We start from the raw sequence: 144,179 nt of genomic DNA, 5'->3' as shown, positions 1-144,179 counted from the left end.
GTCATAACAGATACATTTTGGTTTGCAGTCTATATTTGAGTAGTGTTTATTTAGTGGACTTTGGTAAAGCCCTTTATACATATCATTAATTTCTTCACAGTACACATTTAATGATGGTCCGGTAATCTCAAAAAAACAAAAAACCTGCTTTAAAGACTAATTAATAAATTAAACAAAACAAAACCCACACAACGCCCCCCACCTACAGCCCCCCAAAGCTAGCAGTTGTGAGTTGTATTTATACTGAAACCTAATGTTTTAAAAATAGTACTGGTTTCTTCAACCACCCCATCCCACCCTACCCTGGGTATGCAGCAATAGTAACCAATTATTTATTTTACTCTCCCCCCCCCACCCAAATTAGTCCAGTGTTCTTTAGCTTTTTAAAATATAAACTGGGAAAGTGTTACAGGCTTTTTAAAAAGGCATATTCTTCTATAATAAGAATGACATTTAAACCAATCAGTAAAAGCATTTGACAAGACATTTAAATTACCATAGGCACCAGTTGTTGTTTCAAGTTGGGATCTCTATCCCAATATCTTACATTCATAGTATTATTGAGGTAGTTAAAATACTGAAAATTGGACTCCAGTTTGCTAGGTTCTGAATGTGAATGATATATTCTCTTTTGAACCCACTTTCCCCCAGATAATTCAAGTTCTCTTGAGGTAAGGACTACTAAAATCCAATAAGCAGCCTTCTGTAAAGAGAAAAGTGATGATACTTTCAGAAAACAATTTTCATGCTTGAAAAATCTGCCACGAGTGAGTGTTCTTACCTGAGTAGTTTTTCATTTTATCTACCAGACTAATAAATCCATGTCATGCCCTATGTACTCTAATGATAAAAGTTACCTTTCATTTAAGGAAAGGATGTTCTGTAAGAACTCACACTGACAGAACCCACCCACCCACATCCATCTCCTGGAGCCACTGGATCAATCCATTGCTGTGATGAGTCCCTTCCCTTCCTAACAAAAGCCATTGGCTTGATTATTGAGACTCCTGCTGCATACCCATAACATCTTTATAAGAAGAAGCTTGTCTTCAATGCATATTACGGCAGTCACATACCTGCCACGCAGTTTCCCTTCTATTCAAGTGCTATCTTTAAAAAAAACCACACAAACAAAATGACACACTTTACTAATTTTTCTATCAGAAAGCTTCCCTCCACCAAATCTCTTCTCCCACAGATAAGAGCACAATGTATATAGTTTCAGTTATTACAATGGTTTTTTTTTTTTCTTTTTACTTCTTTCAGTTTATTTGCTCCAAACTCTTTACCCCCAAATTGCCCTTGCTGTAATGACCTATTGCTGTTTTCACTCATTACCAATATAGTGAAATGTCCCAGGGCAGTTCTGGGGCCAATCCAATGAAAATCACCTTTGCCTACTTACACTTAACTGCTGCTGCTGCTAAGTTGCTTCATTCATGTCCGACTCTGTGCGACCCAATAGATGGCAGCCCACCAGGCTCCCCCGTCCCTGGGATTCTCCAGGCAAGAACACTGGAGTGGGTTGCCATTTCTTTCTCCAATGCATGAAAGTGAAAAGTGAAAGTGAAGTCGCTCTGTCGTGTGCCCGACTCTTAGCGACCCCATGGACTGTAGCCTACCAGGCTCCTCTGTCCATGGGATTTTCCAGGCAAGAATACTGGAGTGGGGTGCCATTGCCTTCTCCGTTACACTTGACTAGCTGGATTCAAAGGCTGCTTATAAAACCTGTCTTCCATGTAACAAAGTGCTGCTCTAGCACAACCTGAGAACTACCCTGGCCACATTCCACCTCAAAACAAACTTACGGGACTTTATTCTAGTACTGACATTTTACAGTTACACCTTCCCTTGAAACTTTTTTAGAATAATATCAAATCTGAGTATAAATCATTGATTGCACTGAGAAATGCAAAACTTGTATGTGTATTATGAATGACAGGAACCACCACTTCATTCATTCTAAGCTACAATTATGTTCTCATTTGAAAACACACTCTAGCAGGAGTCTACTAACCTATGTTATTAAGGTAGTCATACTATAACATTCCCAAAGCATGTTGCATTACAGTTAAGTGTTTCCAAGTAGTACAAATTCCCTGAGTTAAATGTGTTTAATTCTAAAGACTTGAGGTTGACCACAGGAGAAAAACAAGAAAAATGTATGACCATGATTTTAAGAAATCTACTCCAATCTTAATTTTAGTACATAAATCCAGATACCTATACTATCTGTGATAAGGAGTTATTTAGAATATCTAAAAAAAAATTTTTTTTAACCACATTGACTGATATAGCAAAGAAATTCATGAGTTGAAACTTAGTCAGAAATTCGTTTGCAGATGCAGATCAAAAATATAAATCAAAACTGGAGACTAAAAAAAAGGATCTCTTCAAAAATTAATACTGTAGCTTTCCTTCATAAAAAGAATGTTTGGCAAGTCCACAGATAAACATTAATCTCTGACATATAAGCCAACATTAGGCCCAGAGCCCACCACAGGTCAAATCTTGAAACAGCAAATTTGGAGTCTGTCCAAATTTTCTGTTGGGTTGAATATTTTTGAAATATTTGGACCATCACTTGGGGCTTTAAAATGTGTCATATAGAAACTTGTTTTAACAGGATTTGACATATACACTGTTAAAGTGTTTGCAGTGTTACCTTAGTCCTCCCAGATATTCACGGTGTGTTGGAAGGGATAATCAGTTTTCCTGGTGCTGGTATCTCAAGAGTTCTGATGAAATTTGGATCCCTTTCCTTTTGAAGAGAAGTTTTACAAAAAGCTTGCCCCAGAGCTTCAAGTCACAAACAGTCTGGGTCAGGTCTTACCTTCACATAAAATCACCTTTCAAAGCATTGAGTAATGCAAGGGTAATGTTCATTTATCTGATAACTCCGGTTGTAAGAAACATTCAGACAGGGTTTAACTTCTACCGGTATTGCCAGTGACATCCCAACACCAGCTGGCACATGCCCAAGGCCCTGAACGCTAGTTTGGAAGCCAGCAGGACATGTTGGTAGTGTGTAAGATGAGGTGTGTGTAGTAGATACAATCTGCTGACAGCTTGGTTGTTCCGATACAGGATGGCGATACTGCAGTGAGGTCTGGTGAGTCTGATGGAGATACTGAGGCTGCTGAAAGTGAACTGCCCGAGAGGGCTGGGAGGCTGCCTGGAACACACTTAGCTGTGCTGGCTGAGGTCCTGCCTGTCCTCTCTGTTTGTTTGCTTCTTTCACATCATTATCATGAGCGCTGCAACACAGACAGAAAGGAATCTTGTTAATAATGTTACTTGAGAAAAATCTGCTAGAAAGTCACACACACCCCCAACTCCTTAACAGCTGGCTCCTTGGACTGCCCCACTGCCCAGGTAGCAGTCAGTGCAATCATAATTTCAACAACAGAACTCACTCTTAGCCTCTGAAAGCTCCTTCCCTTGGTATAACCCTTGAGGACTGGCTGCTAGTGGCTTTGAGGGCTCTTTTCAGCTTGGCAGCTATGTTCACAATGAGCACTTAAATATGACTGCCACTTTGAATTGTGAGGCCACCAGGATATCCCCAAAGACGTGGAAATGGGGACTGGAGCAAGATTTACCTGGATGATCTCACAGTTGTGGATGCACACAAGAGCAGCTCCTTTCCTTATTATGTACCCAGAATCACACTAGCAATGACAGCCTCTACCTGGGTAACAGCCAAAGAAACTCCCCTTTCACTCAGTACTCCACTGAGTACTGCTCTCCAGAGGCTTGCTTATGGCAGCAGGAAGGTGTCAGAGCAAGTATCCTAAAAGCTCTCGGCCTCTGAGAACTTGTTTCCAAGGCCCCTTTTACATGAAGAATGTTAATAAGAAATTACAAACAAAAGAACAGAGAGGCTTACATCAATAGCCGTTCAATGCACTGCACTAAGAAATCCCAGGAGTAAGCAGTAAGACGATGCAGTCTTGTAGGCCACGTTGGAGAGAGACGAAGTATAATCCTTGAAGAAGCCACACATGCTGCAGCTACTAAAGAAGGTGCATAATTTAGAAAGGCATAATCTGTGGAGACATCAAAAATGAACTTAAGCAACAGAATACACAAGTCACAAGCTCACACGTCACTCACTGGCATCTGCAACAACTCACCTTGCAAAGATACTTCCAGGAAGTAATCTGCATACTTGGCCATGTAGAGTTTAGTTTTTTCCAAGCAAATCATTGGCCAGCCATCATGAAGATCTGTTTCATGTACTGCTTCGGAGAGATAATACTCAATGAAATGGGCAGCTGTTGGAAGGCAAAGGTTCCACTGAAAGGTTTCTAATAATAATAGTTCCATATGTAGCAAATTTTGTTTTGTTAATACTAGATTCATATTAGTCATACAACCCAGGCTGTTGAGCTGCTCCAGCTTAGGCACACTATCTTCTTTTTCTTCAAATTTACCTTATATGCAAAGGGAAATAAAAGCAAGAGAAAGAAAATATTAGGCCAAATGATTAAAGTTAAGTCTAGTCACTTAAATGGGATCTGCTATGTTAGTGCAAAGATTTACATCCAAAGACATTATCTCCCTACTCTGGGTAGATACAACTGTGCCAGAACTCTACGGTTCTCAAATCTTCATGTTTTCTCTCCCAGTGCCTCTGTTCCACACCCTTTACCCTTTCCTTTAAAAAAAAAAAAAAAAAAAAAAAGGAATGTATAAACATTTTGATCTATGTCCTATTGTGTAAGGAAAACAGTCCTATGTGCCACTGAAAAAATAACTTTCATCTCAACAGCTGAATCTTTTCAGGAAATTTCTTTATGAGGGCAGGTGATAGTTGGTAAAAAAAAAAAAAAACTATTTTAGGACAAAGTTTCAAGTATTTAATGTCATAAAATTATCTGAAATAAAAAACAGCTAAGCTTCAAGAGTTTCATCTCAGCATATTTTCAGCAAAATCTGAGAGATATAAATAAAGTAAAAAAACAGGTGAACATCTAACACAAACATTACCACTATACAAAAAACCCCTAATCCTCCTCTTCTGAATTAAACCAAAAATCTAGCCAAGTCTGTTATTTAAAAAAGTGGAAGATACTTTATACCACTTTTATATCCCCTTACTCAAGGGAGAATAGGCATAAATATTGAACCTGGTTATCTGAAGGCATTAACTTCTTTTCATGAAACTCACCCATATGTACAGCTGAGGAATAGAATGCCCCCTCTAGCCCTGAATGATTTTTCTGATTACATATCATCTTGCACTTTAATTTCCCTCAAGTATTTTACTATATATAAATTATTCATTTTAGGTATTTCTAAAAGTCATGGCTGGAGAAAAGTTCAAGTATCAAGTACTATTATGATTCTTCAAATGCAGCAATAGAACCAAAAGAATTATCTTCAAGTTTCTTTGGGTCTTTGTTCCATGACTGTCCAAAGAAGAAGGAAAATTAAAACTAAAGGCTTCCACCTCCTAGCCTTATGTTCTTTTTCATAGTAAGGTATAAAATCATATTATACTGCAATTATTATAATTTCTCACAATAGTTTTTACACTTGGTCATAATTATAGCAGTTAGAATGTTATATATTACTATATAAAATTTTTGTTTTACTATTTTGATATTTATTTCAATATATTTGTTTACTTTGGAAATCTTACAATTTTATTTTATCCATTTAAAAACATTTTTTGGAGAAGACCAGAAAGACTGCCAAACCAGAAGAAATCAAACCAGTTTCCCTGTTAAAACTGGGAATGGTTCTCTTTCAGAACCATACAATGAAGTTCTGACAACAAATGGTAGTGGCCAGAAGCACTCAGCCTAGATGCTCAGTATACTGGAGTCAGAGAGGTCTGTTCAAGTCCGCCAGCCTTAGGGGCTGGGAAAAAACACTGCTAACTACCCTGGTCTTTGCTTAGGGAGGGGGAACTAGGGTAGAAGGTTTGTCTCCTATGCCAGGAACTCTAAGCTCATGACTTTAAGAGTCTAGGTCCAAAGAGTTTAAAATTTCACTCCCACTCCAGAAATTTTGAACTTTGTTAGATTTAAACCACTCTTAATATTGCTGCTGCTGCTGCTGCTGCTAAGTCGCTTCAGTCGTGTCCGACTCTGTGCGACCCCATAGACGCAGCCCATCAGGCTCCCCCATCCCTGGGATTCTCCAGGCAAGAATACTGGAGTAGGTTGCCATTTCCTTCTCCTAATATTGCTGCAAGTATGAGTTAATCCAAAAAACTTACATAATTCAGACTTTTCAATAATCTAGATAATGCTTCCCAGTTCAAATTACATAAAGATGAATTTCACAAGTTTTGCCAATGGCATTTATTAGCAGAGCTGAAAGCACTACAGTGGTCTTAATGACAGTCATCCAGTATGATCACTGCATAAGTATAGGAGTGGAACCCACTGTTTTCTGTATAACAGAGTGGAATTCTTCAGAAGGAGAATGACTTAGGAATTTAGTTCAATCCCTCTGGATGAATCATTAAGGCTTTCAAAGTACTCTATTTGTGTAGCAGCATCAATACTGGCATTGAACTTCAAAAGAATGCTGTAAAAGTTAATGAGTTTAAAGCTCCTTTGAGAAATTAATATACCACATTCACTGTTTAATTCAAGGATCAAGAAAATGTTTCATATTATCTCCTTGAACCTTTCAACACAGAAAACAAAATTTTATATGACCAATTTCACAGCTCAAGAAACCAAGTTAGCAAGGCTGGCCAATTCATTTAAGGTCAATTAAGTTGAGTCAAACCAGAAACGGAAGATTTATGCTTGAATTCCCAAATCTGCTTCCAGACCAAAGCTAAATGAGGACTCCTAGAATAGACAGGCTTCTATATTATTAAGGATCCATGGGGTTTCCATATTTATAAAGTACTTGGCTATTAAAAGTATGAAGGTCTTTGCATCTTGATTTGCAAAGTTAAAAATAACCTGCATACCACATAAATAACCATACTTAATATTTAAATTGAGGTTTAGTTTTTTGGGGAAACTTTTCATTATATATAGTAATATACTCAGATACATGGATGTTAAAGGAATTCAAAATGTGAGCCAATGTCACGAGTACCTGCATTCATATACAGTTTTTATCGTGCTGAATGCTATGTGCATGACTATTTTAAATCTACTTATCCATAATACCACATACAGATCACAAAGATCAGTTTTCTTCAATTGAAAGGAAATACCAGAAGCCATGTGATTATATTGATAAAGGTCCCAAACAGGAAATAAGGGCACAGGAAATTCACATCTGCTTCCCAGAAAATAAAGAATCAGGAGCCCCAGAAACAAAACATCAGGTTGTCTTTCCTTCATAGGAAATGCTCAGATCTGCCATGGAAACCAGCACATATTCAAAGTCAGGAGGGAATGGCAGGTATGTGGCAGTAGGGCATGGATCAGATAGATGTCACTGTGATCTCTGCCAACCCACATTTTGTCTTTTATTACTAAGGAGAAAAAAGTCATCCTTAATATTTACTAGGAATTCTCACAAATTTATAAGACTACCAGTCTAATAAGAAAAAAATGGATAAGGAACCAGAAGACAGAATTCATAGAGGGGGAAAAAAAAAAGGTTCTATTCTCACTAAAAATCGATATATAAATAGAATCATCTGTGACATACAGTTTTTCACCTATCATATAGTAAAAAGCTTTGTCAACCCAGTTCTGGTGAGCAAGAAGAAACAAGCATTTGTCACAAATCTTTGCTATTAAAAGCCTATAATCTCTCTTTTGACTTCGTCTTGACTTTAAGATCTTTTCTTAGTTACACAAAACCTTGTACAGGTTTCCTGGTGGCTCAGATGGTAAAGAATCTGCCTGCAATGCAGGAGACCTGGGTTTGATCCCTGGGTTGGGAAGATCCCCTAGAGGAGGGCATGGAAACCCACTCCAGTATTCTTTCCTGGAGAACCCCCATGGACAGAGAAGCCTGACATGCTGCAGTCCATGGGCTCACAAAGAGTTGGACATGACTGAGCAACTAAGCACACACAATTCCTTGAGCAGATTATCAAAAGTCTCATGTTTAAGACCACTTCCATGCTCTCTACAAGTTCAATACTGATCACAGAAGCCAAGGGAGCCAGGGTATTACGTGTCAAGGAGTTAAGAGCTTGAGAACTTCCCAGGACAAATCAGTCTTTTCTGGAAGTTGGCTTAAAGCTCAACATTCAGAAAACTAAGATCATGGCATCCGGTCCCATCACTTCATGGGAAATAGATGGGGAAACAGTGGAAACAGTGGCTGACTTTATTTTTCTGGGCTCCAAAATCACTGCAGATGGTGACTGCAGCCATGAAATTAAAAGACGCTTACTCCTTGGAAGGAAAGTTATGACCAACCTAGATAGCATATTCAAAAGCAGAGACATTACTTTGCCAAGTTCGTCTAGTCAAGGCTATGGTTTTTCCTGTGGTCATGTATGGATGTGAGAGTTGGACTGTGAAGAAGGCTGAATGCCGAAGAATTGATGCTTTTGAACTGTGGTGTTGGAGAAGACTCTTGAGAGTCCCTTGGACTGCAAGGAGATCCAACCAGTCCATTCTGAAGGAGATCAGCCCTGGGATTTCTCTGGAAGAATGATGCTAAAGCTGAAACTCCAGTACTTTGGCCACCTCATGCGAAGGGTTGACTCATTGGAAAAGACTCTGATGCTGGGAGGGATTGGGGGCATGAGGAGAAGGGGACGACAGAGGATGAGATGGCTGGATGGCATCACTGACTTGACGGACGTGAGTCTCAGTGAACTCCGGGAGTTGGTGATGGACAGGGAGGCCTGGTGTGCTGCAATTCATGGGGTCGCAAGAGTCGGACATGACTGAGTGACTGATCTGATCTGATAGATTTCCCATAATCCCTGCTGTAAAAATACTACATGCCACTCTCCAGTTTGTAGGCCCTTTCTTCCTACCTCTAATAGTTTACATCCAAGCAGCTGGATATGCATTAGTACCTGAAACGTACAAGCTGTGCTCCATTTTTAACCAAACTACCAAAGCCTTCCAACCTATTTAATAACTAAAATACAGCTGTCGCTGAGTCCTGTCAGCTGTAAGTTGTTCTTCACTCTTATACAACAGGCTGCCCATCCCAAAGCAGGGAGCAGCTGGGGGAGGGGGACATTCAGAGTTTAATCATTCTGAGACAAGAGAAGCAACGTTTGAGTCAAGTTTATGATAACTAACTGGAGACTTGACACTGGAATTCAAATATAAGAAGATATAGTATAAGAATGTAAGAAACAGTAGAAAGAACTCCACAAATTTAAAACATACGTCATATATAAGCATCCTAAGCATTTCTGTTGGGGTAAAGTTAGACTTCACTAACTGGAAGAAGAGATTTCAGTGGGCTACTAAGGGCCAGCCTCTTTGATTCCTTACCCCATTGAAGAGCTGATAGCTTGAATTCCATTTGACCAGTGACTACTTGGGAGGAGCTGACACCCTGAGGGGCACCTATCTCACATTTTCCCACTCTCCAGTGGAAGAACAACAATGTAAAAGCAATTCTCTCTCAGAGACAATAGGGTGGGGTCAGTCAAACAAAGGGAGGAGGTATCTGACTCTTTTAGTAATAGGTAGTAAACAATTCTCATCTGAACTCAGTAAACACAAATCCTAGAGCCTAGTTCCTAGAAAATGAGTCAAAAGTAACTATATGGTACCACAGATTAAGTCAAATAATCTTCAATAAAATAAACTGATCACGACCTTAAACTGACAGTTACAGAAAATTTAGAAAGAACTGAAAATACCATTCCAATCAACCTAAGGTGGTGCATAAATAGAAGATCCTTTCCCCAAATTGTAGAAACTGCAGAAACCTGGCACCAATGCCAAGCTCTGCATGGCGGCCAGAGTTCTTATTAGATTATTCAACTAGAGACCCTGGTGAACTCTGATAGTAATATGTAGTTTATAAATACCTAGTTTATAATCCCCAAGTCATTTTGTAAGGTACTAGTAAATTTTAGACACAAATATAAGTCAGTCCATGAACTGACTATCCATCATTCATAATTTCACAATCCATAGGCACAGACCAGGTAGGGCTTGGTAGTGATTGAAGGACAGTGATGGCCACAGCAGGCAAAAAATTTTCCATTACTGATCCCAAGATTTTAAAATAACCTAACTTGCATGTTTGATTTCCTGTGTCTCTCAACTATAACTGATCCTATAATAAACTAATATTGTACAGGATATCAGGAAGCCATTCCATGTAGATTCTCACACATTTTTGGTATGCCAAGTATGGGTTTTTCCAACCCTATGCAAACTACTAAATCACAGATCATCATAGTGATGAAACACAGAACTGTACACATGACTGCTTATGAGGATAAAACCTTAATTAAAGGTTAAATTAAAGGTTAATTATAAATGTACAAACATTACCTCTGGCTTTCTGGATGGTGGCGAGAGGAGCAGGTGATATGAATAGATCTTAGAGGACAACAGATTAAAGGAGAAAGATACTCAGGAAATATACCATTCTGGTAAGAATTTGACTCAAGTTACATGGAGACAGAGTTGAAAGAAAAGTCTAGTAAGATGGCTGGGTCCAGATGAACGGTTCTGAATGTTACATTAAGGAGTTTCTACCTTAACCTACAGGTAGTGGCAAGTCATCACTGGGCTGTGTTTATATATATTCAACCCAGTCCACAAAAGATTTGAAATAGTTTACAAAAAGACCTGCCAGGAGATAAAATAGGGAGCTGAAGTCATCAGAGAAAAAATAAGGACAGGAAAAGAAAAGCAGAAAAGACTAGTATCATAAATGATACCACACAGGCCTGCATTTGGTTTTAGGTTTATTTGCAGTCAAATGCAAAGGTGTTTTAGAAAGAATTCTGGTGGTAGGGTAGAGAAGGAATGTTTCTTAGATAGCAGTCACACTGGATCCTAAATCCTCAAGTGGGAGTTAGAGGTGAAGGCAGTCGGTATTTCTACATGTCACTTTAAGTGGGACTTAAGTTTCCACTGTAATGACATGAATAATTAAAAACAAAAAACACTACATAATGGATTCAACTTCAATAACAAATACCATCTTTTCAGAATACTAAGAAAAGAAAAACTTCAGTTTCAATGCTTTTACTCACCCTCTTTCTCTTCAGTCAAGATACTAACAAACAATGAAATATGTCACAGGAAGATGTTAAGAGAAAGAGGTACCAGAAGGCCCATTAACAGATTCTGCCCTGCCGCTTACTATGCAGTTCTGCCTACTGCAAGAGCAAGTGTTTTCACATGTGTAGCTACTGCATGTGAACCTTCCGTTCATTAATCTAAATCACCACTTAGTCAGCAGAAGGTATTCTAACAACACAAGAGTATGATACCTATCAGAGTTTTTCAACCGAAGCTCCACTGTCATTTTGGCTAGATAATTCTTTGTTGTGTGGGCTGCCCTGTGCATTGCAGATGTTTAGCTTCCTCCCCGGTTGTAACGACAACCCAAACTGTCTCCACATATTGCCAAATATCCCCCAGTGGGACACAACTGCTCTTGGTTGAGAACCACTGCTTTAAGGCAATGGTTCCCAACTGGAAAGATACATGAGAATCACCTTTAAAATTTTTAAGAAGTTAAAAAATATCCAGGTCCCATGATGCAGATTCTGAGTCAGTAGATTCAGAATGACCTAGACATCTGTATCAGAATCTTCAGGATGTAGGGCTCAGGTACACATATTTTTGAAAGATTTCAGAGCCACTTTTTAATATGTCTGGTTAAGAACTGCTATGCCAAAAAGCACTTTCAACATAAACTTTCCAATACTAGTAAACTAGAATGAAAGGAATTTGGTGGTATTTTACTGAGTTCTACGTAAATTTATTTAATTATAAACTAGAATTTTCCAGTCATATAGATTGTACTCGTACTTACTTGCTAGAAGCAGACAGGAAAGTGCAACTAAATGCAACTGCTGGATAGAGATGTCATAACGATCCATAAACAGGTCCAGCAAATAGACAGCAAGATGCCGGGCAGAAGGGCAGAGTGTGAAACGATTGCTCACAATGGCAATCAAGTCAGCAAAATATCTTCTGAGACTTAGTTGAGGGGACTGGCCTTTGTAGGAAGGCAACTTCAGCTCCTAAATCAAGAAGAACATTTAGTCTAATATAGGCTGTTAGAAGAATTATCCCCCCAATACAAAGATGACACTTTCCCCCCAATATACTAGTGTTACCATTGCCTAAAACACTTTTCTTGAGTAAAACACAAAAATGAAAAAGCTGAGTGGAAGGATAATGAATGGCATTTAAAATTAAGAACTAAACGTTTCTCCTATTCTTAACCACATCTGACATTACCAGTTATAGGTATTTCTAACATTATGGAATAGATGTATATTAGCAAGATTTTTAATAATGGAATCCTGTTTTCCCTACCACGTGTTTTCAGAAAAACATCATTACCAAAATACTAACCAAACCATACATACATATCCCCTAAAGATGCTCAAAGCTTTTAGTTAGAAGGTAATGAATAAATGGACATGCTTCTAGTATAATACATACTGTGTTATACTTGTAGGGATGTTGAAGATCTACTAGTATCTTCTAATCTGGTTTCTCATTTTTTAAAAATAAGAAAATTTCTATACTATTAAAGAATTCCCAGAAAGATGGAAGGATTCTAAATTCATTTTATGAGCTCAGCACAATGCCACAGTAAACCCAACAGGTATTACAATAGAAGGAAGTAACATGGATATGGTCCTAAAAGCACAGGCCAAAAAAAAAGGTAAGACTTCATCCAAAAAACAACTTTTTTGCATCAAAGGACACTTTCATCAGAGTGAAAAAGCAACCCACAGAATGGGAGAAAATATTTGCAAATCATATATCTGGCAAAGTGTTAATCTCCAGATCATAAAGAACTCTTATAAATACAACTCAACAAAATCCAAAACACCTCGAGTGAAAAACGAGCGAAGGACTTGACTAAACATTTCTCCAAAGAAGATGTACAAATGGCCAATAAGCACCTATAATGATGACCAAAATCACTAATGATCAGGAAAATGCAAATCAAAACCATTATGAGATACCATTTCATACCAATTAGGATTGCTACTGTAAAAAAAAAATCCCCCCAAAAGAAAATGGAGAAAACAGAAACTAACAAGTATTGACAAAGATGTAGAGTAACTGGAACCCTTGTGTAGTGGTAGGAATATAAAGTTGTGTAGCCACTGTGAACAACAGTATTGCAATTCCCCCCAAAAATTAATGTAGAATTACCATGATCCAGCAATTTCACCTTTAGATATATATCCAAAAGAAGTTAAAGTGGGGACTCAAACAGATATTTGTACAACCATGTTCAGAGCAGCATTATCCACAAGAGCCAAAAAGTGGAAACAAACAACTCCAGTGTTCATCAACAGATGAACTGATAAACAAAATGTAGCACATACATACAACAGAATACTATTCAGCCCTAAAAAGAAATGAAATTCTGATATATGCTGCAACATGGATGATTAAATCATCTGGAGATGATTTAAAATATACAAGAGGATGTGTGTAGGATATATGTGATATATGTAAACACTACTACACTTTAAGGGACTTGAACATCCTCAAATTTCAGTATTTACAGGGATCCTGGAACCAATTCCCGTGGATACTGAGGGATGACTATATAGTTTTTTCAATTATTTTTTTATATTTCATTAATTTTCGCTTACGTTATCAAGAGTGGACACAGAAACTCATGTATTACTGAGTTGTCAGGTTGACAACTCATATAACCTGAAGGGCAATTAGATAATATTCAGTTTTGAAAATGCAGACTGCAGATACCCTTTAACTTAACAACACCAGGTCTAGGAATTTATCCTACATATAAGGAGGGCCTTTACAGCACTGTTTTTAGTAGCAAAAGGGTGGAATAAAAAAGCTTAATGTCAAAAACCTGAATGGATCTCCAGGGAATTATTCTGAGTGGGTAAAATGAATCCCCCCAAATCATGTAGTACATAATTCCACTTACGTAACATTCCTGCAATGACAAAATTATAAAAATAAAGAACAGATGAGTGGTTGCCAGAGGTTAAGGGAGAATGACGATGGGAGGAAAGAGGCTGTGCCTATAAAAGGATAAGATGAAAGATCTTTGTGGTGATAAATGTACAGAAAATGTTTTAGATCTTGACTGTATCAATGTCAATACTATCCTAGTTGTGGTAATGGCACCATAGTTTTGCCAGACGCACAGGGGAACATAGCTGGAAGACACTGGTGGACTTTAACTACGTTAACCTGGCTAAAAGAAGACAAAACAAAAGCAAGAACTTTAAGGGCCACCACTAGGAGATTTTTACAGTGTATCCAATACACTCTCTTTATATTATTGCAAATGGTAAAGGACATGGGCTTATCATACGGCTGTCAGATTTAGTTCTTTGTTCATGTAGTGCAGTTACACACATGAGAAAATGACCTATGGTTCTTTCAGCTTATGAGTTTTTTCTAAAGTCTATTCCTGATTCCCTACAATTGAACACTTTTATTCCTGTCTGCTTCTCAGGATCCCATAGGACCAAAGCACAGAAAGATCTAAATATGTCGTCTCCATCTCCAATCACAGGTCCTTGTTAGCTCACCACCCTAAATGCCATCCCGTTCCCAGAATGGGCTAACTATCCAGCCAGGATGAAAATTAAGGCATAGAAGGAATACTCACAACTCTGTGGGATATTGTCTTGATGTTTCTCACAAAGTTAGCATCGTTTCTATCTGTCATAAAGGCTCCTAAAAATACTTCCCCAAGCATCCTAAGACACTAGTATACATAGCAAAACAATGAGAAGAAAGAGAAGACACAGGGTATTAGAGGACAGCTGCTTTGTTGAGGAAAAAGTGATTGTATTTAATGGAAACAGTATAGCTGGCACTTGGGGTTGAAGAGGATTTTCATTTGCTGTAATTTTTACTCTTCCCTAGTAGATTCAATGCTGGTCACACCAATTATTCCTCCACAAACTTTGGGTCTAAACAGAACACCTTCCACTGTGCCTAAATGGCAACTGTCCAACGGAAGACCTAAATGCAGATGAAATTAGACTACTTAAAGGCAAGGATCATGTCTATCTCATTTTACCATTTTAATGCCTGACAGCACCTTGTAGACTGTAGGCATACAAATATGTTGAATAAATAAGCATATGACTACCCAACTAAATAACCTAATTAGTAGCCTGGAATTGACATGTATTCTCTGTGAGAAAAGTCCATTTTAACTTTCCTTGACTTTAGTGTACTACAAAGAGTGGTCTCTCCAGTTCCACAGGTTCAAGTTTTACTGATTAACAAATTCTTTATAAAGTGTGGCCATTGTGTCAAATCACAAGAATGTGGCTTACACAATGCTTAAAGATAAAATAAAAACAACCCACAGTCACAGGCGGCAGGTGGCCCAACACAACTTTCAGTGGCATTCTTTCAGGCCCTGTTCTAGCTCGTCCTCTGATAGTTTGTACATAAGTTTAGTACAGGTTGTGTCTTATTCCTTGCATCCAGAGACCAATAAACAAAAACATCAATAAATCTGCTGGAAAAAAAATGCACTTCCAACTTCAGCTAATAAAATTAATTCAGATAATCACCCAGGATTAAAATTACACATAAAATATAAGAATGAAAAACCATGGAAATCACCATGAAAAATCTTAAGTTTCATGTCATTAAAAAACATATGTATCATTAAACATCAGATATTAATTTCACCACATACCAGAGGAATAAAGAACTGACACTTAGAAAACAGGACCATTTAAAACTGAAAGATACTATCTAAATAAAAAACAACAACAGCAACAAAAAAATCAAAAGTATTTGAACAATTTTCAAGGTGGAAAACCTGCAACTCTCTTAACATTCCAGAGAACCATTCCATACTTGAGACTTTTCTATGGTACAATTAGGGAGCTGAGGTGTATTTAGTGTGTCTAAGAGACTGAATGTCAGAATTAACAACCAGCATTTAGAAATCTCAAACTTTAGAAAAGGGTACAATTGTAATAGTTTAAGTCAGAATTAGGTTTTCTATTTAACCTGTTTTTCTTTAAAAAAAAAAAAATCAAGATACAAGTTCTTTATCATCCCAGGACCTCTCAACTCCAACAGTCAGCAGCCTTTTTATTAAAGAGTCAGCTGTTTCGCTTCTTTCCAATTTTCCATACATAATAATGGTCCTTTCTATCCACAGTGAAATTAAGTCAAGTTAAGAGTTAATTTTGGATCTGGGCTCTCTTCTACTAAAGTTATAAAAGACTCGGAGGTGACATGTTAAACAGATATGACAGCAACAATAAACAAACTTTGCATTGTGCCAGAAAGGTGTATTTTCCCCCCAATATCTTTTAAATACACTAGGTCTACTCCTCCTGTTTGATATGAGCTGAAAGAGCAGCTAACTCCTATCTTAAGGTTTTGTGAACACCCCCCAAGTCTTGGGGTTTCAAGGGAAGAAAATAAAATTATCACTTTCTTAGTGCGTACTATCTGCCAATCACTGTTCTGAGCACATCTGAAGTATTACCTCATTTTAATCTTCACAGTCGTTTCATAGAGCACGTTCTATTATTAATCATTTTACAGATAAGGAAATTGGGAATCAGAAAATGAAGGAACTTGTCCAAAGTTTCACAGCAAGTTAGTGGAAAGGCTGGGGGATTTACTTTTGTACAAATGTGACATAACAGACAGCTGCATTCAACAGCAGCCATAGAAGAAAGCAGGGTTGCTCTGCCCAATAAAAAGCCAACACACATATCTTTCAAGATACAATATCAAATCCATGTTCCACCTGGGAACAAGAACATCAGACTGTCCCTTCACATCTTCCCTCTCTCAACTACCACGCCCCACCCACCTCCTCATTCAAGTTTCAGGTTCTTCTGATACACCCCAGGGAAGAAGCCAAGAAGTTAATTAACCTCGAGCAAATAAGCAAACTTGCCTTTTCTGATTTGGAAACTACTGGTTGAAGACCCTGACGGGGCTCTCCAGGGAGCCGATATTCACACTAACTGGCATTGAGACACCGAACCGAAAGGTCGGGGCGTAGCGGTTACCTTGTACCGAAGAGCTTGATGGATGTCGGCAGCCAGCTGTCCCCGCCACCACTGCGCCTCCAGCTCCATGGGACCCGGCGGCGTGCCTGGCCAGACGAGGCAACTTCAGTCTGTAAGACACACCCCAGACGCGGTCACTGCCAGCTCCCTCCACGCGCCCCTCCGCGCCCCCCGCCCGAGGGGTGTGACCTCAGGCCACCCAGGGTGACTGTTCATCTTCACCTGACTCGTCCGAAAACCAGCACAGACCAAACCAACTCCCTGACGCCTCACGGAAGGCCCAAGATACCCGGTCAGGAGGAGCCAGCTTGTTTGATGAACTGCCGGACCGGGTGCCAGGCAAAAGGGGACCAACTGGGGCCCGAGTTCCCTAGGCGCGAACCCGGGCGCGTACTCGGAAAAGCTAGACCGGAGGCCCGGACTCCCCGCGCCCCGGGTTCGATTTCTCCAGCCCCGAGAAGCGCAGATTTGACAGCACTCACAGACCCCTTGAGGTAAAAACCTCCCGCCGAGAAGCCCGAAGACGAACGCCAGCCCGGCTCCGGGTGCCCGCTGCAGATGATCGGGCGCGCGCTCCTCCTCCGTAGCCTCCCCGCGGCCAGGCCGGGCCCAGCGCGCACCCAAGCCTCCGCCTCCTCATCCGGAGGAGCGCACGGGATCGCGCGGCCCCAGAAAGGCGAACAAAAGGCCGGGCCGGGCGGCTCCAGTGCCCCACCACCAACCCAGGCCTGCCGGTTCCCACGGCGGCCTCCCTTACCCGGAACCGCGGCCCTCACAGGCCCAGCCCCGCCGACATGCGGGGAACGCCGGCCCCGCTCATGCTGCGGACAGTCGGCAGCAAAGCGCCGGCCTCAGCTCCGACCCAGCGCCAGGGCGCTCGCGCCGCCCATTGTTAAAGGACCGGCAGGCGGCTCCGCGTACAAAGCCAGCGCGGGGGCACATGCGGACCCGCCGCTGCCAATCTCGTCTCGCGATACAGCCGGGTCACCCGGAGTCGTCCAATCGGCGGCCGGGCCGGGCCCAGGTGCAGTGCCCGGCAGTGGCTTGGGGGCCCCAGCCGGACCGGGCAGCATCTGCGGCTGGCCCTGCGGTTCGCTTTACTGGAGAGCCCTAACACCACCTACCGCAAAGCCGGCCTGCGCTGCGGGAAAAGGTCGGAAGAGCGCGCCGGAAAAATTATAATGCGGATCATCCATCCGTTGGCCAATCCGGTCACGCCTCTCACCTGCTGAGAACCTCCGCTTGCTCCCCAGGCGGAGGAGGAAAGTTCCGATGCCTCAGTTTGGCGTTAAAACCCTCTCGGCAAGGATTGATTCGGCCTCACCTCACGTTACAACAGACCCATATCTCTGAGGGGGCTGCTCAGTAGGCTTGATCCCTCCATATGTGCATTACCCGTTTCCGAAACCCCTAAAATGCTTTCTCTGTGAAATTCTGCCTCTTAAGTTCCACATCAAAACTTATTCCTTCTCTAGAAACCCAAGTAATCTCTTCCCCCGCCTTATTTCCTTTGCTTTAGACATTCCCAAAGCTTTAAATGAAAGGAGTTAAGATTGGTGTCTCAGTCCGTAAAGAATCTACCTGCAATGCGGGAGACCTGAGTTGGGAAGATCCCATGGAGGAAGGCATGGCCACCCACTCCAGTATCGTTGCCTAGAGAATCCCCATGGACAGAGGAGCCTGGAAGGCTGCAGTCCATGGGGTCTCAAAGAGTCGGACACGACTGAGCGACTCAGCCCAAGATTACCTTTAATAACCTGGCTTGTCGAGTCTGTAGTGGATGTAATTAACCATCTGTGGTGGTAAATCAGGAAAACAACAAAACTATGAAAACACTCCAACATCAGATAAAACGATATAAGCCCCGAAATGTGATTAGAAAAAAATCTAGTCAATTTAATCTGTTTAGTGGAATATCAGACCAGAAGTAGATGGTCAGCCCAGGACAGTGATCCTCACTTCTGAACATGTTCATCAACCTTTTTAAATATTAAAAAATAGATCATGAAGCCTTAATTCTCTTTCTTAGAATCCTTTGCCCCAGAAGATACATGATGAAGATCTACAATTAAGTGAGGAATGTATGTTGCATGAATCTGAGTTTTAGCTATCACAATAACATCTTCAGATACTTAAAGAACAGCTGCAAATAGGTGCAATATGTAAGCCATGTGACACAGGCTACAGGAACCAATGACAAGACAAGGAAAACTCAAGCAGAAGTTGACAGAGCCCAGTCCAGCCCAGCATCATCCGAGGAGAGGCTGTTCTTGGCCCATCTTAGTTCCCTAGAGAGGAGATGGCCACATCAGGCTGAAAGATCCATGCCATTTATGATGGCACTTAAATAGTACCTGCCTCCTCAGGCTCCAATTCATGTGCACTAAGCAACTTTATGACAATAATTTGGCTTCCCAATGACTTAAATGTCTAGAGCCTATTTAAGAACTCTTTCAGAAAAATGGGTCACAGACTGTAATCATCAGTTTAATAAGTAGGCTGTCTCTCATGGTTTCTCCTTTGAAGATGTTATTCATTGGGAGCTATTTGTTCAGAAATCATTCTGTTGGATTTCTGGATATGATGAAAGGACTGGTTTGTGTATTGATTTTAGTGTGTGTGGCGGTGGGGGGGAGGGGGGGAATATATAACCTGCCCAATGTGTCCCTAAAATCCTAAATCCAGGTTTATTATATTTCTTCATTAATTCATTTAGAGCAAGCTGGACACAATTTAGGTATTTGCTTAATTCCTAAATAAAAGTCTGCTCTCTGTATAGAATATATAGAGTTTATATTCCAATGGGGAGAGAATAAATGAACAGCAACAACAAAGTCACATAGTGATACGTGCTGAAGATAAATGAACATAAAAAGAGACTAGGAAATGACAGTGGGTGAGCATTGTTTTATGACAAGTAGGGTATGCAAAGTCCTGAGGGAGGTTGGGAGCATGCAGATTTCTGGAGGCTGTGTTCTGGGCAGGGGAAACAGTAAATGCAAAGGCTGTAATAAGAAGGTGTGTTTGGAGGGCAGGGGATACCTGGAATGAAGAGGAGATAAATCTCAAAAGCAGTGATCAGTAAGGGTGTAAGAGGATGGAAGTTAAAATGGCAAAACTTATGAAAATCTAAAAACGAGGGGATATATGGATACATATAGCTGATTCACTTCACTGTTAGCAGAAACTAACAACATTGTAAAGCGACTATATTTATATATATTTATTTAAACAATTCACTCATCATTCAAATGAATGTATGCAAAAGGTAATATATTCAAACAGTATAAGACTGTATTCAGTGACTATCAGATCTCCCTCTCTCTCTTGATCCCAGTTCTTCATCAAGGCAACATTATTACTATTTGCTTTCGTTTCTTTCCAGGGATATCCAGATATTTATAACCATGCATGTACATAATCCCAATTACATAATCCCAATCGGTTCCAAATTAGGAAAGGAGTACATCAAGGCTGTATATTGTCACCTTGCTTATTTAACTTATATGCAGAGTACATTATGTGAAATGTGGGACTGAATGAAGCATAACCTGAAATCAAGATTGTTGGGAGAAATATCAATAACTTCAGATATGCAGATGACACCACCCTTATGGCAGAAAGCGAAAAGGAACTAATGAGCCTCTTGGTGAAAGGACAGTGAAAAAGCTGACTAAAAGCTCAACATTCAGAAAATAAAGATCATGGCATCCAGTCCCATCACTTCATGGCAAATAGATGGGAAAACAATGGAAAGTTACAGACTTTATTTTTGTGGGCTCCAAAATCACTGCAGATGGTGACTGCAGCCATGATATTAAAAGACACTCCTTGGAAGAAAAGCTATGACCAACCTAGACTGCTGCTGCTGCTAAGTCGCTTCAGTCATGTCTGACTCTGTGCGACCCCATAGACGGCAGCCCACCAGGCTCCCCCAACCCTGGGATTCTCCAGGCAAGAACACTGGAGTGGGTTGCCATTTCCTTCTCCAATGCATGCAAGTGAAAAGTGAAAGTGAAGTTGCTTAGTCGGGTCCGACTCTTAACGACCCCATGGACTGCAGCCTACCAGGCTCCTCCGTCCATGGGAGTTTCCAGGCAAGAGTACTGGAGTGGGGTGCCATTGCCTTCTCCTATGACCAACCTAGACAGCATATTATAAAGCAGAGACATTACTTTGCCAACAAAGGTCCATCCAGGCAAAGCTATGCTTTTTCCAGTAGTCATGTACAGATGTGAGAGTTGGACTATAAAGAAAGTTGAGTGCCAAAGAACTGATGCTTTTGAACTGTGGTGTTGGAGAAGACTTTTGAGAGTCCTTTGGACTACAAGGAGATCCCACCAGTCACTTCTAAAGGAAATCAGTCCTGAATATTCATTGGAAGGACTGACTTGAAGCTGAAACTCCAATACTTTCACCACCTGATGTGAAGAACTGACTCATTGGAAAAGACCCTGATGCTGGGAAAGATTGAAGATGGGAGGAGAAGGGGCCAACAGAAGATGAGATGGTTGTTTGGTACCACCGACTCTATGGACATGAGCAAGCTCTGGGAATTGGTGATGGACAGGGAAGCCTGGTGTGCTGCAGTCCATGGGGTTGCAAAGAGTCAGACACAACTGAACAACTTTACTGAACTGATGCACTTAATCTCCTTGCTCCATTTTGTCACAAATTGGAACACACTACACTCTGTTGTGTACCTAGTTTTTGTCATTCAACATATACTGGTGAACCTTCCATAACGGAACATTCAGAATTCCTTTCAAGACTACATCCTATTCCACAAGATGCAAAGTCAGAAGCCCTGGGCTTTGGTTCTTGGCTGTTGATTTGTTACTTCTTACTGGAGCGGCCTTAAGGCAGGGCAGTTCCTTCCTCCTCTAGAAAGTGAACTGAGTGATGACAGAGATTGCTTCTGACTTTACCATTTTAGGTTCTTTGCTCTTGCCATACACATTTTACAGTTCAGTTCAGTTCAGTCCAGTTGGTCAGTCATGTCCGACTCTTTTCGACCCCATGGACTGCAGCACACCAGACTTCCCTGTCCATCACCAACTCCCCGAGCTTGCTCAAACTCATGTCCATCGAGTTGGTGATGGCATCCAACCATCTCATCCTCTGTTGTCCCCTTCTCCTCCCACCCTCAAACTTTCCCAGCATCAGGGTCTTTTCCAATGAGTCAGTTCTTCCCATCAGGTGGTGAAAGTATTGGAGCTTCAGCTTCAACATCAGTCCTTCCAATTAATATTCAGGACTGATTTCCTTTAGGATGGACTGGTTGGATCTCCTTGCAGTCCAAGGGACTCTCAAGAGTCTTCTCCAACACCACAGTTCAAAAGCGTCAATTTTTCAGTGCTCAGCTTTGTTTATGGTCCAACTCTCACATCCATACATGACTACTGGAAAAACTATAGCTTTGCCTGGACGGACCTTTGTTGGCAAAGTAATGTCTCTGCTTTATAATATGCTGTCTAGGTTGGTTATAGCTTTTCTTCCAAGGAGTAAGCGTCTTTTAATTTCATGGCTGCAATCACCATCTGCAGTGATTTTGGAGCCCCCCAAAATAAAGTCTGTCACTGTTTCCATTGTTTCCCCATCTGTTTGCCATGAAGTTATGGGGCTGGATGCCATGATCTTAGTTTTCTAAATGTTGAGTTTTAAGGCAACTTTTTCACTCTCTTTCACTTTCATCAAGAGGCTCCTTATTTCTTTGCTTTCTGCTGTAAGGGTGGTGTCATCTGCATATCTGAGATTATTGATATTTTTCCCGGCAATCTTGATTCCAGCTTGTGCTCCATCCAGCCAAGCACTTCACGTGATGTACTCTGCATTTAGGTTAAATAATCAGGGTGACAATATATAGCCTTGATGTACTCCTTTCCCTGTTTGGAACCAGTCTGTTGTTCCATGTCGAGTTCTAACTGCTGCTTCTTGACCTGGATACAGATTTCTCAGGAGGCAGGTCAGGTGGTCTGGTATTCCCATCTCTTTCAGAATTTTCCAGTTTGTTGTAATCCACACAGTCAAAGGCTTTGGCATAGTCAGTAAAGCAAAAGTAGATGTTATTCTGGAACTCTCTTGCTTTTTCGATGATCCAACAGATGTTGGCAATTTGATCTCTGGTTCGTCTGGCTTTTCTAAATCCTGCTTGAACATCTGGGAGTTCACAGTTCATGTACTGTTGAAGCCTGGCTTGGAGAATTTTGAGCATTACTTTACTAGCGTGTGAGATGAGTGCAATTGTGCGGTAGTTTGAGCATTCTTTGGCATTGCCTTTCTTTGGGATTGGAATGAAAACTGACCTTTTCCAGTTCTGTGGCCACTGCTGAGTTTTCCAAATTTGCTGGCATATTGTGTGCAGCACTTTAACAGCATCATCTTTAGGATTTGAAATAGCTCAACTGGAATTCTATCATCTCCACTAGCTTTGTTCGTAGTGTTACTTCCTAAGGTCCACTTGACTTTGCATTCCAAGATGTCTGGCTCTAGGTGAGTGATCACATCATTGTAGTTATCTGGGTCGCTAAGATCTTTTTTGTATAGTTGTATACAAAATATACTTCTGTGTATTGTTGCCACCTCTTAATATTTTCTGCTTCATTAGGCCCATACTGTTTCTGTCCTTTATTGTGCCCATCTTTGCATGAAATGTTCCCTTGGTATCTCTAATTTTCTTGAAGAGAGCTCTAGATCTCTTTGTTTTCCTCTATTTCTTTGCATTGCATTGATCACTGAGGAAGGCTTGCTTATCTCTCCTTGCTATTCTTTGGAACCTTGCATTCAAATGGGAATTTCTTTCCTTTTCTCCTTTGCCTTTAGCTTCTCTTCTTTTCTCAGCTATTTGTAAGGACTCCTCAGACAACCATTTTGCCTTTTTCCATTTCTTTTTCTTGGGGATGGTCTTGATCACTGCCTCTTGTACAATGTCACGAACCTCCATCCATAGTTCTTCAGTTACTCTATCAGATCTAATCCCTTGAATCTGTTTGTCCCTCTCACTGTATAATCATGAGAGATTTGATTTAGGTCATACCTGAATGGTCTAGTGGTTTTCCCTAATTTCTTCAATTTAATTCTGAATTTTGCAATACAGAGTTCATGGTCTGAGACACAGTCAGCTCCTGGTCTTGTTTTTGCTGACTGTACAGAGCTTCTCCATCTTTGGCTGCAAAGAATAGAATCAGTCTGATTTTGGTATTCACCATCTGGTGATATCCATGGGTAGAGTCTTCTCTTGTGTTGTTGAAAGAGGGTGTTTACTATGACCAGTGTGTTCTCTTGGTAAAACTGTTAGCCTTTGCACTGCTTCATTTTGTACTCCAAGGCCAAATTTTCCTGTTACTCCAGGTATCTCTTGAGTTCCTACTTTTGCATTCCAGTCCCCTATAATGAAAAGGCATCTTTTTTGGGTGTTAGTTCTAGAAGGTCTTATAGGTCTTCATAGAACCATTCAACTTCAGCTTCTTCAGCGTTACTGATTGGGGCATAGACTTGGATTACTGTGATATTGAATGGTTTGCCTTGGAAACAAACAGAGATCATTCTGTCATTTTTGAAACTGCATCCAAGGACTGCATTTCAGACTCTTTTGTTGACTATGAGGGCTACTTCATTTCTCCTAAGGGATTCTTGCCCACAGTAGTAGATATAATGGTCATCTGAGTTCAATTCACCCATTCCAGTCCATTTTAGTTCACTGATTCCTACAATGTCCATGTTCACTCTAACCATCTCCTGTTTGACCACTTCCAATTTACCTTGATTCATGGACCTAACATTCTAGGTTCCTATGCAATATTGTTCTTTACAGCATCAAACTTTACTACCATCACCAGTCACATCCACAACTGGGTGTTGTTTTTGCTTTGGCTCCATCTCGTCATTCTTTCTAGAGTTATTTCTCCACTGTTCTCCAGTAGCAAATTGGGCAACTACTGACCTGGGAAGTTCATCTTTCAGTGTCCTTTTTGCCTTTTCATACTGTTCATGGGGTTCTCAAGGAAAGAATACTGAAGTGGTTTGCCATTCCCTTCTCCAGTGGACCACGTTTTGTCATAGTTCTCCACCATGACCCATGACCCATGACAGGCATGGCTAATAGTTTCATTGAGTTATACAAGGGTGTGGTCCATATGATCAGTTTGATTAGTTTTCTGTGATTGTGGTTTTCATTCTGTCTGCCCTCCTATGGATGAGGATAAGAGGCTTATGGAAGCTTCCTGATGGGAGAGACTGACTGTGGGGAAAACTGGGTCTTGTTCTGATGGCTGGGGCCATGCTCAGTAAATCTTTAATCCAATTTTATGTTGATGGGCAGGGATGTGTTCTCTACTTGTTGTTTGACCTCAGGCCAAACTATAGTTGAGGTAATGAAGATAATGGCGACCTCCTTCAAAATGTCCCATGCACACACCGCCACACTCAGTGCCTCCCACCATGCAGCAGTCCACCGCTGACCCATGCCTCTGCTGGAGACTCCTGGACATTCAGGGGCGGGTCTGGGTCAGTCTCTTGTGTGGTCACTGCTCCTTTCTCCTAGGTCCTGGTGTGCACAAGGTTTTGTTTGTGCCCTCCAAGAGTCTGTTTCCCTAGTCCTGTGTAAATTCTGGCAGCTCTGTGGTGGGGTTAATGGCAGCCTCCCTCCTGAGGGCTTATGCCATATCCAGGTCTGCTGCACCAGAGCCCCTGCTCCTATGGCAGGCCACTGTTACTTGACATTCTGTAGAGTCCTCTACAATGAAAGAGGCCCAACACCTCATAAAGCTCTGATCTCTCAGTTCAGTTCAATTCAGTCACTCAGTTGTGGCCGACTCTTTGTGACCCTATGAACCGCAGCACACCAGGCCTCCCTGTCCATCACCAACTCCAAGAGTTTCCCCAAACTTATGCCCGTTGAGTCAGCAATGCCATCCAACCATCTCATCCTCTGTCGTCCCCTTCTCCTTCTGCCCTCAATCTTTCCCAGCATCAGAGTCTTTTCAAATGAGTCAACTCTGCATCAGGTGGCCAAAGTATTGGAGTTTCAGCTCCAACATCAGTCCTTCCAATGAACACCCAGGACTGATCTCCTTTAGGATGGACTGGTTGGATCTCCTTGCAGTCCAAGGGACTCTCAAGAGTCTTCTTCAACACCACAGTTCAAAAGCATCAATTCTTCGGTGCTCAGCTTTCTTTATAGTCCAACCCTTACATCCATACATGACTACTGGAAAAACCATAGCCTTGACTAGACGGACCTTTGTGAACAAAGTACTGTCTCTGCTTTCTAATATGCTAATAGGTTGGTCATAACTTTCCTTCTAAGGAGTAAGCGTATTTTAATTTAATGGCTGCAGTCACCATCTGCAGTGATTTTGGAGCCCCCAAAAATAAAGTAAGCCACTGTTTCCGCATCTATTTGCCATGAAGTGATGGGACCAGATGCTATGATCTTAGTTTTCTGAATGTTGAGCTTTAAGCCAACTTTTCACTCTCCTCTTTCACTTTCATCAAGAGGCTCTTTAGTTCTTCTTCACTTTCTGCCATAAGGGTTGTGTCATCTGCATATCTGAGGTTATTGATATTTCTCTTGGCAATCTTGATTCCAGCTTGTGCTTCTTCCAGCCCAGTGTTTCTCATAATGTACTCTGATCATTATCCAGGTGTAAAGGTTTTAAATTGAAAGCATATCAAGGTGGCCTGAGGTTAAGATGGTGGAATAGAAGGACAACGAGTTCACCTCTCCTTATGTACACATTGAAAATACATTGACCTGTGGAGCAGTCTCATTGAAAACACCTGAAGAGTGTCAGAAAGTCTCTTATACAATGAAGGCTGTAAAGAAGGGTCCCTACTAAGTTAGGTCAGCGCAAAGAGAATCAGGACCTGTCCCTCTAGGAGGGGACACAGAAGAGGAGGGGATTACATGGGTTCAGAGAGAGAGAGCTTCCCTGTGGAGGGAACAGATTGAACCACATATTGAGCATCCCAGTCCTTGGGTCTGACACCAGGAAGAGTCCCCTTAGCTGGTTTGAAAACCAGTGGACTAACAGGAGGGCTTTAAGAAACCTAGACTCTGCTTGAGAAAAGTGCGCCTGTGCTGTTCACTACTGGAAATGGTGAAGGAGGCAGATTGCAACTATCCAGGACCCCAGTCAGTTTCTCATGACCACTCTAGCATGCCAAGCACCCACTCTGGCACCTCTACCCCTAGTGCAGCTGCCCACTAGGGTGAAGGCTGCTGTACTAAGGCGAGTGGGCAGTTGTGGAAAACAGAGCTGGGATCTGCATCTGAATGGGGCTTATATTCTCAAATATAAAAAAGAAAAACTACTACTTTATTCTGTTACTTGATTGATTTGTTATTGCACTTTGAATAAAATATGAACTCTTTACCATGGCCTATGTGATCTGGTCCTTATCTGCCTCTCCAACCTTATAGGCTACTACTCCTTCTCCATGTGAGTCTTTTTCTGGACTAGAGGGCTTTGTAATCATAGGTCTCCTCTGCCTGAAATGCTTTCGCTAAAAGTCTTTGCATGATTGGCTTCCTCTTAACTATGGAAGCCACAGATGCCTAATCCAATAGCCACCCTCCCCTCTTCCTCACTAAGAGAATACTGATTTTATTGGGAGAGCAATGGGTCTATTTAAAATACTTGATCTCCAGCCTCTTTTGTGGCTAGGAGTGATGCAGTTCTGGCCATTAAGATGTAAGTAGAAGTTAATAGGCACAGTCTCCTAGAAAACTTTTTAAAAGAGCTAAACCAGCTGCCTCTTCTACCTCCTCCCTCCCTGTCTGCGTTTTCTTAATGAAAATGACTGTAAGGTTAGAGCCTCTGTGGTTCCCAGGTCAGCAGACTCAATATCACCTGGGAACTTGTTACAAATGCAAATTCTCAGTCCCCACCCCAGATCTCAGGGAATCAGTAACTCTGAAGGTCAGGCCCGGAGAAGTGTGTTTCAACAAACTCTTCAGGTGATTCTTCTGCATGCTGAAGTTTGAGAGCCACTGAGGAAGAAGACAGAAGTTTCCTTAGAGATGGTGACAAAGATGGATGAAGGCTAATGTACTTCTGGCTTCACAGAGCTATTGCACTAGAATTGGGCTGCCTCCTTTGCACCTGACATTTCTGTAATCCCTATTTGATTACGTTACTGTGATTAGGTTTCTGTTCCTTGCAACTGAATGCAATTCTAATTGATAAATCATCATTTAAATCTCAGCTCAAAACATTATCTCTGTGGAGAGGCCTTCTTCCACTACTCTGCTTATACTCTCCACCCCATCAAAGTCCTTCTCCATTACACCAACATTTTTGTTTACTTTATAGCACTCATTATACCCGGAATTATCTCACCTTCTTACTGTTTATTTGCTTATGATCTGTTTTTCTTGTAAGAATGTCTTCACACTGTCCTCCAGCACATACTGAAGTGTCTGGTACATAATGGATGCTTTGTAATTATTTGTGGATGAGGTTGCAAAGAGTCAGACACAACTGAGTGACTGAAGAACAAAAAATTAAAAAATTATACATTACATCTAGTCAATGAAAAAACATGGTTCATTACAATCATACAATTTTTAGGAAAAATTTTGAGAAATACATACACATATTTAAAAATGAACACAATACAGAATATAATGCACATTTGCCTATGAACATTTTCCACCTTACTCTTAAGTGGTCTATCAATTCTAAAACTACAAACAAAATTAACAAAATAGCTATGTAAACATTCAGCATGGGACAGAAATGAATTGCATGAATTCAGCCTTTATTTGGCAAACTTGTCTTTCCACAGATATCGTTTTTGTGCTACCCCAATTGATGTGGGAAACTTGTTAATAACAAAACCTCCTACAGCATTTAAACACAAACATTCAAATAAAAACAATTCTGATCATTTTTCTGATGCATGGCAGAAGACATACATAATAAAGTGTTAACCTTGAAGGAAAAACATTCTCTTTACCTACATACCCTTTCTTTCTAGTAATCTTGAGTTTGGTCTGAGACTAACATCCTGCAAATAAATGAGGTCTTCTCTGGCCTCTGCAGATATATTGGGAGAGGGGACTTAGGCTGAGGGCTCCCTGAGGATGAATTTGGGGTTTTTGCTCTCTGCTTCTCTGGGAGTGATTCAAGGAGCCCCAGTGCTACTACAGTGGGAGAAGTGAAGCTTCTTTTTCTTACTTTAACCTCATATAAAATTGCTCTCATGAACCTTTGGAAATCTATCCTTTGATTAAAAAATAAGTTGTTATGTAACATTTAAATAAACTATTTGAATACTTTTCTCAATTAAGTGCAGAACAATCAAATACAATAAAGTACAGTGTTTTCTACTTAGATCCCTATCCACTCTTTCTTGAGGCCCTGGAGGGCTCTCCTTGGGGCACCACTGTAAAAGAAAAGCAGCAGAAAGTGCCAGAGGCAGAATGGGGAGCTGCTCATTAAGTTAAAGAGGACTCTGAGATTCGGGTAAGACCTTTATCTCCCTTTCTCACAAAATTAGGAAAGAATTTAGGTAGTGTTTCCTGAGAGTCCCTTCTAAATACTTGGAGGTGAAATGACTTTAGGTCAGTAGTATATAAAGAGAAAACTTTTAAGAAGCCCTCTGAAGCTGTCCTTAACCCAACATGGCATATTTCCTTCTTATTCTTAACCAGTGAAATAATCTTTTATCTCATGGGTTTCTATTTGAATAACTCCTGCCTGGAATTCCATCAGAACCATCATCAAAGTTATCAGCCTCACTTTAGTAATGACAGCATTCTGTAAGGCAGGGTTCTCATTCTTAACTGGTTAAGAGAATTGCCTGGGAAGCTTGTTTTAAATAATGTAGGTTCTGGAGCTGTACTCTCAGAGATCCTGATTTAGTAGGTCCTGGATGGGATATGGGAACTTGCATTTTCAATAAGCTTTCCAAGTGATTTTGATGGAGGCGGTAGAGCAACACTGGCTTTAGAAAGAGGCCAGAATTGTTTCTTTCCCAGAATAAACCTACTGTAGACAGTGACCCCAGGAGCCAGACTTTCCAAAGGGTCCTCCTCGATGAGGTCTCTGATGAGGAGGTCATTTATACTTGTCTCCAGAAACTCAGGCAGTGAGTCTTGTCCCCTACTCTATAAGTGAGCCAAAAATTGGACTCATGCTTGTCTGGGATTGAGGATAAACAGAAAAATCCCAAGCATCAGAAACATCTGTTTTCTGGTTGGGGGCCCATGTACCATCTTCTCCTTCTATCTTTTTCCTTTTCACTGATGTCGAGCTAACGAAGCCAAATAGACCCACACAGATAATATGTTGTTTGGGTAGGGGTGAATGTACACAGCTAGAGCAAATTCTGTCTGTGGAAATTCAGAAGAATGAATTCCAGTTTGATACACAGCATCAATGACTGACTGTACATCAGTGTATGGCATCTGGATAGGAAATCCCGTGACCTGGACCAAAGACAATAATACATAAACCCACATTACAATCATGTAGGTGGTTGGGAATTACTGTATGAAAAGAGATTACAGAAGCCTCAAAGAAATGGAAGTCATAAAATAATAATAATAATAGTTATCATTTTGTGGGTGTTTACCAAGTTCTAGGGGACTTCCTGGTTGGCTCAGCAGTAAAGAATTTGCCTGTGATGCAGAAAACACAGGAGACACCACAGGTTCACTCCCTGGGCCGGGAAGATCCCTTGGAGGAGGGCATGGCAACCCACTCCAGCGTTCTTGCCTCGGAGAATCCCATGCAGAGGAGCCTAGCAGGCTCCAGTTCATAGGGTCACACAGACTTGGACACAACTGAAGTGACTGAGAATGTATTATGTTCTAGGCACAGTGCTAAATACTTCACATATATGATTGATCCTCAGACAACCCTTTGAGGCAGGTTTTGCTATAACCCCACTTTATAGAGAGAGCAGCAGAGCCAGGTCTGTCTAATGCCAGAGCCTACACATTTAACATTCCACATACCTGCACTTTTTCTGCAATGGCAAAGTGCCAACAAGGAAAATTCTTGGTCATATAAATGATTTAAAAGAGCATTTTGGAAGAATTTATTTCACATTGATTTACTTTATATTTATTGATATCTATGACAGGATTGGAGAAGGCAATGGCACCCCACTCCAGTACTCTTGCCTGGAGAATCCCATGGATGGCAGAGTCTGGTAGGCTGCAGTTCATGGGGTCGCTAGGAGTCGGACACGACTGAGTGACTTCACTTTCACTTTTCACTTTCATGCATTGGAGAAGGATATGGAAACCCACTCCAGTGTTCTTGCCTGGAGAATCCCAGGGATGGGGGAGCCTGGTGGGCTGCCGTCTATGGGGTCGCACAGAGTCAGACATGACTGAAGCGACTTAGCAGCAGCAGCAGCAGCATGACAGGATTGGGCTTCCCAGCTGGTAAAGAATCATCCCCCAATGCGGGAGACCTGGGTTCAGTGCCTGGGTTGGGAAGATCCCCTGGAGAAGGGAACAGCTACCCAGTCCAGTATTCTGGCCTGGAGAATTCCATGGACAGTACAGTCCATGGGGTGACAAAGTGTTGGACATGACTGCGGGACTTTCACTTTCATTTCCTCTGATGACAGGATTAAAGGATATGGGACATGGGTCTCATGTAAAATTACCTATTAAAGAATTTACAAAGGACAATCATAAGCTGCTTTCAAGCCTCAGATTGATTACTTTTCTGATCTTTAAATCTTTTCATGTGCTCTTCCCTTGTGACTGCATAGTACACTATCCTTCCCTAGTTTACTTAATAAATTACACTGCAGTTACATGTTTTCTTATCTAACAAGAACACTGTCTCTGTGAATGCTCAAAATGTTATCTGTCTCATTTACTGTCATAACCCCAAGTGAATGGCACAATGATTGCCATATGGAATACAAATAATAGTTAACATTTAGTAAGTGTTGGGTGCTATGGTTAAGCAACTCAATCCTCACCACAACCACAAAATACCTAACTATTTTTATCTTTGTTTATCTTGTGCAATAGGATAAGAACGTATAAAGAAGTTGGGTAATTTGGTCAAAGTTAGTGAGTGGTTGAGCCAGGATTTGAACCCAAGCTGCAGGATTCAGTCTAGATTTATGAATCTGTGTTATTAAACAGCAGATAATTTTACAAAGGGACTCTAAGTTTAAAACCTTGGCTTATACTTAATAATACTTTGCTTATCTATTTACCCCCTAATTCAATTAAAAAGAAAGCAAAACAAAACAACTACCTCCCTATTCATGAATAGTGCCTGCAGACCCCTCCCTGGCAGCCTAAGTATCAACTTTCAACAAATAGCTTCCTTTCCTCTTCCCAAGGCTTTCTCTCGGGGACATTTTCTGATCTCCAAGATGGAAGGGGGAAGGAATATCACTCTTGGGAGGCTGGGGCTTCCAAAAACTACTGCAACAATTCATAGGCAAGAGGAGGTGAGAGGATTCTCAGAACTCAGGATTCTCAGAACTCAGGGGAAGAAAAGGACTTTAAAATACACCAAATGCCTACCATGTTTGATTATGGACTTGAGTTTGATAGGCCTTTTTACATGAAGGATGATGTCAAATGTGCTGGTGAATATACGAGAGGAGGTTAAAACAGAAGTCCAGGCTATGATGTATAAATTTGAGAATACTTTGCATATGGAAGGTATTAAAGCTTGCCTGAAGTCCTCTTGCCCAGAACCAAGGACAGGGAATCCATCCTATTACTACCATCTAGAGATCATTTCTTAGTTTCTTAGTTGCAAGTCATTTCCTTTTGGGCATCTCTTTCCAAAGTTTGTGGTTTGTGTATCATAAAACTGATTCCAATAAAATGTCATGCAATCTGGTCACAGTACTAGTTATTCACTACATTTGAAAAGTCTCAGTCTAAACATAAGTGGATTTTAATGACATACCATGTATAACATGAAAGTGAAGTGAAAGTCGCTCAGCTGTGTCCGACTCTTTGCGACCCCATGGGCTATACAGTCCATGGAAGTCTCCAGGTCAGAATACTGGAGTGGGTAGCCTTTCCCATCTCCAGGGGATCTTCCCAACCCAGGGAGCGAACCCAGGCCTCCCTCATTGCAGGCGGACTCTTTACTAGCTGAGCTACAAGGGAAGCCCAATGAGATCAAGATAAAAGATATCTCAGGGGTTTTTAAGATTACGATCATCTGGCAATTAACATCATAGGTAAAACAAATGTCATTAATGTATTAAATCATATACAAACCCAATAAAATTGTAGTAATCTTTCAAATTCACTCTCTTCTTCAGATGAAACAAAGCTTCCAGTACCAAGTTCTAACTTAGGAAGAATCTGTCGTAAAATGAGAGTACACTGTCTATTCCAACGTGTGGGCTGTTTAGGCCGCCATTCCATTATTTTACACTTCAGAGTTCTTTCAATCCTAAGGTAAGAATGCACAGATCATTTTATGATAAATTACAACTCATGTAATAAATGTGAAAAAAAGTTTTGTCACATTTACTCAAGTATGAAAATAATACTTTGGGGTAATGCCCTGGGGGTTTCTTGCATTAGTAAGAATGCAAAGGTCATTTTACGATAAAATACAACTCATTTAATAAATGTGAAACAAAAGAGTTTTGTTGCATTTACTCAAGTATGAGAACGATATTTTGTGGGGATTTCCCTGGTGGTCCAGTGATTAAGAATCTACCTTGCAATGCAAGGGATGCAGGTTCAATCCCTGGTCAAGGAACTAAGTAAAATGAGTAAAATGCCCGAGCGTTCTGGAGCCCGTGTGCTACAACTAGAGAGGCATGCACTGCAACCAAAGACCCTGTATGACCCAACTCATGCTGCGACTAGGACCCCACACAGCCAAATAAATAAAATAAAATTTTAAAATATATAGTCATTCACAATTTAAAACAATGATACATTTTTGATGTAGGAGAAAACCACACCTCCATGGTGAGGGATATCTGCCATCAACCACATTAATCTGGTTTGGGAGAGATCAGGCTCTTGCTTGGCTTGAGGAAGCAAGATGCTTCCTGGGGTAGCCAGCAATTAGTTCTCAAAGGCACTTGTTTCTTCCAGTTCCCTGTGTATAGATAGCTGCCTACTAGGTGTGATTTGCTACCATCTGATTACTGGGTTGGCATTCTTGTTCTCTAAGACCCTCCTCTGACAAAAGATGTCTTGTTTCCAAGAAATGCTTTATAAAAATCCAGGTATCTTGTCTGGGGTAGTGTTCGCAGGAATGGGGTTATTAGATCAGTTAATCCAGCAAGTGGAATTGGGAGGAAATGAGACACTGGACTGATAGTATGATGATCAGTTTCCCCTGATCTGATCATTCCCCCCAAATGTATGCTCTATGCAGGCAGGGAGTTTCACCTACCTACCCTGCCTCTGAAACAGTGCCTGCTGAGGAACTGTTCCAGGGAGGAAGTGGAGCCCAGTTGAGCTGGTTGGTGGAAAGCCTTTCCTCTGCAGAGGACTATCGTGTGCTGGGCCTCTCCTTTTGGCTGAGTCTAATAAAGTAAGTAAGTGGTTTTGAGTTTGCAAAGAGTGTCAGTCATGGCTACACACCAGGACTGTAGGACTCTATCAAAATACTTCACTATCCTCCAGATAGTGGCTCAACAGGTCTGATCTTGGACTCTGGCACCTATATTTAGTTCCAGAAGCAATTCTGATGAAAACTAAAAGTTGGAGACAATTTTCCTAGTGCCTTTCTTCCTTTTATTTATTTATTTTTTTTGGTTAAGAGCTGGGGAAGAAGAAGGGGAGTAAGAGGTGGGGGTCATGTGCTCGTGAGAAAAGGGAGTGGCAAAATGCTTTTTGTCCTTTTATAAACATAATTATGATAAGTTGGTAGCAGCTTACATGCCAGCCTGCTGTGTCAGCATGAGTCACTGGAAGTAGTCAGATCTAGAAGCTTCTGACATATCTGGAGTAGGAGCAGGGTCTGCTGCAAAGGCTATGACACTTTGGGCTTGGCTGAGCAAGTCCTCAGGGTGTGTGTGTGTGTGTGTGTGTGCGTGTGTTTCTGTGTGGAGTATGTGTATGAGGGTGGCTACCAGGGACAGTACTGATATTTCTACTACCAGCTCGGATGTTTTGACCACACTCCTGTTGTTCTTTCAAGAAGTGTTAGCTATAAGGCTCAACAGGTGTCTGTGTTGAGAACTTCCCAATAGCACCCTGCAATGTTGTCCAGATGCAACTGTATTTAACTTGGCATGTTTTTTCAAGGAGTATTGTGGATAGCAGAGGGGCTGATTTTTTCATGCAAGGGCCAAGAGGCAGATGACTCAATGGAACTATTAAATCTCCATTTCATGCTTCTGTTGCTGAGTCTAATGGGTATTTTGAGAGACTGGGTAACAGGACTGAAGGGTGGCTGAATGGGAGATTAGGGAGAAAACATGATAATCATAGCATATGAATAGAGATCATACCTGTTCTTTAGATCTTCTACCATGCTCTTATTAGTATCAGAATAAATTATTTCTTCAGGCTGAAATACAGAAAACTGAAAGTGAGGAAAGATTCTAGGGAGGCCATCTTGATATCAGTCACCCCTTGGAATGCTGATCATAATGGGGCCGGGCAACCTAAACCTGTCTCATGCAGCAGAAACACTCAATAACAGGGGCACAAAGCTAACACAGATCACAGCGTTTCCTTTGACTTTAATACTACTTCACCAGGGCAGGAAAGGGGAAATGGATTTACGAAAGATATTTCTCATGAGACAGATCTGCTGTTTGTTTATTCAAATAAGAACTTGGCAAACTTATTCATTCCATCAGACAATCTTTGGAAGCTGTACTGGTCTCATACGCTTATTAACTGTGACCTTGGAGAAATTACTTAACCGCTTGGAGTCTCGGTTACCACATCTTCTAAAGAGGGACAGTAAGAGCATCTACTTCCCTGGGGTCATGTGAAGATTTTAAAATAAAGGCACATATTGCTCAACTAAGGTCAGATATTACTCTTCTAACATGGTTTATTATCCTCCTCCTTTCTTTCAGCAGGCAGGAGCCAGGTCTTCATGTTCACAGGTGTGCATGCGCACATATGCAAGCATACACACAGAGTCCATTTCAGTTTCTGCTGTCTTCAAGTCTTTGCTTCAGGCACCCCAGCAACAGCAGAGAGCAAGGCTCTACTGTGTTTCTCCATGTTGCTCCGCTGAGCCGGATTTTCTGGGACAAAGAGAGGACTTCTCCAACCCCCTCCCTCCTACCCAAATGCCCTGCAGGGCTCACACAGACAAGAATGGAGGAGTGGGACTGGGTTTAGAGAGTCTTTACTTTGAATATTTATGAGCTGAGAAATAGAGGCTCTGTAGAGACAGGGACAGATGCTTCCCCCTCATGAGTGTAAGGGAGGGAACATTTGGGGGACTCTAGGTCTCAGAAAATTTCAGGGGTGATTTGAGGAGGCTCAGTCTATCATGTCCTGATCTAAGTCAGTGGCTCCCAATATGTGATGCCCCCCTCAGCAAAATGTTGCTGAGTCATCAGCCTCAGACCTACTGACTCAGAAAATGTGAGGGTACAGCCGAGCACATTGCTTTTTAACAAGCCCTCCAGAGGATTATGATGCCTGCCAATGTTGGAGAACCACTAGATTAGAAAATATGTTCAGACACAGTGAATTTGCCCAGAGTAGAACATGGCAGAAGATGAAATACTGGAGAAAGTAAAGTCTAAAACCCAGCATCATCTTGCAGAGGTCACCAACTATTGCAGACAGGGCAGGTAACCAAATCCCGACTGCTGTCCTCAATTACTGTCTGCCCCAAAACACTGCCCTGCGCCCCTAACCTGGCAACTCCTGTGGATCAGTTAGACCACCTTCAGGCCTGAAAAGGAGGCCTGGGTTATGTCGACCCAATACGTTTATGGAGTGTTAGTCTATTTCCCATGTGGGCAAAGGCCCCTTTCAGGGAATTCATAACCTTTAAAACTTGAAGAGGACTTCCCTGTTAACTCCATTTCTCTCACACACACTCAAATTTATGTTCTCAATTGTGATTAACAGAAAAAAAAAAAACAAAAAACAGAACACCCCAGCATCCACTACAGATGGTGGTTTATTCTGGTATGTGTGTGACAAGGCAGAGGATCAAGGGCCACTGGCCCACAGGGAAGAAATCAGTAAAGATGAAAGTCAAATGCAACTATGAGTTTTCTGTTTAATTACTCAACTTGACAAAAGGTTTAGTTTCCACTCTCAGTCAGAGTGGCTTTTAAAAATACAATTTTGAATACGGCAGCTCTTGCCTTGGTGATGCTGAATAAAGAATAAGTGCTAAAATCCTGACCAGGACCTCAGCTCATCTCTGCTCACCCCCTAGTAGCAACCAAGCTGACCTTTCAGCTCTGTGACAGACACTTGGCCCTGCAGGTCTTCAACTGCCTGCAACGCAGGAGATTTGAGTTCAATCCCTGGGTCAGAGAGATCCCTTGGAGAAGGTCATGGCAACCCACTCCAGTGTCCTTGCCTGGAGAATCCCATGGACAGAGGAGCCTGGCAGACTACAGTCCATAGCGTTGCAAAGAGTCGGACGTGACTAAGTGACTAACACAAAAACAGCAGGTCTTCAAGCCTGCTGTTTCTACTTTGTGCTGGGACTACTCTCTTCACTAATCTTCATCTAGACCAGCTCCTGCTGCTCACCCCTCTCCACTGTGCTGCTGGTCATCACTTTTTTCCCCAGGAAGCCCCTGAAGCTCCCCTTCCCCTCAGGTTTCCTGCTGTGTGCTCCCCAAAGCACATTCATTTCTTCTTAGTGGTATTTATCTCTCTCTACTCCAAGTGCTTATTTCCTTCTGTTTCCTCTTCTAGAACACAAGCTCCAAGAACACGGTTGCTGTTCAGTTGCTCAGTTGTGTCCAACTCTTTGCACCCCCATGGCCTGCAGCATACCAGGCTTTCCTGTCCTTCACCGTCTCCTGGAGTTTGCTCAAACTCATGTCCACTGAGTCGATGATGCCATCCAACCATCTCATCCGCTGTCGCCCCCTTCTCCTCTAGCCCTCAATCTTTCCCAACATCAAACTCTTTTTCCTTGTGGTACCTATACCTAACACAGTGCTGACCCACTGCAGCACTCAATAAACGTTACCTGAATTAATAAGAGAATGATTAAAAGAAACAAAAATTCTCATCTCTGAATATACTGTTCTCCCCCTAGGAGGCTGCAACCAAATGCTTTGGTCACAACTTTGGGATGGACAAGCAAGGCATTGTGTGGGTGCTGTAAATGCGGCTTGCTCAAGAGAGATAAGCACATTTCCCCTTACTTACAATGACTTTACAGACGTACAAATGCTTGCATCTGCAAGGAAAATGTTTAGAAGAATACACAAGAAACTACTAACTGTGGTTATTTCTTAGAGTGTGGGGGAAAAGTGCTAAAGAGGGAAGAAACTCTTCATTTTATATACTTGGGTACTGTTTGATTTCTTTTCCCCTACAACCACCATTCCTTCTTTTCGATATTGTGAACTATGCCAAACATACAGATAAAGCACTGAGAATAATGTAATGAACATCCACCCAACATCCATACCACCTAGCCATATGTAATCTTTGTATTCCTCCGTATTTGTTTTAGATTGTTCAAAAAGATGTAGGAACTTGCTGGTGATCCAGTGGCTAAGACTCTGCCCTCCCAATACAAGGAGCCTGGGATCAATCCCTGGCCAGGGAACTAGACCCCATATGCACAACCAAATAAATAAATACATTTTTAAAAAAGATGTAAAACATTACAGATAGACTTAAAGTACTCTGTATACTCCTCCCTGATCTCATTCCCCTTTTTTCTCTCTCCAAAGGTAACCTTTACCCTAAATTTGATGTTTATCATTCTCATGCAAGCCTTTACACTATCACTATGTATCTATGGGCTTCCCTGATGGTTCAGATGGTATTCTTTCTGCCTGCCAAGCAGAAAACACTAGTTCGATACCTGGGTTGGAAAGACCACCTGGAATAGGAAATGGTAACCCACTCCAGCATTCTTGCCAGGAGAAATCCATGGACAGAAGAGCCTGCAGGGCTACAGTCCATTGGGTCACAAAGAGTTGGACATGACTGAGCAACTAGCAATTTCACTTATATATCTGTATATATAAACACATATTTTTCAAACTTCATATATATGTGTCATTTCACATCTTATTTACTTTGCTCAACATTACATTTTTTATATTCACTCATGTTGATACAACAGCTCTAGGTCAGTGGTCCTCAACTGTGGCTACATGTGGGAATCACTTGAGGAACTTTAAGTAACACCAATGTGTGCGCTCTTCACTCAGAGATTCTGATGTCATGGATGTACAGTCAAGTTGAGAGCTACAGTAAATTAGTTTCATATATTTTTTTTTACTACTGTACAGAAGATTTTGGGTTTCTCTGGTGACTTAGTAAAGAATCTGCTTGCAATGCAGGAGACCTGGGTTTGATTCCTGGGTCAGGAAGAGCCCCTGGAGAAGGGAATGGCAACCCACTCTAGTATTCTTGTCTGGAGAATTCCATGGACAGAGGAGCCTGGTGGGCTATAATGTATGGGGTCGCAAAGAGTCGGACATGACAGAGTGACATACACATACATACACATAAGATTTCATAGTGTGGGTTCTTGACAACTTATGTGCCCATCTTCTGGTTTATAAATTGTCTCCTTTTTTTTTTTTTCTATTTCAAGCAATTCAGTAATGACCATTGTTGTGCTCGTCTCTCTGTGCTAGGGTACATACTTAGAAGTTGAATTGGTGGATCAAAGGTTGAGCTTTTTCAACTTTACCAGCCTTACCGTATTGATTTTCAAAGAGTTTATAGCAATTTACATTCCCATTGTTCCTCAGCCGGTTTGCCAATATTTGATATGATCACACTTAAAAAAATGTTTCCCAATCTTATACATGTGAAATCATGTTTTGTTTTAAATTATATTTCCCTCAGTACAAGTGAGGTTGAGCTCTGGAGTTTCTGCTTCTATGAATTGTCTTCTTCCTATTTTTCCATTGTTCTTTTCCTTATCCCCCCTCTCTTTCTTCCTCTGAGTCATAGCTCCCAGTTTTTGAATTTTGCAATTGCCTGCATATTGACATACCATGCCTGTCAATCCAGAAACGGCTGTTGAAATGGAATTTGGGTGTCTTCCCAAAGTGATACGGAGCACAACACAGATTCCCTGGCCAAGTCGTCCGGTGGTTGGATTGGTTCCTGATGCTCTGATCTGTACTTTGGTCTCTTACCTCCTGAGCTCCAGGTAATGGGTCTGCAGCTTACCTTTCTCATCTTCTCTCAAGAGGAGCAAAGTAGGGAAGCTCCATCACAGTCCTGGCTTCAAAAAGTGAGACTGGCTCTGGTTCCCTGGATTTCATGACTCACTTTTAGACTTTGCTCCCATCCACTTTGGGCCCTGCTCACCGATGGTGTTTCTGTCCTATTTCTATTCCACGAGATACCCACCATGGTTCAGAGTCCAGATAAGCCTTTTGTTTTTCAATTTTTATACTTTATTATTGCCATGGATGTGTAGTAGAAGTGCAAGGTCAAAGTAAGAACTTATTGCACCATCTGGACATTATATTTCTGTTTCATGATGAACACTTAAAAATTTTACTCTAAAACCTAAATTCACAATTAAGATGATGCCTTCTTCTCAATTCTTCTTTTGCAAGTAGAGGAAAAGGACCAGAGTAGCCCAAAGTCAGGCTGGATGGCAGAGAAAACTGGATTTTATTGATATTGCTAAACCATTCAATAAACAATCAGCTATATAAATGTAACAAGAGCTGGCACAACTCTAAGGTCAGAACCAATGGTAACTTTCATAGAGACACACCTGGAAAAGTGTGATTTACCTGAATGCTTTGTGTGTTTGTTCCTTGATAATTTTTTGGAAGCAATTGTTTCCAGAAACTTTCCTTTGAATAGTCAAAATACACAGCCATTGGTGAATTATTCTGCTGAAGATTAAACCAGACCTATTAAAACATTAACACAGAATCAACACAGGCCCATGGGAGTACAAAGCCCATAGTGGGTTACGGTCTTACTACCCAGTGAAGTGGCAGAAGCCAAGGACAGCTCTAAGGCAGGAGGTACGGAGAATTCCAGGGGCATGTGAACACGAGACTGCTCACTGGTTCTCAGCCTTGGAAGCGCTACAGAATCACCTCAAGGAGCTTTGGGGATAGAAGACTTCCCTGGCCCCACACCCCAGGGATTCTAACTGAACATCAAAGGTTTCTTCAGCGTTTCCACATGATTCTAATGTATAGTCAGGGTAGAGAGCCACAAGTTGGACTCCTGAGGAGAGAACTCAAGATCTTCCCTCCTCACCCAATACACTTACGTTTTCACCATCAAACAAACAATCTACACCTTGTAATGGACAAAATGGGTCAAATTGCTTATAACACCGTCCAGTTAATGGATTCCAAAGCAAATATTCATCAGTTTCCTGAGTTAATACATAAGCCACGTACCCCTGTCCGAAGAAAGAGTTAAAATTATTTTTGGTGGATGATTGATTTAACTCATTTTTGTATTGGAAACTGTTGTGTAAGCATATGCTATCTCTGAGTTTTTACAGATAATATTATTAATCACCTTATAGATTCTTTATTCTGTATGATTTATCTATGTATTGGCCATGCCGCACGGCTTGTGGGCTCTCTATTCCCTGACCAGGGATTGAACTCGGGCCACAGCAGCGAAAGCCCAGAATCATAACCACTATGTCATCAGGAAACTCCCTGGTATCTCTGATCTTTTAAAAGCCTTTTTTAGAATATTTACAATTTTTTTGAAAAGGGAAAAACCAAAGCAATAGAAATCCGCAGGCCCAAGCTATCATGAGGGTTCAAATGAGAGAACTTATGAGCCAGTATTGCCACCCTCATAGCAATAAAATATGTTGTTCTGATGAAATAAGTATCTGAAGAACATTTCCCAATAGCTAGTGCTAATGCGTAAGGGTACTTTTGTATAACTCACACAAAGGTGCTATATGGATTAGCCCTGCTTTAAGCAGAATATACTTAGAGATCAAGGGTGAACACCATGGAGAGTTATGGTGTTAGTCCATGGCTCTGAAAAGCTAGGTGAAGTTAAAAAGCCATCAAATTAATTTTGAGAACAAGATCGAGAATTAGAGGCCAGAGAGAAATTAAACAGAAAACCATTTGAGGAGTAAAAGTAGTCACTATGTTACTATTTTGCTCTACACATACTTTTGAAGTGTAAACCTTTCTTATTTAGCAAAAAATAAAAATTTCAGGTAATGATAATAATAACTGTTTAACATTTATCATTTACGTACCCCAGGTTCTGTACTCAGTGCTCATGCTAATTTTACTTAATTTCTCACTTTAATTAATTCCAAATTCTGTGAGGTAGGTATGATTATCATGCCCACCTTTCACATGAAGAATAAGACGTTAACAACATGTCTAGGGTAACAGTAAATAGCATTATTCCTTTGAGCGGGGTCTTCCCTTGTGGCTCAGCTGGTAAAGAATCCGCCTGCAATGTGGGAGGCCTGGATTCAATCTCTGGGTTGGGAAGGTCCCCTGGAGGAGGGAAAGGCTACCCACTCCAGTATTCTGGCCTGGAGAATTCCATGGAATGTATAGTCCATGGGGTCGCAAAGAGTCGGACACAACTGAGCGACTTTCACTTTCACTTTGAGGGGATAGATAAATGAGGCTCAGAGAAATAAATAAGGCTGAGATCATACAGTTAGTAAACATTATTAGTGAAGTGAAAGTTGCTCAGTCGTGTCTGACTCTTTGTGACCCCACGGACTGTAGCCCACTAGGCTCCTCTGTCCATGGGATTTCCCAAGTAAAGAGGCTTCACCTCAACCACACAGCCAAGGTGAAACGTATAGGTAAGTGCTGCCACCCAGTGTGGACTCACAGGTACAAATACAAGTGTTTGTTCACTGTTCAAATATTGTTCACTGTTTACTGCCATCTAGTGGTGCTCAAAGCTACAGCAGAGCGATCACATGGGGAATTAGCCATAGGTTTTGGACAGGGTAAAGCGTCTGTCTACAATGCGGAACACCCGGGTTTGATCCCTGGGTCGGGAAGATCCCCTGGAGAAGGAAATGGCAATCCACTCCAGTACTATTGCCTGGAAAATCCCATGGACAGAGGAACCTGGTAGGCTACAGTCCATGGGATCGCAAAGAGTCAGACACGACTGAGCGACTTCACTTCACTTTGGACAGGGAGGCCTGGCGTGCAATTCATGGGGTCGCAAAGAGTCGAACACGACTGAGCGACTGAACTGAACTGAACTTTCAGCTAACAAACAGGACACAGAAATAATAAGTTTTAGAAAGGAAATACAGAGAAATAAATGATCGTGACAAAAAAAATCTGGACGTTTTAAACGCTTATCAATATGTTCATATTATTGAATAGAAATAAAGAGTCCTAATAAGGCAGCTTTCTGGAGGTTTGAATACAGGAGTATATAATTAAGTTGTACAAATTAGTGAATTTCTGGCCCATTTCTTGCACAATTAAAATTTGAGCAGTGAAAAATAGGGAGAGGTACATCTAATTAAGATGTATCTTAAAATATAATTCTAGGAACATATAAAGATGATGATGGTGATGATGGTTAAGAGCCACTACATAACTATTACTACGATAACTATTACTACATCACCTTACCATCATCACTTATTGAGCATTTTCCATAAACCAGGTGCTGCTCTCGGTGTCATATATTTACTACATAATTTAGTATTTCTAGTAACCCCATGTTGTTCAGTCACTAAGTCATGTCCAACTCTTTGCGACTGCACGAACTACATAGAGCATGCCAGGTTCCTCTGTCCTCCACTATCTTCCAGGGTTTGCTCAAACTCATGTCCATTGTATCAGTGACGCCACCCAACCATCTCATTCTCTGCCACCCTCTTCTCCTTTTGCTCTCAATCTTTCCCAGCATCAGGGTCTTCTCCATGAGTCAGCTCTTCACATCAGGTTGCCAAAGTATGGGAGCTTCAGCTTCCACATCATTCCTTCCAGTTAATATTCAGGGTTGATTTCTTTTAGGATTAACTAGTTTGATCTCCTTGTAGTCCAAGGGACTCTCAAGAGTCTTCTCCAGCACCACAATTCAAAAGCAAGAGTTCTTCAGTGCTCAGTATTCTTTATGGTCCAACTCTCACATCTGTACATGACTACTGGAAAAACCATAGCTTTGACTAGACAGACCTTTGTCGGCAAAGCAATATCTCTGCTTTTTAATACGCTGTCTAGATCTGTCATAGCTTTCCTTCCAAGGAGGAGCAAGCGTCTTTTAATTTCATGATTGCAGTCACTGTCCACAATGATTTTGGAGCCCAGGGAAGAAAATCTGTCACTGCTTCCACTTTTTCCCCGTCTATTCTCCATGAAGTAATGGGTCTGGATGCCATGATCTTAGTTTTTTAACATGGAGTTTCAGGTCGGTTTTTTCACTGTTCTCTTTCACCATCATCAAGAGGCTCTTTAGTTCCTCTTCACTTTCTTGCCATTAGAGTGGCATCATCTGGATATCTGAGGTTGTTGATATTTCTCCCAGTAATCCTGAATCCAGCCTGTGATTCATCCAGTCTGGCATTTTGCATGATGTACTCAGGCACAGAAGCTAAATAAGCAGGGGGACAATATACAGCCATGTCATATTTCTTTCCCAGTTTTGTACCAGTCAATTGTTCCATGTCCAGTTCTAATGCTGCTTCTTGACCCACATACAGGCTTCTCAGGAAACAAGTAAAATGGTCTGGTATTCCCATCTCCAAGAGTTTTCCGCATTTTGTTGTGATCCACACAGGAAAAGGCTTTAGCATTGTCAATGAAGCAAAGTAGATGTTTTCCTGGAACTCCCTTGTTTTCTCCATGATCCAACAAATGTTGGCAATTTGATCTCTGGTTCCTCTGCCTCTTTGAAACCCAGCTTATACATTTGGAAGTTCTCAGTTCACATAATGCTGAAGCATAGCTTGAAGGATTTTGAGCATAACCTTGCTAGCATGTGAAATGAGCACAATTTTACAGTAGTTTGAACATTCTTTGGCATTGTCCCTCCTTGGGATTGGAATGAAAACAGACCTTTTCCAGTCCTGTGGTCATTGCTGAGTTTTCCAAATTTGCTGCCATGAAGTAGCACTATTATTTGTACTACTTTACAAAGAAGAAAAACAAAAGGAAGTCATTCTTTACATTGTGGAAGTTTTGATGATGCAACATTATTCTAAGTAAATATTTGTTTGCCTATGAAATTTCCTAATTAATTTGTTAAAAAATGGAAACTTGGAGTTGAAGTCTTTAAAACTTGCAACTGAAAGCTAATTAGTTTTGTTTACACTATTTAAATATTAAGTCCAGCACTTACTTCCAACACTGAGGTTCCTAGAAGGACCAAAGCTTTCTTCCCAAAATACAGGAAGAAATTACAGAGAAGTATGGCATGCTCCTCCTTGTTTCCAATAGCTAAACTGATGCAGCGCTAAGGTGAGACAAAAGCAACAAGGACGGAAAAAAAAAAAAAAGGAAGGGAGGGGAGGAGAGAGAGTTGAGTAGTGCAAACATCCAACAGATTCAGGGCCCCTCCACGCCCTTACACATACATTTTTGTCAGGTCACTAAGATGACTGCAAAGCCTAAAACTCTGACACACTTTTCCTGTTAAAACTTTAGGGCATTAGAAAGAGAGAACATTGACCTGGAACATAAGGGTCACCTTTATTATGGGACAATTAATGTGGATACTGTGTGATCCAATAATTTTATCATCCAAAATGAGGCAGGCTTTTTTTTTTTTTTTTGGGACAAATACCCTGGGAAAACAGGGATGAGCACCAAAGAATAAATGCTTTTCAACTGTGATGTGGGAGAAGACTCTTGAGAGTCCCTTGGACAGCAAGGAGATCAAACCAGTCAATCCTAAAGGAAATCAGTCCTGGGTATTCATTGGAAGAACTGATTCTGAAGCTGAAGCTCCAATATTTTGGCCACCTGATGTGAAGAGCTGACTCACTGGAAGAGACCCTGCTGCTGGGAAAGGTTGAAGTCAGGAGGAGAAGGGGACAAAAGAGGATGAGATGGTTGGATGGCATCACTGACTCAATGGACATTTGTTTAAGCAAACTCTAGGAGATGGTGATAGACAGGGAAGCCTGGCATGCTGCATTCTGTGGGGTCACAAAGAGTTGAACATGACTCAGTGACTGAATAACAAAAATTGGCTAATATTTTAAGGAACTTCATCTGATAGGAAATCACACCTGTTTTTGGAGGAAAGGATCCTTTGGTCAATGGAGTCACTCTCTGCCCTGTACAAATACAGTGCTCTCAACTTAGAAGAAGAGATCTGAGTTGGAGCCCAATCAAGAAAAGTGATGGAAACTTCCTTAACTGAAAGACCTGAACAGCACGGGTAGGTGTAATCAAATGCAAAGTGCCTAGTAAGGCAGTTGTAGCAGAAGAGAAAAAGTGCAGAAGAGGTGGCAGACCAGTGGCCTATGATTTAGCTCCAGTCTAGAGGTGTGTTTTGCTTGGCCCCAAAATGCATTTAAAAATTGGAAGATCACACATACAACTCTGAATTTCTGGATTCTCTTGAAGAATCAAAGGATCTAACAAAATATATGGGCCCAAATGTTCATACGGCAATAATGTGTTGCTGCTGAGTAGCAGCTGTAGCAGGCAGACTCGGCTGCACCATTTAGACTGGACACGTGCTTCCAATTCATTAGTCCCAGAGAAAGGGCTGTGGTGGCCAGGGAGCTTGGGGAGGGGGAGCTCAGGAGCTCTCAGAGTGACTATTTACCAGTCAGTTGGGGAAGCGTTTCAATGGTTTAACAACAGATGTGGCCACATCAGTACACACTGGCTGGATGTGATGGTGAGGGATAGAGGTTAGGAAGAATGGTAACACGGCTCTTCTGAACGATATGTGTGATGAACAGGAGAATGAAGAGCAGAACATGAGTAGTCTTCAATGTCAGGGTAAGGAGGTTCCCCTGACTGCACCTCATAAGAGAAGGAGGAAATGAATGAGAGTAGGTAACTAACATTGGAAAAGACTCTGAAGCTGGGAAAGATGGAAGGCAAAAAGAGAAGACAGTGGCAGAGGATGAGGTAGTTAGATAGCACAATAGCATCACCTGCTTAAAAGACATGAATCTGAGCAAACTCAGGAGATCGTGAAGGATAGAAAAGCCTGGTTGCTGCAGTCCACGGGGTTGCAAAGAGTCGGATATGATTTAGCGACTGAACAACAACAAGGTAAATAATATACTGTGTTCTAGCTGCCTGTCCTTTCAAAATCCCTGTATGACACAGATGAGGAAAGTGAGGTCTAATGAAGCTGAATAACTTAAGTCACACAGGTATCAGGTGGTTGAAGTAGGATTTGAACCAAGGTTTGTTCAAAGACTGTATGTTGGGTAGAAGAAATAACTCCTGTGACGATTTAATTAGTCATTCACTCAGGGACATCCCAAGTCCAGAGTTCATGGCAATGGGAAGACAGCAGCGAAGAGGAAGCCTGCGCCGGTGGTGACCTGTTGATTATGAGTACTGTGTGGCTTGGAGGGCACTTGGAAGCACTGGTATTTGCCAGAATGGTTATTTTTATAGTTATTTTTAGCTACTTTAGAGGCTATCTTTCAATGTTCTGCAGGATTGTAACACATTCTGATTAGTTTGAAGAGTCTCAGAAGAGTCTAGAGTAAAACTCAAAAACTCTTTGAGTTTTACCAGATTTGAATCACTGGGTCCTGAAACAAACCACATGCTGTATCTCTCTTATTCTTATTTAGCAGAAGGCAGGGTAACTGACCTATTAAATTAGTCCTGTGCTCTCTAAATCCATTTCAGCCTCAAATCCAGGCTCTAAACATTCTAGATAAGTGCAAATTTGCCTTTTCATTCAAGGAGATTAAACTTGGGATGTATATGTATAGTGTGTGGGTATAGGGCCAGTGTATAATCAACTAAATATAATTTAAGGTGAAATGGAAAAAGTGTTCTAATTAGGATTGCCAGATTTTGGGGGGAGGGATGGGATGCCTAAAGCAATTTAAATTTCAAATAAATAGTTTTTAGTTTAAATATGTCCCAAATATTGCATGGCAACCAGTCTAAATACAATTTTAATCCAAGTGCCAAGGAAGCTCTTCATTCAGATAAGGGAGAACTGGGGAAAGCTTCTGGGAAACAATGGAATGTCCCCTAGATTTCAGGGTCTAACCACCTCTATAGTGAACAAGGCATATTTCATATTTCTCTCTGGAGAATGTCATAATATTGTACTTCTGGAATTCCTACTTAATCTGAATATTATGAGCTACTTAAAGAGTTGAACAAGATTTTTGGTCTTTGAGAATTATTTCTATGGGTTGTTATAGAGCTGAATGAAAACAGTGTATTAAATTATCAAATGTATTCAAATTGCATAAGGAAAACTACTACATAAGTGCATAATATTTTTGAATGTTTCTTTAAAAGAAAAGCAAACATTATACATTTAAATTGTAAATTGTAATTGGTTACCTCTGATGTCATCCATATATCAAAACCATCATTTTCATCCAGTGCCTCAGGCATAATAGGAATCAAAGATACAAAGTGAGCAACAAGGTCCTAAAATAATATTAACTAAGATTTATTAAGAGCATACTATATGTCCACCACTAAGCACAGTGCATTACATGCATTATCATCAAATTTAGTACATCCTACAAGCCTTTGAAATACACACTATTATTAATTTTATTTTAAAAAAGAAGAAACAAGCTTAGAGTGCTAAGATAACCTGCCCATACTAACACTCACACTGACACTAACACAACATATGGGTCTCTGGGAATAAGCCCAAGTTAGCATGACTCCTGGAGAAGGCAATGGCACCCCACTCCAGTCCTCTTGCCTGGAAAATCCCATGGACAGAGGAGCCTGGTAGGCTGCAGTCCATGGGGTCGCTAAGAGTTGGACACGACTGAGCGACTTCCCTTTCACTTTTCACTTTCATGCATTGGAGAAGGAAATGGCAACCTACTCCAGTGTTCTTGCCTGGAGAATCCCAGGGACGGGGGAGCCTGGTGGGCTGCCGTCTGTGGGGTCGAACAGAGTCGGACACAACTGAAGCAACTTAGCAGCAGCATGACTCCAGACCATGTATATTAATCATTACATTTCACTATAATAAATTAAAATTTTAAATGTTATACATTACATGTATACTTTAAAATACAACTGTTTAAGAAAATTGAAAAAAGTTGTAGAAGAGTAGCAAAAGTTTGATTTTCTTTTAGGTTCAAAATCCATCAGAATTATTTTTATTAATAAAATCCAGTTATAAGTTGCTGCAGCAAGAAGATATTGGTGCAGCCTATTTTTACAAACAACAGAACTTCTGTTGTGGACTGCTACCCCTATAGGGCTGGAGATAAGGACTCAGGTTAGAGTTAACACAGAAAGTTCACCAACATTTTCACTGATTTACAGTAGCTACCATATATGCACTACTATGACCTCCTACACTAATCATGTTTCTGACTTCATGCAATTAATTAAACATGGCTCACAATTCCTGATAAGCAAAAGAGCTATGATTTACACTACTTTTTTTTTAAAAGACGAAGACTGTCTTTAAAAGAAATCGGAGAGCATTATTATCTCCTTGGACTTTTGGTATAAGGAAACAGGAAAGAAGAAACCCAAAAGCAGAGTGTAGTAAAATGTGATCTAAATTAGGACTTTGTTTTAGCTTAAAGAATTCAGGTGAGAGTTTCATACTGGAAGAATAATATAAATATTCTAAAAAGAGCCAATTGAGTCAATCAGGCCTGAATAAATAAAAGGTATAAATGATTTCTCGTAGGTGTCCTTTAATCAAAGCTTGTTTTTTCCTTAAAGGGGAGACTAGATTTCTGATTTCACATTTTCCTTTCTCAAAGTGAAAGAAGCTATCTCCTCTTCTGAGTTCATAATGATCACCTGTACATGTCTCTTTTGTCAGCTGGTAAATAACAGATATGCATAAAGCCACACAAGGTGAGAAGTGTTATGCTGGCAGTTTACAGAGCAAAAGATAACATAGCCTCTTGACAACAAGAAGCAATCCTTAGAAGGACACAATCTCTTTAGAAATACAACTTTCAATTCTGCCTGAAAATCAAAGGAATTTTTCTGCATCATTTTTCAAAGTCTGACAGAAAGATTATGAAGTTGGTACGGTCGCATGAAGTGATGTGGCAACAGTGACCTTCAGTACAAGTGGGCAGAGTGAAGGGCAACAGGAGGAAATGTTTTCTTCCACCACGCACTCAGGAGCACACATTGCAACACAGATGCTATCTCTCTCAGGAGATGGTATCTCTCTCAGGAAACTGTCTCCGAAGATAAAGCAATTTTAATAAGAAAGTTTTACTCAAAGTTAACATTAAAAAATAAACCAATTAAAATAAATATAAATTTAGAGTGATCAAAATGTTCTAAAATTTACTGTGGTGATGGCTGCACAATTTGGTGTATATATTAAAAACCACTGAATTATATACCTTAGAAGGGCAAATTATATGGTATGTGAATATCTCAATAAAGTTACTAACATAAATATCACTTACAAGTCTTGCATTAGAATCATGAAGAAACATATCCAGGAGTTGTTGAGGTGGATTCAATGCTTTGATGTATCTTATTACTAAGATCTGTATCCCTTCATCATTAAAAACAGTAGTGGTGATTCTTCGTTTAGGAAACAATGCCTTACAATTTTTTGTAAAAATCCGTGCTCTCTCCAAAATGTCTATTTGATCTGAAAACTAGAATCAAGTTTAAAATATTTCAACTTGCTACCATATTGTTCCCACAGGAAAATATCAAGAACCAACATTCATTTTTGTCATCTTTGAAATTAACACTTCTTTGATAGTATATCTGAAAATAATTCAGTGGAAAGCCTACCTTGTCTAGTTCTGGACTACAGATGGCATATGATATTTGAGGTTCAATAGTAGCAAAAATATTTAAGAAGGTACATTCTTTTAAATTCTGTCCATTATAATCTTCTTTAGGAGACACATAAGTCTTACTCCAAGTATACCCAAGCAAAACAGGTGGAATATTTACTTGAAATGTTCCACTAATCTGAAAGAGTATATGAACAGAATGGATTCTGCATGATGAAAATAAACATCAGTCAAAGATAGTTCAGTCTACTCTATTGCAGGAAATAGGCTTGTATGGGTTCATGCTGATTCGACTAATAGGGACTTGCAAAGAATGATAAAGTTTTCCATGATGATCTGCTCACAAGCAACCTTGACACCCTGGGTCCCTCTGTAATATGTAGTATGTGGAAAAGGCAGAAGTAAGAAAGGGATGAAATGAGGAAGCAAGTTAACATACCAGAGTGATAGAAACTCTTAGAGAATCAAATTTAAGCTCAAAGAAAAATGCTAAAAGACCATGTTACATTTTGCACTGGGTCTGGAAAGAGAAAAAAAATGGAACAGAAGGAGAGATGACCCAAAGTCCACTGGAGGAGGGACCGTGTGTGTATGTGTGTGTGTGTGTGTGTGTGAGGAGATAATTTAAAATAATAACTACTACTACTAATAACATAACAAATATTAATAGTTATTGAGCACCTACTATGTATAAGGCATTCTTCCAAGTGCTTGATATAGATCACATTATTCAATGAGGTAGACGCCACTAATCTCCATTTTCTAGATAAGGAAATGAGTTCAGAGCATGTGAGGAAGTTGTGACGGGTCACACAACCAGAGTAGTAGAGCCAGGATTACAATGCAGACGAGTCTACCTTTGAAGCTCACCTTCTTAACTACTTCTCTCTCCTAGCATCTGGCCTGAGACTGAGAAGTAACTGCAGGGATTTATAACAGGAAGCCCTATACCTCCAACAACTTAAAATCTCCATTGCTCCTTATTTGCAGCACTTGTATTTGTAACGTGCTCCCTCATGACATGCTGTGATTGCATAGAATCATGGAACCCATGGTTACGAAGCAATGTCATTATTCAGAAAATGTATGAATCTGGAATTACGTAACTATTATAAACAAATATGAATGTTGCTTTAAGACCTACAGTTAGCTGCCCTTTTCTTCATCAGTGAACACTAAAAATATATGAAATAAATTTGTGGGTATCTCCTAGAGACGGCTAAAATCTTCAAATACTCCAACACCTAGGAGGCACTTGCATACAGGATCATTTCAACGGACTTATCAACATGCCAATCAAAATCTGACTCAAAGAAAACAGTAAGTGTTTCTATTAGCCAGAGACAAAAATTTAGAATTAGCAAAAAATCAGTTTCTGTTACCTCAGATTGTTGTAGGAGAGCAGAGAAAGGGAAGACAATGGATCCAAGCCAATTCTTTCTTATATATGAATGACCACTACAGCTCTTGAAACAGCGATCCTATTAAAATAAATAAGTTTTCTATTACTATTCTATATCATGCGATGAATAACTTCACACAAACTTGCAGGTAAGTATAATAAATTCTCTTTCATTTTAAAAAGAAACCAAAGAGTAAATAGAGAAGTTTTTTTCTCACTTTCAAAAATTTCTTTAAAAGATAATTGACTATTTAAAGCAATAATAATGACCTGTTGCAGTTTATGACATATGTAAAAGCAAAATATATGATAAAATAACATTAACACAAAGCATAGGAGTAGAAATGGAAGTGTAATAATATCCTGTTCTTACACTATATGTGGAGTGGCATAATATTATAGACTGTCATAAGTGAAATAATATTTAATAAAACCTAGAGCAACAATTAAGAAATAAAAAAAGTACAGCTAATAAGCCAATAGTGAAAATAAAGTAGAATAATAAAAGTATTAATCCAAAAAAGGGAAGAAAAAAAGAACAAAAAACAGACGGGACAAGCAGAAAACAAACAGGAAGATGGAACCCAGCCAAGTCAGTAATTACACAAAACGTAAATACCCATTCATTAAAAGATAGAGGTTGTTAACTGAATAAAAAAGGAAGACCCAATTATGGACGTGAGTCTGAGTGAACTCCAGGAGATGGTAATGGACAGGGAGGCCTGGCATGCTGCGATTCATGGGGTTGCAAAGAGTCGGACACAACTGTGCAACTGAACTGAACTGAAAGTAAACTCATTTTACATATAAAGACACAGGTTAAAAGAAAAAATAAGAAAAGAAAGAAAAAGATACACCATACATACAAACACCAATGAAAAGAAAGCTGAAATGATTATATTTATAACATACAAAGTAGATTTAAGAATTAATAAATGTAACCAGGGATAAAGAGGAATATTTCATAACAATAGAGCAATCAATTCATGAAGAAGGAATATAATCTTAACTGTGTGTGTGTGTGTGTGTGTGTGTGTGCTAAGTTGCTTCAGTCGTGTCTGACTCTGTGTGACCCAATGGACTGTAGCCCTCCAGGCTCCTGTGTCCATGAGGATTCTCCAGGCAAGAATAGTGCAGTGGGTTGCTATGCCCTCCTCCAGGGGATCTTCCCTACAAAGGGATGGAACTTGAGTCTCTTATGTCTCCTGCATTAGCAGGCAGGTTCTTTACCCCTAGCGCCACCTGGGAAGCCCTGTAACTCTAATAGAGAGTCATAAAATCAGAGCTAAAAAACATGACACCAAGAGCAATTCATGAAAAAATGCTCAACATCATTGTGTGTTGTTAGTTGCTCAGTTGTGTCTGACTGTTTGCGACTCGCCAGGCTCCTTTGTCTATGGAATTTTCCAGGCAAGAATACTAGAATGGGTTCCCATTCCCTTCTTCAGGGGATCTCCCCAACCCAGGGATCAAAGCCAGGTATCCTGCATTGCAGGCAGATTCTTTACCATCTGAACCACCAGGGAAGCCATCCAACATCATTAGTCATTAGGAAATGCAAATTAAAACTATACTGAGATACAATCACAGGCTTGTTAGAATGGCTAAAATTTTGAAGTCTGACTACATGCTTGTAAGAATGTGAAAGAACTAGAAGTCTCATACAGTGCTGGTGGAAATAAAAAATGGTATAATTACTTTGAAAAAACAGTTTGTTTCTTAAAGGTCCACTTACCATATGATCCAGTCATTTCACTCCTATGTATTTACCGCCCCCCAAATTAAAGCATTTGTATGTAATGCTTTCATTTACCAAATGCTTTAATTTAATTACCAAATCCTCATGGTAGTTTTATTTATAATAGCCCTCCCACCCCACCATAGAAAACCCACTTGTCCATCAACAGGTGAATATTTAAACATACAATACAATGTGTGTTTTCAACAGACTACCACTATACAATAAAAAGTAATGAACTATTTGATAAATAACACAACATAGACAAATCTAAAAATAATTTTTTTCCCTGAATGAAAGCTGCCAGGCCAAGGAAAAAAGAGTGAAAACTGTATGATACCATTTCTATAAAATTCCAGAAAATATAAACTATAGTTACTGAAAGCAGATGAATCATTTCCTGGGGTGGGAAGAAGGAAGGGAAGGATGGAGGTATTCTAACAGGACAGAGGAAAACCTTTGAGAGTGATGCATATATTTATTGCCTTGACTTTGATAATGGTTTCATGTATATATATACATATATGTCAAAATTTGTCAAAATACACACTTTATGTGCAGCTTACTGTATGCCAACTACTCCTCAATAATGCTATTTTTAAAAATTAGAGACAGTGTATTGGAGAAGGAAATGACAACCCACTCCAGTATTCTTGTCTGGAGAATTCCAGGGATGGGGGAGCCTGGTGGGCTGCCGTCTATGGGGTCGCACAGAGTCGGACACGACTGAAGCGACTTAGCAGCAGCAGCAGCAGCAGAGACAGTGTAGTGGGTTATTGGGCAAAAAAGGGTTTGGCATTTACCACCAACACCACTAACCCCACTGGCATTTACTCTGTAACTTACTTCACTTTTAGCCATTTACATTTTTCATTTCATCAGCCAAAGTGCTGAAATAGGGGGAATATGGGAAAGGTGTTAGAGAATACTTCTTGGGATAGGCATGTTGCTTGTTTAAGACTGGCATAGGCAACAAACCGCTCCATAGTACTGCTGCTGCTGCTGCTAAGTCACTTCAGTCATATCCGACTCTGTGTGACCCCACAGACGGCAGCCCACCAGGCTCCCCCGTCCCTGGGATTCTCCAGGCAAGAACACTGGAGTGGGTTGCCATTTCCTTCTCCAATGCATGAAAGTGAAAAGTGAAAGGGAAGTCGCTCAGTCGTGTCCGACTGTTTGCGACCCCATGGGCTGCAGCCTACCAGGCTCCTCTGTCCATGGGATTTTCCAGGCAAGAGTACTGGAGTGGGGTGCCATCACCTTCTCCAGCTCCATGGTACTAGTATATACTTATATCCACTGATTTTTACTTGTAACTGGGGAAGATGAGAGCAGTTGGGTTGAGTTTAGGAATCAAGAAGAAGAGAAAGGACAATGAAGACATGGAAAGGGTTGGCGCACACTGAACCCCACTAGGTCCCTTGTCCTTGGTTTGGCCCCTGATGATTAGGGTCAGTGGCTGGAGAAGCTCTTCTACTGTGAGATTTTGTGTACAAACACTATTGCTATAAAGTCTAGATACACAATATGTGGTATGGATTCAGAGAAAATAGGCCCGTTCTGCCCATGTTTGTACAGAATCCAGTGCCTCTTGAGTATTCTGAAGTTTGATAGCTCTGGGCTAAAGGATAACTGGAGGGATAACACCCTTGGCACAGATGGTGGTATCGTAATCAGGGGCAATGTCAACAGCGGTGGTGGTGGTGAGATTCCTTTAGGTGGCTTTGAGAGCTTTGGGGGCTGAGTCAAAAGAACCCACATACTGATGATTGTGGCTAACAGTCATGTCTAAGCACATATATGAGGACTCCTTGGAGGCTTCCAGAAAATTTTGCGAGGGACTGGTGGAGGTTTTGTGAGTAGAAGGTAGAAAAAGACCTTAAATTATTTATGTTAATGTGATTTCTTTTAAATCCATAAACTCAAAATTTCTGTTAATATTAAAGTTATACAGATTAACCTGGGCTGAAGTAAGGAGCTAGGAAAAAAGAAGGGTGATAAAAGGGACAACTCATTGTAGTTTTTCCCATATACTGTCTTGCTTTCTGCTTCATTTTGTGCTTTTCCGTCAACCACCTTTCCCTTGCTGTCATAATTATGGATCCTTGTTGGCTTACTGCCAAGAAATACTGGCATCAGTTAGATAGCATCACCAGCTCAGTGGACATGAAATCTGAACAAACTCTGGGAGATAGCAAAGGACAGGGGAGCCTGGTGTGCTGGAGTCCATGGGGTCACAAAGAGTCGGACACAACATATTGACTGAACAGCCACCACAACAAAGGTTAACATGGGCCATTTCTTGACTAAGAAAATTCACTGAATGGTCCTCTTGCAGACAGTCCAGTTTAGAAATGTAAAAACCTTGCAAAAGAAAATGCAATATATGCTGGCTCCCATTTTAATCTGATCTCTCTTTTCTTCTAAGAAGAACAAATGCCAGGGACGTCAGGGTCATAATAGACAATATTGAGATTCTAGTGATCACATGCCAGCTAGGAAGCCATTGTATTCAGTTTCTAAGCCCTGGGTGTGTTGCTGCTGTTTACTTGAATCTGGGGAAGCACTGAAGTTTGAAAAAAGCTACCAGTACCCCTGATTCCTCTCTTCAGTTTATAGCCACTGCTTTTGAGATCTACCTACATCTCAGTAAACAATGTAAAGCACCTTAATGTACATACTTTTACCATAGTATATACATTAAGTATATATCATAGTATGTGAAAGTGAAGGTTGCTCAGTCGTGTCCAACTCTTTGCTACCCCAAGGACTGTCTAGTCCATGGTATTCTCTAGGCCAGAATACTGGAGTGGGTAGCCTTTCCCTTCTCCAGGGGATCTTCCCAACCCAGGGATCGAACCCAGGTCTCCCATATTGCAGGTGGATTCTTTACCAGCTGAGCCATAAGGGAAGCCCATATCATAGTATACATCAAAGCAAATATGCTTAGTGCAGCAAACCTTGAAAATATGTTAAAGCTTGGCTACCAGGAAGTTCACACAAAGATATAATGTTCAATTGCAGAAACCTAGTTTCCCCAAATTCTTGGTATATTTATCCCTCCTCTTCCTATGTGTGGTTTATGAGCTCTATTATTTTTGAACTGACTTGTCACATGTCTGATTTTACCTCACGTTGCTCCATATCCTTTTTAGAAAACATTGTAAATAGACACTGCATCTAAAAGCAAATTAACAAATATGTTCACAGACTTCATTCAGTCTGAACCTAGAATTATTTCAACATTGATTATTATAATTTTTCTACTTTACCTCATGCTTTTCAATAATCATTTCATCAAAAATGTTGATATATATATTATCTTTTATTTTAGATAAACTTGAGAAGTTACAATCATGTCCTGGTAAGCTGTAAATAAGAAAACATATTCAGAAGTTTAATTGATTTTATAAAATCATTATTCATAAAGGACTATAAAATTACCTGTGTTGTTTTCTTTTATTAAGTGTAAGCTAAGAAAAGGTATGTGTTTTCAAGATGTCTGTTCTCTTTCATTAGACTCAATATCAAAAAATCTACAGACAATAAATCATGGAAAGGATGTAGAGAAAAAGGAACCCTCCTACACTGTTAGTGGGAGTGCAAATTGGTACAGCCACTATGGAGAACGGTATGGAGGTTCCTTAAAAATCTAAAAATAGATTTGCCATATGACCCAGCAATCCCACTTATGGGCACATACCCAGGTGTGCGCACACACTAAGTTTCTTCAGTCATGTCCAACTCTTTGTGACCCTATGGAATGTAACCCACCAGGCTCCTCTGTTCATGAGATTCTCCAGGCAAGAATACTGGAGTGAGTATCAGTTCAGTTCTTCACTCGTGTCCGACTCCTTGCAACCCCATGGACTCCAGCACACCAGGCCTCCCTGTCCATCACCAACTCCTGGAGTTTACTCAAACTCGTGTCTATTGCGTTGGTGATACCATCCAACCATCTCATCCTCTGTCATACCCTTCTCCTCCTGCCTTCAATCTTTCTGAGCATCAGGGTCTTTTCCAATGAGTCAGTTCTTCGCATCAGGTGGCCAAAGTATTGGAGCTTCAGCTTCATCATCAGTCTTTCCAATGAATATTCAGGATTGATTTCCTTTAGGATGGATTGGTTGGATCTCCTTGCAGTCCAAGGGATTCTCAAGAGTCTTCTCCAACACCACAGTTCAAAAGCATCAATTCTTTGGCGCTCAAGTTTCTTTATAGTCCAACTCTCACATCCATATATGACTACTGGAAAAACCATAGCTTTGACTAGACAGACCTTTGTTGGCAAAGTAATGTCTCTGCTTTTTAATATGCTGTCTAGGTTGGTCATAACTTTCCTTCCAAGGAGCAATTGTCTTTTAATTTCATGGCTATAGTCAGCATCTGCAGTGATTGTGGAGCCCCCCAAAATAAAGTCTCTCACCATTTCCATTGTTTCCCCATCTATTTGCCATGAAGTGATGGGACCAGATGCCATGATCTTAGTTTTGTGAATGTTGAGTTTTAAGCCAACTTGTTCACTCTCCTCTTTCATTTTCATCAAAAGGGTCTTTAGTTCTTCTTTGTTTTCTGCCATAAGGGTGGTGTCTGCATATCTGAGGTTATTGGTATTTCTCCCAGAAATCTTGATTTCAACTTTGCTTCGTCCAGCCCAGCATTTTGCATGATGTACTCTGCATATAAGTTAAATAAGTAGGGTGACAATATACAGCCTTGATGGACTCCTTTCCCTATTTGGAACCAGCCTGTTGTTCCATGTCCAGTTCTAATTGCTGCTTCTTGACCTGCATACAGATTTCTCAGGAGGCAGGTAAGGTGGCCTGGTATTCCCATCTCTTGAAGACTTTTCCAGTTTGTTGTAATCCACACAGTCAAAGGCTTTGGCATAGTCAATAAAGCAAAAGTAGATGTTTTTCTGGAACTCTCTTGCTTTTTTGATGATCCAACGGATGTTGGCAATTTGATCTTTGGCTCCTCTGCCTTTTCTAAATCCAGCTTGAACATCTAGAAGTTCATGATTCATGTACAGTTGAAGCCTAGCTTGGAGAATTTTGAGCATTACTTTACTAGCGTGTGAGATGAGTGCAATTGTGTGGTAGTTTGAGCATTCTTTGGCATTGCCTTACTTTGGGATTGGAATGAAAACTGACCTTTTCCAGTCCTATGGCCACTTCTGAGTTTTCCAGATTTGCTGGCATATTGTGTGCAGCACTTTCACAGCATCATCTTTTAGGATCTGAAATAGTTCAACTGGAATTTCATCACCTCCGCTAGTTTTGTTCATAGTGATGCCTCCTAAGGCCCACTTGACTTTGCATTCCAGGATGTCTGGCTCTAGGTGAGTGATCACACCATCGTGGTTATCTGAGTCATGAAGATCTTTTTTGCATAGTTCTTTGTGTATTGTTGCTACCTCTTCTTAATATCTTCTGCTTCTGTTAGGTCCATACCATATCTGTCCTTTATTGCACTCATCTTTGCATGAAATGTTCCCTTGGTATCTCTAATTTTCTTGAAGAGATCTCTAGTCTTCCCCATTCTATTGTTTTCCTCTATTTCTTTGCATTGATCACTGAAGGAGGTTTTCCTGTCTCTCCTTGCTATTCTTGACAAAACCCCTAGAACATACAAGCCTTCCCAGGTGGCACTATTGGTAAAAAATCTACCTGTACTGCAGGAGATGTGGCAGACACAAGTTCGACACCTGGGTCAGGAAGATCCCCTGAAGGAGGGCATGGCAACTCACTCCAGTATTCTTGCCTGGAGAAATCCCATGGACAGAGGAGCCTGGTGGGCTATGGTCCATAGGGTCACAAACAGCTGGACATGACTGAAGCAACTGAGTACACACGCATAGAATGTACAACACAAAGAATGAATTCTAATATAAATTGTGGACTTTGTCTCATAATATGGTCCGTTTCATAAGAAATGTACCGCACTGACACTTAGGGAAGCTGTGTGTGTGTTGAAGGGAGAGGATATGTAAGAATTCTGCTTTCTGCTCAATTTTACTAGGAATCTAAACTCTTTAAAAATGATAAAGTCTATCAATTTGTTTAAAATGGAAGAAAAAGAAACTCAATCTCATTAGAAATCCAGGAATGCAAATTAAATCACAGTAAGAATATCACTTTAGATCCACCATATTAGAAAAATTAATTTTAAAAATATTAAATATTATTGAAGATGTGGCACAATAGGAACTTATATATTGAGAGTGTATATTGGCACAATCACTTTGGGAAAAAAAATTGACATTACATAGTAAAGCTGAAGCAATTCCACTCCTGGATATAGATCCTGGAGCAGAGGGTTTCAAAGTGTCTCCTGACTAGTAGCATCAGTAACACCTGGAACTTGTTAGAAATGGAATTATGTATCAGCCCTACTCTGCTGTTGCTGCTGCTGCTAAGTCTCTTCAGTCGTGTCCGACTCTGTGTGACCCCATAGACGGCAGCCCATCAGGCTCCCCCGTCCCTGGGATTCTCCAGGCAAGAACACTGGAGTGGGTTGCCACTTCCTTCTCCAGTGCATAAAAGTGAAAAGTGAAAGTGAAGTCACTCAGTCATGTCTGACTCCTAGCGACCCCATGGACTGCAGCCTACCAGGCTCCTCCATCCATGGGATTTTCCAGGCAAGAGTACTGGAGTGGGTTGCCATTGCCTTCTCCGAGCCCTACTCTAGAGCTATTGAATTAGAAACTATGGAGTTGGGCCCAGAAATTTGTTTAAAGAAGCCATACAGGTGATTTCAGTGCACAAAATAGCTTGAGAACTAATGTCATAAAAAGAAACTCTTAGATGTGTATTCCAGATAACAAGTACAAGAATGTTCAGAGCAACACTATTCATAATAGCAAAACACTAAAATCAGGCAAATGTGCATCAACAGGGTAAAGAATAAATAAATTATGGAATAATTTAAAGAATAAATAAATTTTAACACAGTGGAATACTATAACGAAGTGAAAATGAAGGAAGGAATAGTTATGAATATGGATAAATCTCTCAAAATAATGAAGAACAAAGAAACAGGTTGCAAAAGATAATTCAATTTATATACAGTTGAAAAGCATCCATAAAGAAATAAAACATAGCTAGGGATGAATATCTATGATTTAAAATCATAAAGAAAGAGAGGGAAGGATAAACACAAGGGTAACATGGTTGTTATCTCTGGGGAGAGAGGAAGGGGATACAGTTAGATATTGGCACAGTGGAGCCTTCAAAGTTACTGGTAACACTCCATTTTTAAAGCTAAATGGTAGATACACAAATACTCATTTTCCCTCAGAACTTATATTTACATACACGTTATATAGGGGCTTCCCTGCTGACTCAGTGGTCAAGAATCTGCCTGCAGTGCAGGAGCCACAGGAGACGTGAGTTCAATTCTTGAGTCGGGAAGAGCCCGTGGAGGAGGGCAGGGCAACCCATTCCAGTATTCTTGCCTAGAGAATCCCACGGACAGAGGAGCCTCGTGGGCTACAGTTCACAGGGTTGCAAAGAGTCAGACATGACTGAAGCGACTTAGCACACAAGCATACATTATCTATGTAAACACACTTCATAATTTAAAAACTTAAAAATTAAGCCTGTATCAATCATTATTTTTAATAAATGGCTCAAGAAAATAATTCTGTTATTGGTTTATTTTAGAAGTCAAGGAAAAATGGACTCCAACTTACATAAAATCTACTTTAATTTCTTCGTTCCAGCATGGATGAGATCCACTGGCAACGCTGGTTTGGTATACAGTGTGCTGAAAGGAAACTTCCACAAAGGGGTGTACAGTATCCTGAAACACATGATAAACACCAACTAGGTTTTTGTAATATTTTATATAGTTGATAAAAGGTAGAAATTAGTTACTGGCTGATAACTAGATGGTTTGGTTTTTCTAGTTTTTCAAACAACCATTATTTATTCATTCATTCATTCAATTAAGATTTCATCCTGGGGGAGAAGCCAAGATGGCGGAGGAGTAGGATGGGGAGAACACTTTCTCCCCCACAAATTCATCAAAAGAGCATTTAAACGTCGAGTAAATTCCACAAAACAACTTCCAAATGCCGGCAGAAGACATCAGGCACCCAGCAAAGCAACCCAAGTCTTCGAAGGGAGAGAGAAGAAATACAGCTCCATCCACCAGAACATCGACACAAGCTTCCCTAACCAGGAAACCATGACAAGCCACCTGTACAAACCCACACACGGTGAGGAAACGCCACAATAAAGAGAACTCCACAAACTGCCAGAATACAGAAAGGACACCCCAAACTCAGCAATTTAAACAAGATGAAGAGACAGAGGAATAGCCAGCAGATAAAGGAACAGGATAAATGCCCACCAAACCAAACAAAAGAGGAAGAGATAAGGAATCTACCTGATAAAGAATTCCGAATAATGATAGTGAAATTGATCCAAAATCTTGAAATTAAAATGGAATCACAGATAAATAGCCTGGAGGCAAGGATTGAGAAGATGCAAGAAAGGTTTAACAAGGACTTAGAAGAAATAAAAAAGAGTCAACATATAATGAATAATGCAATAAGTGAAATTAAAAACACTCTGGAGGCAACAAATAGTAGAATAACAGAGGCAGAAGATAGGATTAGTGAATTAGAAGATAGAATGGTAGAAATAAATGAATCAGAGAGGATAAAAGAAAAACGAATTAAAAGAAATGAGGACAATCTCAGAGACCTCCAGGACAATATTAAACGCTACAACATTCGAATCATAGGGGTCCCAGAAGAAGAAGACAAAAAGAAAGACCATGAGAAAATACTTGAGGAGATAATAGTTGAAAACTTCCCTAAAATGGGGAAGGAAATAATCACCCAAGTCCAAGAAACCCAGAGAGTCCCAAACAGGATAAACCCAAGGCGAAACACCCCAAGACACATAGTAATCAAATTAACAAAGATCAAACACAAAGAACAAATATTAAAAGCAGCAAGGGAAAAACAACAAATAACACACAAGGGAATACCCATAAGGATAACAGCTGATCTTTCAATAGAAACTCTTCAAGCCAGGAGGGAATGGCAAGACATACTTAAAATGATGAAGAAAATAACCTACAGCCCAGATTATTGTACCCAGCAAGGATCTCATTCAAGTATGAAGGAGAAATCAAAAGCTTTTCAGACAAGCAAAAGCTGAGAGAATTCTGCACCACCAAACCAGCTCTCCAACAAATACTAAAGGATATTCTCTAGACAGGAAACACAAAAACGGTGTATAAATTCGAACCCAAAACAATAAAGTAAATGGCAATGGGATCATACTTATCAGTAATTACCTTAAACGTAAATGGGTTGAATGCCCCAACCAAAAGACAAAGACTGGCTGAATGGCTACAAAAACAAGACCCCTACATATGTTGTCTACAAGAGACCCACCTCAAAACAGGGGACACATACAGACTGAAAGTGAAGGGTTGGAAAAAGATTTTCCATGCAAATAGGGACCAAAAGAAAGCAGGAGTAGCAATACTCATATCAGATAAAATAGACTTTAAAACAAAGACTGTGAAAAGAGACAAAGATGGTCACTACATAATGATCAAAGGAGCAATCCAAGAAGAAGATATAACAATTATAAATATATATGCACCCAACACGAGAGCACCACAGTATGTAAGACAAATGCTAAAAAGTATGAAAGGAGAAATTAACAATAACACAATAATAGTGGGAGACTTTAATACCCCACTCACACCTATGGATAGATCAACTAAACAGAAAATTAACAAGGAAACACAAACTTTAAATGATACAATAGACCAGTTAGACTTAATTGATATCTATAGGACATTTCATCCCAAAACAATGAATTTCACCTTTTTCTGAAGCGCACATGGAACCTTCTCCAGGATAGATCACATCCTGGGCCATAAAGCTAGCCTTGGTAAATTTAAAAAAATAGAAATCATTCCAAGCATCTTTTCTGACCACAATGCAGTAAGATTAGATCTCAATTACAAGAGAAAAACTATTAAAAATTCCAACATATGGAGGCTGAACAACACGCTGCTAAATAACCAACAAATCACAGAAGAAATCAAAAAAGAAATCAAAATTTGCATAGAAACGAATGAAAATGAAAACACAACAACCCAAAACCTGTGGGACACGGTAAAAGCAGTCCTAAGGGGAAAGTTCATAGCAATACAGGCACACCTCAAGAAACAAGAAAAAAGTCAAATAAATAACCTAACTACACCTAAAGCAACTAGAAAAGGAAGAAATGAAGAACCCCAGGGTTAGTAGAAGGAAAGAAATCTTAAAAATTAGAGCAGAAATAAATGCAAAAGAAACAAAAGAGATCATAGCAAAAACCAACAAAACCAAAAGCTGGTTTTTTGAAAGGATAAATAAAATTGACAAACCATTAGCCAGACTCATCAAGAAACAAAGGGAGAAAAATCAAATCAATAAAATTAGAAATGAAAATGGAGAGATCACAACAGACAACACAGAAATACAAAGGATCATAAGAGAGTACTATCAACAATTATATGCCAATAAAATGGACAATGTGGAAAAAATGGACAAATTCTTAGAAAAGTACAACTTTCCAAAACTCGATCAGGAAGAAATAGAAAATCTTAACAGACCCATCACAAGCACGGAAATTGAAACTGTAATCAAAAATCTTCCAGCAAACAAAAGCCCAGGTCCAGACGGCTTCACAGCTGAATTCTACCAAAAATTTAGAGAAGAGCTAACACCTATCCTGCTCAAACTCTTCCAGAAAATTGCAGAGGATGGTAAACTTCCAAACTCATTCTATGAGGCCACCATCACCCTAACACCAACACCTGACAAAGATCCCACAAAAAAAGAAAACTACAGGCCAATATCACTGATGAACATAGATGCAAAAATCCTTAACAAAATTCTAGCAATCAGAATCCAACAGCACATTAAAAAGATCATACACCATGACCAAGTGGGCTTTATCCCAGGGATGCAAGGATTCTTCAATATCCGCGAATCAATCAATGTAATACACCACATTAACAAATTGAAAAATAAAAACCATATGATTATCTCAATAGAGCAGAGAAAGCCTTTGACAAAATTCAACATCCATTTATGATAAAAACTCTCCAGAAAGCAGGAATAGAAGGAACATACCTCAACATAATAAAAGCTATATATGACAAACCCATAGCAAACATTATCCTCAATGGTGAAAAATGGAAAGCATTTCCTCTAAAGTCAGGAACAAGACAAGGGTGCCCACTCTCACCATTACTATTCAACATAGTTTTGGAAGTTTTGGCCACAGCAATCAGAGCAGAAAAAGAAATAAAAGGAATCCAAATTGGAAAAGAAGAAGTAAAGCTCTCACTGTTTGCAGATGACATGATCCTCTACATAGAAAACCCTAAAGACTCCACCAGAAAATTACTAGAACTAATCAATGACTATAGTAAAGTTGCAGGATATAAAATCAACACACAGAAATCACTTGCATTCCTATACACTAATAATGAGAAAACAGAAAGAGAAATTATGGAAACAATTCCATTCACCATTGCAAGAGAAATTATGGAAACAATTCCATTCACCATTGCAACGGGAAGAATAAAATACTTAGGAATATATCTACCTAAAGAAACTAAAGACCTATATATAGAAAACTATAAAACACTGGTGAAAGAAATCAAAGAGGACACTAACAGATGGAGAAATATACCATGTTCATGGGTTGGAAGAATCAATATAGTGAAAATGAGTATACTACCCAAAGCAATCTATAGATTCAATGCAATCCCTATCAAGCTACCAACAGCATTCTTCACAGAGCTAGAACAAATAATTTCACAATTTGTATGGAAATACAAAAAACCTCGAATAGCCAAAGCGATCTTGAGAAAGAAGAATGGAACTGGAGGAATCAACCTACCTGACTTCAGGCTCTACCTCAAAGCCACAGTTCTCAAGACAGTATGGTACTGGCACAAAGACAGAAATATAGATCAATGGAACAAAATAGAAAGCCCAGAGATAAATCCACGCACATATGGACACCTTATCTTTGACAAAGGAGGCAAGAATATACAATGGATTAAAGACAATTTCTTTAACAAGTGGTGCTGGGAAATCTGGTCAACCACTTGTAAAAGAATGAAACTAGAACACTTTCTAACACCATACACAAAAATAAACTCAAAATGGATTAAAGATCTAAACGTAAGACCAGAAACTATAAAACTCCTAGAGGAGAACATAGGCAAAACACTCTCTGACATACATCGCAGCAGGATCCTCTATGACCCACCTCCCAGAATATTGGAAATAAAAGCAAAAATAAACAAATGGGACCTAATTAACCTTAAAAGCTTCTGCACATCAAAGGAAACTATTAGCAAGGTGAAAAGACAGCCTACAGAATGGGAGAAGATAATAGCAAATGAAGCAACTGACAAAAAACTAATCTTGAGAATATACAAGCAACTCCTACAGCTCAACTCCAGAAAAATAAATGACCCAATCAAAAAATGGGCCAAAGAACTAAATAGACATTTCTCCAAAGAAGACATACAGATGGCTAACAAACACATGAAAAGATGCTCAACATCACTCATTATTAGAGAAATGCAAATCAAAACCACTATGAGGTACCATTTCACACCAGTCAGAATGGCTGCGATCCAAAAGTCTACAAGCAATAAATGCTGGAGAGGGTGTGGAGAAAAGGGAACGCTCTTACACTGTTGGTGGGAATGCAAACTAGTACAGCCACTATGGAGAACAGTGTGGAGATTCCTTAAAAAACTGGAAATAGAACTGCCTTATGATCCAGCAATCCCACTGCTGGGCATACACACTGAGGAAACCAGAAGGGAAAGAGACACGAGTACCCCAATGTTCATCGCAGCACTGTTTATAATAGCCAGGACATGGAAGCAACCTAGATGTTCATCAGCAGATGAATGGATAAGAAAGCAGTGGTACATATACACAATGGAGTATTACTCAGCCATTAAAAAGAGTACATTTGAATCAGTTCTAATGAGGTGGATGAAACTGGAGCCTATGATACAGAGTGAAGTAAGCCAGATAGAAAAACAGCAACACAGTATACTAACGCATATATATGGAATTTAGAAAGATGGTAACAATAACCCTGTGTACGAGACAGCAAAAGAGACACTGATGTATAGAACAGTCTTATGGACTCGGCGAGAGAGGAAGAGGGTGGGAAGATTAGGGAGAATGGCATTGAAACATGTAAAATATCATGTATAAAACGAGTCGCCAGTCCAGGTTCGATGCACGATACTGGATGCTTGGGGCTGGTGCACTGGGACGACCCAGAGGGATGGAATGGGGAGGGAGGAGGGAGGAGGGTTCAGGATGGGGAACACATGTATACCTGTGGCGGATTCATTTTGATATTTGGCAAAACTAATACAATTATGTAAAGTTTAAAAATAAAATAAAATTTAAAAAAAAGATTTCATCCTATTTAATATCAGGTATGATTTTTCTAGGATTCAAAAATACATGGATATCGTTAAAGATTTTTATCTTAAGTCTGTCAGGAGAAAACAAAGGACAGTTAAGCAAATAATGGCAATGAAACAAAAGAAATATATTCAGGATATAACAGTTACTCAGGAGAGAGAATGATTAAACTTTTGGGGGTGAGGACAAGGAGAACTTCATAGAGAACACATAGCGTGGGCTTGAGCTTCACAACATTAAATAGTAGTTCATGTGGCCAGTAACACCTGAACATGAAGTGTGGTGGCCATTCTAGGCAAAGGAAAGGGCAAGAATGGAGGACTTCTGGAACGTAGTAGTGTGATATGACACTGCTGTGGGGTGCAGGGAAATGTGGCTGACTGATTGTATCTACTGATTGGTAGATAACAACCAGATAAATACAGATTTTGGTATACTTTCTAAGGAGCTTGCATTTTATTCTATAGACCCTGAGGGCAGGGTAGTAGAGAATGAAATGGTTAGAATTACATTTTGTAAACAGCACCATGACTGTGTTATGGAGAGTAAACTAGAAGCCCAAGAGAGTAGCCCCAGTTAGGGGCCAGTTGCAATTCAGGGAAAACATGATCAAAACTGCGCTTTAGAAAAGTGTTAAATACTTATCTCATTTAAGACTTCATCTGAGGCTAATGATTTGATTGTTTCTTTATGTCTGAGGCGAGACATGGATGATATCAAATAAGTAGGCATATCCAAGGACCTTCAGGAAAAACAATATAGAGACATACATTTTAATTAATTTCAATATTTGTTTTGGTATGAGTAGGTATGTTTTTGCTTATGCTTCTGTGCTGTGTTATTGGGTTTCTGCTTATGCTTATAGAGATAGATAAGACAGTTATCCTGGATCTTACAGTTTGCTTTGGGTCTTCATATCATAGGGGGTTAGAGATAAATATGTGACAATCACTACTCTGAAAGGGTAGCTCCTCAGTGCTGAGCTATGGATGGGAACCAGTCTGTGGCAAAGTCTTCACTGATCCTCAGCAAAAAGGGAAAAATAGGGTAGGTAATACTTTGAGTTATATTATTTCTATTTTTGGTGTTATAGTATTCTTTCTTTTACAGATTAATTATTGCAGAAAGTGAAAGTCACTCAGTCATGTCCTACTCTTTGTAACCCCATGGACTATACAGTCATGGAATTCTCCAGGCCAGAATACTGGAGTGGATAGCCTTTCCCTTCTCCAGGGAATCTTCTCAACCCAGGAATTGAACCCAGGTCTCCCCCACTGTAGGTGGATCCTTTACTAGCTGAGCCACAAGGGAAGCCCAATAAGCCCGATTATTGTAGAAAACGGTAGTAATTTTAAAATGTCCTTATTTCACAAAACAGCCTTGAAATGTGCATTTGTTTTGAGAATATCAAGTGTATCATAAATAAGATCATATTTACAAAACACAGGCAAAACCTTTAAGAGGTTTTAACTGTAGATTAGTAGCTAGTAAGCAAAATGTTTCTCATAGGTAGAATTCACGGGATAAACATAAAATACGAAAGTAGAGCACACCTGTGTTAAATGTAGATAGAGAGGGATACTCTCTTATCCCTTAGGTTCCTGGGTATGAAATATTCACAATATATAAATTATATATGAGATTAAATATATGACACTTGATATTGAGGATATACTAAATATTTAAGATGACTTCATTTGACCATTCTGACCCCACATATCCTCTGCCCAAAAAACACCAATAAAATACATCATTCTGAGTGCCTGCAAAAGAGATGGTAAGATCTGATTTTTATAGAAGTCACCTAAAATGACAAGTCCAAAATGGAGCCTATTCTCTCCTGTATTCTACTATTCTACTTCCAACACTGTGAGTGGACAGTATAATTGGCAATAGCTGCTTAAGTTTTCAAAATAGGGAATATGGACAGAAAGCATTTATTTAATAAAGCACCCAAAAATATACATGTTAAAGATACTTCGGGCATCTCAAACTTTTGCAAAATTTTACTACATAGCAATGACAGTTAAGTTTGACTATTCAAATGAAGATTTCAACTCTCATTCAGCTTTTGTATGTAGAGCATCAATAAAGTACAAAGTTTTATTAAAAAGACAGTTTAGAAATGTACATTTAAGACATTTTTTGTAACTCCAATAATTGGTGCAACTGCCTTACCTATTAACTGTTGTTTTCCTTGTAGGAATATTATAAGCTCTCAGTATTCTGATAAGAATCTTAATATCTCTATCACAGATAGTCTGTACTGCCACTTTTTTCCTTTCTTTCCTCTGAGGCTTTAACTTTCTTCGTTGTTCAAGAAGCTTACAAACTGCATATATCAACTGGCTAAAAAGTGGTCAATCAGATTGATATAAAATAATAAGATTTGAAAGATAACGATTTTTAAAATTTATTATAAATAAGGTCATTATTCTGAACCATGTTCTCTTTACTGTGTAGGGGAGACAGAGTTGTCTTAGATCCAAGAAAATAATCTTTTTTGGAGTGTTGAAGGGATTCTGTGTTTTAAGAGAGCATCTGATTGCTCCATGTTCTTTGAGTATATGGTCCAAGAAGAGATAAGGCATGGAGAGGTAATCCCATGAAACATGATGTTATTTCAAAAGATTATTAATTTTTTAGAAATCATTCTCTTGATCATTTTCTACATAGTTCTGAGTAGGAGTTAGTTATAAGTGCTGCAACTCCTGGCAACACAAACCTTTATGGAACCTACATGGAAACACCAAGTTATATGGAATTATAACTTTATGGTCACACTTGATTTCCTCTAAAGACTGAAAATAAAAACTTCAGACTACCCTACAAAGTTACAGTCATCAAAACAGCATGGCACACACAAAAAAGCATAGTATTGGCACAAAAATAGAAATGCAGATCAATGACATATGACAGAAAGCCCAGAAATAAATGCATGTACTTATTGGTCAATTAATCTAAGGAGGCAAGACTATATACAATGAAGGAAAGACAGTCTCTTCAATAAAGGGTGCTGGGAAAACTGAACAGCTACACACAAAAAATGATATTAGAACATTCTTTGACATCATACAGAAAAATAAATTCAAAATGGATTAAAGACCTAAAGGTATGACTGTACATTATAAAACTCTTAGAGGAAAACATAGGCAGAACACTCTCATCTTTTTCAGTCCCTCTCTCAGAGTAATGGACATGGAAAAACAAAAATAAACAAATGAGACCTAATTAAACGCAAAAGTTTTTACACAAGAGGAAACAATAAACTAAATGAAAAAGCAGCTCACAGATTGGGAAAAATATTTGCAAATGATGTGACCAAGGGATTAGTCTCCAAAATTTATAAACAGCTCATGATGTTTAACATCATCAAAACAAACAACTCTATCAAAAAAGAGGCAGAAGACTTAAACAGACATTTTCACCAAAGAAGACATATAGATGGCCAAGAGGCACATGAAAAGATGTTCAACATTGCTAATTATTAGAGAAATGCAAATCCAAACTGCAAGAAGATATCACCTTACATCAGTCAAAATGGCTATCATCAAAAAACCCACAAACTATAAACATTGGAGAGGGTAGGAAGAGAAGAGAACCCTCCTACACTGTTGGTGGGAATGTAAATTTGTGAAGCCACTATGGAGAACAGTATGGAGGTTCCTTAAGAAACTAAAAACAGAGCTACCATATCATCCTGTAACCTCACTCCTGGGCATGTATCCAGAGAAATACATGGTCTGAAAGGGAACATGCACCCCAGTACTCATTGCAGTGTTTATAATAGCCAAGACGTGGAAGCAGCCTAAATGTCCTTATACAGGAGAATGGATTAAGAAGATGTGCATATATATATGTGTGTGTGTGTGTGTGTGTGTGTGTGTATGTACACATATATATATGTTTTTTAATCTATATATGTTTCTTAATATATATATAATGGAATATTACCCAGCTATTGAAAAGAATGAAATAAGGCCATTTGTAGCAACATGGATGGACTTAGAGACTGTCATACTGAGGAAAGTAAGTCAGAGAAAGAAATGTTGTGTAATGTCATTTATATGTGGAATCCAAAAAAAGATACAAATGAACTTATTTACAAAACAGAAACAGACTCATAGACTTAGAGAACAAACTTATGGTTACCAGCCGGGAAGGGTTGAGGGGGACAGTTAGGGAGTTTGGGATAGACATGTACACACTGTTATATTTTAAATGGATAAACAACAAGGACCTACTGTACAGCAAAGGGAACTCTGCTCAATATTCTGTAACAACCTAATTAGGAAGAGAATTTGAAAAACAATAGATACATGTATGTGTCTAACTGAATCACTTTGTTGTACGCCTGAAACTAACACAACATTGTTAATCACCTGTACGCCAATGTAAAATGAAAAGTTAAAAAATAAGTTTTCAGCATTGACACACTCACATCACGGTCAGTTCGGTTCAGTCACTCAGTCGTGCCTGACTCTTTGCAGTCCCCATGGACTGCAGCATGCCAGGCTTCCCGGTCCATCACCACACACACCACTATATATGACTACTAAATATGAAATAAAGAACTAATAAGGACCTATGGATAGTACAGGGAACTCTACTAAACACGCTGTAATGGCCTATATGGGAAAATAATCTAAAAAAGAGTGGATATATGTATATGTATAACAGATTCACTTTGCTGTACAGCAGAAATTAGCACAACATTGTAAATCAACTATACCCCAATAAAAATTTTTTAAAATACGTTTTCATTTAAAAACACTTGCTCATAGAAGAATTACTTCAAGGTATATTTTAGAATAGAAACCCCTCCCCCAAAATATATCTCAGCATCCTAAACCAATTAAAACCTTCCTGTTAATACTAAGAATCTGCAAGTGGCCCCAGAGTGGTTTCCCAGATATGTAGCATCCCTAATTCCTGTTCCTACCCTTAAGTCTCACAGATAGGACAGTATGAGAATTGAGTTCCTTCAGCAAAAGGCTCCCCCTCAGCGCTTGTGGATCACAGAGTGCTTATGTCAGTCCTTGCTGAGGATTCAGTTTTGAAAGGGGGAGATTATAGGCTTAGAGCATGGTGCTACCACCAATGATTTTTCCAGAATCAGTCCCAGGACAGGGAGATCTGAGAGCAAAACTAATTTGGGACAAAAGTGTTTTGCTTTCTTTTTTTTTCTTGCCACAAAGAGAGGGTTAAAAACTAAAGTACTATACACTTGAAAATATAAATCATACAGATATGTCCAAAATGGAATTTTTAAATTATTAAAAATATTTAAATCACTATATTTCATTTTATGTTTTGTAACTGGATTTTGACATTAATATAAAAAGAGAACTTATTTGAGGACTCTGAAGGAACTAGCTTATAGCTTTATATTTCAGACTTAAATAATAATAATTTTAATATATACCTTGCAGATACAATTTCTTCATAATCAGCCACAATATCTGATAAGTTAAATTTGCTAACTTTGACAATTCTTCTCATTACCAACCTTCTCATCTACAAAAAATATTTTTAAGAAATGAAGAGTTCATATTTTAAGATTAAGTATACACAATGCTACTGGTGTCACTCTTTTGTTGCTCTTACTTTTTGTAAGTAAGGAATGGGAAGGGGAATTAGATAAGTGAAAGTATGGTTCGGTTTTCTACCATTATCAAAATCATTCCTAACACTCTCATTGGGACCCTCTCATCTCTTCTTCAACCTAACTCAGAGTATTCACATAGACAGAATCAGTCTTCACCAAAGAAGATGATTACCTGTGAATGTGTTTTTACAGCAGTCACTTGTACTCACACAAATCTTGATCCACAAAGAAATGTCATCGCATTTCTGTATGTCCTTGGAGTTCATCCTATTCTGACCTCAAGTTCTCATTCTGTCTGCTTGGGCACATATTCAGTGCCTCAACAAAGCCATTCCCCTAAGCCTACGCTGCTTGCGGAACCCACAGAAATTGGTTCCTCTACGGACTCTGAACTTCTTTATAGTCTAAGGAAATTCCTCCCTTTCTACTCTAATCCCATCCTTCACATCAGGTGTAGACTTTTAGAAGTGGAACCAGGAAGAAGCGTGTCTCGAGGCAAATTTCTGCTTTCTGTCCTGCCACAAACCATCCTGGAGATAATTGTGTATACGTGCATGTGTGCTAAGTCACTTCACTGTGTCTGACTCTTTATGACCCTATGGACTGTAGCCCACCAGGCTCCTGTGTCCACAGGATTTGTAGGCAGGAATACTGGAGTGGGTTGCCATGCTCTCCTCCAGGTGATCTTCCCGACCCAGGGATCGAACCTGCATCTCTTACCTTTCCTGCATTGGCACAAGGGTTCTTTACCACTAGCACCACCTGGTAAGCCCAACCTAGAGACTAGTGATCTGGAAAATGAGGTGGCAGGAGAATGGGAAAAACAGAATTCCTAAGAATTACTCTGCCGTGTGTGTGTGTGTGTGTGTGTGTGTGTGTGTGTGTGTTACTCTCTTTGTGACTCCATGGGCTGTAGCTCACCAGGATCCTCTGTCTATGGAATTTCCCACGCAAGAATCCTGCTGCTGCTAAGTCGCTTCAGTCATGTCCGACTCTGTGCGACCCCATAGACGGCAGCCCACCAGGCTCCCCCGTCCCTGGGATTCTCCAGGCAAGAACACTGGAGTGGGTTGCCATTTCCTTCTCCAATACAGGAAAGTGAAAAGTGAAAGTGCAGTCGCTCAGTCGTGTCCAACCCTTAGCATGGACTGCAGCCTACCAGGCTCCTCCGTCCATGGGATTTTCCATGCAAGAATACTGGAGTAGCTTGCCATTCCCTTCTCCAGGGGATCTTCCCAACCCAGGGATTGAACACAGGTCTCCTCCATTGCAGGCAGGTTCTATCCCGTCTGAGCCACCAGGGAAGCCTGTATGGGCAACAAACTGCTTGCCTTGAAGGTGAACCACATCCCTCTCCCCTCTGACCCCATTATTGTGCTTGAGCCCTCCCTCCCTTTCTCTTTCTTTTCCTTCTCCCACCCCTTCTCTCATTCTCTCTCTCTCCTTTGCTTCACTGGCAGCACACAGACTGAGCTCCTTGCTGTTCCTGCCACAGGCTATGCACATTCCTTTCTCAGTTTTCACATGTGCTTCCATCAGCCTGCGATGTTCTTCTCCCATGAAAACTCTAACTTTTTGGAGCTCCAACTCCAGCTCCCTCAGCTTTCAAGTCTTTTGTTGGTGTTACCTTCTCAGGGGCTTTCCTTGATTATCTTATTTAAAATTGTACCCCACATCCCAACACACACACACACACACACACACACTTGTGCTCTTTTCCAACTTTACTTGTTAGAGCACATATCACAATCTAATACACTAATATTTTGTTCATTATCTGACTTCTCCCATTAGAATGGCTAGGAGGTCAAGGATTTTAGTCTCTTTTGTTTACTGCTGTAATTCCAATCTCTAGTACAATGCTTGATTAACAGCAGATGCTCAGTAAGTATTTATGGAGTAAATTAATGGAAGGGACAAATTGAGGAGAACTACAGGCCTCTTAGACACAAATATTTCAGCAAAACTTTATCTAGCAATCCACGAGACTGCTGGGACTTTACTGCTCCAACCCTGGCCTCAGGTACCACTGACCCCAGTAACATAGCAGGGAGTTTAACCCACATAACTCACAATCAGATTTAAACACCCATGGCCCTATGAGGCCTCCAAAGTCAAACCACAATTCCAGTACCTATAATTAGAGTCAGTATCCTTCAACTTGTAGTGTGAAACTATCTCCGGATAACAAAGAAGTCTTCACAAGGAGCTGAAACACAATCACAAAATGTTCTTGACACTCCTTTGCAGGATCCTGCATGAAGTTCAGAATCCTCAGACACTTGTGCTCTTACCACCTTCCTGATCCTCTGCTCCCTTCTGGGCTTCCTTATCCATCAAAAAGAAGAGAAGGGATGAGTAGGGTATGTGTTCCCTTTTCTTATAGGAACACCTCTTTATTTCCTAAGACATAAATTTCATTATTAAATCACCTCTCAACTCTTTTTAAAAGAAATACGGAGCTAGTAGGGCTTTCCAGGTGGTGCTAATGGTAAAGAACCCACCAGCCAATGCAGGAGACATAAGAGATGCGGGTTCAACCCCTGGGTCAGGAAGATCCCCTGGAGGAGGGCATGGCAACCCACTAGAGTATTCTTCCCTAGAGTCCCATGGACAGAGGAGCCTGGTGGGCTACACCCAACAGGGTCAAAAAGAGTCGGACACAACTGAAGTGACTTGGCACACACACACGGAGTTAATAAAGAAGGTGTAGGAGGGGCAAGGGTGAGTGGGAAAAAAACACCTGCCAATGGTAAACAGGAAGTACTGAAACAGACTAGGATAGCTACAGAGGTCTGCATTTCCAGCATGCTCTCAGAGGAACAGGGTACAAACTAGCACAGCACTTGCAGTTTTATCATTTTACTTCAGAAGAAGAGCAAGGCAGGCATTTTTATTGTCTGTTTTTATAAAACAATAAAGCAGGACTCGGTGCATAGATAACTTGCCCAAAGACAAATGGGAAGGTCAGAACAGGTCTGCACATACCTGCCTAGGCCTCATCTAGTCACAGAGGTCACTTCTCTCCTGTCTTTAGGAGGTATTTGGTGTGTATCTCTTAGATCTTTCCATGGCTCTCTGCTTTCAAGTTATCTTGAAAGGCTTCTCTGGTGCTCTATAGCAAGGGCTATCAATTTTACTCTTGTAGAAGTCTTAGAAATCTCCTCAGCCTTGTGGTTTTATTCCTAACCTCATTAACTGCTCAAACGTGTCTCAACATTTCCTGAGTGAAGAGCACAGTGCTGGGCATCATGGATCTATAGATATAGTCCCTGTGCTCTGGAAGCTTAGGGTGGAAGGATGAGGGGTCAGTGGGAAGAAATCAGGAGTGAATTTGAGAGATTCCACCTCAAACCTGGTTTAGGCTTTGGCAGGGTGTTCTGTAAATATCTGAAACATGTCTTTCTCTACTATTTTCTGTCTCCTAGTAGGTCCTCCATCTATTGTACACTGAACTGCTGTGGTGTGTGGCATTATGAGTTGTTAATAAAACTAGGGAATCCAGCAAAATGCTGCTGTATTTCTCAAAGTGAATTTTCAGGGTCAAGAAGAGATCAGTGTAAACAGAAAAAGTTGGAATATTCTCTAATAATGAGTTTGCTGTCAACCGAAGTAACTGTTGCATCAATAATACACGTCAACTGTGTACATTTACAGATGGTCAGTAACTAACTCTGAAAAAGAAGTCTGAGCAGAACAGAAAACCCCTTAGTGATCAGAAAGAGGTGAGGAGCAACCAGGTCTGCCCATCTGACTCTCTGGGAAGAGTATAGTGCTATGTTATGCATCCAGCAGACTAGTTTTCACAAAAGTAAATTCAAACACACTGACAATATTATTGTGTTGTTGTTACCTTTTTCAGAAAATTGGCAGAATTAATCCTTTGTGCAGTAATAGAATTCTCATCCGAAATGGACATATCCTTTTCTATCTGACTTTCATATTCCTGTAAGTAGAGAAATTAAATTAGTTTCACTTTTTTTTTTGGCCATGCCATGCAACATGCAGGATCTTAGTTCCCCAACCAAGGATCAAAGCCGTGCCCCCTGCCCAGGAAGTGCAGAATCTTAAACCACTGGACCACCAGGGTAATATCCTAGTTTCACTTCTTGAATGTAACAAAGTTTAGCTATGATATGCTGCAATGAAATATTAACTACTCATTTCAGTTTATGTGTAAGAGATATTGGCAACACTCTGGAATTGGGTGGAGAGAATGTTTCTTTAAGATTCTTCCCTCTGAGAATTAGCGAAGAACCGTTATATTTTGTTTTCTTCTAGGAAGAATTTCATTCATCTTTTAAAACTAAGTAATGATTGAGGGAAAAAAACTGCAATTGAGAAAATGGTAAGAAGATGTAAAGACAACTGAGAACTATTCTTCATGTATCCATTTACCTGGTATCATTAGAAACAAAAGAAATGGGAAGTATTAACATTAGAGTATATATAATGTTCAAGTTGGTGGGCTTTGGAGGTTACAGTCATGGATTCAAGTTGGCCCTGCCATTTACTAACTGTGTGGTTTGGGGAAAAGTTGATTAACTACTGCAGATCTCAGTTTCCTCTTTTGTAATAATATTACTACTATTAACATGTCACAGGATTGCTGTGAGATTTAGCTAAAACAATATTTATAATGTGTGTGGCATGCAGTAAGTAATCAAAATATGTTGACCATAATCAATAACTTTAATTTTACGTATAGTAGTTGGTATGATTATTTGTCAGGATGCCTCATTTATATAATTTAAAATAAATCCACATCTATTACATCTGCATTTCTGGGATACGTTCCTAAAGCACATAAAAATCATTTTATATTATAGAGAACATTAAAGACAACACAAAAATTATGAAGTATTTTTAAAGTAGACAAATTATCTGAAAGTAATTTATTTTCTAATTATCTACAAGGAACCTTGAAATTAATTGTTGGCAAGTAACCACTTTTACCTAAGGATATATTATATTATATATATGGATGTGAGAGTTGGACCATAAAGAAGGTTGAGCATTGAAAAATTGATGCTTTTGAATTGTCGTGTTGGAGAAGACTCTTGAGAGTCCCTTGCACAGCAAGGATATCAAACCAGTCAATCCTAAAGGAAATCAATCCTGAATATTCATTGGAAGGACTGATGCTGAAACTAAAGCTCCGATACTTTGGCCACCTGATGTGACGAGCTGATTCATTAGAAAAGATCCTGACGCTGGGAAAAATTGAAGGTAGGAGGAGAAAGGGACAACAGAGGATGAGATGGTTGGATGGCATCACCGACTCAGTGGATATGAGTTTGAGCAGACTCCGGGAGATGGCAAAGGACAGGGAGGCCTGGTGTGCTGCAGTCCATGGGGTTGCAAAGAGTCGAACATAACTGAGTGAATGAACAACATTATATTATTTCCCATTATATTGTTTCCCAGGTGGCTCAGTGGTAAAGAATTCCCCTGCCAATGTAGGAGATGCCAGTTCCATCCCTGGGTCAGGAAGATACCCTGGAGAAAGAAATGGCAACCTACTCCAGTATTCTTCCCTGGGAAATCCCATGGACAGAGGAGCTAGGCAGGCTATAGTCCATGGCATCACAAAAGAGTCAGACATGACTGAGCGACTAAACAAACAACTTATTATATTACTATTTCATATCACTTTATTTTCTTTAAAAAGTAATAAATTATAAGATTTATTTAAATACTCTGGATGTTAATTTTTATTAACTAATATGTAATTTACAAATATCTTTTCCTAATTTGTGGGGTTTAAATTTTAATATTATCAAGTTAATTATTCTACTTCTTTATAATTTATACTTTTTGTGCTTTAAGAAATACTTTCCTGTCCAAGATTAAGATATCCATTTAAAGTTTTGCATTTCAAAGCAGAAGTAGAGACACAGATGTAGACAGCAAATGTATAGATACCAAGGAGGGAAGTGGGGTGGGGGGAGGAATTGGGAGATTGGGATTGACATATATATGCTATGGATGCTATGTATAAAATAGATAACTAATGAGACCCTGCTCTATAGCACAGGGAACTCTGCTTGATGCTCTGTTGTCACCTGAATGGGAAGGAAATCCCACAAAGAGGGGATATGTGTATACATATAGCTGATTCACTTTGCTGTACAGTAGAAACACAATACTGTAAAGCAACTATACTCCAATAAAAATTAATTTAAAAAATAGAGTTTCGCATTTCATGGGTAATCTTCATTACACATGGTATTTATTTCTTTTGTGAAGTCTGAACCTAATTTTACATCATTCAAAATGTTCTACAATTCTCTCCATTAAGTTTTGTACATGTTTTGTTAAACGTATTCCTGTGTATTTAAGAGTTTTTATTGCTACTGTAAGGTGTATCTTTGCTAAATTACATTTTTAGTGGGTTTTTATTGGTGTATAGAATGCTATTTATTTTTTGTCTCTAATTTTTCCTCAAGTTTTTCAAACATACAGAAAATGAGAAAGGCTATTAAAATCTATGTACTTAGTCTCTAGGTTAAGTAATTAACATTTTTCCATATTTGTTTAATCTATTTCTTTTCTCTTTTTGGCTAAAATATCTCAGTGTAAATTATAGCACCATGACACTTCACTCCTAAATAAATACTTCAGCATGAATCTCCAAATACTATGGACACATTCACAGTGCCATAATCACAGACAACAAAATGAACAATTTCCCAATATATCTATAATTCAATTATCAATGTACTTAATATTCTAATATCCAAATTTTACCAACTACTGCTATTTCCCACCAATCACTGTTCATATTTTTTCCCATTATAAGTTATTACAAGATATGGATAAAGTTCCCTGTGTTATACAGTAGGAACCTGTTGTTTATTGATTTTCTATATAGTAGCTTGTATCTGCTAATCTCAAATGCTTAATTTATTCCTCCTCCATTCCTTTTCCCCTTTGGTATTGGTAAATTTGTTTTCTATGTCCATGAGTCTTATTTCTGTTTTTAAAATAAGTTCATTTCTATCTTTTTTTCAGATTCCACATGTAAGTGGTATCATATATATTTTTTTCGTCTTATTTTACTGAGAACATGTTTTACATAAGATGGCCAAATGATAGCTTTATACAGTTCTAGAAAACTGCTACTGATTACAGCCTGGAAATTCCTAACAAATCAAGGGGTGTACGTGTATGTACGTGTACATAAATGCACAGCTCTCTTTTTAAGACTTTGAAATGCATTTCCTAAATTGAAGATGGTATCATTTGTCCTTTTCCTTCTGACTTTCTACACGATTATCATGTAGTATGATAATCTCTTGGTCCATCTATGTTGCTGCAAATGGAATTATTTCATTATTTTTTATGGCCAACTGTGTATATACACTACCACATCTTCTTTATCCATTAGATGCATACTTAGGTTCCTTCCATGCCTTGCTATTATAAATACTGCTGCTATGAACATTGGGACGCATGTATCTTTTTGAATTAAGAGTTTTCTCTGGATATATGCCGAGCAGTGCGATTGTTTGATCATATGGTAACACTATTTTTAGTTTTTTTAAGGAACTTCCATACTGTTCTTCATAGCGACTACACCAATTTACATTCCCACCAACAGTGTAGGAAGGTTCCCTTTTCTCCATACCCTCTCCAGCATTTTCAATTTGTAGACTTGTGAATGATGGCTACTCTGATTGGAGTGAGGTGATACTTCATAGTAGTTTTGATTTGCATTTCTCTAACATATAACAGCCATGAAATTAAAAGACGCTTACTCCTGGGAAGGAAAGTTATGACCAACCTAGACAGCATATTAAAAAGCAGAGATATTACTTTGTCAACAAAGGTCCGTCTAGTCAAGGCTATGGTTTTTCCAGAGGTCATGTATGGATGTGAGAGTTGGACTGTGAAGAAAGCTGAGTGCCGAAGAATTGATGCTTTTGAATTGTGGTGTTGGAGAAGACTCTTGAGAGTCCCTTGGACTGCAAGGAGATCCAACCAGTCCATTCTAAAGGAGATCAGTCCTGGGTGTTCTTTGGAAGGACTGATGCTAAAGCTGAAATTCCAATACTTTGGCCACCTCATGCGAAGAGTTGACTCATTGGAAAAGACTCTGATGCTGGGAGGGATTGGGGGCAGGAGGAGAAGGGGACGACAGAGGATGAGATGGCTGGATGGCATCACTGACTCGATGGACGTGAGTTTGAGTGAACTCCAGGAGTTGGTGATGGACAGGGAGGCCCGGCGTGCTGTGATTCATGGGGTCGCAAAGAGTCAAACATGACTGAGCGACTGAACTGAACTGAACATATAACAATATTGAGCATCTGTCTCTTCATGTACTTGTTGGCCACTTGTATGTCTTCTTTGGAGAAATGTCTATTTAAGTCTAAAAATGATGGCTTTTTAAAGAGATCAAAATGTAACAGAAAAACAGTTGCACTTCCTAGCCAGTAGTCCCACATTTCATATTTGTCTGACTGGTTCCTTGTGGTGCTATTTAACTTGTTTCTCTATTCCTCATATTTCTCGTAAAAAAAACAAAGTCTTAATTTGATTCAGGTAATACATTTTTGACAAGGGTATTTCAAACACATAGTGCTGTGTATTTCCTGTTGTATCACATTAGGAGGAAATAATATCTGCCTGTCCTTTATCAATGTTTTAGTTTCCTATTGCTGCTGGAACAAATTATCACAGATTTAGTGGCTCCAGACAACACAAATTTATTATCTTAGGGTTTTGTAGGTTAGAAGCCTAGATTGTCTCATGATACAAATGGACTTATTTACAGTGGTGTTAGCTATTTATTCCAGGTTTCACAAGGCTAATGCCAAGGTTAGGCCAGCTGGGTTCTCATCAGCAGACTCTGAGAAGAATCTGTTTCTAAGCTCATCTAGATGGTTGGCAGAATCTAATGTCTCATGGTTACAGAACTGAGGTCTCGTTTCCTCACTGGCTGTCAGTTCAGGCCCACTCTTGGCGTCTAGAGATCACTCTCCAATCTTCATAGGTGGACCACTAAATCACAGAGCCAGCAACTACATGCTGAGTCCCTCTCATGATTGGAATTCCTCTGATTTCTCCTGCTATTGCAAAAGCGATCTTTCTTTTGCTCTTAGTTGGAAAGTTTTCTCTGCTTGTAAAGGCTCATACCATTAAATTAGGTCCACCCGGATAATCGGCCATAATCTCCCTATTTTAAGCAAGGAACATTACATTTTCATAGGTTCTGGGCACCAGGGAGTAGACATCTTTAGGGAGCCATTATTCTGCCTACCGCACTTAATAAGATTAAGCTGGATCACTAAGTCAAGGTGGTAACAACTAGATTTCTCTATTATAGAGGTACAATTTTCCTTTTAAAATAAAAAAGTAGCTATTTATTCTTAAAAGTGGATATCATCTTCAGCAAATTTATTATGTGTGCAGGTGGCACTAGTGGTAAAGAACCTGCCTGCCAATGCAGGAGACATAAGAGACACAGGTTCAATCCCTGGGCTGGGAAGATCTCCTGGAGGAGGGCATGGCAACACACTCCAGTATTCTTGTCTGGAGAATCCCATGGACAGAGGAGCCTGGAGGACTATACTCCATAAGGGTGCAAAGAGTCGAACACGATTGAAGCCACTTGGCACAGTCAGCATGCACAGTTAGCTGTAGATTCTCTTATGTTTTCCACGTAGACAAATGAATTTTCTGCAAACATGGATAGTTTGTCTCTTCTATTCCAGTTCTAATTTTCTTCTTTCCTTTCTTCTTTCTGGCTTAATGCATTGGCTCTTACTGGTAGAGATGATAGCAGGCATTTTCAAGTTGTTGAGATTACTGGAAAAACTGATGTTTAGCTACTAAATACAATGTTTGTGTAGGAGTCTATGAGGAAACTGATTTATAATATGTGATCATTCACTAATAAGTGATCATTATACCAAACAGTTTCAGAGCCACACAGATAATAAGGCACTGAATCAAATCAAGGGATAGTTTATAAGGAACTGGTTTTCCAGAATGCTGGAAAGCTGGAGACAGAGATTTTGCTCAGGGACACCTAGGCTCTGGCTCTATTTCTTCTCTCGAAGGATGATATAGCCTTATTGACCTTGAATTGGGTTCAAGAACTAGAGGAGTCCAACATTTGTAAACATTCCCTTAAATGGAAGTGCATTTACCATAAACATATTAATTTTTCTGGGGGTGGTAAGGTAAACTTTGCCTATTTTGTACAGGTTTTTTGGTTTGGTTTGGTTTTTGTTTTGTTCTTAGCTCTTGCAAAACCCTACTCTATGTGGACATGTCACAAGAAGTTTAATATTCCCAAACCCCCACCATAGTACCAGAGCCCAGGAAAAACCAACACAAAATTTGCTGCACTGTCCTGCCCTGTGTTCTGCCCGACTTCCGTATATTTCTGCATTCCTGGCTAATTAACTCTGAAACTCCCTCTAATTATCCAGTGGGTGTGTAGGTGTCCTTTCTTATCTCTCCTCCCATTCCTGCAATTCTACAATTGACCTGAAACACTTCTTTCCAAAGCAGTTTGCATCAGCAGAAAACTCCAAAATACTGAATATTTTTAATCAGTTTAAAGAAGTTCTCTTCTAATTCTAGGATGCTAAAAGCTTTCATCATGAATGAGCACCGAAATTATTAAGTGCCTTTTGGGCATTTATTAAGAGGAGCATATCTTTTCCTTCCTTAATTCTGTTAGCTCTGTTACCTAGAAATAAACCCTACTAGATTATGATGTACAGTTATATATTTATATATAATATATTGCTTTTTGATTTGTTGAAATTTTATTGGGGGGTAATAGAGGGATAAAAAATTAAGAGGCACAAACTATTATGTATAAAATAAACTACAAGGATATGTTGTACAATGCAGGGAATATAGTCAGTATTTTATAATAACTATGAGTGAGTGATAGTCACTCAGTTGTATCCAGCTCTTTGCGACTCCATGGACTGTAGCCTGCCAGGCTCCTTTGTCCATGGTATTATCCAGGCAAGAATACTGGTGTGCTGTGCTGTGCAGTGGGTTACCATTTCCTTTTCAACCCACTCCAGTATTCTCTTTTGGAGAATAACTATAAATGGAACATAACCTTTAAAAGTTGTAAATCACTATACTATACACCTGTAAAACTTTTATAAATATTGTACATCAAATATACTTCAAGTAAAAAAAAATTTTAAGAAGGGGAAAATTTTTGTCTACAGATAGTCAGCTTTTAAAAAATTAAGACAGATTTAAAGCAGCAAAACATTAACTTATCATAGAAAAAGCAATATTCAAATAGAAACCAAGTACCTGGAAGACTAAATCTGGAATCTCTCTATCATAAAGGGGCATTTGCTGCAGAAGGAAAACATCTAATTGTCCAGCATTTCTAAGTTGCAATAGCTGGAAACGTTTACTCTTTTTCATTTCTTCTTCAGAAACAAAGTTAAATTCATCTTGCAACTGTTCAAGACGAAAATACTTTGGGATATCCTGTCCTTTATGTTTTATGTACTGTAAAACACAAATAATGTAAAGTCTTTACTTAAAATAATTTTTTAAAAATTCAAGACCTCAAAACAGTTGAAACTGTGAGATATGAGAATTGCAATATAAATAGAAAATGGAACAACTGACTCTGTAATAGAAAATCTGAAAAAAAAAAATGCAGAATCTAGCCTACATAGATTCTCAACCTTTTCCTGGTCATGATTTATATAGAAAACGAAAACATGTTACTGTACAATGGATTAAAAGATGATGCTTTTTATATCCGGTTGCTCTATTAGCTGAGAGAAGTTCAACAGTTCTATGTACAAGTAATCAATTCAGCATGTCAGTGGGGAAGCTATGATCTGAGGAAACTTAATTGCAATGATCTATGCACTGCTTTATTCAATAAATGCAAACGTGAGTACACAGTACATGAGAGGCAAAGTGCTAGAGCCATAAGAGAGACAAAGATGTGCTAGCTGTAGTTCCGCAGGGAAAGACGAAGCACATGGGCGAATGGCTACAGTAAAGGCAGAACAATCGATCCATTGCTGTTGCTCAGTCGTGTTTGACTCTTTTCGATCCCATGGACTGCAGCATGCCAGGCTTCCCTGTCTTTCACCATCTCCGGGAGCTTGCTCAAATTCTATCTTATGGATCTATTTAAGAGTTGTTTGTTTGTTTTTTTAAATAACTCTTAAATAGATCCATAAGAGTTATTAAAAAAAAAAAAAAAGAAAGAACAGGAGGGCAAGAAAAGGAAAGCCCATATCTAACTGAAGTTGTTGCAAGGAGAAGTCAATTTTGACTCCATGTTGAAACTGTTTCTTTGACTTGTTTTCCGTTGATATTGTTATTATAATCACACATAATGGCCTGCCTCAAAGAACTCTGCCCCTCTGCCCGACTTATGCTAAACTGCCTTTGTTCATAACCCTGTCCACCTGGCTGGCAGGAGGAAAGAAATTAACACATCCCCCTGCCTGAGGCTTGCCATTCCAGGAGATACTTGCAAGATTAAATGGCCTTACTTTGTTTCCTTATGTCCACCCCCCATCTCTGATCCGTAAAAGAAACTGGCATCCAGATGCTGACAAGATGGTTATTTTGAGATGTTAGTCTGCCATCTTCTCGGTCAGCTGGCTTTCCAAATAAAGCTGTATTCCTTGCCTCAACACATTATCTCCCAGATATGTGTTCACTGTCCTGTCCTGTGGGGGAGCAGAGGGAGCTTGGACTCGGTAACAAGGTTGCCAAGGAAGTATTTACCAGACTTGCAGGATGGGTAAGATAGCTGATATAGGTGCTCCTCTAAGCAGAGGGAATGGCATGGATAAAAGTATGAAGAAAGCATTTTTGGAGCACAATGAGCAGTTCAGTTGGCTATGAGCAGGAGTAGGAGAAGTGAATAGAGTCTTTGAGGGAAGGAGGATGTCTCTGAATCATCTTTAAAGTCCTCAGCAATTAATAATATGGCTGGTACTCAGTAGATGTCGGAGAATGTGATGGCGCCCCACTCCAGTACTCTTGCCTGGAAAATCCCATGGATGGAGGAGCCTGGTGGGCTGCAGTCCATGGGGTCGCTAAGAGTCAGACACGACTGAGCGACTTCCCTTTCACTTTTCACTTTCATGCATTGGAGAAGGAAATTGCAACCCACTCCAGTGTTCTTGCCTGGAGAATCCCAGGGATGGGGGAGCCTGGTAGGCTGCCATCTTTGGGGCACACAGAGTCGGACACGACTGAAGTGACTTAGCAGCAGCAGCAGTAGGTGTACAACTGATGTAAACCTGGAGATTATTCTGCTGGACGCACCAAGCAAGGGCTGCTAAATAGTGGCAGAGTACCAATCATTTTCCCAGTTGTTGAATTTCTAACTGCCTCATAATACTGTAAACTGGCTGAAAACTCTGTCCTTTTTTACTTTTAATGACTCCTAGTGCCTAGAAAAATACACTGCAAACTGTGGAGGAGCATAAGAGTATAGAGCTTAATAAATATATTTACAGTACAGATATTTTGCTACAACTTACCATAATAAATTCCATTAAATCAGAACATTCTGGGTTATTTGGGTCAATTCTGACCTCATTGGCCCATTCAAAAAGCTTCTGTGCATTAATAAGCCATGGAGTTTCAGGAACACCTCTTGCATCTACATTCCTTAACACACTAACATAAGGAAAAATATGTTGTGAATCTGTATGTAACATACAGGTGATACATCTGTTATATGGGGTAAAACCTACCCATTACAGGTATTTAAGTATTAAGCTTATCCATCCTCTGCATTTAAGGATAAAACAGAAGGTTCAGATGTGCTATCTTCCCTGGTTCTTCTCACATTCTAACTGTATGATAGTTTTTTGATAAATGTCTACCCCTCCCTTAAGAGACAAGCTTCTTAAGGGTAAAGCCCATAAATATTCCTCTTTGCCATCTAAAATATACAATATAAAAAGAATCTTAAGGCTATATCTTTATAGTTGAAACACAAAATAGGGTATGTAATACAATTAACTGGGAAGTATGAGTCAGAAGAATATCTTTGTTTAGTACTATGAGGCCATATCTTTAGAAGTTGGAGAGCCATGAAAGACAGCCTAGAATGTATTCTTAAGTGCATTCTTAAGTCAATTCAGTCATGTCCAACTCTGTGCAACTCTATGGACTGCAGCCTGCCAAGCTCCTCTGTCCATGCGATTCTCCAGGCAAGAACACTGGAATGGGTTGCCATGCCCTCCTCCAGGAGATCTTCCTGACTGACGTCTCCTATGTCTACCTGCACTGGCAGGCAGGTTCTTTACCACTAGCACACCTGGGAGTGCAATCTTAGTGACCTCAACCACAGGCAAAGTGCAGAGGAAATTCAACCCTAAACAGAAAATTTTCAGCCATCAGTTATTCCAGTTACTTAATCTCTCTCTTCATGGGTAATTCATTTCACCTTGTGGAATTAGAATGCTTCAGACTGAAAGATTTCTAAGATCCTTTCTGTGTAGTACTCAGGGAAAATTCCAGTTTATAAACCAGGATTTCAGTAATACAGTCTGACTCAGATTCCATAATGTCAGCCCAAACATGGACATACATTTTACACTGTCCACTTTCCATCATTATATATTCATTTTTTTTTATGATGAATCTGAGAGAGTCAATCCTTAGGTAGGTTGATAAGAAGTCTGGGGTCCCCGAGGAGGAGATAGGGGTCTGGGGTTCTCAAAGAGGAGAAAAGAACAAACTTTTTTTTTTCTACATTCCTTAGTCTTAGTCACATAAAACTTATCCCATTACAGCCTTTTTTTTTTTTTTTTTTAAGCCAGAGCTGATGATAACACAACAAAACAACTCATCTTAAACTCTGTACAAAGGATTATATAACAACAATGTATCCTGTTGGAGGACATGTTTCTCCTTCTTAAGAAAGTGAGAGTGAAAGTCACTCAGTTGTGTCCTACTCTTTGCAACCCCACGGACTATACAGCCCATGGAATTCTCCAGGCCAGAATACTGGAGTGGGTAGCCTTTCCCTTCTCCAGGGGATCTTCCCAACCCAGTGATTGAACCCAGGTCTACCGCATTGCAGGCAGATTCTTTACCAGCTGAGCCACAAGGGAAGCCCATTAAGATAATCCTGTTATTTTAAAATGTTTATTGTGGGAGTGGGACTGGTAAGATCTTGCCATTGTTAGTTCTAATCCCATCATTTTAAAATGTAAATTGTGGGAGTGGGTCTAGTAAGACCTTTACAAACTTGAAACATTCTTTTGATTTATTGTTAATAACCAATTGAAAAAGTATATACCTCCTTTGCTAAGCCTAGTGAGCACTCTCCATCCTCTTCTGACGTCTATGTCAGAAGCTTTCTCTGTCCTTTTTCCTATAATAAAACTTCTGCCCACACAAGAACCCTGAGTGGTCAAGCCTGGTCCCTGATCCGGAAGCTCAATTTTCTTCTTCAGAGATCGTGAATCCGACACCATGCGCTGTAAGCCATCAAATCTTTGGAAGTTATTCCTAACAAAGCCAATGCATGGTTTGATAGGATGTTAAGCAAAATTCAGTTCAGTTCAGTTCAGTCGCTCAGTTGTGTCCGACTCTTTGTGACCCCATGAACTGCAGCAAACCAGGCCTCCCTATCCATCACCAGCTCCCGGAGTTCACCCAAACCCACGTCCATTGAGCAGTGATGCCATCCAACCATCTCATTCTCTGTCGTCCCCTTCTCCTCCTGCTCTCAATCTTTCCCAGAATCAGGGTCTTTTCAAATGAGTCAGCTCTTCGCATCAGGTGGCCAAAGTATTGGAGTTTCAGCTTCAACATCAGTCCTTCCAATGAACACCCAAGACTGATCTCCTTTACAATGGACTGGTTGGATCTCCTTGAGTCTTCTCCAACACCACAGTTCAAAAGCATCAATTCTTTGCTGCTCAGCTCTCTTTATAGTCCAACTCTCACATCCATACATGACTACTGGAAAAACCATAACCTTGACTAGACAGACCTTTGTTGACAAAGTAATGTCTCTGCTTTTTAATATGCTGTCTAGGTTGATCATAACTTTCCTTAAAAGGAGGAAGCATCTTTTAATTTCATGGCTGCAATCACCGTCTGCAGTAATTTTGGAGCCCAGAAAAATAAAGTCAGCCACTGTTTCCACTGTTTCCCCATCTATTTGCCATGACGTGATGGGATCGGATGCCATGATCTTAGTTTTCTGAATGTTGAGCTTTAAGCCAACTTTTTCACTCTCCTCTTTCACTTTTGTGAAGAGGCTTTTTAGTTTTTATTCAATTTCTGCCATAAGGTTGGTGTCATCTGCATATCTGAGGTTATTGATATTTCTCCCGGCAATCTTGATTCTAGTTTGTGCTTCTTCCAGCCCAGCGTTTCTCATGATGTACTCTGCATATAAGTTAAATAAGCACGGTGACAATATACAGCCTTGACGTACTCCTTTTTACAAAGAGGTAAAGCTTGAGTATTCGTCCCTTCTTTAATTCCTATGTCTGCCCTCTCATTTGAACTATTTTAATATCTTTGTCATAAGAGATTTCTAGGGCCTGACACCCTTAATATCATCACATAACAAATTTTCCTTCTCACGGGAAGAATCTTAGCCCAGGTCCCTTAGCGAATAAAGGCTCAGGTAGAGTTTAATGTTAATGAATACATTATGGAGAGAAACTTATCCTATTATAGCCTTAAAAAAATTTGGTTGTAACGGTATTTCAACATAGTCTCCAGATTTCTGCCTCAGGGCAAGTAATAAAAACCTCAGAACATCTCCTGCCTTTGCTATAATGATTCCTTCTGTCAACAGGTGTTTAGCTGTGGACTACAGCTAAATTCCTTTGTCATCTGCAACCCTCCTTCAGAAACAAATGCTAAGCAGGCAACGTAATTCAGTGGCATTTAGTATGCTCACAGTGTTGTACAGTCACCGTAACCATGTTATTTTCAGAACTTTTCATCATTCCAAACAGAAATCCTGTACCCATTAAGCAATAGCTCCCCATTCCTCCCTGCCCTCAGGCCTGAGCTTTGTCTCTAAGAATTAAGGAAGGAATTTTAAAGGTATCAGGGAGAAAAGACTATCTAAAAAATACTAACATTTAGACTGACAGCAGACTTTTATAAGCTATGATAAATTTCAGAAGATAATGCAACTGTAGCTTCAGAGTGCTTAGGGAAAATAAGTATCGGCCTCAAATTTTATGCCCATCTACACTTTTATTCAAGAATGAGGAAAAAAATACATTTTCAAATACATAAAGACTAAGCAAGCTTTCTAGCCATGAAAACAATCATTTTCATGAATATGTGTAGGTAGGGTTGAGTCCCTTCGCAGTTCACCTGAAACTATCACAACGTGGTTAACTGGCTCTACCCCAGTACAAAAGAAAAAGCTAAAAAAAGATTGAATGGTTAAGGGAACAACTTTCAGCAAGAAGAGCAAATCCAGAATGAAAGTTATGGGAGATAAGAAATAAGGTCAAACATAAAACTCAATTAACCACGTCACAAATAATCAACTATTGAGTGTAAGAAAAACAGTTTTATGTTTTTAAAATGTGTTAAAAACTCTAGACGGTGTTAATTGAGACTGGAGAGATATGACTTTTATAATATAAAGCATTCTAAGATCCTCCTCCGTTTCTAGTTCTGTCAGTGGTTGATGAATAAATGAATGAATGAGTGAGTGAATAAACAAACTCTTTCTGATCTCCTTTGGCTTCATGCTCGGACTCTCACAAGTCAGTCTTGCCTTTTGGAGCACCCATCCCAGGTTCCTAAAACCACTGCTCCTCACCAGTCCTTGGGCTCCCACAGCTGTAGATGAGCGGAGCTCTGCAATTTCCCTCTCTGATCTCAGAATCCTCAACTGTAAAGTTTTACTTCAAGTTCACTTTAGAAAGGGCTCTGAACTTTGAAAGTGTTTCCTGCAGTTCATTCTCTGTTGACACTTTTCATCTGTTCCAATCTTGCACAACTGCTTTCAACCTTTTATAAACTTGAGTTCCCAAGTGACTGGAACTGTTAAGTGTGGCCTCACAGAAGCCGTGAGAGGAGAGACATCAAGAAGCAAAAAGATGAGGACAGGTCAATACATATGACCAGAAGGTCCCTGGTAGCCTTCAGGAGTAAATGGGTTGGGTTAGGGATGAAATGTGTGAACAAAAAGTAAAGGCAATATATACAGACCAGAAGAGCACCCATATAATAACTTGGGCAGGGAAAACAACCAGAAAGGGTTTTTAGGGTTTAATCAAATGCTTGGAGTTTTCTTTGTTTTAAAGCACAGAAAGCTTCTTGGATATGAAAGACTTACAGCATAGGGAGTTGGAAAAGTTGAAGAAAATGTAAGAAAAGCGTATAAATATGTCAATAGATTCCTAAAAGAGACCAAGGAAAGTTCCAAATTACTTGTATAAAAGTTAGCTTTAGAGTGAGGAGAGCAAACATCTGACTTCAAGAAAAAGACAAAGAATGATGTGGCAAAGATTAAAAATAGCTGCAGTGGGTGTATGGCTGGAAGTCACTTTGCTGCCATCTGAAACTATCACAAAACTGTTAATCAGCTATACCCCCAAAATGTTTTTGGTGTTAAAAATAAATAAATAAATAAAAATTAAAAAAAAAACTGCAGTGGGGGACTATGCTAGGGAAATACTAAGTAACACAAGAACATTCTGGTTCAGCATATTATAAGCTTATTCACTGGCTCCAAAATAAATTACCCTTATTACCCATTTTGATCTTAATACCCAGATAACCATGATGGTGTGATCACTCACCTAGAGCCAGACATCCTGGAATGCGAAGTCAAGTGGGCCTTGGGAAGCAACACTACAAACAAAGCTAGCAGAGGTGATAGAATTATAGCTGAGCTATTTCAAATCCTAAAAGATGATGCTGTGAAAGTGCTGCACTCACTATGCCAACAAATTTGGAAAACTCAGCAGTGGCCACAGGACTGGAAAAGGTCAGTTTTCCACCAATACAGTATACTAACGCATATATATGGAATTTATAAAGATGGTAACAATAACCCTGTATATGACACAGCAAAAGAGACACTGATGTATAGAACAGTCTTTTGGACTCTGTGGGAGAGGGAGAGGGTGGGATGATTTGGGAGAATGGCATTGAAATATGTATAATATCATATATGAAACAAGTCACCAGTCCAGGTTCGATGCACGATACTGGATGCTTGGGGCTGGTGCACTGGGATGACCCAGAGGGTTGGTATGGGGAGGGAGGAGGCAGGAGGGTTCAGGATGGGGAACACATGTATACCTGTGGCAGATTCATTTTGATATATGGCAAAACCAATACAATACTGTAAAGTTAAAGAAAGGTCAGTTTTCATTCCTATCCTACAGAAGCCAATGCCAAAGAATGTTCAAACTACTGCACAATTGCACTCATTTCACATGCTAGCAAAGTAATGCTCAAAATCCTTCAAGCTAGGCTTCAATAACAGGTGAACTGAGAACTTCAAGATGTAAAAGCTGGATTTAGAAAAGGCCGAGGAACCAGAGATCAAATTGCCAACATCCACTGGATCATAGAAAAAGCAAGAGATTGCCAGGAAAACATCTACTTCTGCTTCATTGACTACACTAAAGCCTTTGACTATGTGGATCACAATAAACTGTGGAAAATTCTTTAAGAGATGGAAATACCAGACCACCTCACCTGCCTCCTGAGAAATCTGTATGCAGGTCAAGAAGCAACAGTTAGAACCAAACATGGAACAGTGGACTGGTTCAAAACTGGGAAGAACTGTATATTATCACCCTGTTTATTTAACTTATATGCAGAGTTCATCATGTGAAATGCCAGGCTGGATGAAGCACAAGCTGAAATCAGGATTGCAGGAGAAATATCAATAACCTCAGATATGCAGATGACACCACTCTAATGGAAGAAAGCGAGAAGGAATTAAAGAGCATCTTGAGAAAGGTGAAACAGGAGAGTGAAAAAGTTGGCTTAAAACTCAACATTCATTGCAATGGTGAATGGAATTGTTTCCTTAATTTCTCTTTCTGTTTTCTCATTATTAGTGTATAGGAATGCAAGGGATTTCTGTGTGTTGATTTTATATCCTGCAACTTTACTATAATCATTGATTAGTTCTAGTAATTTTCCGGTGGAGTCTTTAGGGTTTTCTATGTAGAGGATCATGTCATCTGCAAATAGTGAGAGTGCTGGGAAAACTGGTCAACCACTTGTAAAAGAATGAAACTAGAACACTTTCTAACACCATACACAAAAATAAACTCAAAATGGATTAAAGATCTAAACGTAAGACCAGAAACTATAAAACTCCTAGAGGAGAACATAAGGAAAACACTCTCCGACATACATCACAGCAGGATCCTCTATGACCCACCTTCCAGAATATTGGAAATAAAAGCAAAAATAAACAAATGGGACCTGATTAACCTTAAAAGCTTCTGCACAACAAAGGAAACTATTAGCAAGGTGAAAAGACAGCCTTCAGAATGGGAGAAAATAATAGCAAATGAAGCAACAGACAAACAACTAATCTCGAAAATATACAAGCAACTCCTACAGCTCAACTCCAGAAAAATAAATGACCTAATCAAAAAATGGGCCAAAGAACTAAATAGACATTTCTCCAAAGAAGACATACAGATGGCTAACAAACACATGAAAAGATGCTCAACATCACTCATTATCAGAGAAATGCAAATCAAAACCACTATGAGGTACCATTTCACACCAGTCAGAATGGCTGCGATCCAAAAGTCTACAAGTAATAAATGCTGGAGAGGGTGTGGAGAAAAGGGAACCCTCTTACACTGTTGGTGGGAATGCAAACTAGTACAGCCACTATGGAGAACAGTGTGGAGATTCCTTAAAAAACTGGAAATAGACCTGCCTTATGATCCAGCAATCCCACTGCTGGGCATACACACTGAGGAAACCAGAAGGGAAAGAGACACGTGTACCCCAATGTTCATCGCAGCACTGTTTATAATAGCCAGGACATGGAAGCAACCTAGATGTCCATCAGCAGATGAATGGATAAGAAAGCAGTGGTACATATACACAATGGAGTATTACTCAGCCATTAAAAAGAATTCATTTGAATCAGTTCTAATGAGATGGATGAAACTGGAGCCTATTATACAGAGTGAAGTAAGCCAGAAAGAAAAACACCAATACAGTATATTAACGCATATATATGGAATTTAGAAAGATGGTAACAATAACCCTGTATACGACACAGCAAAAGAGACACTGATGTATAGAACAGTCTTATGGATTCTGTGGGAGAGGTAGAGAGTGGGAAGATTTGGGAGAATGGCATTGAAACATGTATACTATCATGTATGAAACGAGTCGCCAGTCCAGGTTCAATGCATGATACTGGATGCTTGGGGCTGGTGCACTGGGATGACCCAGAGGGATGGTATGGGGAGGGAGGAGGGAGGAGGGTTCAGGATGGGGAACACATGTATACCTGTGGCGGATTCATTTTGATATTTGGCAAAACCAATACAATATTTTAAAGTTTAAAAAAAAAGAAAAACAACTCAACATTCAAAAAACTAGGATCACGGCATCTGGTCCGATCACTTCATAGCAAATAGATGGGGAAACAACAGAAACAATGACAGACTTTATTTTCTTGGGCTCCAAGATCACTGCAGATGGTGACTGCAGCCATGAAATTAAAAAATGCTTGCTCCTTGGAAGAAAAGCAATGACAAACCTAGACAGTAAATTAAAAAACAGATACATTACTTTGCCTACAAAGGTCCGTCTAGTCAAAGCTATGGTTTTTCCAGTAGTCATGTATGGATGTGAGGGCTGGACCATAAAAAGGGCTGAGAGCTGAAGAACTGATGCCTTCAAACTGTGGTGCTGGAGAAGACTCTTGAGAGTCCCTTGGACAGCAAGGAGATCAAACCAGTCAATCCCAAAGGTAATCAACCCTGAATATTCATTGGAAGGACTGATGTTGAAGCTGAAGCTCCAATACTTTGGCCACCTGATGGGAAGAACTGACTCATTGGAAAAGACCCTGATGCTCGGAAAGATTGAAGTTGGGAGGAGAAGGGGCTGACAGAAGATGAGATGGTTGGATGGCATCACTGACTCAATGGACATGTATTTGAGCAAACTCCGGAAGATGGTGATGGACAGGCAAGCCTGGCATGCTGCAGTCCACAAAGAGTTGGACATGACTGAGTGACTTAATGATGACAACCCATTTTTCTCCTAAAATGCCCTGGCTCCAGGTTTCTAAGATAACCTGATTTACTTAGCAAAACAGGGCTATCCATCAAAATTACATTTCCGTGTGTACTGCGATTTCTGTCTCATTCTCTCCTTTGAAAAGATATTTCCTCTTCTCTAGAACCATAGCTATTGACTTATGTTCTGGTTCAATATCATCCTGACTCTGAAGGAGTTCATGTGCTAACTGCTTCAGTTGTGTCCGACTCTTTGCGACTCCATGGACTGTAGCCCGCCAGGCTCCTCTGTCCATGGGATTCTCCAGGCAAGATCTCCCCCAGGGGATCTTCCTGACCCAGGGATCAAACCCAAGTCTCTTGCATCGCCTGTATTGGCAGGTGGCTTCTTTATCTCATATTCTTTCTAATACATTCTGGCTCTTTTCCTATGAATTTCATCACTTCCTTTTAGGAGATAAGTACTGCCCCCAATTTTTAAGACCTCCATACTTTGATTCTGTTCTCTCTCTTATTTTCAGCCTCTTTTTACTGTCAAGCTTTTTGATGAGTAATCTACATCCACTTCCTGTTTCTTCAACACCAATTGTTGAGTACTACTGACATTGGTTTAGTTTTTTTTCTAAAACTCTTTCTTATTTACCAAGAAGACCACTCGGGAGGAGGTCAAGGCAACCCTCCTTCAAGACTGAAGCAACTTGGCACTCATGTATGCAAGAAGACCACTTATGAACTTTTGCTATGATTCTGGCTATATGCCACAAGTTTTGTAGATAGTGTTCTCATTGTTATTTTAAAAAAAGTCTCTAATTTCAGTTTTGATTTCCTATTTAATCCACATTATTTATAGGAATATTTTTTTTTAATGTTATTCTTTTACTTTAAAAATAGGAATTTTTTACAAGGAGTTTTAGGATCACAGCAAAATTGGTATAAAGTACAGTTTCCACATACACAGCCTACCTCACTATCGACATCCTGCACCAGAGTTATAATTTATTATGTTTATTGCCAATAAAAGAGTTGCACTTGTTATAATCCATGGACCTATACTAACCCATCATTAGCACTCAAAATCCATAATTTACAGTAAGGTTTACTCTTGGTGTCCTATGTTATACAGATTTTTGTCAAACACATAATGACACGTACCCACAATTACAGTAGCTTACAGAGTAGTTTCACTGCCCTAAAAATCCCGTGTACTCTGCCTATTCATCCCTCCCTTTTCCTAATTCCTGGTGAACAATGACATTTTTACTGTCTCCATAGTTTTGCCTTTCCCATAATGTCATATAGTTGGATCTAGCCTGTTTTTTTAAAAATACATGTTTAAAAAATAAATAAATAAATAAAAATATGTGTTTAGATGGGGAGGGAAAAGGCTATCCTTTTGTTATTATCATTCGTTAATTTCTTTAATGATGAGATCTTTTGGCCCTTTATATGTGTCATCTTACTCAAACATAGCACAGTATATAAGCCAGCATTATCATCATTTTTATAGAATTCTACTGTACTTCTAGTAATACTGTTTGTGGATAGGGTCTAGAAGTTAACTCCAATTTCTCTAGGAAGTTGTGGGATATAGATGAAATTTCTATATCCAGCAATTTCTTCCAGCAAACTGATAATGCAAATAATCATTTTTTTTTTTACATAGTCTAGAATGACTGGGAGAGATAAAGGTCCCAGAAATCAAATCCTTGGGGGTCTCGGCCTTTGCCTACACAGTCTAAGGAACTGCCTCTGTCATCATCCATGCGGCTCTAATCCTGAACATTGAAGAGACACATCCTCTTACACATAAAGACACTTACTGCCTTAGCGGAGTGATTATAAATAAAATAAATATTTTATATATTTACAAATACAAGTAAAGATAAAGCTACATCCAAGAAAACTAAACTGTTCCTACCATTTACCTAGAGTTTCCCTTTTGTGGGCTTTGTGTGATGCTTTGCTGAGGACTGGCATTATTTTTCCAGCGTAAAGTTTATTACCTGCAGAAAGCAGATCGTGACTGAGGCACCGCTGGCGGAGGAGCACCGTTCTCATCTAGGGCCCACGACAGAGAATAGCTTAGTTTTCCTGATGTCAAAAGACAAAGTTCTTCAGTTCCATTTTCCTCAAGAAGAAAGGGCACATCTGTTTATAAACGGTATTAAAAACATAGGAATATTTGAGCACATTACAGTTTTTTCCCCCTTTTACGTGTTCCTGGAACCCCAGAAGTACAAAGTTTATGCTGACTGCAGGCTCTATTCTTACAGCTCTCCTTTAACTCCTACCCCAAATCTCTCAAGGCAGACTGTTTTAAACAGACTACAAACAAGAGGGGAGAGACTTAATCTGAACACATTTTCAAACCATTCTCGGAGTGGCTGCCAGCAAGGGAAAAAACCACTGGCAGCAAAAAAAGGCTTTCCAATGTGGTTCAGTGGTAAAGAATCTGCCTGCCAATGTAGGATCAGGAGATGTGGGTTTGATCCCTGACAGGGGGCACAGGGGTGGGGGGAAAGATCCCCTGCAGTAGGAAATGGCAACATACTTCAGTATTCTTGCCTGGGAAACTCCATGGCGGGCTGCAGTCCACAGGGTCACAAAAAATCGGACACAATCAGCAACTGAGCACGCGTGCTGGCAGAGAAAGAGCTACTGTTTAGCTCCTCTCCTACATTCTTCAATTTTCTCCCTCTGCTCATCTTCTTTCTCAGTCTCCAGAGAGCTCAGTGGTATTTCTTGAAATTTCTGCTAGTGCTTAGTGTGTCCTAAATTTTTCTAAGTTTTTTCTCCTGGGTCTCCACAACCTGCTTTTCTGCTTCATCTGGACTTTATCTAAGCAGACTACATTCCTCCCTCGTTTTCTCTTATTTTCCTTGCTCATTTGCCTGCTTATTTCCTTCTCTCTCTTCCTTGCTCACTCATTCATACTCCCTTTCTTTTCACCAGATGAACACAGCAATTACAACACCCCAGGGAAGGCGAGAGAGAAGGGAACCGTGGGAGAAGAGGAATGACAGCATTCTGGCAGACATGCTAACTTCAACTGCAGGAGGAGGACAATCAACTGAAAGACAGTAAAAAAAAAAGTCCCTTCTTCTTTCCTCTCTGTTATCTCTTCTCTCTCCTCTTCCTTCCTCCCCTATTCAGTTTAAAGATGAATCAACATGTCCTGGAGCATCTTCAGGCTTTACTAAAGGTCAGACCATCTGGTGGGCTTCCCTGGTGGCGCAGCTGATGAAGAATCCACTTGCCATGCGGGAGACCTGGGTTCGATCCCTGTAGAAGGGAATGGCAACCCATTCCAGTGTTCTGGCCTGGAGAATTCCATGGATTGTATAGTCCATGGGGTTGCAAAGAGTCAGACATGACTGAGAGACTTTCACTTCACTTCAAAGGTCAGGTAGGGGCAGAGCAATCTCCCCACTTAGGTGTGGCGCTCACATTTTACAAAGCACAGTGCTCTTGTCTCAGATGCCCTAGGAAAAGCAAAGGAGCTTGTCCCAAAGTTTAGGTTTCCCAAAGATCTGATTCAAATCAAAGTTTTAAAAATTAGTTTACTCTCTGGAAGAACTTAATTTGTTTTAACTTAACACTATAAATACAGGATTCCTTTTTAATGTTTTTTTTTAATTGTGGTAAAGGTCACATAATGTAAAATGTACTATTTTAACTACATTTAACTGTACATTTCAGTGGCACTAAGTACATTCACACGGCTGTGCAATCTCACCATCTCCCGAATTTTTCACTTTCCCAAACTGAATCTCTGTCCCCACTGAACACTAAATCCTCATTCTCCCTTCCCACCCCACAACCCACCACCCCCAGCCCCTGGCATCTGCCAACATATTTTATGACTCTATGAATAGGATTCTTTATTCATATGAATGACCCAGGGTCATTGAGGATATAGAACTCATGAAGGAAATAGGAGGGAAGACATATTTTTAATAAACTTACTGCTTCCTACTTCTCCATATGCAGGTATGACCAGTTTATCAGAGCTAAATTCTAGATATTCCAAAATAGTTTTGCTTTTCAACTCTGTGCTGTTAGGTAAGGGTAAATATAGTTTTGCCAATAAGCACGCCCTTTTACTTATTTCATAAACCTAAATATAAAAGAAATGATTGATAACTCACTGAAAGTACAAAATAGAAAAAAACTAAAACAAAGATAATCACTAACATAATTCTTTTAAAAATACTAGAATGTAAAATAGGTATTTCTCTAGAGCCTTTGATCCACATGACTATGATAAAATTAGGTAATCTTATGTGTTTAAAAGTATAGTGCCTTTCACTGGTTTCAAAGAAAATCACTTGAATAAAAGGATTAGAAATATAGTTCTGGGGATTCAGTACATATAACACAATACCCAAAGAACCTACTTCTGTGTAGCACTTTAAAAGTCCTTTATCTTATTTAAACCTGATAAAAATTACAGGAAATGGCCATTACTCTTCCCATTTTATAAATGAAGAAATGAAATCTCTATATGAAACTCTATTAACTGTTATTAAAAGTGATAGAAACTCAGGTTGAATCGCCTAAAAAAAGGGAGAGTTGTTGGCTTATGGAGTCCAAGGACAGATTAAACAAGCTATGTAGCAGGGAAGGGAGGAAAAGTCCCAGGAGAAGGAGTAAGGGAGGCGCTGAGTATGCTGTTCTTCAGACATCTACTGAGTAGGTCTTATGATTCTGCATGCTGTGCTTTCTACTAGAATTCCATCACTGCCGTAACTACAAACTCAAATTTTTTCAATAGGAAAATCTTATCTTGACTTATACTCTGTTATCAGTGTCTGGGGAAACAGTGATATGTGCTCTAAAGAAAAGAAAATCAAGGAGGGTAAATGCCCCTTAAAAAATGGAAAAGAATGTACCAACCAAAAGGACAGTTGATAATCAAGAAGGCAGAGAAAAACACAAGACAAAGAGGCAAATATTTTTCTGGTCATCTAAATACTGTTTCTTTAAGAGTGAATTTAAGCCAACACACTGGTCCCTTTGCCAAAGGCATCGCAGATACAGAAAGGTTTGCAGGGGCTATAGCTAATTAAAGCTAATGAATTTTAAGTATTTACATCTCTGAAAAAAATTTCTTATTGTAAATTAGTAAATTGGATAACTAAAAAGAGACAATGAACTGACAAATATATTCAAATATTCAGTTGGCATTCTGATTTTACACATCAATCTTGCGGACTTGTTTAGGGTATGTCCATGCATTCTCATGGAATTGTCAAATTCACTTTGGAGGCCAGATCCTGGACAGCAGCAGATGTAAAGGTAGAGAATGACACCTGGAATCTCTCAGGAGACGATTTGTCCCCAGCGGCAGCTATCAACACCTGTGTAGCTGAGATGATGTGTTGAGAATGAAAACAGGCATTATAAGTGGAGAAACTGTAATATTAAAAAAGTCTAAGTAGGGAATTGCAAAAATATATGGGAAAATAACAAACAGTTCAGTTTGGCTGAAGTTTTCATTCCAATCCCAAAGAAAGGCAATGCCAAAGAATGCTCAAACTACCGCACAATTGCACTCATCTCACATGCTAGCAAAGTAATGCTCAAAATTCTCCAAGCCAGGCTTCAGCAATACATGAACCATGAACATCCAGATGTTCAAGCTGGTTTTAGAAAAGGCAGAGGAAGCAGAGATCAAATTGCCAACATCTGCTGGATCATCGAAAAAGCAAGAGAGTTCCAAAAAACCATCTATTTCTGCTTTATTGACTATGCCAAAGCCTTTGACTGTGTGGATCACAATAAACTGTGGAAAATTCTGAAAGAGATGGGAATACCAGACCATCTGACCTCCCTCTTGAGAAACCTATATGCAGGTCAGTTCAGTTCACTTCAATCACTCAGTCATGTCCGACTCTTTGCAACCCCATGAATCACAGCATGCCAGGCCTCCCTGTCCATCAACAACTCCTGGAGTTCACTCAAACTCATGTCCATCGAGTCAGTGATGCCATCCAGCCGTCTCATCCTCTGTCATCCCCTTCTCCTCCTGCCCCTAATCCCTCCCAGCATGAGGGTCTTTTCCAATGAGTCAACTCTTCGCATGAGGTGGCCAAAGTATTGGAGTTTCAGCTTCAGCATCAGTCCCTCCAATGAACACCCAGGACTGATCTCCTTTAGGATGGACTGGTTGGACCTCCTTGTAATCCAAGGGACTCTCAAGAGTCTTCTCCAACACCACAGTTCAAAAGCATCAATTCTACAGTGCTCAGCTTTCTTCACAGTCCAAGTCTCACTTCCATACATGATCACTGGAAAAACCATAGCCTTAACTAGATGGATCTTTGTTGGCAAAGTAGTATCTCTGCTTTTTAATATGCTGTCTAGGTTGGTCATAACTTTCCTTCCAAGGAGTAAGCGTCTTTTAATTTCATAGCTGCAATCACCATCTGCAGTGATTTTGGAGCCCAAAAAAATAAAGTCTGACACTGTTTCCACTGTTTCCCCATCTATCTGCCATGAAGTGATGGGACCAGATGCCATGATCTTCATTTTCTGAATGTTGAGCTTTAAGCCAACGTTTTCACTCTCCTCTTTCACTTTCATCAAGAGGCTTTTTAGTGCCTCTTGACTTTCTGCCATAAGGGCGGTATCATCTGCATATCCGAGGTTATTGATATTTCTCCCGGCAATCTTGATTCCAGCTTGTGCTTCTTCCAGCCCAGCGTTTCTCATGATGTACTCTGCATAGAAGTTAAATAAGCAGGGTGACAATAGACAGCCTTGACGTACTCCTTTTCTAATTTGGAACCAGTCTGTTGTTCCATGTTCAGTTCTAACTGTTTCTTCCTGACCTATAGGTTTCTCAAGAGGCAGATCAGGTGGTCTGGTATTCCCATCACTTTAAGAATTTTCCACAGTTTATTGTGATCCACACAGTCAAAGGCTTTGGCATAGTCAATAAAGCAGAAATAGATGGTTTTTTGGAACTCTCTTGCTTTTTCGATGATCCAGTGGATGTTGGCAATTTGATCTCTCATTCCTCTGCCTTTTCTAAAACCAGCTTGAACATCTGGAAGTTCACGGTTCAAGTACTGCTGAAGCCTTGCTTGCAGAATTTTGAGCGTTACTTTACTAGCATGTGAGATGAGTCAGGAAGATCAGGAAGATATGCATGTCAGGAAGCAACAATTAGAACTGGACATGGAACAACAGACTGGTTCCAAATTAGAAAGGGAGTACGTCAAGGCTGTCTATTGTCACTCTGCTTATTTAACTTCTATGCAGAGTACATCATGAGAAACGCTGGGCTGGAAGAAGCACAAGCTGGAATCAAGATTGCCGGGAGAAATATCAATAACCTCAGATATGCAGATGACACCGCCCTTATGGCAGAAAGTCAAGAGGCACTAAAAAGCCTCTTGATGAAAGTGAAAGAGGAGAGTGAAAAAGTTGGCTTAAAGCTCAACATTCAGAAAACGAAGATCATGGCATCTGGTCCCATCACTTCATGGGAAATAGATGGGGAAACAGTGGAAACAGTGTCAGACTTTATTTTTTTTGGCTCAGAAATCACTGCAGATGGTGATTGCAGCTGTGAAATTAAAAGACGCTTACTCCTTGGAAGGAAAGTTATGACCAACCTAGATAGTGTATTAAAAAGCAGAGATACTACTTTGCCAACAAAGATCCGTCTAGTTAAGGCTATGGTTTTTCCAGTGATCATGTATGGAAGTGAGACTTGGACTGTGAAGAAAGCTGAGCACTGTAGAATTGATGCTTTTGAACTGTGGTGTTGGAGAAGACTCTTGAGTCCCTTGGACTGCAAGGAGATCCAACCAGTCCATTCTAGAGGAGATCAGACCTGGGTGTTCTTTGGAAGGAACGATGCTGAAGCTGAAACTCCAATACTTTGGCCACCTCATGCGAAGAGTTGACTCATTGGAAAAGACTCTGATGCTGGGAGAGATTGGGGGCAGGAGGAGAAGGGGATGACAGAGGATGGGATGGCTGGATGGCATCACCGACTCGATGGACATGAGTTTGAGTGAACTCTGGGAGTTGGTGATGGACAGGGAGGCCTGGCGTGCTGTGATTCATGGGGTTGCAGAGTCGGACACGACTGAGCGACTGAACTGAACTGAAGAAGGAAATAAAAGTAAGAATAAAATTAGAAATGTAGGTTCCTATGTGTTCATCAAGGGCATATAGATTTATTTAGCAATTCATGTAGCTGTTAATGGTGTGAATTATCCCTAGATAGATTCATTTCTTTCTCTGCCTCTTAGTTTGTTAGGATCATGTGCTAATTTATGATGATGAAAGATTCAAAATCTACACTTACCTATTTTGGGAGAGGGGGCTATTTTAAACTTCAAGAGGTTAGATTATAATATCACAATTTATTTTAGATACAATAGTAGGAAAGTGTAGTCAGTATATTTTCAAAACAAAGATTTCAACAATGTAGACCCATGGCAGATTCATGTCAATGTATGGCAAAAACCACTACAATATTATAAAGTAATTAGCCTCCAATTAAAATAAATTAATTAATTTAAAAAATTTCAACAGAGGTACATTTTAAAATGATAGTAACTTAATAGCACAGATGAATAAAATGAATACAGCTTTTGATCAGGGATGGCACAAAGTTATTTTAGGCATTGAAAAATAACTGATTTAGATTTGTAATAATAATCTCCTCATGTCTCAGACTCCACTCCATACTCATATAACACAAATCTTTACTCCTCCTAACTTTTCTTTCAGGTTTAGGTTCAAGTTTAACTTTTAAGCATTAGCCATCAAGCCTTGTTGTCTAGATTCCATTACTGTTTCTAATTTGTCTTCATCATCATATTTTCTTCTTTTAGTGCCAGGATTCTTATGATGGGGTCTTTGGGAAGGGATCAGAGGTCTGCTACATATGTGTTTCTTCATCAGATTAAAAAAAAAATTTTTTTTTAAATGAAAAAATATATCAAGAGACTGAAATCACCAAGCCAAGGTTGGGGAAATTTGAAGAAATAATTCAACACTAACAATTGCTATACTATTCATAGTTTAAACAACCTTCTTTCTTTCACCTCTTCCACCTCACTAATAAATGAATAATGCTGCACGTCTAGGGTTGGCAAGAATTATAGCAGGAAAGAAGTATTTAGAACAACTGCAAATCAAATAATTTTGTACTTAAAGCATAAAAGACTAGTGATGAATTATAAGTATATCTCTATAAATATTAATATCTTATCTTAATATCTCTTAATATAAAAAAACTTATAATAGTAACTAACAAGAAATTTAAAATTATGTATTGTATAAAATAATATACAAAATTAAATGACAATGGCATACCTCCAAGCAAATTGTTTCAGGCCAATATATTAACTGAATATTGAAAATTTGCTGAAACATGACTTTAAAATCAAACTGTAGAGGAGATACTGAAGTGCAAGAAACCTGTTTATCGTTGTATAAGATTTTAATAAAATATTTAAGCTTTCGAATTTTGGCTCTCCTCTTTTGTTCGTACCTAAAAATTAAATAAACCTTTAAGAGACCCTTGAAAAGCAAACCAGATATAAAATATTATTCTTCTCAAAATATACCTCAACATATTAAAATGTGGTAATTTTAGAGGACAAATGCTATCTTTAAGCCCAATAACATTTGCCTATCTCTTATCCACAGACAAGAAATTTCTCCTCTCAAGAAATTTCTTTAAAAAGATGCTAACTCAAAAACAGAAAAAGAACTAAAATTAAAGTACCATAAATCATTCAACTATTTATTTTACTAAATTATAACTTAAAGAGATTATAACACACCCATTATAAAATGTTTTATGAGAGGAAAAAACTGAGGGACTTAGGAATAAGGGTGAGGGAGCTTGCATCAAGAATTCAAAAATATTTTCAAACTTTTAAAACACACACACACATTATGTTTTCAATAACCTCAAGCAGGTGCCTCTAAGACAACAGCCTTGCTGTGTCCTCTTAAAGGTCTTTGTGACTCTGTTTAGGCTTTAGGTTATATATTCTTTTTTTCCAGGACATTTTTTCTCTGAACCCGAAGATCAGAGGCCACCCAGAAAGGTTAACTTCTTGGGGCTACTATGACAACACTTTTTGGGGGGAAAATGGATCCATTTAATAATATGAACTCCTAAGGCATCTTCCCTCCACCCATTCATTCATTCTCTCAACCAACATGTATTGACTATCTTCTCAGATACAAGTCAATTGACCTAATGACAGTTAAGATTTGATCCTGATTTTCAGAAGGTAAAAGACTAGTTGGAAGATAAGCCATAGGCTGAAACATAGAATTCCCTTCTGTTCTCCACCCTGATCATCCTATCGGCCAGCACAGCTGCCCATCTTCTCTATAATCTTCTCAAAAGGGTATGGGACAAAAGATAACTTATTCTTCCTATCTCCATGGTGGTCTTTTTTTTACATTCCTCCCAATTACCTTTAAAGAAATATTAATAGTTTCATAAAATATGTCCCTTACGTTGTCCTCTGAAAGTAGTTTAAATAAAGACTGATTATGAGAATTTGTTAATTTGGGATTATATTCATCTTCACCAAATCTTGCCTTTTTGCACCTGTAAACTCTTTTTAATGTTCCCTTAATCCATGTACTCCTTTTATCTCTCTCTTTGACATAAGCATATTATTCTTTTCTAAAGACTCAATTCTTATTCAACTGGACATTTTCAGTGGATAAGGACAGCAATGCCCCGTGACGGCAATAGCTGTGGGACGATAGAAAGCATTTAATTTCCTTTTGCCTTGACTTCCTCTAAGTTTTAGCTTAGCCTTTCCAGCACAAATATCTTCTTCCTTCTTTTTCTCCTCTTTATTTCCAACTTCCATTTTATGGCTGTTCTCTTATCCTTATTTAGATGGCCCTTTTGTGGGCATCTTACACAAGAAATTATCTGGGGCCCCTTTTTGGAAGTAGGTGTAGAACAAATAAAACATTGCTTCACCGCTCTACTTCTCTAGTCAGAAAGAAGGTAATGATGATTTTGCCTTTGTGTTTGCCACTCTTTATGTTCATTTAAAAGTTTAACCACTTATTCATTCATTTAATGAACATGAATATTTATTGGACACCCACTATCTTCCAACACTGCACTAAATGATGCACATTCACAGTATTCAAAGATGAATTGGTACCAAATGCTTCATGGGACAGAGGTTGGAAAGTTGTACCTAGTTCAGTGCTCTAAGTTGCTACATCCTCTTTAAGGGAGATGAGATCCAAAGGCTTAGAGATGGGAGAAATGGGGATCAGCATGATATCTGTTATGCATGGATTTCCTAGGAATAGAAAGAAAACCTTAAAGGTCAAGGAAGAAGTCACAACTGGGAAAGAAAGAAGCTTGTATTGTCCAAGTAGAAAAATTTTCCAGAGGGTCCTTTCTAATCAGAACATTTTCTATGAAAGCCAGGAGATCCTTTAACAAGCAAGGATGACCATATAATCCTATTTTTCACAGTGGCTTTATAGTCCACCTATTTATACCTGAACAAAAATTACTACCATAGCAAAACAAAAACCAATCATCACACCAAACTGGTTTATGTCCCACCTCAGTCATAAATTAGAAGTTCAATACCCATCTCTAAAATGAGGATAATATCATAGAACTATGGTAGCAATTAAAAGTGCAAATTTATTTTTTAAACTTAGCAATCAGGAAATTTAACATTATTAAACAATACAGTAACTAGATAACATATAATGAAGAAAAATAATCTGAAAGTGCTTATAATAATTTTGAAAATGCTTACAGTGAACATCTAGATAAGTTTGTTAATTCTGCTGTGAAAGAAAGTTGTGGTATCATGGTAATTGGATTTACTATTTCAGTATCTGTTTCTTCAAATTCTGAAGCTAAATATGAGAAGCTCTAGAAACAGAAAAAAAAAATTTATAATGAAGTTCACTGTTTAGGACAATTATTCTTAAAATTAAACTTTTTTATTTGTCATTTCATTGGGTAACTATTACAAATATCAAGATTTCCTATTCTATCACTATTCTATCAAACAAATATTATAACCAGTTAGGATGAGTTGAATGTTATTTTGCAGTGTAAATACCTCCTGTTTCTTCCTGTTCTTAAATGCTTTTCCTTCAGTTTTCTTCTCAGTCCCAGGCATTTTTGACAATTCTTGTTTTTGTTCATCACATTTATTCATTTTCAACCTAATTAATAAAAAAATAGAATTATTTAAAGCAGAAATATGGAATTATTTGAGTTGTTAGAAATCTTGCCAACACACTACACACATACATTACAATCTCTTACATTAAATAATTTTACACCCCAAGGAATTTATCAGTATGATACACATACATATATATGCATATAAATATAAAATTTCATAAGCTTGTTCTCAGTTTTCACCGATTTCTCCCTACTTATTAAGTACTACCAGGGAAGCCCAGTTAATTCACTGTTAGTATTTTTACGCCCTTTCTAAGGATATTAAGAAACCTCTCTGATGAGACTAAGGAACCAATGGGGATGGAAGACATAAATTTAAGGGCATAACCCATGCTTCCTCTCATTTTTTTTTTTTTTTAATTTTTGGCCGCAACAGGTAGCATGTAGGATCTTAGTTCCTCGACCAGGGATTGAACTCACACCCCTTGCATGGTTAAGCGTGGAGTCTTAAGCCCTGGACCACCAAGCAAGCGGTAGTCCAAGTGGACCAAGCAAGTCCCTCTCATATTTCTTAAGCTGTGAACATGAGCATGTGTAAGGGCAAGACACTATAGCAACACTAAGTGGTAAATCAGTTGTACTCCTTGGGGTTTATGTGTAAACAGTAAGGAATTCATGACATTACTACCAGCAACACAGTGACTGCCACCGCCACCACCGACCACTACTCTATTACTGCCCACTATGCACCATTCCCGCCACCACCACGAACAACTACCTGTATTACTCCCACTTCTATGAGGACCGCCACCACCAGCAACTACTACAACTACTACTATTACTACAGGCTAACTCAAACATTGTACTTACTAAGTACATGCCAGGCAATGTTCTATGTACTTTACACGTATTAACGCACTTAATTCTCACAGCAACCCTACGAAGTAGGTTTTACTATTATTCCTCTTCCATTAGTAGTCCAGCAAAACCCCAGTTATCTGGAACCCTTTCAGATGGCAGGGGTTTACACTTTTCAGTACAAAGTTTAGTCTTTAATCTTTTAAAAAGGAGATTCTTTGATATTATATGCTCTGTTGGGAATAGAAAATGGTACAGTTGCTCTGGAAAACAGTTGTCTTAAAGCTGTAACTACTGTTTATATATTCAAGATACAAATTCTTTGTTGACTACATCAAGCAGTTGACTAACGTCTGGATTTTTTCCCATTTCTGTGAATTCCCAGTGATTAGTGGACAACTCCTCAGGAGACCTATAAGAACAAACAGAGCAGCCACTCACCTCTGAAACTGTAACTTTACTGAAGTGCTTGTAAACCCTTGTCGTTGTCGAAGGGATTTTATCTGTTTCCAAGTCCTTAATATACTGTGTAGCAGGGAAAAGTCCTTTTCCTTTTCTAACTCATAGAGTTGTTTTGTATCACTACAACAATAATGTTAGATTAAAAATTAATGAACTGGGCATATACCCAGAGAAAACTAGAATTCAAAAAGACACATGCACCCCAATGTTCATGCACTACTATTTACCATAGCCAGGACATGGAAACAGCCTAAACCTATCAACAGAGGAATGGATAAAGAAGATGTGGTACATATACACAATGGAGTATCACTGTCACAAAAGGACTGAAACTGGGTCATTTGTAGAGACATGCATGGATTGAGAGACAAAGCAAATATCACCTATGAATGCATATATTAATACATGGAATTTGAAAAACACGGTATAAGCAATCTATTTACAAATCAGAAATAGAGATACAGGTGTACAGAACAAACATATGGATACCAAAGGGGAAAAGGAGGGTGGGTGGGTGAATTGGGATATTGGAATTGACATACATACACTATTGATACTGTGTATAAAATAGATAACGAGAAAGTACTGTATAGCACAGGAAAATCTACTCAGTGCTCTGCAGTGACCAAAATGCAAAGGAAATCCAAGAGAGGGCCTATATATATATATATATATATATATATATATATATATACACATATATATATATACATATATATATGATTCACTTTGCTGTACAGCAGAAACTAACACAACATTGTAAAGCAACCAGACTCCAATGAAAAAAAAACAAACCATGTTAGTGGATTAGAGCTACAAGTCATTACAAATGGCTTCAAACAATTTATTGCACTAACTCTTCTGGGCTCCCCACCTCATTTTTTTTTTTTCCATTTTACTCACATCTTCATATAGAGAATGAAATTCCATTTAGAAATTTATGCATCTTTAAGATTTTTCACTATTCAAAAGTACTCTACTAAAATCCATGTATTTCCAGGTTTTCTTAATATTCTGTAGTATATTTATCATACTTTTTTCAGATTAACAATCAGAACTACTGCTTTAAATTTAGAAGTACTTTGCCTGATGGGATAGTGAGCATACTATTTGAATATCAAAGTAATATAATCTAGTCTATATAAAAATGGATTGCTTAACCCATTTAGATATATTTAGGTTTAACATCCGGAGAAGGCAATGGCACCCCACTCCAGCACTCTTGCCTGGAAAATCCCATGGACGGAGAAGCCTGGTTGGATACAGTCCATGGGGTCGCGAAGAGTCGGACACGACTGAGCGACCTCCCTTTCACTTTTCACTTTCATGCATTGGAGAAGGAAATGGCAACCCACTCCAGTGTTCTTGCCTGGAGAATCCCAGGGACGGGGGAGCCTGGTGGGCTGCCGTCTATGGGGTCGCACAGAGTCGGACACGACTGAAGCAACTTAGCAGCAGCAGCAGCAGCAGCAGGTTTAACATCACCATTTTCTTTTGTGCTTTCTCCTTGTCTCATGTTTCTCTGTTCTGTTTCCTCTCTTACTCTCTCTCTTTTTTTTTTTTTTTTTTTGCCTTCTTTTGGATCAGTTGAGTATTTTTTATTATTTCATTTTCCTCTTGATTTGGAAACTATATCTTTTTATTCTCTTCCTTGAGAGGTTATAAGTTAAAATTTAAGTCCTTGATTTACTAAAGTCTCAATCGCCAATGCAAATATCTTTAATTACTTTTACCCTTCTCCATTCTTTACTCCATTCTAAAAGTTTTATATTTTAACTGTTTTTTTTATTGAAGTGTAGTTGATTTATAATATTGTGCCAACCTCTGCTGTACTACAAAGTGACTCAGTTTTACATGTATATACATTCTTTTTAAAATATTCTTTTCAATTATGGTTTATCCAAAGAAATTATATTCAGTTCCCTGTACTATGCAGTAAGAGCTTACTGTTTACCCATTCTAAATGCAATGGTTTGCATCTACCAACCCCGAATTCCCAGTCCCTTCCTCTCCTTCCCCACTTGGCAACCACAAGTCTGATTGCTATGTCTGTGAGTTTGCTTGTTTTGTAGATAGGTTCACTTTAGAGTCCACATAGAAGTGATATCATATGGTATTTGTTTTTCTCTTTCTGACTTACTTCACTCAGTATGGCAATCTAGTTTCATCCATGAAACTGCAAACGGCATCATTTTTTATGGCTGAGTAGTATTCCATTGTATAATATGTACCACATCCTTCCTTATCCATTCATCTGTCGATGGACATTTATTATAGGTTATTTCCATGTTTTGGCTACTGTGAATAGTCCTACTATGAACACAGGAGTGCATGCATCTTTTTGAATTATAGCTTTACCCAGGTATATGCCCAGAAGTGGGATTGCTGGATCATGCAGTAATTCTATTTTTAGTTTTCTGAGGAACCTCCATCCTGTTTTCCATAGTGGCTACACCAACATACATTTCCACCAACAAGGTAGGAGGATTCCCTTTTTCCACACTCTCTTCACCATTTGTTACTTGTAGACTTTTTAATGATGGCCACTTTGACTGGTATGAGGTGGTACCTCATTGCAGTTTCAATTTTAATTTCTCTAATAATTAGTGATGTTGAGTATTTTTTATGGGCCTACAGGCCATCTTTACACTTTCTTTGGAGAAATTTCTATTTAGGTCTTCTGCCCATTTTTCAATTGGGTTGTTTGGTTTTTTGTTATTGAATTGTCCAGGCTATTTATATGTTTTGGAGATTAAGCCCTTGTCAGTCACATCATTGGCAAATACTTTCTCTCATTCTGTAAGTTGTCTTTTTGGGGTTCTTTGGTTTTGTTTTTGTCTGTTTCCTTTGCTGTACAAAAGTCTGTAGTTTGATTAGGGCCTATTTGTTTACTTTTGTTTTTTATTTCTATTTGCCTTGGGAGACAGACCTAAGAAAACATTGGTACAATTTATGTCAGAGAATGTTTTGTCTATGCTCTCTGCTAGGAGTTTTATGGTATTATGTCTTACCTTTAAGTCTAAGCCATTTTGTGAACTCTCTAATTTTATGCCTGTAAAACATCATTATATGACTACTCACTGAGACTTATCCACATATTTACCACTCTTCTTACTCCTTAGTCTTTCCTTACTTCCTCAGCATTCTTTATGTCAATGAGTGTTTTTGGCTTTAAGTTTTAGTTAATCTTATCAGTTCAGTTTAGTTCAGTTCAGTTGCTCAGTTGTGTCCAACTCTTTGCGACCTCATGAATCGCAGCACGCCAGGCCTCCCTGTCCATCACCATCTCCCGGAGTTCACTCAAACTCACGTCCATTGAGTCAGTGATGCCATCCAGCCATCTCATCCTCTATCGTCCCCTTTTCCTCCTGCCCCCAATTCCTCCCAGCATCAGAGTCTTTTCCAATGGGTCAACTCTTTGCATGAGGTGGCCAAAGTACTGGAGTTTCAGCTTATAAACAACAGTAATTTACTGTTTTGTATATACTGATGGTTTCTATTCATTCACTCAACTACTATTTACAGAGATAGTTCACTATATGCCAGTACTCATACAAGGCATATGTCAGCTTCCTCAAGTAACAGTGTTTATACTGAACAAGTAACAATGTTTATACTGAACTAGGCTATTCTTGGAGAAAGCAGTGGCACCCCACTCCAGTACTCTTGCCTGGAAAATCCCATGGACGGAGGAGCCTGGTAGGCTGCAGTCCGTGGGGTCGCTAAGATTCAGACACAACTGAGTGACTTCACTTTCACTTTTCACTTTCATGCACTGGAGAAGGAAATGGCAACCCACTCCAGTGTTCTTTCTTGGAGAATTCCAGGGATGGGGGAGGCTGGTGGGCTGCCGTCTATGGGGTCGCACAGAGTTGGACACAACTGAAGTGACTTAGCAGCAGCAGCAGCAGCAGGCTATTCTAGGAAACCCAATGATTTAAAACAACTTGCCTCCAGTGGTTAAGAATTGTAGAGCCATTTTAGGTCAATGGGCAGGGAGTCAAAGAAATTCTTTAACTATCAAATCACTCAGAGTTGTCATATCTTTGTGCAAGTTTAACTTTCTACCCAATAAGTACCTCCCAGAGAGCTTTCCTGCTTTTGGAGATTCCTAAGCACATAATTATGTATTGTCTTTAAATTATTTTTGCAATTATTTTATACTTTCCTAATTTCTCTTCCTAACTAGTCTAGTAGCTAATGATTCCCAAATTGTAGGCCATTTTTTAAAATAAGGGTCCTTAACTCTACATACTCATTGAGTATTGCTTTTAGGTTAAATTAGTAATATATCTTGCACATATGTGTATGCAAACTAGTTCTCAAATATACAAATACTTGAGATAAACATGATTCAAGTAAATTGAAAGGTATCAGTAAATTTGTAATAGTTTTTAATCAACATATTTTTAAATAAATAGATCATATTAATAAAGCTACAACTACTTTCATGTGATACTTCTATTAAATATTTTTACACAAAAATGTTACAAAAAGTTGGAACCATTTATTTAACTGCCTAAAGGCTACAGATCTTCAGCAGTCTCACTCCTGGGTATATATCAGAAAACAGGACATCTCTAATTGGAAAAGATACATGCACCCCAATGTTCATAGAAGCAGTGCTTACAACAGCCAGTAGATGGAAACAAACCCCAAGGGTCCATCAACAGATGATTGGCTTAAGGTGTGTATATCCCCTCACACACACAAATATGGAATATTACTCAGCCATAAAAAAGAATGAAATATTATAACTTGAAACAACATATGGACCTACAGGGGCTTCCCAGGTGGTGCTAGTGGTAAAGAACCTGCCTGCCAATGCAGGAGGATATAAGAAATGTGGATTTGATCCCTGGGTCAGGAAGATTTCCCTGGAGAAGGGCATAACAACCCACTCTAGTATTCTTGCCTAGAGAATCCCATGGACAGAGGAGCCTAGTGGCTACAGTCCACAGGGTCGCAAAAAATCAGACATGACTGGAGCGACTTAGCATGCACACATGCGTGGACCTACAGAGGATTTTACTTAGTGAAGCAAGTCAAAAGAGTATACAAATACTATATAACATCACTTATATGTGGAATCTAAAAAATAACACAAATGAATCTGTATACAGAACAGAAACTCAGAGACATAGAAAAGAAACTTAAGGTTACCAAAGGGGAAAAGGAGGGAAGGAGGAACAAATTAGAAGTGTTGGATTAACCCAAACTATTACACATAAAATAGATAAGCAACAAAGACTTATTGCTTAGCACAGGGAATTATATTTGATAAATCTCATAATGGCAAATATTTGATAAAACTTATAATGGAATATTGGAGAAGGAAATGGCAACCCACTCCAGTGTTCTTGCCTGGAGAATCCCAGGGAGGGGAAGTCTGGTGGGCTGCCGTCTATGGGGTCGCACAGAGTCGGACACGACTGAAGCGACTTAGCAGCAGCAGCATAATGGAATATAATCTGAAAATTACAACGGAATCACTTTGCTGTATATCTGAAACTAACAAAATATTGTAAATCAGCTATATTTCAATTTAAAAAATAGTAAGGACATTGTTAGTTTCTTATTTTACATCTTCCACAGCATAGTACAATACTTTGTTTAAACAAACTCCTTAATAAATGCTTGATGAATACAAGAATGTCCTAAAACCTACCTTATCTGCCGATAATAATCCTGCAAAGATTTTCTGGTCAGCTGGCTTATTTCCGAATTTTCATTTGCTAATTTGGTAGCATCCATCAGTGCTTTAAGCTAAAACAAAAGAGCTTTTTTGGTACACTTCATCCACCTGTTACTATCACTCCAATTCACCTGTAGGTCTAAGTATGTGCATCAGAAACACAAGTGTATACTTTTTTTGTATTACTGTCTTGTTTTCTAAAATATATTTCATAAAAGTACCCTGGGGCAGAACTGAAAAAGAGCCTCAATATTTGTCTAAGAGATAAACCTTATACCATGCAACTTCTAGGTAGTCATTTGATCAGTTAACATAAAGAAATGTCAATCAATCAAGATAGAAGACAGAACACAGGAATCTATTTTATCTTCTGCCTAATATCCCATGGTTACAGAAAAGATATCTATCTGTCTTTATCCATATCCACTGCCATCATCACAACCATATCTATATACATATTTTATAATTATATCTACATCTATATCTCTCTATAAAAGAATAAATATATAGCAACATAGGAAAAGAAATCAAATAAAATCAACAAAATGTACTGAAGAAACTATAAAACAAAGAGAACTATCCACAGAGAATACTGACAAAGAAATAAAACCAGGGGAAACTGTTCTCTATAACAGGGATAGGCAGAAAAAGCCTATCACAGTTGGGGACAGTTTGTGGGAACTCCAAGACTGGAGTCAATGGATATAAACTTCTACTGCAAGACGCAAGGGAAGACCTCAACAACTGTGAAGACATACTGCACGCCTGGATGAGGAAACCCAATTTTTTAAAGATAAAATTTCTTTTACAATTAACATAATAACCGATGGTTCAGATGGTAAAGAATCTGCCTGCAATGCAAGAGACCCAGGTTCAGTCCCTGGGTCAGAAGATCTCCTGGAGAGGGGAATGGCTACGCACTCCACTACTCTTGCCTGGAGAATTCTATGGACAGAGAAGCCTGGTGGGCTACAGTCCATGGGACTGCAAAGAGTCGGACGTGACTGAGAGACTAACACTTTCATTTTCAAAGCAGCTGCAGTAAAAATGGTAGGAGAATCTTTAAAATAGAAGTTAACAAGCTAGTTCTAATGTTCATATGGAAGATCAACTCTATAAGAATTTTATTCTAGGAAAAAACCAATGAGGAGATACTCGTCCTTAGAAAAGTCAGGGCTGTTCATATTGTTGAGCCATCAAATTAACCAACTACAGAACTGCCCTAACTTAGAACTTTTGATATAGAAAGTCATACCTTTTCCCTATGGGTTAAAGCAACTGAGAGAGCTCCCTGTGAATTGTAACCAAAGATATGCTAACTGATAAAAATCTAGGAAATCTAATAAATGAACAACAAAACCTAAAGTCCCCAAAGAAAAAAAGTGACAGATTTGATCTCATAAAATTTTAAATATTTCCAAGAGATAGGAAAAATGAAGTCAAAAGGCAAGTAACAGAATGGGATAAAAATATTTAAAACATATTCAAAAGATATACATTTTGTACATGCAATGTGTGTGTATGTACATGTGTAAATACTTATATGTGTATATATATTTGTACATATATATATATGAAAACTCTTATAAAGATGAACAAAGCTATACAGAAACTGGGCAAGTAACTATTAGTTATGGCTCTGGGAAGTAAGCTCTGTCCTGTACTATCAGTGGAAATTCAAACTGAAAAACTTTCTTGGAAAGGCAATTCACTACTTTCTGATAAAAATTTAAACTTCATGCACCCTTACTCTTGACCAAGAACTTTCACTTCTACAAATCTAGCCTACAGAAGTTTTCACACATGTGCTCAAATACATAGATACATGGATGTTCACTGCTTTATTACTTGTAATCATAAGAAGATGGAAATGACCTAAGAAGTCATTTATGAAGTCATTCGTGACCATAAGAAGTGTCAAGAGTGAGGAGTGATTGAACATATTAAAATACATGTATATTATGGGTCTATATATAGTGATATGGGACAAGCTCCAAGACTTGTAATTTTAAATTACAAGTAATTTTAAAGTAATTAAATTACTTTAAAAAAGAAGTAATTTTAAAAAGCCAAGTTGCCAAATAATACATAGATCCATATAGAAGATCCAATTTATCTTAAAATCTATCATGGAATATGTATATACAGAGGAACATGGAAAAGAGATCTTTAAAGCTGTAGTTTAAACCATGAAGTGAAGATTGAAGTGGGACTTTCACAGTATGAAACTTCTACACTGAACCTCTTACAGTGGGAATGAACTTCTGTATTACTTGTGCAATTTCCCTCTTGTGTAAACTAGAGGGAACAACAGCAGAACTCTGCAAAACTGAGGCTCCGTTCTACTCTTTTATACTGTCTACAACATTTCTCCGTGTTCTTTAAGTGGAATTCAAGTTCACATAACAGGACATTTTGCAGTTTAAGAAATCCGTGGATGTCACTGAGTCTCCTACTACTTTGAACCTGGTATGAATACACTGAGAACGAGAAGAGCCATATATTTCACACCAAGGGACTAAAAGGATGCAAAAATTATAAATCAGTATTTTGGTAGAAGACCAATGGTCACACCCTGCAACCCTTGGCCTTTTCCCCTCCCTCCTACAGTTCTCTTTCATTTTAGAAGGGCATACACATGCCCTATCAAATTTCTCTTTTTACAATTTACCAGGAAACTGGAGAAAATGTTTATGTGCACATTTTAAATAAATAAATAAATGTGCACATTTTTATGTGCACATTTAAAATAAAGCAAAGAAAAGTAAAAAGCAGCTAAGAAATTACTTTTGGCTTCTAAGAATCATTAATATAATAAAAATGTTGCAAATAATGATCCCTCAGTATTATTTTACACAGAAAGCCATGCTACATGAAAAACAAATGAGTTTTTATGCACAGTAATAGGTAGTATTCTAGTGAAACAAAATTGCTATTGCTAGACCAGGCTTCAAAGATTACACAACAGTGTTGGAAAACTATTAAATAGACAAATCATATTTTCAATGACCTATATCTTAGTTTCAGAGTTGGTTTTTTCATTAAAAAAAACAACGGTCATATTAAACTAAAAGTTAGAATATTCAACTTTTGTTTTAGGAAATATTCTGACCTTATTAATTCATAGGCTTCATTTAGGAAGTACTCCCACACATTTGCTACATGAAAACTCAATCAAATGGATTAAGTCCTGTTGTTTTTGCACTTGTACTTTAAAAAGCAAATATATTACGGTATAATTCATTTCTAGCTTATTGAAATGTCTTGGTGACCCTACTAGGCTTGATTATTTAACTAAATACCTCACTAAATATTTAAGTGTATTAATTAGCTGAATGAGACCTATCAGAATATCTTTTCAGAGAGAACACTAGTTAACAAAATATTCATGTATCAAAAACTCAGCATACAGTCTAAACGAGAGGTACAAATTTATAAAAGTAGTCAGTGGGTATATTTCTTTGATTTCTCCTCAGATTTTATGTACCCTTTACGATGTCATTGGGCTTCCATAAAGAACCTGCCTGCCAAGCAGGAGACATAAAAGATGCAGGTTTGATCCCAGAGTCTGGAAGATCCCCTGAAGTAACCCACTCCAATATTCTTGCCTGGAGAATCCCATGGACTGAGGAGCCTGGTGGGCCACAGTCCATTGGGCTGCAAAGAGTCGGACGCGGCTGACGCTACTTAACATGCGTGCATGCAATAATTCCATGGACAGAGGAACCTGACAGGCTACAGTCCACGGGGTCACAAAGAGCTGGACACAACTGAGTGCATGCACCACACACACAAATACACACACACACGCATGCGTGCACACGCATGCGTGTCATTAGATGCTTAGTTGGCTAAATCATTCTCATACTAAACTCTGTAGAAGGTTCAGGATCATTAATATTTTTATCAAAAATACTTTCTTACAAGACTTGAAATAGTCATTTGGTTCTTTTAAATAGTAATAATTTCAAATATTCTTCTTGAGTCATAGGATCAAGAAATACCATTGATTAGCAAACTATTTATAAATGCTAAATACCCTGCAGGATATGTTTGAGTCGGTCTCCCTGGCCAGTTAATTCCTACAATTTCTTTTCAGAAAAACTGAAATCAAGCTTTCTTTTATTTGGTTAAATAGTTGAAGTGCTAAGGGAATATTCCACCATAACTTGCTCTGTACTAAGTTTGTTTTTTTTTTTCCTTCAATATTAAAGGTTCAGCTCTGTAAATGTAATGAAAACCACGCTTACCTTCTCATAAAGCAGCTGTGGTAAATTCTGTTGCTGCCTGTCCTGAAAACACTCATAAAGTTGGAGCAGCCTAGCACATAATACTTGTTCTTGATTGAAGAGAGGATGATGACTGAATTGTAAACCCACTATATTGAGATCTAATTGGTACATTTCCCTTTGACCTTCCATTTTGTTCCTAATAGAGCTTTCTAGATCAGATTTCACTGCCTTTTAAAGAAAAGTATTTACACAATGTTAATTCAATTCTATTTTTTTAATTACAAGTAACTCCTTATAAAAGTAACACGCTAACTGTAAGAAAATGAAGACACAGAAAAGCAAAAAAACAATTATTTGCTCCTTCTTTCTTAAAACTGATTATAGCCCTTGATTTCATACATTTATATTGGAGCATTTTAATCACCTTACTATAAATGGTCATCTACTTTACTACTATGTGCTGGCAGAGGCTAACTTTCAAGTTACAAGCCCCCAAGTAATTTCCTAAAGGATCACGATAAAAAAAATGGTGTTTAGAACTGGGGGTCAGTAGTTCGTTAAGGTGATGATCTAATAATCATCTGGAGCCAGACTTAAGCCGCAAACTATTATCTCTGCTTCAGTGGCCCTTACAGCATTGAGATTTTTATTTCCCAGTGAGAAACCAAATGAACCTTGCCTCCATAGCTGGCTGTGCATAATAAAAACTATAGAGAAGACAGAAGGGAAAGGCAGGCAGAGGTATTTGTCTGACACTAATTCCAGAATATTACCTGCTAAGGATGGTGCCACAGAATGAATTTTAATACTCAAGTTTACATGCTTGGTGAAGTGACATTTATATTTATTCCCAACTCTGCTGCTGCTGCTAAGTCGCTTCAGTCATGTCCAACTCTGTGCGACCCCATAGACAGCAGTCCACCAGGCTCCCCCGTCCCTGGGATTCTCCAGGCAAGAACACTGGAGTGGGTTGCCATTTCCTTCCCAACTCTAAGAGTCCATTAAACACTGAAATTAGCTTGAATGAAGTTAGAAAAGAGCAGAAAGCTCCGATGACAGTTATTAATAGCATTTTTAGCAATAAAGTGTTTTTTAATTCAGATACATAAACTGGGTTTTTTAGACATAATAATAGTTTATTAACTACACATTAGTGTAGACATAACTTTTACATGCACTTTTACATTTTTCAAAACCAAAAAATTCATTTGACTTGCTTTACTGTGGTGGTCTAGAAGTGAACCAGCAGTATCTCAGAGATATGCCTGTATTCCCAAATATCTATATAAAACAAGCAGGGAAACTAGATAGCAAAACCAAAAATCCAGGGACAAGATTTTAAACAAAATTGCATCTGAAAACATCTTCACTGAATCCAAAATACAAGTGGGTGGAGAAAAACCACTAACAGCAAGATCTGCATAGTATTGGTGACTGTATAAAAGTGGAAAGAAGCAATGAAACATCTGACCTTCCTGTTAAGAGAACCTGAAAGAGCCAACAGATACTCACCAGAAAGTACAACAAGCCAATTTAAAAACAGAAGGTTAAACTGTTATGGGTTTTGTCTACTCTAAGTACGGGTAACAGCAAGGAATTTTGGTAAAAACATCAACACTCATTCATGATAAAAAAAATCTTTGTATTTGTCTTAATTTTAAAAGTAGGACAACTAATTAAACCTTAAATGCATTTTTGTATGGTAAAATGGTAAAAGATTTTCTTTTAGCAGCAAGAAGTTTTGGTGTATTTTTAGAAAATCCTGAAATAAATTTATAAGTGGTATAAAGATATTAAAAACATATTATAATATAAGAAATTAAAAAAGTTTTCTAGATTCTCTGAGAAATAAACAGAGACTGTGGAGAAGAAAAGAGAGCATATATTATGTAGAAAGAAGATTCTCACGTGTTAAAGAAAGATAAGGAGACCTCCGAAAGTATAAATCTCTTCAGTTTAGGGAGAAACCTTATTTTCTGTGTAGGCTGAGAAGTATCAGCATTATAAGGAATGAAATGCTCTTGCTGTTAAAATGTTGCAGCTACTGGAATATGAGGGATGGGATGGGGAGGGAGGTGGGAGCGGGGTTCAGGATGGGGAACACACGTACACCCATGGCTGATTCATGTCAATACATGGCAAAAACCACTACAATATTGTAAAGTAATTAGCCTCCAATTAAAATAATTAATTTTTTAAAAAAGAAAGAAATACAGAAAGGCATCTTTTAAAAAAAAGCATTGACTACAAAAGGCATATAATTACTAGAAGAGGAAAAGTAAGATCATGGCACCTGGTCCCATCACTTAATGGCAAATAGATGGGGAAACATGGAAACAGTGACAGACTTTATTTTCTGAGGCTCCAAAATCACTGCAGATGGTGACTGTAGCCATGAAATTAAAAGACGCTTGCTCCTTGGAAGAAAAGCTATGACCAACCTAGATAGCATATTAAAAAGCAGAGACATTACTTTGCCAACAAAGGTCTGTCTAGTCAAAGCTATGGTTTTTCCAGTAGTCATGTATGGATGTGAGAGTTGGACTGTAAAGAAAGCTGAGCGCTGAAGAATTGATGCTTTTGAACTGTAGTGTTGGAGAAGACTCTTGAGAGTCCCTTGAACAGCAAGGGGATCAAACCAGTCAATCCTAATGGAAATTAACTCTGAATATTCACTGAAGGACTGAAGCTGAAGCTCCAATACTTTGGCCACCTGATGTGAAAAGCCAACTCATTGGATAAGATTCTGATGCTGGGAAATATTGAAGGCAGGAGGACAAGGGGGACAACAGAGGATGAGATGGTTGGATGGCATCACCGACTCGATGGACATGAATTTTAGCGAACTCCAGGTGATAGTTAGGAGCAGGGAAGCCTGGTGTGCTGCAGTCCATGGAGTCGCAAAGAGTCATACGATTATGTGACTGAACAACAACAAAGGCAAGTGATTGAGCAATTAAGTTTTTGTACAAAATTCTTATTTAAATTTTTTTCATGCCAAATTCCTAATATAACTATTTCTAAAAATATATATATATATATTTCTATCTAAATATTTCTTTTCATTAGGTTCATGAACTGCTAATTTTCATAATGTGCTCTGAAATACACATAAAATTTGTTTCCTTGATTATAAGTATAATATATATTCATTTCTGCAATCTAGAAGAGAGTATAGGAAAGAAAATAAAAATAAGCCTATGTCCTACTATCCAGAGATAATTATTAACTCTGATATATTTCCCAGACTTTTTATCTATATACACACATGTCTGTACTTATTCATTGATAAATTCCTTCACTCATTATATATTTTTATAAAGATAGGATCATATGAAATTTCACATTCTGCTTTTTTTTTTAACTTCACATTCTGCACTCTCCCCCAGATCATTTAAATATTCCTTGAAAACATAATTTTAATGGCTATTTAATACTTCATCATACTTTTGCCCTCACTAGATTACTAATATCCTCAAAAGGTGAATTAACAAAATAAGTATACAAGTAAATATACAAGTTATAATTTATGTTACAAGAATTCTAAACATAATCACAAATAAACTGTTGGTTACCTTTCTATACATGGTCGTCAGTGCTGGATTTAAAGGTTCCTTGCTTATGTTTAGTCTGAAATTCCATGACCGTCTAATAGGTGAAGGTAATGACATTATTTCTCCACTTTCTTCAAACCAACACTTTCCCTATTAAAAGTATTTAAGAATGTAGTAATTAAATACTACACTAAAAACAAATGTCACATACTGCCAGTGAGTGATTTAGCTTATCAGGTAGTGAACTTGCCTCTTCTAGTTTAAGCAGACGATTTTCCATTTTGTTGCAGGTCTTTTTATATATTTCTGGCTTTTTCTGAATATAGAATCCTTCTTCTTCTAAAATGCGTGGCATCATATCTTCTGGCAGTTTAAGCTGGTTGATCACTTAATAACAAAACCTAGATGTTACTTTCAAGTCCAAAACAGTAAACTGGGATTGACCAAACAAGAAGCAAAAGAGGAATATCATATACTCTACCACTAAAGTCTACCATTCTATCTACTAGTGTGGGCAGGAATCCCTTAGAAGAAATTGAGTAGCCATCATAGTCAACAAAAGAGTCTGAAATGCAGTACTTGGATGCAATCTCAAAAATGACAGAATGATCTCTGTTTGTTTCCAAGGCAAACCATTCAATATCACAGTAATCCAAGCCTATGCCCCAACCAGTAACGCTGAAGAAGCTGAAGTTGAACAGTTCTGTGAAGACCTACAAGACTTTTGAGAACTAAAACCCAAAAAAGATGTCCTTTTCATTATAGGGGACTGGAATGCAAAAGTAGGAAGTTAAGAAACACCTGGAGTAACAGGCAAATTTGGCCTTGGAGTATAGAATGAAGCAGGGCAAAAGCTAAGAGTTTTGCCAAGAGAACACACTGGTCATAGGAAACACTCTCTTCTGATAACACAAGAGAAGACTCTACACATGGACATCACCAGATGGTCAACACCGAAATCAGATTGATTATATTCTTTGCAGCCAAAGATGGAGAAGCTCTATAGAGTCAGCAAAAACAAGACAGGGAGCTGACCATGGCTCAGATCATGAACTCCTCATTGCCAAATTCCGACTGAAATTTAAGAAAGTGGGGAAAACCACTAGACCATTCAGGTATGACCTAAATCAAATCCCTGATGATTATACACTGGAAGCGAGAAATAGATTTAAGGGACTAGATCTGATAGAGTGCCTGAAGAACTATGGATGGAGGTTTGTGACATTATACAGGAGACAGGAATCAAGACCATCCCCAAGAAAAAGAAATGCTAAAAAGCAAAATGGCTGTCTGAGGAGGCCTTACAAATAGCTGTGAAAAGAAGAGAAGCAAAAAGCAAAGGAGAAAAGGAAAGATATACCCATTTGAATGCAGAGTTCCAAAGAACAGCAAGGAGAGATGAGAAAGGCTTCCTTAGCAATCAATGCAAAGAAATAGAGGAAAACAAGAGAATGGGAAAGACTAGAGATCTCTTCAAGAAAATTAGAGATACCAAGGGAACATTTCATTCAAAGATAGGCTCAATAAAGGACAGAAATGGTATGGACCTAACAGAAGGAGAAAGTATTAAGAAGAGGTGGCAAGAATACACAGAAGAACTGTACAAAAAAGATCTTCAGGAGGGGCGGGGCGCCGCCCCCGGAAGTACTTCCCCCTATGGGTGGGGGCCTGCCGGAAGTGGCTTAGCGGCAGGGAGGGGTTCTTTACCGGGTCTGGCAGCTGAAGCTCGGCGTTAGGGTTACCCCTGCAGCGACGCCCCCTGGTCCCACCGGTACCACTGCTGCTCCCGCCCCTTCGTTTCTCGGCCGCGCAATGGGCACCCGCGACGACGAGTACGACTACCTCTTCAAAGTTGTTCTTATTGGAGATTCTGGTGTTGGAAAGAGTAATCTCCTGTCTCGATTTACTCGAAAAGAGTTTAATCTCGAAAGCAAGAACACCATTGGAGTAGAGTTTGCAACAAGAAGCATCCAGGTTGATGGGAAAACAATAAAGGCACAGATATGGGACACAGCAGGGCAAGAACGATACCGCGCTATAACATCAGCATACTATCGTGGAGCTGTAGGTGCCTTATTGGTTTATGACATTGCTAAACATCTCACATATGAAAATGTAGAGCGATGGCTGAAAGAACTAAGAGATCACGCTGATAGTAACATTGTTATCATGCTTGTGGGCAATAAGAGTGATTTGCGCCATCTCAGGGCAGTTCCTACAGATGAAGCAAGAGCTTTTGCAGAAAAAAATGGTTTGTCATTCATTGAGACATCTGCTCTAGACTCTACAAATGTGGAAGCTGCTTTTCAGACAATCTTGACAGAGATATACCGCATTGTTTCTCAGAAGCAAATGTCAGACAGACGTGAAAATGACATGTCTCCAAGCAACAATGTGGTTCCTATTCATGTTCCACCAACCACTGAAAACAAGCCAAAGGTGCAGTGCTGTCAGAACATATAAGGCGTTTCTCTTCTCCCCTAGAAGGCTGTGTATAGTCCAATTCCCAGGTCTGAGATTTAAATATATTTGTAATTCTTGTGGTCATTTTTGTGTTTTATTACTTCCTCATACTTATGAATTTTTCCATGTCTCAAGTCTTTTGATTTTAGCTTTATAAAATCATCCATTTGTCCCGAATGACTGCAGCTTTTTTTCATGCTATGGCTTCACTAGCCTTAGTTTAATAAACTGAATGTTTGGATTCCTCAATTATTGTTTACTTTTCATCATGGAAGCTGTCACTGTAGGACATAATAGAACTTGATCCCTTGAAGCTCAGACCTGTTGGTCTTGATTAAATCAAATTAAGAAGACTGTAGAAATAAGCTATCATTTTGCCACAGAGCAGCTTATAATTAACACACTCTTCTCTCAGTGCAGAGTATATTTCCATAAATCTAAGAATTGCCCTATAAACATAGCAGAATTTTGAGAGCTTATAAATTTTCCATTATTCTGGAAGTCAATTTCTAAAATGCCTTAATAGGATTATATAGTTTAGTAAATTTTGTTTTTTAATTTTTGTAAACATCAAAGTTGATTAGAGAGGGGGGAACACTTTTTTCTGGACAAGAATTATCTTAATAAACACAAAAGACTGTGATGATTTCAGTAGTAGCACGGTTATGGGGCCATAAGTCACACAATGCTGCCTGGCAGGCTGGGAACCGGAGAGACTGGTGGAATTCCATCTGAGGTGCCTTTGTTACAGTGATCAGGCAGCCCAAGTCATTTAACTTCTCTAATTTCCCAGCAGTATATTATATGGCATTTTATTGCTCAGGCAATAACTGGTTTAATGCGCTTAGTCTCTGATGGCAAAGTGTTAATTTTGTCTTAAAACCTTCCAGTAAATGCAACCTAGTTTTATCACCATAGCCACCAGCAGGCATGGATAATTATTTTAACAATGCTGATTTTTGAGTTTTGTAGTGTATTATGGAATATAGTCCAGTTAAATATCTGGTTTCAGTATGTTAAAGAATACAAGAGAGGTTAATTTCTGCTCAAGTGGTACCACTTAAAAGGCATGTATTCTTTTAGTATATAAGATGAAATAGTACCTTGAGTTTAAATAGAATGCATTAGGCATTGTACAAACCTGAAAGTTTTCTTCCACTACATTATTGAAATCAATGGAGCAACTCATTTTTCATTCTGAAATGTGCACACTAATATTTAGTTTTATTTTTTTGTGGATAATATTAAGCACTTAACTCTGAAGTGTTCTGAAAGTTGTGTCAACTAAAGTGATACGATTCAGGATGGTGGAATATCCCCAAAATATACATGTGTGTGGGCTTGCCTAGATTACTATGTTTCATAGTTAATCTGTCTTTTGCGGTGCTCATGACGTGTGGGGCGCACGGAAGGCATTGCTGTGGTCAGTCTATTTAGTTTTCCTCTGTAGCCCTTTTATTATTTTGGTGTATTGGTTATGAAGATACTACTATCTCCTTGTAAATCGCTACTTTGTATTTTATGCATGCTCTGTAACTTGATTTTTTTTTTTAAGTTACTGATTTGGAATATATTCACATTCTAATAAACAGTTATAGGGGGAAAAAAAAAAAAAAAGATCTTCATGACCCAGATAATCATGATGGTGTGATCACTAACCTAGAGCCAGACATCCTGGAATGTGAAGTCAAGTGGGCCTTAGAAAGCATCACTCTGAACAAAGCTAGTGGAGGTGATGGAATTCCAGTTGAGCTATTTCAAATCCTGGAAGATGATGCTGCACTCAATATGCCAGCAAATTTGGAAAACTCAGCAGTGGTCACAGGACTGGAAAAGGCCAGTTTTCATTTCAATCACAAAGTAAGGCAATGTCAAAGATTGCTCCAACTACCACACAATTGCACTCATCTCACAAGCTAGTAAAATAACACTCAAAATTCTCCAAGCCAGGCTTTAGCAATACGTGAACTGTGAACTTCCAGATGTTCAAGCTGGTTTTAGAAAAGGCAGAGGAACCAGAGATCAAACTGCCAACATCTGCTGGATCATGGAAAAAGCAAGAGAGTTCCAGAAAAACATCTATTTCTGCTTTATTGACTATGCCAAAGCCTTTGACTGTGTGGATCACAATAAACTTTGGAAAATTCTGAAGAGATGGGAATACCAGACCACCTGACCTGCCTCTTGAGAAACCTGTATGCAGGTCAGGAAGCAATAGTTAGAATTGGACATGGAACAACAGACTGGTTCCAAATCGGGAAAGGAGTACGTCAAGGCTGTCTATTGTCACCCTGCTTATTTAACTTATATGCAGAGTACATCATGAGAAATGCTGGGCTGGAAGAAGCACAAGCTGGAATCAAGATTGCCAGGAGAAATATCAATAACTTCAGGTATGCAGATAACATGGCAGAAAGTGAAGAACTAAAGAGCCTCTTGATGCAAGTGAAAGAGGAGAGTGAAAAAGTTGGCTTAATGCTCAACATTCAGAAAATTAAAATCATGGCATCCAGTCCCATCACTTCATGGCAGATAGATGGGAAAACCGTGGAAACAGTGGCTGACTATTTTTGGGGACTCCAAAATCACTGCAGATGGTGATTGCAGCCATGAAATTAAAAGACGCTTACTCCTTGGAAGGAAAGTTATGACCAACCTAGATAGCATATTCAAAAGCAGAGACATTACTTTGCCAACAAAGGTCCATCTAGTTGAGGCTGTAGTTTTTCCAGTAGTCATACATGAATGTGAGAGTGGTACTATAAAGAAAGCTGAGCACAGAAGAATTGATGCTTTTGAACTGTGGTGTTGGAGAAGACTCTTGAGAGTCCCTTGGACTGCAAGGAGGTCCAACCAGTCCATCCTAAAGGAGATCAGTCCTGAGTGTTCATCGGAAGGACTGATGTTGAAGCTGAAACTCCAATACTTTGGCCACCTGATGCAAAGAGCTGACTCATTTGAAAAGACCATGATGCTGGGAAAGATTGAAGGCATAGGAGAAGGGGATGACAGAGGATGAGATGGTTGGATGGCATCATGGACTCAGTGGACATGAGTTTGAGTAAACTCCAGGAGTTGGTGATGGATAGGGAGGCCTGGCGTGCTGCGGTCCATGAGGTTGCAAAGAGTCGGACACGACTGAGCGACTGAACTGAACTGAAAGTCTACCAGAAAGTCAAATACACAGACACACACACACACACACACACACACGACAATGAATGAGCTCTTTTAACCAATTCCCTTAAACTCAGAGAATGCACAAGGAATATTTACAAAAAACTTTCTATAATTTTAGATCATTACTTTTTATCTATCCACCATACAAAGAAGCTATTATCCTACACTATGATTCATTAATGACTTGAATATTTTATCATGAAAAAAATGATATCATGAAAAAAAATCTCCTTTACCTGGAGAACTACTTGGAACAAAAATATTTGCCTGTTGTTTTTTTATTTGTTCTTGGTCATCTTCATAATCAGCAGCCTTTACTTCAAGTAAATCTGGGAAAATGACTTCTTCCACAAAATCTTCATCTTGGCCCTCAGCAAAGTTCTGTAAATCATTACCAAGTGAAAAATATTTGTGGTAACTACCATTACTGATCTCTGTTGAGTCCCAAAAGAAAAATAAGTATACATGCTTGTCCCCAATGATTAATGTGCAGATAAATAAAATGTACTAAAATCCTGCCATTAAGTCTTTCTGATCTAAGCCACCCAGTTCAAGTTCAAGTTCACCATGTTACAGTGAACTTTCATTGAACATTGAAGAACTCCCTTAAGGCTTAATATCATAAACTATGATCTTCCTATAGCCCTTCATTGCAATTCTCAACAAAATACTACTGAAAAAAACTACAATTCAAGTCTCTCCTCTCCTATGGAAAAATGTTCTGAGATATTGATCTATGATAGTCCAATGGTTGAGAATTCACAGTACAGGGCAAAGTCTAGGGACAAGTCATGTGGTCTTCAGCCCCATTTTTTTCGCCATTCAGAAAGCAGTGCTACCTAAGGAAATGTGGAGCAGTCATGTTCTTTTCTGGATGCTATTTAAGAAAAAAAGAAAGAAAAGTAGAAACACAAGTAGAAGTCTGAGACAGATGATCAATTATTTCTGAAATATGATATATAAAAGTTTCAAACAATGGCAATATTGAAGTAGATATATTACTAAATGTGAAAATGTATACTTTTATATCATATCAGAAATTTTATATGTCTCTTCACACACAAAAAATCACCATTTTAGATGACTGTAGTTGTCTAACTTAAAATCTACATATATTGAAAGAAAGAAGGAGACAGAGTATGCAAGTCATGTAAATAAAAATCCCTTAATTTTTGAAAACATACAGTTAGGGACAAATAATTAAATAAAAAGAATTAATCATAGAATTCCTTTGAATAGATAACTGTACATGGCCTTGATCAACTCTGACAAAATTGAGTAACATGGTTAAGTATCATCTAGGTTCATATCACGTCATCGCATCATCATACTTTCTGTATATATCTCTGTCATGAAATAAAAAAGGATTTTTAAAATCAGAAATTTTGTGGCATTTTTTTTCAAAAGCCAAACAAGATATGACACTGACACCTCGAGCAAGATTTGAGGTATCTTCACATAGGGGATCTCTTTGAAGATTTCAACCACAAAGAGGGGCTCTTTGTACCTTCCAGAGGTCCCATTACCAAGCTACCCCTGGCAGGGCTTTAAACCTGGCTTCAGAGCTGAGATCTGCCCTGACAGCTGAGTAACATCAAGCTCTCATCTTAAATCCCAGATTTTTATTCGTGACTATGTAGATCTCTTTCATAAACCCTATCCTACTGAATCTGCCTATATTTTCAGGAGGAACAAACCCAACCTGCTCTGCAGATTGGCCTATAGCTGAGTCTTCTTCACCACTCAGAATGAAAAATGAAAGACCTTCATCCAGTGGAACTTCAGCCTGTGGGTTAAACAACAGTAAGCCAGTATTCAGTGTTGAAATGAATATAAATAGACTCTCACTTTTCAATACCATAAAGGAATCTTTTAAATGTAAATCACCTATCACTTCTTTCTCACATACTTTTAATGGATTGTTTTTAGAGAGATTTGGGAGAAGAATCAATCTATCAATCAGTCAATCAATAAAACTGCTAGTTCCGAGGAGACAAAGAATTTTAAAAAATGCAAAATACAAAAGCTTATCCTATATATTTGTATCTACAACAGCTGGCTCATTAACTTTCAACAATACTTATATATAAATTGTCAGTATATACTTTTACTTCCCTTTGTCTCTGCTCTTTGCAAAATCATTTGCTAAAATTCTCAACTTCCTGAGCAGCTATGCCAATTTAGTAGTTTGTAATGGAAATTCTTAGAAGCCAATTTCTCTTCCTTTTCACCTCTTTTCTTGACATTCAATGAAGTGATCTTGACAAATTTACTTTTTTTTTTAGTATATAGTTAAATTATATCAAATCTAGGCACACTTTTATTCATTTGTTGAATGAATAACATATATACAAACATCTTTTATTTAGTCTATTTTTACTTTAAAGTTAATTAAAATAATTTGTACTAAGAGTCCAAGAAGGACCCTACAAAGAGAACAAAGATGAATTTTGTAAAAACCCAAGAAACGATCATTGCATTTTAAAGTTTGTAGGGTTTAATACTCTCATTGCTTATGGCAAAAATGACTAGTTGTTCATGATTGTCTTTTTTCCTATCTCTAATAATAGAATCTTTTAACTAGATATCTAGACAATGCACCCATGTTCTTTTAGTGGAAATAAGGTGTGCAAATTGCAGGTCTTGTCCTGCAAGAGATCAATCTGCAATCCTATGGCTCTCTTCCTCCTGCCTTGCCTTTGGCCAGCAAATGAAAACTCTGGAGTTTGCCACTGGACTCAGGGATGGAGACCAAGTGTTGAAGAGGCAGAACTCTCCTAGCAGCCTGGCGTGTGTGCATACAAGTCGCTTCAGTATGACTCTTTGTGACCCTATGGACTGTAGCCTGCCAGGATCCTCCGTCCATGGGATTCTCCAGGCAAGAATACTAGAGTGGGTTGCCATGCCCTTCTCCACCTAGCAGACTGGACTGCTACTGCTGCTGCTAAGTCGCTTCAGTCGTGTCCGACTCTGTGTGACCCATAGATGGCAGCCCACCAGGCTCTGCCGTCCCTGGGATTCTCCAGGCAAGAACACTGGAATGGGTTGCCATTTCCTTCTCCAATGCATGAAAGTGAAAAGTGAAAGTGAAAGTGAAGTCGCGTCCAACTTGTAGGGACCCCATGGACTGCAGCCTACCAGGCTCTTCCATCCATGGGATTTTCTAGGCAAGAGTACTGGAGTAGGGTGCCATTTGCCTTCTCCATGGCTCCTCCTACTTATCTATTATATTAAAGAGGAATAAAACTTCTATCTTAAAGAAGACATTTTAGTTTGAATCTTTTTGTTAAAGCTGCTTTACCTTTATTCTAAATAACACAGCTCTTTCAAAATGTGAGTTGTTTTGTCATTTCAAGTTTCAAATATATGATTATACATTGGATTTTAGAACAAAATCTGTAAGTCAGGGATCACCTAAAATATTGTATTACAATTTTTTAGGATAAAAAATAATGTCAAGTGGAAATAGAGAGTGACTGAAAACTGGCATAAGAGTGACAAAAATGGTCTAAAATTGGATTATAGTGTTGACTGCATAATTCTGTAAGTTTACTAAAATTCACTGAATCGTACACTTAAAATGGGTGAATTTTTGCTCTGTAAAGTACATCTCCATAAAGGTTAAAAAGGTTAAAAAAGAGTTATTCACCTTAGACCACTGATATATCTTATTATCAATGAGCAGTTGAGTTGACGATTTTTCACCTTGATTAATCTGAAACACAATGCAAATGAAGAGTATGGAAAACTTAATTTCTACAGATATAGATTTAATCATGCTCATATAAGTCTTGGGCCAAAAATGGATAAAAACAAAGATTTCTCAATGTTTTTCTTTTTTAAAAAGTATATACATGTTCTCTCCTGAGATGTCATATATGGTGACCACAAGTAAATCATTTAATTTTTCTTGGCTTTAGGTTTGAAGGAAAAAAAGCAAGGAAAGAATCTAAAGCTTTTTGGATTTAAGGAGTTTTGTTAAAACCGAATTTTAGCTCTTTTCTGGCAAAGAAAAGTTCACCATGACACATGCTGCATTTAAACAGTAAATTTGAAAATAAGAAAGAAAAAAAATTAGCATTACCTTGGCATTTTTTAGCTTTTCTCTTACTTTGCCTCTCAGAGTTTCTATTATGTTTCGATTTTCTTCTATATTCAAATCTGTCAAGAAGCCAACATAATACAGAGCTCATGACACTTTCTTAAAGTATAACTAAACAGCAACAGAGTACTTATTAATAGCTAGCTAATATGCATTTCTTTGGATCCTGACAATTATGAAGACCAAATCACTGCCCCATGAGAGTTCAGAATCTAGGAAACAGAGCTTAGAACCTTCCTCCTTTTCATCTGGAATAGTCCTGCATGATGAGGACTGAATTTTGCAGTGAGGTTAAAAAAAAAAAAAATTGTTAAGAAACCTTTTTTACCTTTTAGGAAAAAAAAAGTCCATGAGAACAGTAATATTCTATATAAACTGTAGACAGTCTACAAAATATATAAATATCAAAGCCATTCTATATAAGCTGCTCTATAGTCTACAACATATATAAATATCAATACTTCAACTTGATTAAACTGAGGAGGAAGCAATCTGAAAAAAAGAGAGGTAAGTCTTCAAGCACTCATTTTTAACATTTCAGTTTTGAAAATTCAGTGTAATACTGCTGACCCCAATTCCTACAAGTTCCTACAAGAAATGAAACAATCCTGTTGAGTATAAAGACTGCTCCAGCTGTTGAGTGCACTCTAAGCCACGTATTATTTTTTTTTTTTAATTTAAATTTATTTTAATTGGAGGCTAATTACTTTACAATATTGTATTGGTTTTGCCATACATCAACATGAATCTGCCACGGGTGTATTATTTTTGATTCATCCATCAGATGATCTACCATATGCACTGAGAAGGACAGGAGTCATGCAGTCCTAAGTACAGAAAATGGAGGACCTAATGGTTATTTTGCCTTGTATTTTTCTTTTTCTTCTCCCTGACTCTGAGTCCGTCAGTTCAGTCCAGTTCAGTCGCTCAGTTGTGTCCGACTCTTTGCGACCCCATGAATCGCAGCACGCCAGGCCTCCCTGTCCATCACCAACCCCTGGAGTTCACCCAGACTCACGTCCATCGAGTCAGTGATGCCATCCAGCCATCTCATCCTCTGTCGTCCCCTTCTCTCCTGCCCCCAATCCCTCCCAGCATCAGAGTCTTTTCCAATGAGTCAACTCTTCGCATGAGGTGCCTTTGAGTACTTAATGATAAATAGAAAATGGTGGAAATAAACGGTGAGCATAAAACTAAATCAGTATAGGTCATGAGAATCTTCTTCTTTCTCTTTTAACTTTTTGGCCATAAGGCATGTGGGATCTTAGTTCCCCCACCAGGGATCAAACCCACGCACTCTTCAGTTGGAAGTGCAGTATTAACCACTGGACCACCAGGGAAGTCCCCAAACATCTTCATTCTTAACTGCAGCATTCTGTGATATAATTTAAAAATTATTAGTTGGTTTGTTTATACTCTATTCCCAGAACTTAGAATGACAGATGGCATATAGTAGGTGCTTAATAAATATGTGCTGGATGAATGAAACAGGGATAAACCATTATTTATATATCTTTCTTCCTGAGATCTGAAGTTTCCTGAAGCATGTTCTAGATCTCTGTATCTTTATGGTTGAACACGGTGTGAATCATGAGGAGATTTTTCCATGTTTGCAGAGAAAAAGAGAGGAAACAAAATATAATTTTATTACATGCACTGACTTTACCATTATTTCCTTATGTCCACTTGTATTAAATATTATATAGGAAGTTTAGTTTCTGTTTGAACTCATCTTTCAAGAAACTGTGTTCCCCAATGAAACTGTGGGGTAGAACTAGTCATTTATATTAAAAAAATAAAGCCCAGCAGTATCAGAGCTGTGGTATACTTATTGAGAACCTTTTGGAAGATGCTTGTCTACATTTTCTTCTACTGCAATGTTATCTGTGTCTTCTGACATCTGCAAGAAAAGAGGGGTAGGGTTACCTTGCATCTTTTTGTTCTGGCATTTAACATCTTTTCATAAGTTCATCAGCCCTTTGAATGGAGAAGAAAATGGCAACCCACTCCAGTATTCTTGCCTGGAGAATCCCAGGGACAGAGGAGCCTGGTGGGCTGCTGTCTATGGAGTTGCACAGAGTCAGACACGACTAAAGTGACTTAGCAGCAGCAGCAGCAATCCTTTGAAAGTTAGCGCCTTTATAATGACAATTCATATCTTTCGCCCATTTTATTAAATTTCACTTTTTTATCAGTTGGTATGATCTCTTTATGGCTTCCCAAGTGGCGCTAATGGTAAAGAATCCATCTGCCAATGCAGGAGAAGGAAGAGATACAGGTTCAGTCCCTGAGTTGGGAAGATCCTGTGGAGAAGGGCACGGCAACCCACTCCAGTATTCTTGCCTGGAAAATTCCATGGCGAGAGAAACCTGGTGGGTTATGGTCCATAGGGTTGCAAATAGCTGGACATGACTGAAGTGACTTAGCATGCAGGCATGAGCTCTTTACACATAGGAGATTTTTAAATTAAGAAATTGCTCTCTGTAATATTTAAAAGAACATTTTAATGACAAAATCCAGTAGTTAGTTCTTAGTGTTCATATATTGCCTACTTCATGTATCTTTTAGGAAGATCAAATGAGATCAACAAATAAAAATACTTTGAAACTCAACACCATATCAATGTTGGCTATTACTTGAGTACTCTGTAGCATGTGATAACTTTCTAAAAGCTTTCCAGATCCTTGTCCTCTATCATTCTACCTCTCTGGTCACTTACTCCTTGTATCCTTCATTGGTCACACTTCTCTTAATAGCTTAAATGTGGGTACATTCAAAGGCTTTGCAGAATGTATATATTCCCATGACTTCCTAAATGTGTCTCTAACCTTGACTGCTCTCCTGAATACCATATTTCTAGTTGCCTAGTGGTATTTCTAATTTAATATCCTACCATCATCAAAAACTCAACATGTTAAAATCAGCATTTATTTCCTTCACCACTTTTTAAACCTCAATATTCCAAAATGAAACCATACTAGCAATGTTAAACTCTTTTTCAGCACAATATGGGTAAGTTTGGTTTTCATTTGAAGTTAAAAAAATAGAATAGCAAAAGACTCTTTAAACAACAACTGTACATGCTAACCAAACTAGTGTGCAGCTGAAGTGGGAGGAGCAAGCAGACACACATCAGATTTATAATCACAGTAAAAACATGGATTCGGGTCAAAAGCCAAAGCAGGGTATTGACATGAGGGTACTGACATGACTGTAGTTACAAGCTTAGTCTATACACTTTCTGAAAGAACTCCAAAATCCACAGTGGTTTCTGTACCACACTTAAGAATTGCTGAAAAAGGTCAATACGAATTAAGATGTTCTGTTCTTATTAAACCTTCAGCATTTTCCTCAACAAAATTAAAAATAATTAATTTTATTCTTGACCAAGGGGACAGCAAACCTTGAAGGTGTGATGGAACATCAATGCCACCCAGTGAGTGATAGAGGTCTCCTTTAATTCCTAATAATATCACCCAACATGCTGGATATACTTTTCATAACTGCCCATCCCCATTTAGAAGACAGGAATAAAATATGAATCTTAATTGGAATTACTATAGGCGACATATAGATACCGGTCCTAAAAATGTTTCAGTTGCTGATTAAAAAAAAGAAAAACTTTTTTTTTAGCAAAGTAAGGAATTGACTGCTGGCTGGCTGAGAGAACAGATAAATAAATATTCAAATAAGGGAACAAATAAATAAGTAAATATATAAATAATTCACCTCTAATACTCTTAATTACATAATTGACAGATCAAACAGTATATCACCCTTAAATTCTCATATTATTTTTTAACATATGAACTGTATGATTTGTATATAAAACCAAATATATCATTTTTTCCAAGATTATCCTACATTTATAATTGAGCTATTTTGTATAATCAAAATCCTTATAAACTCCATTAATACCTTTCTGAAAATATCTTCTTTTCTCTTTGAAATCTTTTTCATGATGCTTCTCTCATTTCCACTTTCTAAATAAATAAGAAATATTTTTAAGAATGATATATTACTGAGAGAAAACAACTATTTTGATGTATAAGATAAACTTATGCTATGTAAATTTTTTAATTTAACTAAAAACTAAACAAAGAAACACACTATTGCTTTTAATACTATTTAGTTATTGATCATCGTAATATTTACTTTTTACTGGTACTGGCATATGGAAAAGGTGGAACTTAACCAAAAAATTCTACAATTAAGTGTGAGACAGCATTATTTAACAGTGTTTCACAAAAACGAGCATGAATTCCATGTTCCATTACTTAAGTTTGAAAATTAGTGTCTTTCAGTTAACTGTGATCTTATTTTCTAAAAGAAAGTCTAGGAACCAAGTCTTGACAAAGGATTTTCTGATCCATGAATCAGTACATGTCTTTGAAAGGCATCAAAATTAAATCATCTATTGTTCTCAGAACTAAGCCTGGAAACATCACAACCTGTTTAGGTCAAGATAGATTGGGTCAAATTCCCTTGAAACTTCTGGTATTATAATATATAAAAACTGAATAGGTGACAAAACAAATTATAAAAGCTGTAGTATATTTTGAAAGATTGTATCCAACACACAATGCAATATAATTTCGCTACCCACAAAATCCATCACAGGATTGATAAAAATGTATTAATCCATATAGCACTGAGAACTATGAGGTCTAGAAACTGGACACAAGTAAGTCCTGTGATGCTGCATTTTATTTAAACCTGAAAATGTATATTGGTGCCTGTACTTATAGTCTCTGCTAGAGAGAAACTCAAAACAGAGCACCTTTCTGTAAGTGAGGCCAAGAAAGCTTCTGTCCACTTCCCCACTTTAAGCCCTGCTCACCGCTCTCCAAAATAAACCTTCAGCTATACTCAGACCAAACTCTTCTTTATATTTCCTGGCATTTCCATTGTTTGATTTTTCCACCTTTCCCTTAATCTAGAGCATTCCACGTTTCAAAGCCTCATTCAAACCTCACATCTTCCAGGATTTTTTTTTTTCCTGATCTCCACTAGCACTAATAATAACGTATTTTTTGTTCATTACAGCCTACCCTGCAAGCTCACTTTCCGCCTGCTCTAAAGTGAGGACAAGAGCTGAGCACTGAACTCATCTGCCCTCCACCAATCCTAGCAAAGTATTCAGCACAGAGTAGGGACTCAATAAATAATACGAACTTGGATTTGAAACAAATCAAGCACTGCTCTCCAACGCTGTATAATGGAATGGTTCTCAGCCTTATCAATTCTCAAAGGTGATGACTAATGGATGGGCCAGATCTTAGGGACTACAAGTCTCAGTGGCCCATGCTGGTCTGGATCTGGCAGTCTGGGGACTCCGCGGGCTCTTTCCACAGAGTAGGGCTGCAACCAGACAAAATATTGCAGTGTCCGACAGGGAAGGGTAAGGACATTTTATGAGTTATTAAGACATTCACCTGGATGGTCGGTGCAGTTCTGCTATGCCTGGGCGGCGAAGTCAGGACGCGCAGTTCACCACGGACTCTGAGCTGTCACCAACCGCCTCGCACCGCTCGCGACGTCTACACCCCGCGCACCCCAAGCCTGCGGAGCTCTTCCTCCTCGGGGCTGGAAGTCTAGGCGGTCCAGGAGCATGCGCGATGTGGCCTCTCAGCCAGCCTGGCGGGAGCGCGCGCCGAGCCTGAATCTTCCGGAATCTTCGGTGCGCTACTTCTGCTCACCTGGCTGTCAGGGCTTGGGACTCACCCTCGTCTCAGCCTAGCGTGCCTGGTGGGAGCCGCGGGTTTTGATCACCCGCCGCTGAGCTTGTGCCTCAGTAGCCGCAGTTGCCCTGGTGGCTGTTCTGGAAGAGATCTGAAAGCGGGCTGGCCTAGATCGTGACAGCCCCACATCTCTCGTCCTGGTTTAGAATTGTATCCCCAACCGGTAAGTATCGGCCGCACGCTCCCCGGCCTGCGCGGGCCCGGGGTAACCACCCGAGTCGCCTCTGAGCAGGTGTTCCTGGCGGAGGATGCTCCCCAGCTGCCCGTGGAAGTGCGGTCGCCCACGCCGTCCAGATGCGCCTGGGAGCCTGCGACCTGCTTCGCTCTGCGCTGCCTCTGCCTTGCCGCGAGGAGAGATTCTTTGAGTTCAGGCGCTTTGGGTGTGGCATCTCAAAAGACCGCCCGGGATATGCAGGGTGGCGGGAGAAGGGGAGGTCTTTCTCTTTCCGGAGCCTGCTATTAGTGTAATCAATTTATTTTTCAAGCTTAAAATAGGGCATGCTGGACACGCTCACTCGAGTCATGTCATCTTTGCTTAATAATAATAATAAACTTTACATTGTTTTATCTTCGTTTCCCAGTGATGGATCGCCGTGTTAAAATAAAGAGTTAAATAAAATGTTCTGTGGTTGGACATATGTCCTGGCAAACTCTTGGCGGGGGCGTGGTGGGAAGTGAGGAAACTTGCTAGTATGGAAAGCCGCACGGCGGTGCTATCTATGTACGCTTTCGTTCATTCAAACGTTTAGCAAATGTTTATTAGCTGCTTTCTCTGTAATTGGAGAAGGCAATGGCACCTCACTCCAGTACTCTTGCCTGGAAAATCCCATGGATGGAGGAGCCTGGAGGGCTGCAGTCCATGGGGTCGCTGAGGGTCGGACACGACGGAGCGACTTCCCTTTCCCTTTCCCTTTCTCTGTAAGGCGTTGTGCTTAGCTCTTTAATTCTAGAGAAACTTAGAAAGTGTTTAAAACTTCTAACAAACCTTGTACATTTAGGGGAGGGGAGATGTGGAAGTAAAGAAACTGCTGCAAAGCTAATGTTCCAGGTTATACTGGTACATTATGACATAAGTAGAAATAGACCTGAAGTTCTACTCACCTAATAATCTGAAATAATGCATACAGATAAACGTGTCCAAACCTCGAAATCATTTGGCCAAACTGTCATTCTGAATAAAATCCTCACTGCGTCTCCCATCTTGATTTTGTAGGGCTCTTCTGTATAGGAATTCAGGAAAAATGATAGTGGAGAAAGAGAGAAAAATTCTAGAAATACTTCCTTTAAATAGCAACGTTATGGAGAATGTGGGCATGTGCAAATAATATGTAGTCTGTGGTGTTCCTTAAGTACACCTAACTCCTGGAATGATTATTATATTAATACAGTGTCTTCTGAGTTCACTGGCTCCTAATCCTGCCCATTTAGTTCTTCAGGTTAAGCTTTGAATACTCCAGAAACTCTTCAGATAGGACACCATGATTATGGGCTAGTTATTTTTCTTTTCTTTTCCACTTGAGTCTTTGTCTCAGTGTGAACCTGTGCTGTGCTTAGTCGCTCAGTTGTGTTTGACTCTTTGTGACCCCATGGACTGTAACCCGCCAGGCTCCTCGGTCCATGAGATTCTTCTCCAGGCAAGAATGCTGGAGTGGGTTGCCATTCCCTCCTCTAGGGAATCTTCCAACACAGGAATTGAACCCAGGTCTCCCACATTGTATGCAGATTCTTTACCATCTGAGCCACCAGGGAATCTCATGAATACTGGAGTGGGTAGCCTATCCCTTCTCCAGATGATCTTCCTGACCCAGGAATTGAAGCAGGGTCTCCTGCATTGTAGGCAGATTCTTTACCAGCTGAGCTACCAGGGAAGCCCCAGTGTGAACCTAATTTGGCAGTAAAGACAGCATATTCTATACAGGGTTAACAGATTGTGTTTCTTTAAAAGCCAGATAGTAACTATTTTAGGTTTACTGGCCATATATCCTCTGTCACAGTTAATGAGTCTGCCACTGTAGCCTGAAAGAAGCCATAGGCAACATAAAGAAATGGGCGAGGTTGTGTTCCAGTAAGACTCTATTTACAAAAACATACCGCTTAGCTTCCCAACCCCTGTTCTATACAATTCCCACCTGCTGTGGGTTAATTTTATTTCCTTCCTCAGGGTTGAGACAAAATGAATTTGTACCTTGTCTTATCACAACTTGAGTAATGTGCTGTACCATCACTTGTGATGTAGTCTGTACAAAGACTTCAGCAAAAGAACCCATTAAACAAATGACACCAAGCCATTTACTGCAAGTAATGGATGGTTATTGGAGAAGGCAATGGTACCCCACTCCAGTACTCTTGCCTGGAAACTCCCAGGACGGAGGAGCCTGGTGGGCTGCAGTACATGGGGTCCAGAAGAGTCGGACCCGACTGAGTGACTTCACTTTCACTTTCATGCATTGGAAAAGGAAATGGCAACCCATTCCAGTGTTTTTGCCTGGAGAATCCCAGGAACGGCGGAGCCTGGTGGGCTGCCATCTATGGGTTCGCACAGAGTCGGACACGACTGAAGCGACTTAGCAGCAGCAGCAGCAACGGATGGTTATACAGTTTTAGGAACAGTTTTGTACTGGAAAATGTAACAATTACTGGAGAGGCTGCCTCTGCTAGTGAAGAAGCACTGCCACATTTCCAACAGAACTGAAGTTGATCAAGGAGACCAACCACATTCACATAACTTTTATTACAGTATATTGCTGTAATGTTCTATTTTTTAATTAGGCACATAAGAGATTGACAGTAACCAATAATAAAATAAAACAATTACAGCAATATACTGTAATACAAGTTATTATTGATTATTGTTGTCAATCTCTTATGTGCCTAATTTATACATTTTATCATATATATGATACAGGAGAAAACATAGTATATATATAGTTCAGTACTATCCACAGTTTCAGACATCCATTGGGAGTCTTGGAATGTGTTCCCTACAAATAAGCAGGGATTACTGTATCTACTTTGCTTTTACCATTTAAAATTGCCTTCCCAGAGATCACCAACAATCCAGTCAAAACCTACAGCTTTTCTTTGTTAATGATCTCTGGGATCATTAACCACTCTGCATGTATACTTTATATTTTTAGTTTTGCACACTGTTATTCAATCTTGTCTCTTAATTTTCTGTTGTCAATCACCTTAAGTTGTCTTTTCTTCCTTCTCACTGTAGATATTTTATAGACTCTCTCTTTGGCTTTGTGCTTTTATTCCTATACTCAATTTTTAGAATCACATTTTATTTTCAAATCATAAGTATTTGGTAAAGTTTATTTAATAGTTCATAGAAGAATGACTGTTTTATATTTGTTCTTAGAGATCACATCTGTTTTATTCTATAATGCACTAAAGTCTTTTTTTAGTGCTTAATAGGCTAAATAAAGGGCTTCCCAGGTGGCGCTAGTGGTAAAGAACCCACCTGCCAATCCAGGAGACTGGATATGATCCCTGGGTTTGGAAGATCCCCTGGAGGAGGGCATGGCAACCCACTCCAGTATTCTTGCCTGGAAAATCCCCATGGACAGAAGAGCCTGGAGGGCTACAGTCCATAGGGTCACAAAGAGTTGGACACGACTAAAGCGACTTAGCACACCCAGGCTAAATAAAGTTTAGCTAGAAACTGAATTTTGCCTGGGAGTTAGAAATTTCCTTCCCAGTATTTATTCAGGTATTCTAGGAGGAAAATTTACTGGCTAACTCATTTCTATTTCTTATAAGAAGTCCTCAATTAAATCTCTCTCATGTTTTTCTTCTCTTGGAAACCTTTTGCTTGTGCTTATTTATAGCCCTAACCTGAGGAAATGTTCCTTTCAACAGATGGCAAAGTACCAAAAAATCAACACTAGGAACCTTTACTAGAATTTAGAAAAGTCACTTTTTGAACTCAGTATTCTGTTAAGGTGGTGACTGCTATTCCTAAACTAAGATATAATTCTTCCCATCTTTTTCTCTATCTACTATCTCTGAGAAAATTTCCTTTATAACATGTCCAGATGTCAGTTTTCTTCTTTTTGAAACTAAGCAACAGGGAATTCCCTGGCTGTCCGATGGTTAGGACTCTGCACTTCCACTTCTGGGAGCCCAGTTCAATCCCTGGTCCCAGATCTAAGATCCTGTAAGCTGTGTGGTGCAGCACTCACACCTACCCCCTAAAAAAAAAACTAAGCAACATCGGAACAGTCCAAAAATCTTATGTATCTTAGCACATTTTCGGCAGGCATTCCTAAAGAATATCTTCTGTTTAATTTTCTCTTCTTTAATAAAGATATAGTATTCATTCAGCATCTTTTATATGCTGCTTAGCAGTTCTTCTAAGATCGCTACCTGTCAGATATAGTACTACACATGGCTACAGAGGTCAGGAAGAGCTCTTACCTTCAAATAGGTAAGTTAACCAGCAAATATAATAGAGTAAGTGCTATAATACAGGACACACTGCTGCTGCTGCTAAGTCACTTCAGTTGTGTCCGACTTTGTGCGACCCCATAGACGGCAGCCCACCAGGCTCCTCTGTCCCTGGGATTCTCCAGGCAAGAACACTGGAGTGGGTTGCCATTTCCTTCTCTAATGCATGAAAGTGAAAAGTGAAAGTGAAGTCGCTCAGTAGGTGTCCAACCCTCAGCGACCCCATGGACTGCAGCCTACCAGGCTCCTCCATCCATGGGATTTTCCAGGCAAGAGTACTGGAGTGGGGTGCCATTGCCTTCTCTGACAGGACACACTACCTATTCCTTTTCATCCTATAAGAATTTATGGTGCACCCACTGTGTCCTAGAACTCTGTTCGGCTCTGACTAGTCAATATTGAATAAGAAAGATCAGATCCCTTCTTTTATCTTATCTTTGTGTGGACTAGCAAGGCGTTATATGAAGAAATTCTGCACTGCTGTTCCCGTTACCTAGAATGTTCTATCTTTGCATGGCTGACCTCTTAGTTTAAATATCACCACTTTAGAGTCAACCTTCCCTGGTTGTCTTATTTAATATTGTCCTTCTCCACCAGTCACTGCCTATTGCATTATCTTGAATTTCCTACAAAGTAACTATTACTTCTCTTTTGAGAACAGGGACTTAGCCTTGTTTGATCACTCTATATCTCTTAAGTGTTTAAACGGGCTTCCCAGGTGGTGTGCAGTGGTAAAGAATCTGCTTGCCAAGAAGGAGATCTGTGTTTGATCCCTGGGTCAGGAAGATCCCCTGGAGAAGAAAATGGCAACATACTCCAGTATTCTTGCATGGGAAATCCCATGGACAGAGGAGCCTGGTGGACTACAGTTCTTGGGTAACAAAGAGTCTGACACAACTTAGCAACTGAGCATACACACAAGTGTTTAAACAGTGCCTGGCACATTTAGGGCTCCTAATAAGTATTAATATTTGCTAAATGGACAAACTAATGAATAGATGGATAGTGCTGATTCAACAAATAAGGTAATTTCAGATAGTGAAAGAGTGGGTACTCAGAGAAAATATATGGATGGGTGGAGTCAGGGAGGTCTGATGTCCAGTACTTTAGTACTCCTGACCTTACTCCCTTTCCACCTTTATCTGTTCTGTCACCCTTTCCTCATAATGCCTGTTCTTAAACTTAAGCCCTTAATTTTTATGATCTCTTGGCCACAGGAAATAATATTTATACCTTAACAGTTGAAAATCCTCTCTAAAATTTGGCTTGGCTGATGACCTTTACCGTGTGGTTCTTAAGCTTTATTCTTTCCATTAAGGCAAAATAGCAAAATATCTGTCAATTTTTCCAAGATGCAAATGATGAGCCCATTTGCTTTTTTTTTTTTTTTTGAGCCTTCAGCAAGTTGTAATATTTTTGCAGTAGTATCAAATCACTGATCACAGACCACCACAACAAATAGAGCAATGATGGAAAAGCTTGAAATATTGCCAAAATTACCAAAATATGACAGAGGCAAGAAGTAAGCAAGTGCTTTTGGACAAATGGCACCACTAGACTTGCTTGATGCAAGGTGGCCACAAACTTCAGTGTGTAAAAAACAAACACAATATCTGCAAAGTGCAGTAAAGTCAAGCACAATAAATGAGATATGATTGTATGTACAGTGGAATATTATTCACCCACAAAAAAAGAAATCTTGAATT

The 144,179-nt window shown here is 39.1% G+C and overlaps 3 protein-coding genes across 13 annotated transcripts in view; 1 reads left to right on the top strand and 2 right to left on the bottom strand.

Moving 5' to 3' along the window:
- CCNJ (cyclin J) overlaps window positions 1-19,320 on the bottom strand; it is a 19,418-nt gene extending 98 nt beyond the window's left edge. Inside the window, exons 1-6 of one of the 9 annotated variants that reach the window (XM_055560088.1) lie at window positions 18,698-19,320; window positions 17,117-17,226; window positions 11,914-12,124; window positions 4,137-4,436; window positions 3,890-4,049; window positions 1-3,257 (exon numbers count right to left, since the gene is read on the bottom strand). The exon at window positions 1-3,257 is cut by the window's left edge and continues 98 nt beyond it. In XM_055560088.1, the coding sequence (XP_055416063.1) occupies window positions 2,846-3,257; window positions 3,890-4,049; window positions 4,137-4,436; window positions 11,914-12,124; window positions 17,117-17,185 (1,152 nt within the window). In that variant the 5' untranslated portion in view covers window positions 17,186-17,226; window positions 18,698-19,320 and the 3' untranslated portion in view covers window positions 1-2,845. Of the gene's footprint in view, window positions 3,258-3,889; window positions 4,050-4,136; window positions 4,437-11,913; window positions 12,125-17,116; window positions 17,227-17,598; window positions 17,624-17,873; window positions 18,196-18,240; window positions 18,667-18,697 lie in introns of those variants that run through there. The other 8 variants (XM_055560086.1, XM_055560091.1, XM_055560093.1 and 5 more) reach the window with 8 other exon arrangements.
- A 10,773-nt stretch (window positions 19,321-30,093) lies between these two features.
- CC2D2B (coiled-coil and C2 domain containing 2B) lies at window positions 30,094-138,689 on the bottom strand. Of its 3 annotated transcripts, XM_055560014.1 has the most exons (36): window positions 137,716-138,689; window positions 136,199-136,263; window positions 134,120-134,180; window positions 132,263-132,339; window positions 131,827-131,893; window positions 129,881-129,975; window positions 129,637-129,647; window positions 128,415-128,605; window positions 122,786-122,922; window positions 122,557-122,685; window positions 119,000-119,209; window positions 114,723-114,820; window positions 109,034-109,174; window positions 107,667-107,772; window positions 107,355-107,473; window positions 104,902-105,079; window positions 99,529-99,679; window positions 97,566-97,710; window positions 86,860-86,998; window positions 84,644-84,847; window positions 77,199-77,291; window positions 73,163-73,254; window positions 69,916-70,086; window positions 68,379-68,479; window positions 61,939-62,071; window positions 57,518-57,614; window positions 52,488-52,586; window positions 51,101-51,283; window positions 50,761-50,958; window positions 48,686-48,775; window positions 45,522-45,635; window positions 41,476-41,610; window positions 40,982-41,104; window positions 35,546-35,604; window positions 33,342-33,519; window positions 30,094-30,551 (listed from the first exon to the last, which is right to left on the bottom strand). In XM_055560014.1, the coding sequence occupies exons 2-36, from the start codon at window positions 136,238-136,240 to the stop codon at window positions 30,363-30,365; spliced, it is 4,356 nt and encodes a 1,451-aa protein (XP_055415989.1). In that variant the 5' UTR covers window positions 136,241-136,263; window positions 137,716-138,689; the 3' UTR covers window positions 30,094-30,362. The 3 variants fall into 3 exon arrangements, with proteins under 3 accessions (XP_055415989.1, XP_055415990.1, XP_055415991.1); XM_055560015.1 differs by lacking the exons at window positions 51,101-51,283; window positions 61,939-62,071; window positions 68,379-68,479; ... (21 more) ...; window positions 136,199-136,263; window positions 137,716-138,689 and having other exon boundaries at window positions 57,518-57,538; XM_055560016.1 differs by lacking the exons at window positions 33,342-33,519; window positions 35,546-35,604; window positions 51,101-51,283; ... (23 more) ...; window positions 136,199-136,263; window positions 137,716-138,689 and having other exon boundaries at window positions 57,518-57,538.
- Window positions 124,240-125,247, top strand: LOC129636550 (ras-related protein Rab-11A-like). Its single transcript, XM_055560017.1, has one exon. It carries the CDS (start codon window positions 124,348-124,350, stop codon window positions 124,996-124,998), a length of 651 nt encoding a protein of 216 aa, XP_055415992.1. The 5' UTR covers window positions 124,240-124,347; the 3' UTR covers window positions 124,999-125,247.
- Window positions 138,690-144,179: the final 5,490 nt, after the last annotated feature.

This window comes from Bubalus kerabau, chromosome 22 (assembly GCF_029407905.1).
Source record: "Bubalus kerabau isolate K-KA32 ecotype Philippines breed swamp buffalo chromosome 22, PCC_UOA_SB_1v2, whole genome shotgun sequence".
In the NCBI taxonomy this organism is placed as follows: Eukaryota; Metazoa; Chordata; class Mammalia; order Artiodactyla; family Bovidae; genus Bubalus; species Bubalus kerabau.
This window is presented reverse-complemented; position numbering and strand designations above follow the sequence as displayed.

Coding starts and splice junctions, on each gene's coding strand:
- CC2D2B (XM_055560014.1), bottom strand. CDS start 136,240: ATGAAAAAGATTTCAAAGAGAAAAGAAGATATTTTCAGAAAG. Junction 109,175..114,722: donor GATTATTATCGGCAGATAAG/GTAGGTTTTAGG, acceptor TTATTGTTGTAG/TGATACAAAACAACTCTATG. Junction 68,480..69,915: donor AGGAAAACAACAGTTAATAG/GTAAGGCAGTTG, acceptor TTTTTCCTGAAG/GTCCTTGGATATGCCTACTT.
- LOC129636550 (XM_055560017.1), top strand. CDS start 124,348: ATGGGCACCCGCGACGACGAGTACGACTACCTCTTCAAAGTTGTTCTT.